Raw genomic sequence first — 126533 nt, 5'->3', positions numbered from 1 at the left:
CAGAGCCTAACTGTTTAAGCGCTCGCAACCGCCTGTGACCAGAGGCCGCAGCATACTGAAGAAACACATGATTCCAATAGCCGAGAGTGCGCGGCTTCGCTGCAAGTGGGCAGCACACGCGGCTCCCGCTCTCAACTTACTTGTCCCGCCACTTTCTAGACGCCCGACGCCCGACGCCCGACGCGGCGACGCACACTTGACGACGCGTCGCGTCGCGACGATACGGTGGCTGCTTGCTGCCTGCCGCATGTATTTTCTTTCGCGTACTTGGCTCAGCTACGAACTACGAGCTACGAGCTACGTACCTACCTACCTACCTACCACGCACAAACACACGCAGAACGCATCTTACTGCTGTGTAAATATTTACACAAACATCTGCACGCAAGCCGAGGCACGCGGGGAGCGTTTTTCCTACGAGCTGCCACTATCCCGCACCCTGAAGTGTCGACGAAACTTTTCAAGAAGTTAAACGCGTCGTAACGGTCACCCGCGGTTACTCGGTATTCTATCCCCGTATCACCCTTGGCGCCGGGGAAAACACTCCTCCTATCATGCGTCACCCGCTGACGCTATATGTGTAGGTATTCTTTTCCTTTTCAACACACCCCGGGCGTATCTTCTATCGAAAATGATTTCACCCGGGGATGATGGGCCGAAGTAAAGTCCCTAGAACACAGAGTCCAGTCGATCGCCTCCGGCTTAGTCGCCATGTAAGTAGGTAGAAACGTTGACGTTATATGATAAACATATTACAATATTAACTGGAGATGTGTTTGGTTATCAACATTGACGTTTCTAACTACTTATATGTCTTTAAAACTACGGAAAACTTCGGTTTCTCAAAATATGGTCGCCAAGATGGAGGCGGTTGACCGGACTCTGTTTTATAGTGACTCTAGGCCGACATGATCAGCCCCACCATCTGCCGGTAGAAAATACGCCATGCTTAATTCGCCGTATTTAAGTTTAAACCTCAGGTTTTTTCACATTTTTTAACCGAAATCAATTCAATGTATCAAACTATCGGTGTACTGACTTGCACCGATTTTTCGAACCCTTATTTTCGCACGATTTACCCGTTTTTAATCACTAAAAACTAGGTTAGGTTACAGCTGGTCACAGTTTTATCTCCCAACCTGTTCGATTGTGTACTTTGCGCCGATCGGAACCACCAGCGATTTCACTTTAACATACACGGTCGGGTAAAAATTTCATACAACAGACTCCGCGAAACGGATATCCGGCCGCGTCATCCGTACGACGTTGCTTCATTCCGCGGTTGTAATACCTGCGAACGCTGCACGTACTCGCAAGAACCTTTGACTAGTCCTACGATTCCTTATTGTCAAGACCGTCATCCCATTGAACAATGATGCACGGTTGTACGAGAATAATAATTCGCGATCATCGACCGAGCTTTGTCATCGGAATCAGCTGGAATCGCCTCGTTGTATTTCCTTATTTGAACTCGTAACCGGTGGCAAAGATCCCCGGAAACTTTTACAGGGGCGCCTGAATTCCGCAAAGTCTTACAATTCGTGGTCTATGAAGAATGCATAATGAAATATAATTGTACTCTTGCCTTACTGATTGAGCTTCGGATCGATGAATTTTTAACCGCGTCAAATCCGGAAACAAATATTCTGGAACCAATTTCCTCGATTAAGACCAGTTTTTGTTCAATCACAAGTGGCGCCGTCTTTCGATCGTTTTCTACCGATTTTTTTAACCAGACTGGCTCACTGTATTGAGCATAGTTTTAGGAAGTATAATCAAGCTTTTGTAGCGTGGCTGCGCCAGGCATTGAGGAATTTTAAACGACGCTAGTAGTGGAAGAAAAGCAGGCGAGCATATGTTTGTTCGTAAATTAACCATTCTTTGCTGTGTTTGCAGGGCATGTTCAAGATCCCGTATGATTTACAACCGTACTCAGCTACCTCGTTTACACAGGTAGATGCGGAGAGACATTTTCCCACTTGTGAAAAGATGTAACGAACTCGATATTACAAATCATAACTGAATGACTTATGCAATAACCAATTCTGCATAAACCAATTTTAACTAAGAGTTTTTTTTTCTTCCCTAGCGTCTGCAATGTTGAATAAAGTTGTGTCAGCTTTTGTGCATCTGATGTTTCTTTCAATTGCATTATGACTCGAAACTCAAGAAAAAAATTCGTACGCAGGCTTCTCGAGTTGTATTCCGCAAATACTAACCGCAAATAATATCCTCATTCAGGTCACAACTGTGTCACCGGTTTGATCTATCCAAGATCCTTGTCGTGTACCAAAATCTCTCGTATTTTCGCCATCGGTTTACATGTTTCAGGCACTTCCAGTACCCACATCGGTGAATCATACATACGAGTGGCTCGTCGATACGGAACTGTTCAAACATTTTGTTCCTTCTAGCTGTCGCTTGTACGAAATATAGTACAATAAGTGGATACACAAAGGTGTGGAAACCATGACACGTGCCAATAAGGGGGGAGATGACGACGTTGTATCGATTTAAAATAATTCATGTAAAAGCATTAAAAGCGAAGCAAATTAACGAGGATGACGGCTGGACTATGTCCTAGTTTTTTCTCTTTATTTTCGGTATCCTCAAGGAGACACTACGTTGGCTATATATTGTAACAGCGACAAAACCTCTCTACCATAAATCAGAGAGATGATGGACGCTTTATGTGCGCAGACAAGGAAGTGCATTTGCAGATGAATAGTACCTACATGTAGATATGTATAGCCGATAATCACCGCTGCAGTCGTTTAAATAACTTCTTGACGATCATCTGTACGTTTCCACCAGGATTAGCAGCACTGGGCTGCACCTTCTTACAACCTAACGATAATCAAACACCAAAGAACCCACCACACCTGGTCATTACCACCCATCATCCAGCTAAACAAATTTATCCGTATGCAGAAAATAAAGAAAAAGGAAAAAAACTGACTGGATTGAGAAAAATTTTGCATAAATCTTAAGTGTGGTATCAAGTGACTATCAAATGTTGGTTTACTTCGAACGGAGAAATAAATCCTCTGTGCCGATTAAAAATAAAGTCTTATCCTGTTGAAATGTCTTGAATCATTGATATTATTTTCCAAAATCTGGTCCGTAGTTTAAAATAAACGAAAGATATCTGCAACTGATTGATCAATTTGCCGAGAAGCCTACGTAAAACCGTTCACAGACATAACAGGTTATATGGATTTCGGACCTAGTCTCGTAGGCCCAAAAATACACATGGCTTCGTATAGGAGACAAAAAAGCAATTAACAGAATGAAAAAGTTTTTATCCGCAGCTAATATAAGCGAGCCTTGAAGAGTCAACTTTTTAACTACCGTATAACACGTGCGACGACGTGTGGCAACATTGGAATGACCGTTTTACCACTTTCAGAATATTAATTGAAATAAAAAGTAGATAAATTTTTTGAATCGTCCTCAAGTGAGAATAATAATCATAAAAAAACCAAAATGTCGACATATGGCGCCGAGATGAATGGTCCAGTTTTTGTGCAACGATAAATGTTTCACTATTCAAGACTGGAATTATCACACATGTCTATTTGGATGAATTAATGAGAAAAAAAGTGCAAAAACTGCCAAAAATCGTTTGCAAAATTGCTTTGTCCTTTTTGTATTCAGTGACAAGTCTGCCCTTTATTGCTGGATTAATTTACTGTCCGCGGATTTAATTATCACCGTCCATTTATTGGCCATGATATTAATGACGCTACGTACACTCGTCATTTCACGATCAATAAATAACAATTATTGATCGCACTTCAGAAATGCTGCAAAGTCGAGGCTCGTCGCCGTAGCAGCGCAGATTCAAAGATATAATTGTTATTAACATTAATTCGACGCTGTTTATTCAGATTTTGATTATTCTCCTCCCTCTCTCTCTCTCTCCCTCTCTAAAGATCATGTTTTCACTCAACACTTCTAAGACGAAAGCACTCGTAATTATCAGTGCTCGTTATCGTGGATTAATCGAGTCATCGATGGGTCCAGATTTTGACTCATTAATGAGTCATCATTCGGTAAGTCACCCAGGTCAAGAACTTTGGGTCGTAATTAACAGCACGTTCATTTGGTCTGAACAGGTGGTGGCTATCTCGTGAAAAGTGCATGCAGGTAGGTACTCTCTGGCAAGTGAGATCTAACGATAAGAAAGAACTTCGAGCTCTTGGTTGGTAAATTCAATTATTCTACATCACGTTGACTGCTGTTCATTAATTTACTGCGATTTGACAGCGTGCTCTTGATTCTTGTTTCACGTTCATATTTGACGTCCATATATACTCGTAAAAATCGGAACATATTAGTCCGTAGGTACTATCGTACGTTTGAATGGCTCCCTTTAACGGATAGGCGCAAATACCTGTTGGAGACATTTCTTTGTAATATTCTATTTGTTCAATGTCCTAGTTATATTTCTGACGAGTTGGTATTTTTGTCAGAGTTACGTCAGCGAGCTACCAGAGGTTACGTGAAAGATTTGCTCATTCCCTTGCATCTCACATCAGCTGTATTCCAGAAATCGTTTCTGGTGTCTACATGTACTCTGTGGAACTCGTTGCCTACCTCTCTTCGGGAGTCATCTACTATAATAGATACTTTCAAATCAAAACTCCAAATTTATTTAGACAGCCTTATTATTCTATATTGTTTTTTTTTTTTTTTTAGATCCACTATTTTCTATTTTGGTAGAGTAGTATGAATTTGAAAGCGTAAAGTTCATGGATGTTAAGCATATATTTGGTTCAAATTTACTATATATTTTATTCTAGATGTTCATATCTGTTATGTATTTTTTTTCATATATGTCGTCGAGAGTACCATTTATTGTACACCTAAATTGTCCTTAGGGGGCTCATGGTTCTAGGAAATTCTTAAATAAGCGCATTTCTCTCTCTCTCTCTCTCTCTTTCTTTCTCTCTCTCTTGCTGGTAAATCCCGCAACACCGACGCAGATAAAGCCGCGATAAAAAATTCCGATAATGATAAGGGCGATAATTACTTTCGCTTTACGTTATTTCATTCTATATATATTGTTCTCGGTTCTCGTTTCGCTTTTATTAACGCTGTTGACCTTTCAGCTTTCATCCCTCCAGGCTTTCGCCAAATTTCAAATCATTTATATATATTGATTGTACCGAGAGGATGAATGAAAGAGGGGAATGCATCGATCCCTGCCTCTTTTCTTCGAGGTCAACTGGAAAAATCCTCTTTCAAATACTGTTCAGGAATTTTATGATCAGAATACTTTGGAATGAAATTTTTTATTTTTAAATAGATAATAAAGTGGAAATTTCATAGCACAAATCGAGTCGTTTGATTTCTACAATACACTTAGTACTTCTTCGTGATACCGCGTCGAGAATAAATGTAAGTGATTTTATATCCGGTATTCAGGAATTCACTCATATTACATGCACATAAATCTTGACATTTGCAAAAAGGTCAGGGTCAGCTGTTGAAATCTTACGCTTCCCTTGTCTTCTAGTCTATAGAAGCACAACTTTTGTAATACACTGGGAAATGTAGGTACAATAGCTAGGCTAGGCTAATACTTACCCACGATTCTGCAATACCGATTCACGATCCTCGCCGATGCTGCGTTTTCTGGCTTCTTTTTCTCCTTATTCCTTATTCCGCTTCCTCTTCCTCTTCCTCTTTCTCTTCGCCGTCTCGCTGTCGCGTTAATTTCGTGTAGATCGCCCATGTTACGAGCGAGGCTATTGTATGAACATTCAATCCTTTTTTGTACTGTGTAAACAAGGACAGTTAGCAACAGTGACGTACACGCGAGGACCGGCGACGCAGTGATTGGTCGGCAATAACTGCTATCTTATCTGCAATGTCAACAACACGCTTGTCGCAAGGCTGCTTAAGCTCTCCTCTCGGGCTGCCAATTCATGCCTCGAATGCTCTTCGTTCCCGTTAGCCATGGCTTTTCCATGCAAATATTATCCGCAATGGTTTCTTCGATTTTACACCGATAACCACGACTGCGGATATTGATTCTGTTTTTATGCGTCCATCCGTTTCCGGTGAAAATCTACAACCGAGTTTGCGAAACGCGGTTGAGTCCAACACACCAATTTACCGCACGTCGCAATCCGTGTTCGCAATTTTCTGCACGTCCTTATACTTCGTGCAATTTTAATTATGTTTTCCGTTCCACTCGGGACGACGACGGTCAGCCTCACGCTGGATGCCATTATGCGGAATTATTGACGCGTGCGAAGTATGCAAATTTTCAGTTTAAATTAACAGTAAACAACGTCGAGCGTCTAACTAGCTGGCTAAAAAATCTCCACGTTCTAGCAACGAGCGTTAAACACGACGGCGATATAGCTACGCGGATATTAGCGCTTCTTGAGAAAATTCGCATCTTCGGTTCAGCCGTTTAACGATTTTTCTTCCTCGACATCGTCGTCGTCGTCGTTTTCGATTAATTGTAAATCAATCAGCGATCACCGCAGGCTGCAAGTCGACTTGGGTATTGGTTACAACAAGTCAGGAATCGCCGGGACACACGGCTCTGTCTAATTTCCCGTGCAGGGCTGAGGCTCCCGCAGCTGCGACTGGATGTTGTGAAATTGAAAAACCGTTAGTTCGAAGTTAGCCTTTACCAGAGAACGGTTACGAGGCACCAGAAGCTTATGCTCGTTATAACCGCAAACTATTGCAACCACGAACTCTGCGCTGATCATGTGCGAAACTGGTTATAACTCACAACTCGAATTGCGTATAATTTTTATGCGCCGCTCGACAAGAAAATCTAGCTTCTTTCGTCGTACTTTGATCCTGCTTGTTATTACAGAATTAAAATAAAATTTTCAACTTTCAAAGTCAAAGCAATGCGACTAGGACTGGAAAAATTCATCCGGCAGGCAGTAACAGAGCTTAATTTAATTTTAATTTAAACTTTGGAATACTTGTATTCTCGAAAAGAGTATAAAAATTTTCATACTCATTTTCCCAAAATTTTCTTCACGGCCTTTAAGTTCAGCATCATGAAGCGTAGGCGGAATAAACATTTGTATCTTAAGATAATGCGATTAGCTGAGAAGTCTGTACACATCCTGCAACGTGACTGGTCCTGAGTAAACAATAACAATTAAAGATCGTTGTCGAAAAATATTTGTCTTCTCATTACAAACAAATTCGACGTTGGGTATAATGGATATTGTGTGTCACTCGTATACGCGAGAATATCGGAGTCTTGAAAATTTCTGAGTTCTCCACTATCTCCAGGTATTCAAAAATACATCACATACCTAATAAGCACACAAAATTATCTCTTGGTCGAAATTGAAATATATATATGTTACAAGCAAATGGCGTACCTACGTGTAACAATTCGTGCATTGTCGTTCGGCTTTTTCTTAAAATTTATATATATTTGCCAGTGATAGAGCTAATTTCATTATCTCTCGGAATGACGGTTGGTGGTCGTAAACGTCGTTTATTATACATGCGTGTTGCGGTTTCTGCGGGTCTGAAATCGTACAGCGTAGCCTATCCGAGCACTAATTGCGCGATTAATTACCTGTGGAGAAAGATTGGGGAAATTTCTTCGTCACGACGCGAATCGCGTCGTTTTAACATCGAACTCTGAGCGCTGCTTATCGACGAAGTGGGAGGAAATCTCTGATGGAAAATCCGGGCATTACCGTCGGCCGGATGCCGGAAAATGTGCCGGGCAAGTGGCGCTGCTCGAGTTATTGTTATTGATTGTTGTTGTCAGTCGATGTATTCGGCGCCGTTTTTGCCCCGCGTTTCAAGTATAAACAACGGACCATTAGACACTCATGAATTGGATGCTGCATCGTGTTGGACGATGGTAGGTAGGTACAAATGATGGTTGTTGCGTGACGTCAAATACTAAGCGGCATTCGCTGCGTGAATCAGGCTGCTCAAATTGTCCCGCTAGATTGAATGATAGCAGCATGGCTAAGTTGGCCGACAACCACTTCAACGTAAATAAGATGGTACCCATTCAAAGAGACTCTGGCCGCCTCGCTGGCTCCGATGGATTACACAAGGCTTTGACTTGGTGTGCGTTGTGTACGTGCCAACTACTCCGCTCTCTTTCTCTCTCTCTCTCTCTCTCTCTCTCTTTCTCTCGGGTGGGGGTAAATAAATAAAAAGATCAAAAAATTGAAGGGTCGCAATATCGAGTTTTTGAAAAAGCGAAATCTTCTTTTAACTCAGAGGTATGGAGAAGTAAAAGAATGCCGAATTGTGGAATCTTGTGAAGAATTCTGTAGAATTCCTCTGGATAATATAGAATTGTATAGAGATTCTCGATTTTGCCGTTCTATGTTTTGACCTTTCTATACTTTGGCATTCCGTATTTCCACTTTCTATATTTACAATTTTCTAAACCTGGACTTTCCACATTTTGCAATTTTATGAATAAGATTTTTGCATCTATGAAAATTCTATATTCTGACCGTTCTATCTCTTTCTCTCTTTTTTGAAACACTCGCAACATGTTTCAACAGCCATGGCCCTTATCCGATACTAATATTATTAATATTAATAACAATAACGATAACGATTACGATGATGATGACGGGACGAAGACGATGATAATGATATTAATAATAATGATAATCTAATCGTTTATTTATAGTTTGCTCAAATTATTGTAAGTCACACACGTACTAATCTGGCAAATCAAATTAACCTGCGATATTCTCACTCGCCGCATGAACCTTCTCCTTATTTTTATCTGCAAGGTGATCTTTCTTTGAACGACACTACAGACACATATGATAATTTGCATAATAATTCTTGGCTAGACAGAATTCACGATTTCAAGTCATTACCTAATAGTGATGTATATTCATTTATACCTTGTCACGTTATCTTCATCGATTTCTAATACCTGTTACTCCTGATTTCCAATAAATCATCAGCGCTTTAAGTGAATTCAGGGTGCTTCAGATTAGAGAGAAGATGAGAGAAAAAAAATCATTGCAAATCAATTCGTAAACTGAAAATTGAAAAAATCACAGAACGAGATAAGAATCGATAGAGAAGACTCGACATCAATGTATTCGTGTATTAAAACCGTTTGGCGATTACCGTACAAGATTTTTAATGGTTACCAGTGATTATCATCAGCACGCTGGATTTCAAATAACATTTAGGTTATTTGAGATCCTTGTAACTTAAAACTGATTTCCAACTGTTAAATTTATGATTTCTTCGAGTGTTTGGACGGGCCCCTCAATCAAGGGTTGCTCAATCCTTGACTAAATCAACAGCGCTCTCGAAATATGAAGTGCAATGAATCAAGAACCCCAAAGCATAGATTTCTGACTAACTACAATTACCAACTGTATAATCCAAACCCACTTCCAAGAGTGATCGAAAAAAAACCGCGTCAATAAATTGTTAACGAAATTTCAAAGCGTTAAATTTTCATTGAGACCTCGTCTTTCCCCTTTAAATCTGCGGTGACGCTTCTGATCAAAATCCTTGAGCGATTCCTGTCCCAGAATAATTCTATCGTCTCGTTTCGGGTATACCATCAAAGTATATATACATTATATATACAGTATAAACTGTGATTGGTTCGCATAAAGGGAATTAATTATCCACCCTGACCCGTGTAATATTAATTGTCAGCAAACGTTTCTCGGGATCGCGAGCCGTTCGGATCGTCCTAAATTAATATTCGGGAATGATTGAACAAAGGCGAGTAGGCAGTGCCTAAGGATCTGAGGTTATCCTTTGAAGTCGGTAATCGTCAGGCGATTCCAGGAGCCGCGTAGCTGAGCGGAAAGGAAATCGTCCGCAGTCTCTTCGCCAACGACGCGGCGACGATGCGGTTTCCACCCTCGTTCCCGAGGTGTCGTGTAATCGCCCTGAGACCGACGCTCCTCTTCCTCAGCGCCACGGGTTTCTTCGCCCTCCCGCCGTCCCGCCGCCCCTGGTTCTACAGGGTGCTCTACACTGGTTACTTCGCCTTCGCCCTGCCCTCGACCTTCGTCGTCACCTTCCTGACGATCATCGAGCTCATCGAGCGCCGGAGGGAGGTGGACGCCCTCGCCGACCGCGGCGTCATCCTTGCGGCCCTCATCGTCATCCTCGTCAAGCAGAACACCCTTGTGCTCAACGGATCTCGCGTCGAGGGTTGGATCGCTGAAGTACAGCGGCGCCGTGCTGCGGCCATAAGTGCGGCCGAGCGGACGCGGTTCGTCCGCAATGACGCGGAGGCTGCGCTACTCATCAAGCTCTTCTCCGTCGTCTGGATTCTCATCGTCGTCGCCTTCCTCTCTCCTCTTTACTTCCAAGCCCCCGACGCCGACGGTCATCGGCTTCCGAGTGTCGGGACGTCGCTACTCGGCGTCGAAACTGACCTCGACTTCGCCCTCGCCTACGCCTGGAACACCCTTGCTCTTTCGATCGCTATCCTCGGCGTATTTGGTGCCGATTTTTTCATGGTCGGTATGTACGCCGAGGCTGCGCGCAGACTCGAAGCTCTTGGCGAACGACTTCGGAACGTTGGGTGTGACGCCAAAGCACAGGATTACCCTCCGCGTAAGTACCTGCCGCTTAACTTCCCCCCGTGGATTTATCGGTTATGGTATAACGTAGTAGATGCCGATTTTTCAGGGGGGCTTACCGACTTCGCATCTCATCGTCGGTTCCTCGAGCAATCCGTCGACGAGCATTGCGACGTTGTCAGGTTAGACGATTGACAAACTCTCTTTCTATCTTCGATCCTTTTTCTGGCCTGTATATAATACTTATTGTGCTCTTCTCTATCGATTTTCAGCTTCGTTGCCGAACTTAATCGCGTATACTACTGCACTCTGCTCTTTCAATCGGTTCTTGTTGCGGCTCTCATCGGTGGCTGTGGATTCTACGCGTTCGTCGTAAGTATCTACGACTCTGATGCAGGTCAGTTTCAAAATTAAGCACATTTCACCGTGATAAAGATTTTTCGGAATCGAATTGCGGACACACGACAATCACTATCGTGTTCAGACAGTCTGGGAACTCGGTCTTAATTATTGGTGTTACTAGGTACGGCTGATGGATTCTTGAAAGTAATGCGATGTTCATTTTCAGAGTTTCTTAAAAGGGGATAAGTCGAGCTTTTTCAAATCGGTCATGTACATAGCGGGCGTTATCGGACAGAACTGGCTGATTAGTAAATTTGGAGATCGTCTTAAGCGCGCGGTGTGCATTTTTCTTTAAATACTTTGTATTGTCGTTTATGGCTGTAGGGTGATAAGAAACTTAGATAGGAACTAATTTCAGAGCGTCAATGTTGCCGAGGATTTATGGAACTCGTCTTGGTACGAGTTGCCCGCTAAAGACCGATCGATGGTTTTGCTAATCATGCGAGCATCTCAAAAACCTCTTCACATGTCTGCCGGAAGGATTTTTCAAATGGACCTAGAGAGTCTCGGCTTCGTAAGTATAATGCACTTTCTTAAACCGTAATATCAGTCAATCGTTAATCGAGTGAGAAAGAAGACAGATTCAGACTCGGTGTTCAAATTGTTTGATTTGATTTTCATCGACTAAACTTTCTCGACTCGAGTTTAATTTACTTATTCTCAATCAGAAATCAGTAACAATTTTGCCGAAACTTCCAGCTTGTAATAAAAAAAACTTTGTAAAATTTTAAGCAAACTGTAATAGTAATTTGTGTTCAAAATGATAATCACACTGTTAAACAGAATCTGTGTTTTTCCTCAGTGAATTTGCGACAAACAATTTATACTCATAATCTAAAGAAAATGTAAAATTTTCCAGATTCTATCGTCGTCTTACTCGTACTTCACAGTCCTTCGGAACATGTACAAATGATGTATCGATGAGAATGAGGCTCGTGTCTTTGGCAAGCGGTGTTTACTCACCAGGGACGGCAACCCATCGCCTGCGTGTTACTCCGGTTGCATAATTGCGGGGGAATCGAGCAGGCCGATTCAAATTTGAACTGGCGCTCCTTGCCAGGGAAACAAATACCCTGAGTTGACATTGCTAATACGGCTCGCGCCTCTCTTCGACGTGCAAACTTCCAAAGGAAAGATAAACTTCCGTGGTAAGCGAGTTTGCAGTCACGCGGTACCTCGGAGGTCGTGTTCCAATTTCCTCCGATGGAATTGTTACAGTAACCGGGAAGCTTAATTCTGCTAATACCGCGCTGTTTGAAAGTTGGAAAAAAGTTGTCGTATTTTATACCACATGACGCGCAGATTAGTTTGCCGATATCCTCACGGCCAATTGCCGTTCACATGCAATATGTTCTCGATCCTAATATTGGCGAGTAGCGTTTACATTAACCCGCCTCGTTTTAATACGTATAACCGACAATTTTCCTGTCTTTTGATCAGATCTATTGAGAACTTCGGTTTGAATTATTAACGTGCATCGGGGTCGAGACTGAAACGTCGAATAAAAAAAGTTGTTGCATAAGTTTTCACATTCTGAAGCAAATTTGATACTATCGATGTTTCGTATTCCATCATGGTATGAATAAAAATTTTTATGTACGTGATGTGCGTTATGTGATATAATTCACGTGGAGCAGGAATTTTTTTCTTTCTCGTTTTTTATGTCTTCTTAGAGCCGGGATAAAAAATCAGTGTTATCCGATCGAAACTCACATTTGACAGTTCAAGTTTTCATTATATATTTAACAATTTATTTATATATTAGATATATTTCATCACGTTGCTCGCGAGCATCGGGATAAGCTCGTGTCCTTTTGATTATTTATTTATTTGTCTTTTCAATTCCTAGTTCATCGATACGTATCTCATCGATGAATCACATATCAAGTACATAGACAATATCGACGAATGTAATATCATAAAAAATTATCAAGCGATTGTGACAATCAACTTTTACGCATATGTATATATATATAAATTCATTTGGAATAAAACAATTGCAGATTCGAAATTGACTAGATATATATATATATATTATATATATTTGTATATTATATAAATAACTATGTGCTTGATAAAATACGGTATTATTAGCTGGGTAAAATGTATACATATATATACACATACCTGTGCGTTACATATGCATTGACTTATACTTAAATTGTGTATCAATAAAAGCACGAGCCTTTTTGATTGTCTAAGCTAATAATAAAATTTACGCCTAAATCTTTATATATTATATAACCTTATTCAATTTTTAATGCAGTACTAATCGATACTATAGATATTAGAATATATAATCCCCTTTTGTCTAATATTCCTTGCATATATCTCGCTTCAAACAATCCAAGGGTGAAAAATATAAGAAATCTAAACAATTTTATTAAATATTGCAAGAAGTTACTCGCCTGCCTCAATTAAGTCCCAGCCACTCGCGCTTCAATATTCCTTATTTTCTCCTTAGATAAAAAAAATCCTGTGCGTATCTCAAACGAAAAAAATTATTGAATGCCCGATGAGCCCTCGGAGAATTCTCTTACTCGATTATCTCCTGAAGTTGTATAACAAAGTAAAAGTCAGTTCCTCAGACGTCGTCGTGTTTCACTGCTACGGGGTATTCAAAGTAGAACTGGTTAATCCAAGGCGCATCCTTTGTCAAAGACTTTTGAAATTTGACAGGAAATATAATTTTGAAGATATCCCACAATCATGAAATTTTTACCAACATTCTTTTTTCTACAGTCTGCCGTTAGTGTGAACAACAGAATTGATCCAAAAAAAAATTGCCAGTACGGGGATTAGATATCCTTCGGCAGTAGATTAGATATGACATCAAATTGAACATCATACGTGAAGACATAAGACACAAGACACGTGAAAACTGATCAAGAAAGACACGACACTTTCTCGTTAAATTCAGTAGGTACTTCAAAGATGCTCAACCGGAATGAGAGGACCATTAATTTCGGCCTAAAATTAGTCGAAATCGGAATGAATTAAGGGCGACAGGAGTAAGAATGTAGAAAATCGTAACGACGCGAAACTAAAACGAGCGCGGTGAAATTTTGTCGAGTTGAGCGAAGTTAAGTATTAGAGAGAGAAAGAGGGATAGAGAGAGAAGGAGAAGGAGAGAAAGCGTTTCGACTCGACTAATTAGCGAAGTGGGGGGGACAGGAGAAGAATGAAGAGGGTGAAGGATTAATATAAACGGACTAATCAGTGTGATCCGCGTTATTTAGCGAGCCGGGTACGAGGATGGGTGGATATTTTTAACGCGTCGGTCGTAGGTATAATGGAGGAGCAGACTTTGGTACAGGACACTTTATTATGTCATTTAAATTTACCGGCTTATTTATGACGGGAATAAAAACGGCGCATAACGAGCCATTACGTCACCTACCCTCATTCGGTGAGATTAAGATGAAGTAAAGATTTACTGTGACTGGCTAGAATAGCAATACCGCCGACTTGCTCGGCCCCCGCAGCTTTCACCGGCATTATACCGAGCTGCGGAAAAGCGGGAGGTTAGGACGATATTTTCCAGGCGAAGCAATATCGCGAGCTGCCCCCGCGATAAAGCAAACAAACCCGCGCCTTTATTAAAGCTCAAAAAACACAAAGCGGCCGAAAATGCGGTGACACTCAGCCACTCAGTCAGTCGGGACACTGGCTGGACGAGTATATGAGCGGGGTGGAATCCCACCCGTCGATTTCCTCCGTCGACTGGGTGTCGCGACGCAGAGCGTCGACGACCAGAGAACTGTGTCTGGGGCTGCTGGGCGCGGACCTGCAGACCATCTGGAGGCCCAGATTCGGCTTGAGCCGGAAATTCCGGGGCCCGATACGGCCGCAGTCGGTCCGCAGTACCGGAACGCTTCCGGCCATCGGAAACCCGCCGTTCATTTCAGCGCGTAAGACTTCCGGTTCCGCGTTGAGGATCGACGGGGAGGGATCCGATTCGCAGAGCTTTTCGACGCATGGACACGACGAGCTTGCGGAGCGCATCGTCTCCATGCATCCGGAGCCTCCGAGGCCGCAGGACGGACGTTTTTTGCAGGGACTGTTGTCGGCTATGGATTCGAGCCGATTTCCGCTTCGCTGAGTCTGCTGGTCGAGCTGATCCGAGCTGGCGAATCTCAGTCGCTTCGGGGACTCGCTCGAACACCTTAGGAAGGTCTTTCTTACAAGGGATTTGTTCTTCAAGGAGCTCCGGGGCGCCAAGGACTCTCCGGTGGCTGAGACTCCTCCGCAGGACGACGGCTGCTGCGTGCGACGGGCTAACCGTTCCTTCGACCTCTGCTGTTGGAGGAACGGGTCCTCCCCGATGAGCCAGTAGGTCAGACGGTCCCCTTTTCCCTTCATCGAAACAACGCCCCGTTCCACCAGGTAAAAGCCGCCAAGCTCGTCCAGAAGACGTTTCGTCTCCCAGCTGCAGTGGATCTTCAACGCTGTTAGAAAATTCAGAAACGATTTTTATTAACAATTTTTAGAACTCGAGGTTCTGGTTTACCGCAGGTTCTTACGTTGGCCCGTTGATTCCATCCGACTCGCTGTGTTTACTGTGTCACCGAAGAGGCAGTATCGCGGCATCTTTAGACCAACGACACCTGCGCAGACTGGTCCTGTTTTTTAGAAAAAAAAAAAATGAAAAAGAAAAAACGATTGGTTCAGAGGAGTGTCGGGTTTTTAATTATGGAGAACATACGACAATCGCAATGGTACAATTGGACAACGTGACTTCGGAAATTCGTTCAGGAGTTCTCTCTGAACACTGACATTCTGGAATCTTTATTGCGAAAACTCTTTCCTTAGACATCGGAAGAAACGGTGAGTTTTGTTTCTCGCCGGAAATGTCTTGAATTGTAAGAGGATAGGCGGTAACCGGATTCCTAGAAAGATTGCGATGTTCCTCTTATACTCTTTGGTTCCTCCTATACCCGCTCTAGTGAAAAGTGGTGCTTTTTATTCGTCTCAATAGAATAGATGTCTTTCAAGGGCGATTAACGGGCACATTGTTGTCTAACTGATGTTCCGGATATTATCTTTCGAGGGATTTACGACGTCGATTCACAGTCTTCGATGGCAAATTGGACCTTTAACTGTGCTGTTGGGTTGAAACAAAACTTGGTCATTCCACTCAAAGATTCTTCAACCATCGAAACGTCTCGATTCGTACGAAATGCACCCAAAATACAAGAAGGTGTTTTAAACTCGCGAAAAGTACTCTTCAAGGAAAAATAATCAACGCGAATGAAATATTGCCGAAAGATTAAGCCGAAGAAAGGATGAAAGTTTCGGTAGCACTATCGGTATTTGTCTCAGTAGCAAGAGACCAGAATAGCATTGCACTGAGCCAACACCTCGCATGGCAGCGCAATGAAAACTGGAGTCGTGATCTGGTTCCAGAGAACAGGGATTTGGACATCTACGTGTTGTTTCCGATGCCTCGACTTGGTCGTGAATCACTTCAAAGACGAAAGGATATAGCACCTCGCTTCGACCAGGGATATGGAGAACGAGAATAACCCCAGCAGACTGTAAGACCGAGGCGTTAACCTGTAGCGTAATGCTTTTTCCACATGTATTCTGTTAGGTACTAAACTACAGAGATGTAGACAGCTCCGAATCTTTGCCATTACTCCGTATCGGTTGAAATCATCATCATTTTCCAGCCGAAGAAATGGGCCATAACCCAAAGGCGATGGGCGCTCCCGAGCAGTCCAAAACGACTGACGTGAACGTTCCGGCTATTCTTGTGAAAAATGGTTTAACTGCGAATGCGGAGAATGTGTTTCATGCTTCGGGCACGATTTATTGACCAGCCCGACACGGTAATGGTAACAGATTATCATGCAATAACTATTCTTGTTTCCTTGACCACTCTGGAAACTCGAATAATAGGACTATCACGTTCTCTTTTCGAGGCAGTCCATTCGCCGCAGAGTTTCGTGCCTGTTGTTTCTCAGCTTAAGTAGTGTGCACGTGAAGAAAAACAGGCTCAAAAAATCTAAACATTACCCCGTGAGCAACGGTGAGTTATGGTAAAAGCGGTCGACATATTTGTGCGAATGAAATTCCGAAGTTGATACAAGTACACAGCCTACGTTGCCAAAGGATTGAAGGAAGGTTGCGAAACGAATTTGCATCTAGACGATATACATATTGCCCGAGTGATATACGGTATCAAGACTCACCCGAATGAATACCGATGCGAAGTTGTAGCTTGTCGAGAGGTCTGTGACGTATGCTGAACTGTTTGACAGCGTTGAGAAGGCACAAAGACATCGTGGCAACTTCGCCCGCGTGCTGATTGCCATTTCTGATGGGAAGTCCACTGACCTGTAAAAAAGAGAATAAGAATAAAGACGGACAGGAGAAAAACGCGACGTGGAATCCAACCGTCGACACGGTGACACGAATCCACTGTTGCAGGTCTGGGAGGGAGGGAGGGACTCACCACCATGTAAGCATCTCCGATCGTCTCCACCTTGTACACGTCGTAGTTTTCTATCGTCGAGTCGAAGCACGTGTACAGGTCGTTCAGGAAGTCGACCACCTAGACGCCAACACGTATGTATATCAAACGGTCATTCCATCAGAGTTGAGCTGCCGTTAGAACCGCCTACCGCTATCGCAACCGCGCCCTGCACCGCGACAATACTCTCATGTACGCACATTCCACGAACCTGCAACGGTGTGCTTTCCGCTGACATCGACGTGAACCCGACTATGTCGCTGAAGTATATTGTCACGCAGTCGAATCCCTCCGCCTCGACTTTGTGCCCCCGTTTCAACTGCTCGGCGACGTATCGTGGAAGCATCTCGTACAGGAGCGCGTCTGAGGATCAAGCAATGGAAATGGAAAGCCGCCTGGTAATGGAAGGATCTCTGGTTTGGGGGGAGGCTGACATCGACATGGTGAACAGTGACAACTTGATGCTCACTCACCATCAGCACTACATGGTTCACCGTGTCAATGCCAGTCATTGAGCAGAACTTCACGGTATTGATAAGTTATATAGTCTCGTGCAGAGGTTGGGATACATTACTTCTAAAAAGTGCACCCTAAAAACATCTCGTCGATGAAAAAATCTTAACATTTTCTCCAGTTATTCGTTGTTAAAAATAAGGGTAACCTGTTTTTTTCTTTTCCTCGATCAGCTGATCGGTCCTCTCATCGACGAGTACTTCTAAATTCGTAGCGTATTTCTCCATCATCGCCATCATGTTGTCGAATATATTTGGTTTCCTGAAAAACGAAGGCGAATAAAGTTCCTGAATGAATGGCTGACAAGTTCAACTTCGTACTTACATGCCTTTTTTCAGGGGACGTAGTCTGTTTCTGACTACTTTAAAGTCTGGTCGATCGTCCGGGTTCTCTGCCCAACATTCGACCAAGCAATCTCGAACGAAGTCGAAACTGTTTTCCAGCTTATCGAACGGCGGTCTGTGAAGAAGAAGAAAGTCGTATAATATATAAAGGGAAAAGAAGCGAGCGATAAGAATGAATGAAAAGACCTGAAAAGGCGTTTCTCGAAATCACAGCAGGACCCCTGGCAGTATCGAAGGCTGATTTGCATAACCATGGATACACGATGGATTCGAGATTTACATACATACCTACAGGAAGACCATGTGTTACATGGGCATAAAGTTACCTGTACGGTGGCTTCCCCGGTTCGCGTGTGATAACTCTCTTCAGAATCTCTGGAGCAGACAAGTCGGTGACACCAAAAGGCCCGTGGCGTCCCTGTATCTCGTAGAGAACAATCCCGAAGGAATACACGTCACCCTTCTGGTAGTCCCGAATCGATGGTTGTCTTATTTGGGGTGAACGGAGAAGTTCTGGAGCCCGATACAGCAGCCCTGCAACCGACGTAACGAGAACATGACGTTGTAGGGTGGGATGAAACGTTTCGTAAGTCGAACGAACTTTTACCTTCGTATTTCTTAATTATATCAGTCGGTTCGCACTCGGCGTTTCTCTTGAATTCGCGGAGACCAAAGTCCGCAAGCTTTACCACCCAACGGGAGTCGACAAGACAGTTCGACGTGCTCAGTGCTCCGTGAAATCGGACCGGCGACTCGTGAAGGTATATCATCCCCTGGAAAAACGAAAGAGAAGAATAACATCATCGAGAAAGAAGTGAGAGAGAGAATGGGAAAGAAGCGAAGGAAAAAGCCGGTTTCGACGCAATGTTCTCTGAATTCGCTTGCGCAAGCAGTTTGAGTTGAGTCGTTATCTTTCGAGTCGTCCGATCGACAGCGATTTCCTCTTGAGAAAAGGGGGCATCCCCCTGACACTGAGGTTTTCGGCACGGAAGCTCGGCACCCGATTGAGACGTTACTGCTGACGATTCGTATTAACGACGGGATATAGAGTTATATTGTTACTCGAGAGGTAATTGGTTCGCCGATTTTCGTGGAGCTTGACAGAGTCCCGAGTTCACGGTCGTCCGGATCCCGGAATGTGCGCGAGTGGATTAAACGCGATTCTGGTAAAGGTAATTAAAATCACGAATGGCATCTTAATTCGTTTTTACGTCAGACTCGTTATGGCCCCGAGCAGGAAGCTGGCCTGGAGAACCGCTTTGCGCCAGAGTTTTCGAAACTTCTGGCTTACGCCCCGCTTCCTCGCATTAAGAAGGAATCCCCGTGATAAAATGGAATGTCCTTGGCTCAACTAGATCGTTATTCATTCCGTGAATAATTACAGGTAGACTAGTAGTCCTCCATTTTTCTATTTCCTTTATCCGCGTGAATTTCAGTGGCAAAAGCTTCCCCCAGAATATCCGGTAGGTATAAGTAACTTGTATGTACGAGAAATCGTGAAAGCGCTTCGCCCCGGATTACGTCAGCGGGTAAAACACAAGTGACAAACGACTTGGCGAGGTCGATCAATCATCGCGAGTCAGCGCAAACCTGAGTAAGTACCAGCCTACATTATCCGTACGAGTATATATGATTCAAACTTGCGGATACGCGGGCATTAAGACGACGAACTTACTTACCCTGATAATGTCACCGACTAACGAAGCTATGAACATGTTATCCAATTTGACGTCCTCGTTGTCTAGGATGTCCTGCAACCGAGATGATTTATCATCAGCCGCTGCAGCCGTAATTTTCTTGGCTCGCCGTCTTACAGTCGGTGTCCGACTGTTGCAAGGCAAACATAATTAAACAGGTAGAAATAAGACTGAGAGGGTAGTCACCTTCAGGCTTCCTCTCGTGCAATATTCCACCACTATGCAAATGTTGGGGGGATCAGTGCAGGCTCCGATGAAAGCGTTTAAATTGTCGTGCCGCAAATCCCGCATCTGAAAGTCATGAGTTTCTTTTGCTCCTCTTCGTTTCCCTAACTTGGTTTGAAGTAACCGAGCAACTTTGTATTTACTACAGCAACAGGTATCCATCAAACAGAGATCAACAATGCGGCACTAGTACGAACTCCTCCCGCCCTCGGCTTATAAAAATTCAACTGCTCACCATTTTCAGCTCCTTCTTCATCTCCCTGGTGATTTCGATAGATTTTTTTCGCACCTTTTTCACCGCATAAATTCGCCCCTTGTAGACTCCAATTTGAGTGAAGATAGTTGAGTAGCGAAAATCCGCGTCTGGGTTCGAGCTTAAAGACACTTGACTCGTTCTCATGACTGGCTGAACCGCCTAAAATACATTCGCTTTGATTAGCCTCGACTCCGCGGACTACCGCCAGCCACCACATCGTTAGTCCGCTCTCAGAAAGATCCGGAATCAATTGCAGAGTGATCTCGAGATTCGAGTGCCAGAGCTTTGAGAATCAGGACGGCGTACAACCGTAACAAATTCTGTTAAACGACTTGACTCAAGACTGCTTCGTCTCAATCGACTAACTAAGTCATTTACCGATGAGAATTGAAACTACCTATTCATAATCCGGAGTTTTTTTTTTGTATGATTTTCTTTTTGCAATATCAACAAACAACAAAAGAAAATCATAGAAATAGCATCATATTTAAAAAATGAAATCTGCAGAGTTTTCTGGCACATCTCGATGCTTCCTCGGCTGATATATTCGAGTTTCGCGTTTAAAATCGTCACGTGATCGTATAAGTCTTGAATGATTTTTAAGACCTTGACATTTTTTGGGTTGACGTCTGTCTCGCTCTTAGCGGAGGTTGCTTCGTCCTCTTGTTCCTTGACCTGAATTTCCTTGTAGTTGACTTTCCACAGAAGCGAGTCAAGTTCCTGCTCGTACCGCCAGTTCCTGTAGAGCACCAGGGCCATCCCAGTTAGTATCAAGAGCATTCCCCCCACGACGCCGCCTACTATTTCACCAGTGTGCGCTATACCGAATCACACAATGGAAAACCTTAATCGGGTCGATGTCGAACCTCTGACTTCGATTCTTACATACAACCATCGTCGAACTATACGTTGTTGAGGGTGTTTACCAGTGAAAAATGGGTCTATCCCCCGTCTTTCCGTCTTACCGACTTTCAGTCCTTCCAGCGAGACTAGATCATACATCGCGCCCTGTTTTGCCGACAGTAGGTAAAACAGGTAGACAGGAAGACCTTGACTTCGATATTCGCACAAAAAAATCCTTCATACATACTTTTGGATTTCTTGCATTATACACTTCTACGTAATGATTGTATTGTTATACGTACACTTGCACTTTTCACCGTGGTAGCCGCAGTAGGGTTCCGCAATTGGTGGCTTTCCTCCGATCCAAGGTATCTTCTTGGTTAAACGTAGTCTCTGTTATTCCCAGCAAGGATCAGCGGAAATTTCAAAAGTTTAAAGGATTAGTAATCGCGAGAATGCGGAGAGCGCAACTGTTTGTGGCTTCGATGTAAAAGGCGTGACTTACTGGCAAACCGGACTTTTCCTCCTTCCCAACGAAGTAGCCGATTGGATAAAGGCCGAATCTGTCCTCCCCGTCGTCCTTTGGCTGATTACCAACGGCAATTATGGAGTAATTGCCCTCAGCGTCGCCGTTCTCGTCCATGTAAACCATGTACCTGAAACAAGGAGAGTGTAGCGAGTTGAGCGACGTCATTTGCCGTTCAGGTATGATCAATCGATCATTATTCCTCGTCGGCTGGCACCTATGAGGCACAAATTAATGCAATTAATCCTTGAGCGTAGGCATCGATCGGTTTGACCCTCACGCGGGATTGAGTTACTACACCGAATCCGAGACGCTCCTTGAGTCTCGAGGCAGCTTCCGGAGGTGATCCGGTTTAAGCGATAAGATCGCGAGGCCTCCGCAGTCCGGAGGCTCATTAATTAGCTGAATATTAGACATCCCGACGTCTCGTCGACGACGTTATACCTACTACGGTTGGCTCGATCATCCCGCCCGCACGTGTCCAAAGTTTTTTTTTTATACGCGCCCTGATGTTTTGCGGGTTTGGAGAACATCGTTCGCGTGCTTAATTCCCGGATGTAGCGATAAGGGCGAAAAGTTTTCGCGATTCCACAAAAAAAAAAAGAAGGGGGGGGAACAAATCGGCAACTTGACGCGAAATTTCTCGAATGAACCGCTAATCTCGATTCACGGTGATTGCTGGCTCGATTCCGACAACGAGATTACCCAAATTGAGAATGCCTGCTACCAAAGAGTTCAAGGATCTCGTTCCCGACTATCAGGTTATCGCGGGTTTAGGCGAGTTCGCGATCAGCGCCATTCCTTATCTTTACAAAAGTCGAATCCTCATCGCCGCGCGTGTATCGCTTGAGTAGGCACGCGAGGCTGATTTCGGAGCTTTCGAGTGTCGACGAAATCGCTTTGATAGTGGACTGGAGAGTGATGTAAGCTTGGCACTGCCGTAATACCGGCGTGTTTTATTATTAGAACGAACGGCGTAATTTTTTTTCCTCTTCCTCTTTTTCCGAGTTTTCCGTGTATGAGTGGGGCTAGGCATAGACTATACCGGATACCCGTGTTATAAGTATACCTGTATAAGCGAGACGCGCTAATGGCGATATCGGTTATTCACCGTGAGCTAAAATAAAGTTGGCTGAAATAAAATATTCTGTAAAAATGACGAAGATCGGTGGACGCGAAACGAGACTCTAATTCGTCAAATATCGGGATTCTGATGACCGGAAACTCCCGGCCATTTTCCTCTTCCGCCACACGCACCCCCGGATCCGGACGCAATAACGGCGGCTCTGATTTTCACCCCGAGATCACCCGGCCGTGTTCGATTTGAACGACCCTTAATCGATTATCGTCTACTAGACACGTGCTCGCTAGCAACGAGAGCGTGGTGGACCTCCACCGGTGATGCCGTCTTCTATCATCGATTCAGAGAACGGATGAATGAACGTACTACGACCGAGCTATAAATAAAAACCGCGGCCATACGTACCGGCGGAATATGTGAGGGTATGAGAGAAAAAAATTGGCCAGTTTTTGTATCAGGTGCAGAACTTTTCCGCCACATGCGTCGATGTTTCAATTTTGCCACTTATTTATTTTCTCAGACTCGTCATTCGTGTCTCCTGATTATATTTTATTCAACGGATAATACGTCAAGCTTCTCACAGATGTTCGAGAATCCATTTAAAAACGATTCATACGTATATAATGCATGAAGGTAGGTGTAATATATCGATACTATGAGTAATAAGTAAACGCTGTGATTCATTTCGTTCTCTCCGTTAATAACAGATCTCGTTCAAGTACGAACTAGCATTACGCCGCTGTGGTTGGATCAAAACTTTTTATCAGCTATTCACGGTGCTTGAATATTTAACTCTTGATTTTATGAAGTTTATACGCAGGATTAAAGCAGATCGGACGGTATGTATCGTTATTACACACGCGAGAAAAGTATACTTTGAGCGTGTACAGCCGTCAATACAGCTTTTATTAGCTTCAACCATCCGGTTGGACTGTTTGAAATAACATAAAAATTTCCGAGTCATTAGCTGCCAGAGCGAGAAAATTGCGGAAACGCTAACGTAATTTTGGGGTAAAGAAAAAGGAAGATCACATTCCATCTCGTTTCAACATCCGTTAAACTATCCGAAAAATTATGTTAGTTTAAAAGTTAGTTTAATTTTTACAATGATCCAGAAGGTTCGCGGAAAAATTTATAATGCAAGTCTATAAATTCAGCAACGCATTTCGAAACGTGTTGCCGTGTCGGTTCTCAACCCGAATTTAAACACGGGGCAAAAGCCGTGTTCAGAAAATTTTAGTAGATTCTACTGTATCAACTAAAATTTTAAATCTATAACCAAATATAACCTCAGGTTTCCTGTCATTACTGTTCTGCCGTATTTCAGGATCAAAAATCAATTTTCTGTTCCATTTTCAAAAAGTCCTTAAATAAGATGAGTGTCCCACTTATTGACTTTGTCCCAATCATTGACCTTCTTTCGTTGTATCTATTGAAACCTCAGTTCTAGAATTACCAAAAAATAAATTTCCAGTGTCTCACCCTCTAGCAATCGGTTTTAATTATCACGATTCGTGGCGTAAATTTATAATTCTGAAAAATAAAAGGTTCAATAATTGGGTCTAAGCGTGCCAATAACTGATACACTTACCTCACCGTATCCACGAAAAGAAAGGTCGAAAAATTCCCAAGAACGTTGCATTAATTCTCGCAGAGAACCTAAACGCTTCCAACGTCCATTCCCAACAGTATACATACCCCATGGCACTGCGATAGTGGACCCCCCGAAGGGCTGCCACCATCCCTCTGCCGTCCCTTGGGTCCCTGCCCTCGTCGAGGGCCTGCAGCAGGGTGCGCTCGTAGAGGTGAACCGCGTCGTAGAGGTAAGACGTCTCGGGTCGGATCTACCTTAGAACAGCAGAGCGAAGGTATGAGATTGCGGGACGTAGTTATTACGTCGAGGATCAAGAGCAGCCGTTAACAGGGTCTCGAGTCGCCTCTCTTCGGCAACGAATGGATTCTGAGCGGTGAAAAGACGCGACCAAGAAGAAGACTGGCGGGTTTTTTATATCCCAGCCTCGAATCTCGCGCCAGGAATGCCCCGCGAGCATGGAGGTGGACTGACTGACTAAATTTTTCAAGAAAGTCGGTTTCACAGAGAAGTTTTGATATTTAACACTGAATGTAAGAGTGCCGAGGAGTAATGCCGGCAAGGAGAATTTCTTTGAGTGATCAGTTATTGAGATATCGAGTGGAAGTGTGGAGATATTCTCAATTATGTCGAGGTATTTTTAATATCAGCTTTGAAACTCTATAGAATTTGGAAAATTTGATTCGGCTAGCCTATCTGTGCCAGGTTATAACATCATCCAAGGCATGCCGATCGCTTGAATCTCAGTTTTTTTCCTTTCTTTTTTTGGTCACCTAGCTATTTGCTTTTCGACCTTTGATAGTAAAGCTTGAAGGATCCTCTTGGAAGGTATTCTGCGATCGATCATCCCGGAATTTATTTGACACGATCATGAGCACTGAGCCTGCTGGATAATGTGAGGGATTTACGTAAGAAATGAGGGTAAAAAATGACGTCAGCGCGGCGGGATATCCGGATGAAAGATTGTTTCAAACAAATCAGGCGCGATAAAATTTTAAAGAGTCGTTTCCGGCGTTCGAAAATTATTGGAATAGTGTTAAATCGATAACTCTAAGAAAATAAGAATGGAAACTAGCAAAAAAAGGAAAAAAATTGTAACATTCATGTTTCCAGTCACCGGAAAAAATCCGTTGACCACATCCAAGGGATTGGTGAAGTTGAACGGCGGCTTTCGCCTGTACTCGTCGATCTTTCGCGTCAAGTTTTTAAAGTTGACCGCAGGAGGTGACGCGACGATGCTGAAGTAGCTCTGGAAGGCTCGTATTATCCCAAAATTTGTCTCGTTCTCCAGCAATCCTCTGAGATATTTCTCCGGGGATTGTTCATCGTAAGCTTCAAGGTCGACACCGACCACCCAATAATCCCCTGAAACAAGACACAGGAGAACCGTTTGATCCCAGAATTAAATCCGCCATCCATTTCGGAGACGTGCAGACGCAAATAAACTGCGTCGCCTCTTGGTACGAGGAAAATCACCGCAAAGCTCGAGCGTGAGAAGCGAATTTTGACGGGGTGGTGGAGGCCCTACTGGCGTAACTCGCGCATTTGATATTCCGCCGGCACGTCGCGTCCGATGCTTGTAATTTCTGGCATTCCACACGTTTCGCCAAGTAAAACAGGCCGACGGATTCTCAGCGAGCATTATACCTTGATACACGCGTTGGTTACACACGAATTCCCGTATTATACCTGCATAACAACAGGCGAATATGAATCCTCGCGCGTTATCCGGGACAAAAAAAGCATACTTTTAAGCTGCTTTCTCAACTTGGCTGCTCAGCGAGTGCCCACGTGTTCTTTGGCTAAAATTATCACCATCATCACTAGTTAGTTCCGGCTTGGGTCGCCCGGCAATTTGTATAACGACGACTAAAACAATAATAATAATCAGGAAAACACGAAAGCATGCGTTTGGAAAAGCTAGAAAAAAAATAAGAGCGATAAAACCGGTCTATGGTGGTCAGATTTCGCTCTCGACTTACTCGTGTAAAAATAAATTTCACGCCGACTGACTAACCGACGGAATAATATATAACAACTTTTGAGCTAGACGATGCGGGAGATAGAAGAAAAAAATAAGAAAACATGTATATATATGTATGTTACGTGCATAATCGTATTACATTGTGGACGAGGTTCGAGTATCGATAGATTGTCGTACAAAAAATTTCGGGACAAAAAAATTGAAAGACATAGATAGAAAGGGAATTGGATTCAAGCTGATTGCATCTGGTATAGACAATGTGGTAAGGCTTCCGGTTATTAGCTCCCCCTTTATATCTCGACTTGGGATTTTTCTTCCATCTTTTTTTTATCCACCCGGTCCACGATAAATTGCACTTCAAGTAAGAGAGCAGTCCGCCGCAGACGAAAAACATTCATATTCCAACGACCGGGAAATAAGGTTCCACCCCGATTTTCCCCCTCTGTTATTCTATCGCGCAGGTGGTTTACGTATTTGTCTCTGCGGCAGAAAAGAACCGCTTCAGCAAACCCGCGATATACATATGCATTACGCAAGATGATATATATAATACAGATAATATATGTATCGCGTACCTGTAACGCGTGATAGTTAAGTAACGCGAATAATACATTGCGTACCATTTTCCAGCAATTTTCTCTCGTCCAAAGCCATCAGTAATCCAATATGGTCGTAATAATTGCCGAGTATCACGTATACTGTAACAGAGTAAAGAGATAGGGAATTACTTACGAGTTGATTGATTCGTGACTGGACGATATAGTACGTGGGAAAACAGATATAAACGTGAAATGAAAAATGACGCGCGTTAGCCAGTGATTATTGAAAAATATTTTTGCAGACGTTCACGTCCCGCCATCTCGTCACGATTCACGCGGGTGAATTTCACGTAGACGCGAGGACCACGAGGCTAGTTTTGATTTATTTTCATCGAGAATAGAAGAGAGTATAGTGCCTTTACACAATAACTCTTAAAAACATCCCGAGAATAGATATTTAACGAGCAATGAAAACCGGCTGACCATAACGCGACCGCAAAGAGACCATCAGACGCCCGATTTGCCTACACAATTCTTCTTTCTTTTGTTACTTTTATTCTCTCTTTTCTCTCTGAACATCTGTCTCATATTCGGTATATATATATATATAATTATAATAAATTGCGGAAATTTTTAAATATCATCAAATGTTCCTGCAATTTATATGCATGTACTCTATGGTGTTAGACGGCTTACGCACGTATATTCTCGCTCAGGTACGTGCGGCACGATTTGACGTGATATTAAGCCACCACGTGGCGTTGCTTCATGCATTGGATTAGGAGAAATGCCATGCGGGTTATCAGCTGCTATGCAAAGCAGCTAAACGACGTGCGGAACGCGTCGCGACGCCGAGTGTGGGTCCTCCTCCTCCTCTTCCTCTTCCAGCATATTGGTATAATCGTGCAGTCCTCAGTCCTCCCTCCTTCGCCCCAATTGCGAATCGACCTAATCGCAATACCTGCGAGCGATTCGATTCAGCGGGAATAACTTGGCCAATTTCCATCAAATGAAGCCAAATTTTAAAATTCGGTCAATTTAAAGTGCAGGTTATTGATAATTATTTTCCTAGCTTTTCTCTCCCATTTGTGTAAACTGTAAAGTTGAGCATTTGACAGATTTTTGAGGGCTCCCATTCGTTGAATCGTTACCCGCAAGTAGGGCTCACTCACGAATCAACTCCTTATTTTTATACCCTGTTGTCCGTTTCAATAATTTTTCAAATAAAATCCGAAAGTTTATTTGTTTCGGAATGTCGACGAAATTTTATATTAAATTTTATATATCGCGTGTCTCGTTCGAGCCGGTACAAGTAAAGTTTCAAATTTTGATCTCGTAGTATATCTGGAAGGTCGGACAATAATAAAATGTTCCCAGTCTGGTTGTAAGAACAGTTATTTTTTACATATTATTATACATGTATGATATTCTAGGAGGTAATTGAATGGAAAGGCAATAATGACGAATCAAAATTGAATTGAAAAAAAGAAAACTTTGACCTCCTTCAGTAACCTTTAACCACATTTCCCGAAACATCATATTTCGCGTGTATAAGCCTGTATTATACGTCGAGTTATTTACAGCCACGATAGAAATGGACCACAATTAGGTGCGTGGGCAGTAAAAACGAGTTTCCAGTAAAACAGATAGGTTTTAAAATAGACGTGGGGGATAGCAGTTGGCGGGGGGAATACGTCGTAGTGAGTGGAGCTCATCAATCTGCAAGTTGGTTCGATTGAATCGTTATTTTCCCATCAGGGTTGTTCGTTGGCGAGATCATGAAAGAGATAAGACGATAAACGTAAAATGAGAACCGAGCAAAAACGTCCTCGCCTCGGGGCCTCGTTATCCCTCGTCGAAAACTAGCGGCCATAACCAACTTGTCGAACGTAAGCGTACGGGTACCTAAGTAAGTAGGTATAGCTGCTTGCATGTATTACCTACACGTATGCATACATGTAACATATATAATGTATATATAAATATATATATATAGATATACATGCAGAGAGAGAGAGAGATTCAACCGTGAACTCGTCAAAGCATTTCACATCGACCGAACCGCAACTTTCCAACTGACTCTCCGACTTTTTTTTTCAACTTTTTCTCTCTTTTTTCTTCCGTCTCCATCTCCTTCTGCTCCGTGGTTTTTCCCGTGACATATACGACAGACTGATTGATGCTCCTTTCCAAAGAGCGTCGCAGGTTGTCAAATTACGGGCAACGGTAGAAGGATGGAGGGTTATTTTTTTAGTTGTAAAATACGGAGAGTGAAAAAAAAGAAAAGAAAAGAGAAATTTTCAACCTCTCCCCCCCTCCATCACCCTCTATAACCGAATAATTATTTTTGCCACCTACAACTAAGAACTAGGAAGAACCTCGTGGGCACGTTGAGGTTAAAAGCAAAGTAGTTTACTCACTCCGTGTCTCGTGGTAGGTGTCCTTAACGTGCTGATGAAAAGGGTTGTCCACGTAGGTGTGGAGGTACGGCTCGCCCCAGCATTTCAACGAGTTCAGGGTTATGCCAGCCGTGTCAAAGGACGACAGGATCGTCTCGGCTACAGTAGACATCTTGTTGAATTCGAAGAGGGTGGAGTTCATGTACATGAAAGTCACCTGTTGCACGCGAAAGCGGTAAGCGTGTAATAGAAATCAGTCGTATTATAACCGAGATTTCCCCCGCAATACAGACCGACCCTCCTATTTTCATCCCTAAACACCACTTCACCCACGCACTCTGGCGTACATTCGCGTTATATCGGGAAATTGGAGACGGGCACCAGGTTCTCGAGGTGAATTTCGAGAGGTCCAAACAAGGATTTGGGATCCCATTCAACCGGGGATGTTTGCACGATTAGTACCCACCGTGCTTTCACCCTGCATGCATTGTATATGGATGAAGGAAAGGAAGAGGCGAGAATGAGGATGGCGAGGAGGAGGGGGAGGATTTGGTATACATTCACCCTCGCGTTCCGAGGAGCAAACACGGCGTCGTCGTCACCCTCCCTTCGGGGGACGCAACACGCGGCGTCGGTTTCCCTCGAGTTTTGCACACTTTTTTACCCGCGACGCGTCACGGCCTTGAGTGACGCGCAACGCACCCCGTGAGCTTAAATCACCGTCATTCAATACCTCGCGGCCCTGCTTGAGCGGCCTAATCGTTACGGGGGTGTCGAATTCCACCTGCTCGATTATTCTCCCATGGGAATAAAGTGTTTTCGCGAGAGATTCTGCCGGGGATTAGGGATTTATTAGGTGCCGAGATCGTATCGTCTTGTAAAGGTGAACCTGACAGGTGCAAAGAATGTTTATTTATTTTTTCGAGGGGGAAAATATCGTGCAAAAAGAAATTGGCCCTACAGAGACGATGCGTTATTTCTCATCCGCCTATTTTGAGAGGCGATGGACCCTTCGTCTATTGTTGGTGGAAGGGAATCTTGGAACGAAGGGATGCGGATGCAGGAGTGCCCGTATATTTGAAATGAAATCGAGAGTAGAAACTTCAGTTGAATTGGGAGGAAATCGTTTCCTTACAAAAACCAAAACTCACTTTGGTCCAGTTGAAGGCGAGCAGGACCGAGACGACCGATTTGGATATCTGGGTGTCCGGTGGTCGGGTTCTTGCGAAAGTTGGAAACTCTGCTTTGTCCGAAGTTTCCCGATGCGTGCAAAACTGCGTAAAAAGAAGGAAAAAAGTGTAATATTATGTGGAATACAGAGTTCAGAACTTGTTTATCGACTATCCATGCAGCCGTTTGGCACACCGAGGCGTCAACAGCTCGTCGTTAGTTCGATACTGCAATAAAAACTTTCTGACGGACTGGTTCATATACTTATACTCTTCACTCCTCGTCCCCTCAGTCGTCCGGCTGTGTAAATACTTGAAAAATCTACGAGGAATCCATTTTACGGAAAATCGAAACCCGTGCAACGAGAGTTTCCATTTCCTACCCTTCGCGTTTCTCCATTATATGTAGAGTATAAAAAAGGAAAGAAACGAGAATGAATAAATGAGGCGAAAAACAGCAAGAGATAACGACGGTGAGAGTAAACTAGTTCTGCATTTGCATTTTCCTTGCGGTTTAGGCAGCCGGCTCTGTGAACGCCGCGGAAAAACAGCCGTAAGTGAGGTGAGAAACTCGGTTAAAACGTTTCTGTGAAATGGCCTTCATGCACGCGGAAACGAGAGCTCGAGACAGGCATGCTTTCGCTGAAAAATATATCGCCACGGTACGAAGAGAATGAAAATTAAGTCACGCGTCCCGCTGTTGTTGAACTGCAAAGCTCGCTGAAATTCAGGAAATACATGCGGCAATATATCCAACTGCCGTACTTGGTAGCAACGTCAACCTACAGCGTAAGCAACGTCGCGGCAGAGCTGCGGAATACAGATAGAAGTAAAGCTGGCAAAGTGCATGCAGCAATCTCTCGGAGCGGGAATTTAATTAAAGGAGTTTCTCCGCTGGTTCTTTTAAATCTGTAAAAACTCCGGTTTAAGCTACGTAGGTAGGTACCGCAGTATTTACGGGGGCAGTTTAATCGGCACCAAAGCTCGTCGATCCTTCGCCCCCTGCAAGCTGACCCAAAAATCCGTCGTCAGATAAGCTCGCGGTTCGTTCGTGCGCGGTTTCCGCGATTTTATCGGCCCGGCCGACCGGAAGTCGGGAATAATCAGAGCCAAGAGAAGCACGGACCTCCCACTGGCTTCTCTGATGTGAAAGACGCCTGCAACTCGAGGCACGAAGCACTTTCTGAATTACTGCCAGGTTTAGAACCCCGGCGACGTCTACTATCTCGAGTATAATTGCGACCTGACGAAGTCGTAACTCCGACCCTCGACTCAACTTTGGTAATTCGTTATCAAAGTGTCGCGTGATGACGCTCAACGTATACACGCAGACCTATATTCCTTGTGTATTATGTGCCGTAATTGCACGCGAATTCAGGAGACCGAACGGTAACCAACAACTTTGACAAATTACGATAGCACTCGCTTTGTCTTGTAAATTCTAATCGTAACTCGGAATGCGAATACAAATCTGTACGACTTGTTATCCTCGATTCAGCTTATCGACGATCTCAAATTTATCTGCATTTGTTTTTTTATCAGAATCCATCGGTATTGTCTAATCATATCTTAGTAGTGAAATTACTAAAAATATCCAAGCCCTTCGCAATTCGTTCAGGAAACTGTTCCTTACGTTACCCCGATTTTCATCTCAATTCAGTACAAATCATACACAAACATAACAGGCCTAATTTGCACGGTATCGAAATTCTTCAAATTCTTCAAGTGTTCTAGGACCCTAAGTAAACTACATAGTAAAATCCAATCAAGTGTATAAAATCGTTTGTCCCAATTAATTAGCTTAATTAGATTAATTAGATACCAAAATCTGATCTTGGATGTGAATAAGAGAGGATGAAAAAAAACTTACATAGGAGATCATGGGCAGGTTGAAAGCAGCGGCCATCCGTCCCTCGTGAATGCAAGTTTCCTGGGGTCCGATGTAGGCGCTGATATTTTTGGTCCATAGATCGGCGGTCATGAGAATGCTGGTCTCCTCTTCGCCGTAGGTCTCGGCGACAATGAAATCGAGTTTGTGTCCTCGTTTCGCCAATTCGCCCGAGTTAACCTTTCGAGTAAAAAGCCCGACGGGATCCGTGATAAGACAGGTAACGAAAGCTTTATGGAATTTATTAGATTTCCCCGAGTTTGGCAGACACTCTCCCCGCCATTTCAACCACTGATTTCTGTCGATTGTGCGGGGCAGAAAAGCCTTTAGTCGACTTTTTCATCCGGCACGTAGCCAATCACGGCTCCCTTCGGAAATCGGGCTTTCGGGTTATGCGGGCCCCCCGCATACGTACAAAAGTTGCAAAATTAGCAAACTAACTCACACCCGATTCGTTCCTAACTCGAGTAATTACGCTGCGGGCTTGTCGGCCGGTCTGCATTAGCTGCGTAGGTACATGCGAACGTTTCAATCCACTTCAAATAGATACCGCACGAGATTTAGGCAATTGATTAGTCACGGTGACTAAGCCATGCACGACGTCTACTGGTTATTTCGAACCGTCGAATCGTTTTTAAACGCGATATTCTATTTCAAATGTACTTAGCTGGAGGGCCTGGTTCGAAAAATTGAGCAAATTTTACATCCCATTTTTCTTTAACGTATTTTTAAAATATTGGCAAACTAACGGAGGAACATTTCTCTTTCACGCGTATACACAGCGTAAAGTTCAATTTTTCAAACTGACTAATCGAATCGTTACGTGGAGTAAGAAACTTTATTTTACCCAACACGCAAAGGCGAACTTTTATTCCGACTAGAAAATATGCCCGTCTTTTATCAAGTGAAATTTGACAAAGTATCGAAGCTTGAATTATGATGTACACAGTTTTGCTGTTCATCTAAATACTAAGATGATGCGAATAAGGCCCCACTTAACGTTTTGTCCACGTAAATTCTGAACAATAAAAAAAAATTGAAGGTAGGCATACCTAGTTATCGAAATATTTCTTTTCATCGCAGAGGGTTGCGTCTCTGGACGACGCGACAGAAGAAGTCGAGATATCGAGGGTGAAAGGGTGGCCCACAATCAGCAGGGAGAGTTTGTTGAGTTTCAGGTTTCAGGCTTGTTTAAAAATCTGTTAATTAGAGAACCGACAGTCCCGCGAAGACGAACTTGATTAGCGACTTCGCGAATTATCTCGACGAGTAATTATGAAGTTTAAATGCCTCCCTACTTTCCGTTTCCTTTTCAATCTTCTGTTTATCACGGGATTCTATCGTGAGTATTTTTCCCGGAGAAACCGGCGCGTTTAAAGCTCCCTCGAATCACCAGACGTATATACATACATAACGTGTAATTAAACTCGCATCAAATTGCAAACTCGATTTACGCCTCGGATCGAGGGCTGAAAAAGAATAAAAAATCTTCCTCACCTCATCCACCGCGAGGCTTATCGCCCCGGAAATTAGGAGGCCGGGTCTCTGGTACTCCATGTCTTCGGGTCTCCGTTTCGAGCCGGTGATGTAGCCCAAAGTGAACGTCCTGGCGTCAACACCCCCGAAAAACGAGGCGAGCAGAGCCGTCAGAAGGACACATGTCCGCCTAGCCTCGATTTGTCGCATGCCAAACGGTGGAATCTTGAATTTGAAAATAGAAAATAGAAACAAAAACAAGAAGTCCCGCAAAAGCTCTCCCGATTGTCAGCCAGAGTCAAAACGTCCGGGGGAAATGAAGGAAATTTTCAATTTTCGCCTGTTTTCTCGAGGATCAACTAAGACTGGAAGTTCAGCTCCTTGTTTCACCTCGTCGGTCGCCGATCGCAAACTGGGAAATATCGGGCCGTCTAGGCAGGACACTTTCGGTTACTCAGGGACTAGAAGTGCGCCGCTATGCGTTCGTAATGGATAAAACCGGTAAGCCACGTGGGGTCGCAATAAAGACAATCAGGCACCCAGAGCGACTTGTGCGCGTCGCTTTTTCACCCCCGGGAGTCTCGCGCTTTCACCCAATCCCGAGGGAATTAATGGATCTTCTTTTTAAACGTCGATGAATTTAGCCGCAAGCTATGCCCTGCAGCTGTTGGGCCAATTAAACTAATCACGACGATCGCGAAGGTCGCTTAAATTTTTCTTCCATCTCGACTTGCGTAATTTACTTTCTACTGTAAATCTCTCGGTAATCGGAAGAGCGGCTTTTGATCGAGGCACGTGGCGGAAGCGGATATAAACTTGCGTGGAAGTTTAACATATTACGGCGTATCAATCTCTGGCGCGAATAATAAAACAGCCAAGTTTCATCGTTGGATTTAATTTTACGATGTAGCGTACGAGTCGTGGCACGTGTGTATCGTCTGCAACCAGATGGCTGACCGATCTATCGATTCGGGGATCATTTCGTCGTGCGAGATGCCGATTATTAGATGCCTATAATCCGAATACATTTTTATCCGCGCTATTACACTCATACACGCAAACGCCCAACGTGCGTTTAACAGGCTAACTTACGACGTTCAAGTTGCACATATTCCTCACGGATAAGTTTTGCAATTATCTCAAGTGAGAGAAAAGAGTGAAAATGAAAGGAGAGAGTAAGAAAAAGAGAATAAAACCTGCCAATTAAAACGGCGCGTCTGCACTCACCGGAATACGGAATTACTCTCGTTTTGTCCGCAAGTTTTGCTGCAGGCGCGCGACAAACCGAAGCGAACGTATTACGGATAATTATGCTAATTAAAAGATAATCGGATGAATCTAATTAGCTCAAGAGATTTCAGACTCGATATTCTCGGGTATAATATTAATAAAGTCGTACAGACGTCGCGCGGATTTTACTCAAAACTGGTTTCATAAATCGGAAACAGTCCGCGCCGATTTCAGTAAATCACTTCAAGCTTTGGGTGTAATTTGTTCGAGGCTGAATTAATTCCCGTGAAATTAAAAAGCGGACAAAGTTAAACGAAAAATTATATTGCGCGAGATTTTCTCTCTGGCTTTAGCGATCGGTTAAAAAATTGACAGCAATCGCGTAGTTGGTCCACTTTATCTCAAAAGCTGCCGCTGCATGGTCTCCGATATTCCTCGGGCTAATAATTCTACTTCGCGAACGAGAACGCGACGAAATTCGAGTTGCTGGTTGGAGCAGGTAATTAAAAAATGCTCTGAGGTGAGGTGAGGCAAGTCGGGACCGTTAAGCTAAGCTAAGCTGCCGATTTAGTTGCTGGTAGAACAGAACATAGAGAGAGAGAGAGAGAGAGAAAGAGAGACTTGCGTAACCTGTAGACGCGTCTGTCAATGCCCTCTAAATTGTCGTTGCGCAATCGCGTTACATACGCGAAACGCGTATTCACCACATTCGTGTGTTCATATTATACCTACTAATATCATACGTGAGAGCGTGAACTTTCCGGAGGTCTTTACGGTTAATTTATCCGTTCACCATAAGTGTATACAGGCGATTCCGATCCCCGGTTGTTGCCAATGTTCAATATTTCGACCGTTTGTTTTTCTTCGCTCTTGCAAATGCTCGAATCTTCGAACAAGTGTGTCTTCTTCCCTGCTCTCTCGGTATTAATAACACTCTTGGTGACTATTTTAATAACACATCAAACCCGACCGCGAACCGCTTGCCCGATAGCTTTGGACGTATGTATGTGTTTTAAATACATGGACTCGGACTCAGTTGCGCAATTTGAACAGACCTACAAGCTTAACGCACCTGCGACAAGGTTACGCGCTTCTCAAATCATCTTTTGGCACCTTTCTGCCTACTGGACGTCCAGCGATTCCTCTCGCACACGTGTCTCAACGCCCAGCTTACAAGACTTTTTATTATACTTGTCAACCGATCACCCGCAGGCTGATCATATTATGGGGGAACGCTTTCAACGCTTCCATTTCATGTGTCTTTTTTACCATTCAACACCGTTCAAACTGCTGGATAAATTTGTCTGTGAACGACTTTCCTGTGATGTAGGAGAATGATTCGTTTAGGATTTAGCACGATTTCATTTCCACGATTTAATCTAGGAGGATTGATTGCAGTGGGATTATGATTATTGGCGAATTACGATATTATTGATGTATGAGCTACTATATTCTCTCTCTCTCTATCTATCTTTTTCTCTCTGTGGTTTCGCCGAATTTATTACACTCCTAGTTTAAAATTACGACGTATCAGGTTCCGTGAATGTGGGATTGAACTAATTTCAATGAAATTTCCGCGATTCCTTCGCGACAGGATTGATCGTTATTAAGCTCTAGACGATCGGGTGCTTGGCAGTGATTCAAATATCTATATATTCGGAGATATTAAAGTTTGACAAATGTGAATTTTTCTAGTTTTTAACAACCCGAATCGATTCACGGTATCGAAATCATTGGGAAATTAGGAGCTAGACAAAAAGTCTGTATGCTTGTGTTATCCAGCGATGAGCGTCAATTCTGTTTTAGATACTGATTGAAACTGACGCCTGTCAAATATGCCGAGTGCAAACAAGCGGCGGGTTTATATTCGTTTCTCCCGCTGATACATTAACGCTTTTGCTCTCTTGGGATGACGCAAGACATTTTCTGCCTTAGACAATTTTCGGAATTTCTTCACGAAGCGCTGAAATGAAATTCTTGTTGTTATAATTTTCCTTCTTTTTCCCGGTTCGTCAACCGAAAGATCCGGCTGGAATTTTAACTAGGTTTACATAATTACTTTGATAAAATCCATCTTATGCCAAGGATATATTATATTTAATATTAAACCGTAGTAACGTCCTACAGGATGAGAAAATGTACACACCTATGAAGAAAATATTAAGCTCTCAATCCCTCTAAGCATGGCTTGAGTCTAAACCGGAAGGGAAAGCGATGCGGTAATAAATATCCTCAAGCTACACGAGGAAGAGCCTAGACCTTAAAGATTTTATATCTTTTTTTGGAGTCACCAATATTGGCGGTATATTATTTTCCCGCCTTTGAACCGATAAAACTAAACACCGAGCGGCATGCCGGGAGTTTTTGAACGGTCAATTTTATCTTACGCTGTATCTTTTTGTCGCGTATAATGATAACGACACAGGCCTTCATGAGTTTTATGAGCGTGTGTGATTTGCGAATTATCGTTTTACGAGTCAATCCGTTATACCGTGATCTCAGCACCTCATTATCTCCTTTTTCCGTCCAGTTACAGTATATATGAGACTATGAAACGCCGCTGGCTATTCTATTTCGCACGTCGGATTTCGCACGAGCGCATAAATCGAACCACTTGAAACCTCGCGAAGTAGACTCGAGCTGCACGGAGAAACCTGCGACTTTTCCCTCGAGTGGTGAAATTCTATTCCCAATTCTTCCGCGAATCCACCCCAATGACGTCACCGCCTTGTCGATGTTACTACGCGGATTTTGCAGGGTCAAAGCTCTCGGTTATTGGGCGAGGGTCGGAATTCCGACAGTGACGAAACCTCTTCTTTATCATTACGTCGAATTTCATTGGTTAGCCGAGTCGACATTTTTTGAAACTCACATGAGGAATTGGAACGATTTATTTCAAAGATTATCGATACTTATAGAATCATCGGAGGTTTGTACTGCTTAGATTTCTTAGCATTCTGCAGATCTGATATTAGAATTATTCAGAATATTACAAAATATGAAATCTCAGAGTTTCTTCGTCACTTGAATTCGCTGAGGTGATCATCCGCAGATCCACATTCTTGGAACGATATAAAATATATACAGATTGACCAAGGTTTCGTAATTCTTCGCCTAGTTTATCGTGATAATTATTTCTCAGGTTTTATTCCAGGCAGTTTTGCTTCTTCCGGGACGCAATCTTCGGCTGAAAATCTGCGGTAGAAGAAAATTTGCATATTTTTCGATGCACGAGAGCGATAGGAGAACCCAGCAATGAGGCACTGTTTGTTATCGCGCGAAATATGCGTTGCGTGGGGAGAGATCGAAGATAATGGGAACTCGGGAGCTCGGCTGAATTTTCGCTTAACGTTTAACGCCGTCGTCTCGGAACTCGATCGTGCATCAGTCAACGAGCAAGTCTAGTGAAAAATTAAACCTTGGATTTTCCAGGCGATTCTCGCCTATCCGCGTCGGCCACCCGCTCCGGTATTTTCCTGTGAATCCTGCCGAACTGGGGCCAAATCGGCTGCAGGAAATTCGCGAGCACATTTGACACACGTGCAAAACCCATTTTGGATAACGTTACAGCGCTCTCGCCAACTCATCTCAGATATTCTCACCCGTTCTCGTATGATATGCGGAAAATTTGTAAACGCGTATGGAAATATAAGGCGCGGATGCAGGTTCCAGGGGGAATCCAGATTTCCTTTGATTTATCAAGCGATCGGGGTAAGAAAACTTCGAGAAGGTGGAAAAATGGGCAATTCACTTGAAATGATACATATTTGTCTTTGAAAAAATTACTTCTCTTATGATCGGAAGAAACATGCAAGGAATCATCAAAATTGGTCAATTATGTTGGTTGACTGGAAATTGATCATTATCGTCAACTTCATTACGAAATACGATCTTGTAAAAAATACAAAACTGAGGTACTGGAATCAGAGGCAAAGGCTGAAAAAGCTTTGAAATGGTTAAAAATCAAGTAGATTCGTTCGATTTCAGTCCATGATGCACATTTTGTTCAGAAGAACTCATTGATTCTGTACAATTACTGGAACATGTTTTTTTTCGATAGACAATTTACTAACTAATCCATTCGGTGATCGTAATTAATATCGGTAAAATGTTGTAAAATTAAATATTTTACAATTCCAAAATGATATAAACAAAAAAAAAAAATTGCTTCAGTGAGTCTGGAGAAAATAGTTTTCTCAATAAAATTAGACGTAGTAGAATGAAATTAAACGAATCTACCAGATCTTTAATCATTTTTATAAGTCATTTCAAACGAAGTATCAATTTCTAAACTTTCGTTCACTAATTCCAGTATTTTGCATATTTTTATATTCAACATATCTTTGTAACTTATATGGGAACATAATAATTTAATGAATGTATATCAGTGTATGATTTTCTCATGATAAAATCACTAATAAGCATCGATATTTTACCTACCAATTTACTTAATTAATAACACGATCTAGCAACGGGATTTCAATTATCCCGTAGGAATCTAAATCTAAGATATAAATAAAGATGCCGATATTCAGAATCCTCGATTCATTCGAAAAAGAACATTTTTTAACGATAAGATCGAGTTGTTGAAAGTTTCATGCAACGGATACGCTATATCAGAAATATGACCAATTTTCCGAAATCAATTACTTTTCTAAAGACTTAAAAGAACCGCAACAACTAAAAGTAGATCAAACTTAGTTCCTCATATCTGCACGATAATCGATAACAACTGAAGTAGATTTCACAATCCCTGATATTTCAGATACCCACTGATTTCTCATACAAGCGACTGATTTCTTTGACAAATAATTACCGCCTCACCGAATTCGTATTTTCGGGATTAATCAAGACAAGCCCGAACCAAAAAGTCTAGTTCTTCAATCTAGTTCGATACCAGGAACGCGGAATTCCGGGATTTCACGTTCTGAAATTGGATTGGATTGGATTCCTCGATTCCAGATGCACGTCAGCCATCGTGAAGTGATTCGCTGCCGGTATCTTCACACTCATCCGAATCCACAGACGCGATTCGCATACCTCGTTTCAATCGCCCCGGGCTGTCATCGCGAACCCGGAGTGAAAGAAGGAGCTACTCGCTTATAACGACGCTCTAAGTCTACTAACTTACAAGCTATTACTACACCCGCTCACCTCTAATAGCGTTTCAACTATGTCACATGTGAATCTCGGTAGCGGAGCAAGCATCAAAGAGCGTCAAATGCATACGTATATGTATACACATGCCGGTTAAACTCATCATCACTGTGCAGCTTCAGCTGTCACCACGCTAAAAACGAAGGCGTTAATAGTTTGCAAACTTGGCCGATTTTTATGTGACATCGCGGCTCATTCAGCGCGAAATTTGAAAGCGTGAAACACTCAGGTACGCACATATTTGCATTGAACTAATAAAATCGTGCTCCTCGTTTTATTTTCCATCCTTTTGCACTATAGTAGTTGTGTAAAAATCGCGTGAAGCTAAAGAAAAAATGGATTCCTCTGCGAGAGATGAGAGGAATATTCTCGGCCGATTACGTCAGGATTGCAGGACGATTCGAAATTGGCGAATTTCTGTACATTCAAGTATAATTAAATAGCTGCAGCTATGACTATACCGTTCAAGATCCAGACAACGAGGCTATTTACGGACTTTCATTTTCACACCATAAACGTAATCGGTTCCGTGTAGACCTTCTGCAAGCTTACCGCACTCGTGCATGCAATCGCCTTTCCGTCTGCATAGACAACGCGCATTGACGGAATTTATGCAATCACTAGTCAGCCTTGTTCTTATTCGCGCTTCTTCACCCCTTCGTGATTTGAATTAGGGTACACCGTTTGCGATAACTCTTCATCGTGTATCAGGTACCTTGTTTACTGCTTTCTAATGTTTACCTATAGAAGCTCGAGTTGGTTTCATCGAGGATAAAAATTAGGAAAATTATGCAGTTGATCGAAGGAACTAATTCTAATCTACATCTTTTTTTTTAGCCGTGTAATCTTACCTTGATAACGTGACAGTTTCCTGATGCGTAATATCGACGATGAATCTTCTGCTTTCCGCTTCGATCGTATGACTGAAGAACTTTTTGGAAGAAATTGAAGCACAACTTTGTTGAATTCACTCCGACAGAAAGTCTCTCCTGCATTACCGATGCAGATTTAAAATCATACTTTATACATATTTGAGGTAATACAGATTCAAAGCGCAATATTGACCGTGAATAAAAACGCACTCCTTACGCATTTCTCACCTGTAGATCATTGAGATAGAACAACGAATAAAATCACTGCCTATATAGAGTGGCTGAAAATTCAGCCCAAAACGCTTGTATAATTGCTAGGCAACTGTCGGTCGAAACGACGGTAAACACGGAAAAGATAACCGCTGCTCAAGGCTGACAACACGGAACCGCACACAAAACTAGCGCATGTATACAATTATAGATAAGTAGAAAACCGAAACAAAAAAACGAGGAAAAATCTACCCTCCGTAAAAAAAATTTGAGAGGTGTGAGAAAGTGAGAAAGAAAGTCAAATTCCCATCCAACTTACGTTAGGCAACAAATGTCTTGCTAGTAAATTGCGAATAATTTCAACCGGCCCGATTCGCGCTTGCGGAGCTTCCGCGAGTCTCTGGCGCGTCCGCGCGCGAAAAGCTCGCAAAGACGGAGGCGTCGCGACGCGTGTCCCGGGCCGCGGGTGTCGGAGCGGCACGAATTTCGCGACAGTAGTAGACGGCGTGCACTGCCAGACTGCCGTGGTGTGTTGACACGAGGAACGTGGGGCGGCTTCTGGCGCATGCCGTCCGAGTCAGCGTCCCGCACGGTTTCTGACTGACTGGTTAACTTTTGCGGTGAATATCCGCGCCCGCACGAACACACGGCGAATCTGGGATGTGAACAGAGTCCGGACTCGTGCCTCGCGTCTCTCGATCGCACGATCAGCACACATCTCTGATATCATACGCAGGTAGAGACCGCGATCTAGATCGTAGATACGAGGAACGAACGAACGAACGAACGAACGAACGAATGAACGACTGCCGATCGCTTGTTCGATATTCCCACTTTTCACCGCAATCGTCATACGTATACAGCTTGATCTGTGTTGCATTACGTGGCTGTATCACAGTTCAGTTAGCTGGTACCCTTGACTTTTAATCCCATGCAGGAGTTGGCGGCAGCTGATTTGCAGTCGACGTCTGAGCGAATGCGCGAATTTTTACGTAGCTGATATTTATGCGGACGATGATCGTGGCGATCGTTCATTCATCTCTGATGTAATACCGACATTTTTTTTTTTTTTTTTTTTTTTTTTTGATACTCTTTTTAGCCGTGGCTGACTAATCGCGAGTAACACGTATGTATATATCTTTATCGATGTTTGATTCAGAGTTTACGAAATTTCTTTTTTTTCACTGATCTTGTCTTACGGAAAATCTAAACTTCGTTTGGTCTCTCTGCTTCAGAAAAACTCGGGTATTTTTGTGACCGCAAGTTTGTTTAATTTTGAAATTTTATTAGGGATGTTGAAAGCTCGTTTTAAAGAAAAGAAAAGTGAATTATCGTTGTAATTGTACTTTCGAATTGTTATTTTCAGCCGAGGAAAAAGAAACCACGATCTTCTTGTTAATTACTAGATTGCTAATATTTTTGTGAATATCCTCGAGGTTTAGATGTCGATCGACCCGAATAATAATCCGCGAATCACGTTCCAATGCAATCACTTCAGGCGACAGCGACAACTTCGGTAATCAATATTCAAGAATATGCTTCGATCATTCTGTTTTTATGTACAGTACAAACAAAACAAACTTCACAAATTCGCAGAACCAAAATCGATTTCCCCGTGAAATTTGATCGTGGAATAATGACTGGCCGATCGAATAACAAAAGCGCTACAGCCTCCCGGTAATATCTTCTCTTCGAAAATCGGCGTCCCAAATACGCGAATGGCAAAGAGTTAGAATCAGGTTCATTGATGGAATAAACTATACCAAAATCGAAAGTCTTTGTATATATGTATACATAATTACGGGAGATTCGAGCAGGCAGAATTATAATACGGTTCCAAATTCAGGTTCGCATCGTAAATCCTTTAACGACCGAAAGTAGCCGACCTGCAGTTTGATGGGGCTCGAAACGAGTCGCTCTGCTCGGACTCTGACGTTTCACGAGACGAGATCTCTCGATCAGTTTCGATGAATACACCAACGACGAGTGATTCCGGCGAAGCGTTGCCACGATAAAGACGTGGGTGTTCGGGGAGATAATCTCATCGCGAATGAAAACGATACAGGTACATATATAATCTCGGCTTGATCTCGTAGCTCACCCACGTCGCGAAGCCCTTTGAGATTAATTTATGACGCTGATCGCGGCTGGGCGTCGATCGATACGAGCGAATGGCCCCTCCCTCTGTACAACGGAACGATTAAATCCATACCTGGATTTCGCACCTCGCCCCCCGAACTCTCCGAGAATCTCGATCCCACCCTTCTTTTTCGCCACCTTTCGCGGAATCTGATTTCACCCCTGCAACAACGATTCTCTGGATCTTCGATTTTATAGATCGGGAAAACCCTCGTCGAAGTTTATATTCACAGGGGTGAAGGAAATAAGCCGGGGTTGTATTATGCAAATACAGAGAATCGAGGGGACAAAAATTCAAAGAATAAAGAAGATAAAATCTCTCGAGAAATTGGAAGAACTGAACTGAACTCTCCAAGTGAATGTACCTGTATCGAAGTCAACCAGTCCTCACATTTTTCTCCTGGGAAATTAAATCGCAGGAAAGTATCACCTAGACTTAGATATCATATATACATAGGTATATACCTAATATCTACACCGACTGCTGTACAATCGTGTATCCTCCTCTCGCATTGTCCCCAAACTGCAATTGCCTCGGTAGCCACTACAGTACGAGCTGGTTTATCGCGCGATGCACTCATCCTCGGAGAGACGAGGAAGCGGAGAAGGAGGGGGAACTTTTCACCTTAAAAAGTTTGCGGGAAGAGATCCGAGCTGCGTTGGTAATCGCAGCTCACATCGACTCGGCAGCTCCTGCTAGCCACCGTTCTCGAACGAACTATGAATTATAATCGGTCTTACGGTTGTCCGGACACGCGCTCTGCTACGATTCGACCATATTTCACGTTTCTCACGTACCCAGAGAAGGCAGCAACCGCGTTGCCCAGGCGCCGATATTCACTTCCGAGGCTTAACCTATTTCCTACTCAATTTGCCACGTTAAATACCGTCCATACAGATCACTGGTTCACCTTTATCGGTAAATCGAGGACGAGAAAGACTTTCCCTTTGTTGTAATTAACGATTTTTTCATTCTCCAGATTTTTCGTGATTTAGTTTTATTTTTCTCTACCGTAAAGAGTTAGCAAAATTCTATAAAATTCATCTTCACGCGAGGATTTTCCAGAGAAATATGAGCTTGGTTACAATGAAACCGTGTCGACACGAAACTCGTAGGATTTCAACAATCGCGCGACTTATTAGCTATAATTCAAACTCGTGGTAAATTTTCTTTCCCGGAGATATATTTTCTCGGCGGATATGCAGGATCCGCGCCGTTTCCTTCCTTTGTATGTTTTTTTTCTTTTTTCTTTTTTTTTCTCACTTTCCTCCAAGGAGAGAGATCCTGCACGCAGGAGAACGTGCGAATGATGAATACCTACGTGATCGGAATTCATTTATTCACACTTATTGGACGTATCCGAATATTCGTTTGTGGAACGAGAGACCCTTGGGACGTGTGAAGTGTCAACCATCATGGAAATCACGGTGTACAGGCATAATGCGATTTGCGGAAAAGTCCATCGCGCGTACCTCGGAATTGCCAAATTATTTCATCCGCGGGCCCGAAACCAGCTGCAAAACCGATATGCGGTGCGGAGAGAATAATTTTTCAACCAAATAACGGCGAAGGGTTGTCTCCAGCCGGGTAATTACCGCCTTGCAATTATCCTGATTACAGGTTCAGCTGACACAAAAACAGGTTGTAGTATACATGTAGGCATCACCGTCGTAATATTGAATATACGCGACGATTTTGCGCACCGGGATGTGCGGAAATTTGCAAACTGCCCTGACCGTATAACCACTGCAGCACGACTAAAAAAAGAGAGATCCTTGAATTTTCAGAGAAAAATGATCGCTTAGTCCTTGTATTTCTGTCTCAATTTCTTTTTTCTTTAAACTACTAAACTTCTAACGGGTCCAACTTTTCTATTCACCACTTGTACAAGCAAGGCCCGATATTTGGCCACGTATGAATGCACGTGATGCATCGCTCTCTCTCTCTCTCTCACTCTCTCTGGAATTCCTGCAGACCACCCTGTATACAATTATCTTTACTTTATGGTCATTCCAATTCTAGAAACGTTTGTCGCATGATTTCTGTCGTTATAATTCACGGATGCGAAACTACCGAACTAGAATAGCACTACGACTAATAGCTGTATGACAGATATGCTCGCCGCACTACCGCCGTTTATACTTACTTTGAGTAGCTTACAGAACGCGTTGAGGCCCGTTTCATCTTGGTAAAATCTTCTCGGCTTTATGACGCACGATTTACTCTCTCCTAGATGCAGGATATTTTTATTCTTGTCATTCAAAAAAGTTACGGTTTTTTCTGGACCTACTCATATTATACATTTCAGCTTTTCGCTTTCGTTTTACTTAGCTTTGTTTTTATAGTTTTTTTTTTTTTTTTTTTTTTTTTTACGACGATTTTGGTACGATTGATACTATAATTTCATATAATTGCGAAAGCAAAGTTTAACCCTTCAAGAAAATCGTGATTTTCACAAGTTTTTACAATAATTTTATTTTTTATCAACGTTTCTAATAATCAATTACAAGTTTTTTGACGCTTTGAAGCTCAAGTCTTTACTGACGCGTTCTATATTAGCTTGATTTTTATTGTTTTCGACAGAGCTTTTATTCTTTCGAAATAATTCGGAGCGAAAAAATGACGAAATGAAGTATAAAAGAAAAAAGTCCTCAAAACACTTTTGTCTGCGGTTGTTTTAAAACAGGTTATCGAACTTCTACTTTTACACATAGGTATATATATATATATACGAACAGGTATGTACGGTACATATTTCTCCTTCCGCTGTACCGAATTCGTCGTAGAAGATTATATCACTCCTCACCTGCGTGTATAACCCATTGTTGAATATGTCGCGATAATTTTGACACATGTACATATAAGCTATTTTACTGGCAGTGTCGTTAGACGAGTATGTGTCGGACCCCTGTTATTATCGAATAATTAAAACGACACTGTGGCGTCGCGTTGCTTATTCAAATACTAATTTGCGCCGATATGTAAGACGAGGTGAAGTCGAACGTATAGCTAATAGACGCATAACTCGAGTCGTCGAAAGCCTGCTTTCAGAACGCTTCTATATATTCCTCCGGAGAGGATCAACGCTTGGTTTCGTCGCTGCTCGAAGCCTCGGAAATTTCGCCTTTCCTATGCCCCTCAGGCAATCATGCAAACCGGACTTCGATAGTCTTTCATTCATGAGAATACGCTTCTCATATATTCCTACACACGTTAACGTACACCAGTTTTGACTGGCTTGCGAAATATATCGTAGATGCGATTCCGAGGTAAATCGGATGCCTCCATCGCTTCTCTTCGCGAACGATTTCATCCCCCTAATACTCTCATAATAAGCTTATATTTCCAGATCCAAATATCCGATTATTCCTACATGAAAGCGATACGGGAATCAGTCTCCAGGGTTTTATACTAATGATAAGACGACTCGGTTCGTCGAATTGAGCCAATTTTCTGTCCCTTATGTATCTGAAATATTATAGCTGTTACCGCGTCCCATATTATCAGTGGAATGCAGCTTTATCCTTTTTTTCTTCGCATCGAATGAACCAATTTTATTCTCTCTTTCACGACGATGACGGTTCGATCGAATATACGAATATTCACAAACTGATACAGTTACGGGTACTTGTAACGAATATTTTTCGTCTTCGTAAGCCAATCGACGAAAACATCTTGCGGTTTCTAAGCCAAAGGCCTGAAGCGCGTTTTACCTTCAGTTGATAACAGTTATGCCACAGTATATAGCGTCGCCTCTGCAATTGCGCAATTTTGATGACTTTCACTTTTACACGAATGTAGTTGATTATAGGCATATATAGAGGAAAGACGAGGTGAGAAGATGGAAGGGCAATCGCGAGACTTGCGGCTGGTATAAGGCATTCTTGTACGATTTGAGTGTGTGTTACTGTGGTTACTTGCCATTCAAAGCCTCGCTGGCGGATTCGCCATCGTTCCTAACCGCCTCGTGATTGCTGCATAAATGGGACCACACCACACGCCGATTATGTACCTTCGGGGAGTAATAAAAAAATCCTGTTAGTCTACATGCGCGAGTTTTTGCGTGTTACATTAACAGCTCGAGCCGCTCGTGCAAGGAAATGACGAATAATTATTACACGTATCGGATGTTACTCATGCTTTAACTGCTCGTCAATTACCTACCTGTGGCCCAAATAACTCGTTCATCTCTTTTGTGCGTACCTCGGTGGAGGATGACGAAAGGACGTATTATTCTGGAGAGTTGCAGCTGTGATAAGGAGAGGAACAAAGATCTGGCAACGAGAGAATCTGCGATCGAATCAACGTGTGCTATTCTAAAATGCAATAATGAATCTATTTTAAAAGTTTACTTGATATGAGTAGTTCAGACTTTTCTTGTTAAACAAAAGATTCGATATGCGTCCGACACGCAAAACACAAGGTTCGCGAGTGATGATTAGCCATTCTCTGACATATACGTATATGTAAAAATATTTTATATTTTTTCCCTCGTTGCGAGATTATGTTTATACCCACATAAAAATAGACCACGTTGCGGCTACATTCTGGAAATATATAACCTCATACACATTTATAATAAATCCAGTTTGTTGTTAAAACTGAAATTTAGGTAAAAATACGTCATTATCTTGATACATCGATCGATCCACTCACCATGAAAATATACAATTAACCGTTCGCTTGTAAAATACATTACGTAATTAAGAGTTTTATGAATCGAGGCAAAAAATTCACGGCGATTCTAATTCGCTGCACGAATCTAAGCCTCAATTTTTCCGCCCATCAAATTTCGCACGTACTTTTTGGTTCGCTGATTTAACCGGGAATCTTCTAAAATTAAGATAACAAAGCTACTCGTAAAATACGGAATGAATATCGAGTATTCTATCGATTCGAATAATGCAAATCACTTCAAGCTGTACAAACGCTGCACCCATAGAAATATGAGGTAATCCAAAAGGTGGCAATCATGTAAATCTTAATACGATCCGCAATCGTGCGGTTTAGTTTATAATTATCGGATCTACAAGGTGCGTGCGCGATTCTACTCAGCTTTACGTATCATACAAATAATTATTTATTAAATTTCACATGGAAAAGGTCAAGAAGGCGTGACGTTTCGCCGGTCCGTAACACCTATTTTCAAATCGCAGATTCCACCGGGCTAAAAAAACGAGTTCCGTAATCATTTCGTGCGAGTTAATAACCGCATTGCGAGGCTTTTCGCCAGGCATATACATACCTGCTTAAACCCAAATGGGGGTCTTGGAATCCACGGTTGTCACCGCTCGTTATCTCGATCACTCTCGGCAGTTTCGCTCGAGCAGATTGATAGGGGCATGCCTGTCCAAAACTCGGGCAAATTCGCGGTGTGCAGAAGCCCAGAGTTATATCTACACCTGCTAATTAAGAAGTCGCTTTAACTTGAACGTATAATTTATGGGGAGAATGACTCACCGCGTTTAAACCTCGCGCATAACGAGTCGAAATCCCCGCTTCAACCCCCCCCCCCCCCCCCCCCCATGTGATTAAATGGGTACACGCGTGTGTGTGTGTGTGTGTGTGTACATGTATTATATATATATATATGTATATATATACGTATATAGCCATCCGGACGAATATTACTACATACGTGACTCCTCGGAGTGTGTGTCATACATATTTCGCGAACTTTCCGGAGGAGAAAGGTTGCGGGTGACCCGCCTGATTCTGAGCTTGCAATTTCGGCCTGTGTAGTACACGGTGTAACGTACGTGTCTAGAAAACTCCTGGCAGTCTAACTTACGTAATTAGCACGTGTTTCCCTGACCTCGTGACAATATTAACAACATCGACGCACATATATGTAGGTATATCTGACATTTATACACGAATCACGACTATAAATCCAAGGATTGCAATTTGTAGGAAAAAGTGCGCGCGAGGATGAAAAGAGAGTTGTTTCGATCGTTGTCCACTTTTTGCCTAAGTGAAAACTAAACTTCTTTTTTTCGTTCAATTACTCGTACAATATCGTAAGCTTCTTGAAAAATGCCAACTTTATATAAAACGTTTTTTAAAACGGAGAAATTTTTCAAATATGGTTACCTTCTCGTCGCTGATATCAAACGATATACACATACATAGTATACATACATACATACATATATGCGTAATACATATCGTACACACCTGCTTTGAAATTCTTCAATATATATATATATTTATTCATTGTACACATAGAAAATATTACGCACGTATATGATACATTATTATACTATTAAAAACGTATTCATAATGATATAATATGTCGATAGGCATGTAATTGTTCTGAATTTCACCAACTATTTTGTGTCGCATGTATTATTTATAACATTATGTTATCCATACGTAATGCGTAAACATAATATTATTTATGATTATACAATGAGCAGAGGTGAAATCCATCTACGCCATATTAAATATCAATTTATTTACCACATCTCCTAATAATAAATACTTGTTACGCAGATTTGGTGTGACATTTAAATATACATAGAAAATTATAACTTTACAAATATATATATATATATATATATATATATATATATATATATGTACGAATCATTATCATATATAGGTATGTATATCTAATATGTATTTGCTGGTTTTGTTGACTAGTTTTTGTTTTTCCTAGTCTAATTTCGTTTTTTTTTTACGTTTCTATAAAAATCTTCCGCAGCATAGTAATTTCGTGTAATCATTGAAACCAAAGTGAAATTAATAGAATAAGAAAAAGAAAATGTAACAAGAAAAGTAAGAAAGTTGGAAAATGGTCGGGAGAGGAAAATAGAGAGGGCAGAGATGTACATACATATCGCGTTTAAGCGCGCCAGTTTTTTCCTACCTTACCAACGTAAGGTGATACACGTAGTTCGTTCATACGGCCGAGAGTCACAATCCTATCGAATATCCAACGTGTTTTCCCCCGCGAGTTTACTTCGTCGGAATTTCGTTCCCGTCGGTAATACCGCGTCTACAATTAAACAAATTTTGGGCATAAAATTGGTCAACTAAAGCATAATGCGAAACGGCTCACGAAACTTGAGTCGAATACGCGAATTAAGGGTATCGAATAACACGATAAGGGGGAATAAGCGGCTTTCATGGGATGGAGAGTATTAAAAGTATATCGGGTATACGTTTTATTTCAAATATATTAACGTCTCCCCGCATTTTGTAGATTTATATGTATGTATATATATTATAAGAATCAATGATAAATATACCTATTTATTAAATTCCAGAATTGCAGTCCTCGCTTTCACTTTTCCCGGTGAATTTCTTATTCTTCTCTTTCGTCTTTATTTCTTATTATATGTATTTCAATTTAAAAAATGAGAAATTCGTTCTTCGTGAGGTTACTATTTTAATTTTTTTTTTTTTTTTTTTCTTCCTTTTTTTATTCGCCGACCTAGTTCGAGGCACGCTGGAAATTGCATTGCAGGGAAACACTGAGGACGGCGTCGAAATGCAACTCTGTGTATAAAATTATATTACATTGACAAAATTATGAAAAGGTCTTATATGTAAATAATATAATGTGCGATTCATCGTCGGCGCATTTTACCGCATCGTGTTTCTTTTTTTTTTTCTTCTTCTTTCGATTCTAATTTTTTTTTTTGTTTTTTTGTTTCCCTACGATACGTGTAACATTATACAGAATATATATATATGTCAGATATAGATTTCGTAATAGATACTGTGTTTACATAATGTATATCTATAATATTACAATCGACATCCTTAAGTCAATTATTATCGATCTATATTATATAATAGGTATACATTACAATTTTCTAACGAGTTTTTCATAATATATTTAAATCACATCTATATAACTTACACCTCTGCTATATAGTCACAGCATTTTAATTAACATTTTTCTTCACCATAGCAATATATATATATATATATATATATATATATTGATGTATATACATATATATTGATGTATATGATCTATTATTTAATTCCACGTTTGTATGTATGTATGTATGTATTTATGTATGTTTATGAATAAACACGATACGCAGCGACGTCGTTTTGGATTTTTTGTAACAATCTGTCCAAACACCTTATGTATATATGTATACGTGTAGAATAATAATATTGTAGTATGTAATAATGGTCTATTTATTATACGTAATACCTAGCCTAAAGTCATTCTAACATTTACAAGGTGAGTCTGATTTCCGCGAGATTTCCTCAACTCTCTCCTTCACCTCGCCAGCATGCATATGCAGCGTATCCTTGCACCTGCGTAGATTTGTCCCCTTGTGACGTAGCCAGACACGGTATTCAAACTTCTAAACATTTCCGGGCAGTCGTACTTTCTTAATAATTGCTTCGCGAATTGCGCAAGTTGCGCAAAACACGAATTCAACATCGTTATCTAACACTCGGTGCAACGGCAGTCTTGATGACGTCATATATGTTGTTGTTCAGACATTAACACACGTACACACTCACACACGAACGAGGACTCGCCTATCAAGATTATATATGTATATACATTTAGTTATACATAACTGTAGTTCATTGAATAGTTTGCGCTTCGAACGTTCTTAAAAATATCAGCATTTTCAAGTCAATGCAAGTTCTTACGCTATTTAATACCTGCTGTTATTTATCTACCACCGTGTTGTTTGTTAAATTTGTTTATTTCAATTTTTTGTTTTTTCAGTTTTCTGTGCAGGGATTTGAACATTGAGTCCCGTCTTCTCAGATCTGCACGGTGTGTATTTTGTCTTTTGCACATCCGCAGGTTCAATATGCAGGGCGAATAAAACTACGTTTATTAATTATCGAAAAAATTTGTTCATCTTAAATTCACTTCTTGGTCACGTTATACATTGTACAGCTGTCAACTGCAGCTACGGCTGCGCATTGTTAAAAACTTTTTTCATGTAGAAAAATACGGAGGCAGAACGTGTGTAAAATTGAAGTTGAAAAACGATTTTTGATTTCAGTTCTCATTCTCGTTTGCGGGGAAATTTTCATCTGACAATGATATACTTGTATAATATAAAAGGGTTAACGAAGAATCTGATGGGGAATTCAGAGCGTTTGGACAGAGGCAAGACACAACGGTACGATTTTATTCCCTGCATTTATACATATATAGTACGTGCATAGATATATAATGCGGTGAGAGGTGGGGATGAAAATTTGAAAAATTAGCAAATTAAAATTACTTCAAATTGGCAACAGCTCCAAACTGCGACAGGCATCCGTATCAATTATTAATGAATTATTTTTCATCCCTTTTTTCGCGTTCTTTTTGTTGTTCCACGGTTATTGTTGCTATACATGGTTTTATCTCCGAGGTAACCTTTATGGGTTTCATTGCAAATTGATATTAATTTCTAACCTCCCCCTCCCGACGCGACGCCACAATGTCAAGGGAAGCCTGCCGTGTTTTTATTTCGTTTCATTAACGACGGACGTCAAGCTTCGCCTGAAACCTGTCCGTTCCACTAATTACTCTCAATTACAACCAATCATCCGGCGCCTAAACCCGATGTAGAATATAACCAGATACACGTCTACACGACGTCACGAAACACGAATGTATTATACAACGGTCAGAATGGATCGTCATGTAACGGCGACCCCCGGAAGGGGTGGAGGTCGAACATCGGAATTGGCCCGGCGATTCTCAGAGACACGAGAATCCGTTTCGTTGAATTCATAATTTACAAAAAATGTATGAACAGAGAACTCTGAACATACGACGGTGAAAATATAGAGAAAAAAATGCGCAACCCTCACATTTTTCATATTTTTCATAATTTTGGACATTTATTCTGATTCTTCTGTATTTTGACTTGTTGCGTATTTAATTTAAGTAAAAATCTTACAGAATCATTAGAATTTCTGTATTCTTCAATTTTCCCCTCTGGATATCGATTCCATGTATTTGCAATTAAATAAATTCTTCCTAAGTTTGAAAATATAACGAATTTGGAAAATGGTCCTTCTATACTTTTTCTACTACTATCAACCCTCCAAAAATCGGGAAGGGCCACGAAGTTTATTTCGGTTCAGTACAGTTTTTTTCTCGACCATGAAGTCCAAGATGCTGGAAGGGATCTGGTTTGAAGATCACGCGTCGCGAAAATCGAGTGGAAGGGAGAATAATAGTTTGGCGAAAACAATGGGTCTCTCATGTCGGAGACACTCCACGCACCGTGTGCCCGGGGTTAACAAAGCGGAGCAAAAGACCCACGTGCTCGAAATTTTTTCCCCTCCTCTTTCTTCTTTTCTCTTCTTCTTTTTGCGCCGAAATTCTATGCAAGTAGGAGGGGGGAAGAGAGCGCGCGCGGAAGAGAGAGAGAGGGGGTGTGGGGTTAGAAAAAGGACGTCGAAAAATGAAAAGGAGGAGAATAAAAGGGACGGAGTCCCGGGCTAATATCGATTTACACGTCGACAGAGAAAACGCGAGATAAACCACGATCTTCTAATAACGACTAGCGCAGGGGCACCGGGACACGATAAAGGATACGCGGTTCCTTTATCACAAAATTCTAGGGCACCGCCGCCTCGTCAGAGATAATCCGACTTTGTTGCAGGACGTCGGGAATGAAAAGATATTCGCGATAAATAAACACCTGCAAGTGACGCCGAATTACCTTGTATATACTGCAGGCAACGAAATTGACATCGTTGAATATCGAATAAATAAATAAATATCTATACATATATAATAACGTATATAATTTATTTATACGCGAGGGTTTTCGGCGGTTTACGAATTTCGCCGAAGAAACACTTTTACGTAATTTATAACATATTATGCGTTATGTATATAGCGACCCTCGCGCACCAAGGAACCTTTAAATAACTAACCTCGGTATTACAGGGAGAAAAATTGCTTGGGAAAATCGCGTAAAGTTGTCTGTATGGAATGGACTTGTCTTCAATCATTACATATTTCCTCTTCGCAGACGATTTAAGGTTTCTTCCAAAGCAGGTTTATAGACTCGGAATATATTGCGGTGAGTCATTTCTCTTTATTGGAAAAATTATAATCTCATAGCGATTCCCGCGTAATTCGAAATAACTTGAAACGGGTTTCGATAGAACCCAAAAACCGAGTTTTCTGAAATAATAATTATACCCTGATCTTAGTTAATTGCGATGTGAGATCGCGTTGTCTGTATATTTTATCTCTTGATATCGCTAAGAGGGATGAAGTTAAAACTGAATCATTAACAGTTCCTTGGCGATTAGTATACCTAACTATACCGATATGATTTCTTTTACATCCCATTTTGCAACATCTTCGAAATTCATTTAACATTAATTTTACTCACTTATCTTCTTTCATCTTACAGTGGAAAATATATTGTAATATAACGAGGTCCGGCAACATCCGCTACCTATTTTATATAATGTTATCAAGTGTACATGTATACAAATACTGACATCACATCTAATTGTAAACATTATTACAACAACAATCATAATAATAATAATAATGATAATTGTATATTATATTACATGCATATTTATATCGTATGTATAATTTCATTACCGTAATATACATAAAAGTATTTATACATATAACACATGTAGGTATATGTATACATTTACTATGTCAACGAGAAAAATAATAATAATAATATTATTATAAATCTTATATTGGTATGCAGGCATCGAATAAAACTGATGCTGGTCTCGAATCGAATCTTATATAGCAAATAGTCAAATCGCCGGCTCACTTTGAAAATCTCATGGTCAAGATATCTAAACTCTCTCTTGGGATCCCAATGGTTCTTGGTGTGTGAAAATATGATAAAAAAAATAACAATAAACATCTCACCAATGACAAACGAAGAATAAAAAAAAAAAATACTCGCGTCATATCGTCGTAAATTTTACGAAATTTTCATCATCATCAGAAATTGTGTGCGTATAACGTGTATCGCGAGTAAATATTAAAATTTCAAACGCGTTAAATAATAGCGACTGATCACTAATGACGTTTGGCGTCGAGACTGTCAGCGGCTGATATCCGGGACTCTGTATACACTGACATAACGATTCGATAACGTATGCAAAATGTCCATACGCATCGGGCAGTCTGCATGACCAAACGTTGGACGCCTGCAGGAGCGGTTTGATTTCGTTTGGTTTGTTAGCCGATTGTATTTTCCCTGGATTGGCTCATATGTAGGTATGTACGCAGATATCTACAGAGTACATACGTACATACGTACATACGTACATACGTGTATGTATAATCGTAGGATCGATATTGTGTACCGGATGAAACGATGCAGGTCGTTTTCCCATCGACGGGGGCTTTTTATCCCCTCGCTAACGGATCTAAAACCCGGCATTTATTTCGTCTTCTAGTCTTCCTTCGAAATTTAAAACACTCACAGACACGGACAAACAAGTGTTTGAAATATTTCATTTCGATATCTATATTACACGATAATTGAATTGAACGTATCATACAAAAGGAGAAGTGAAAGAAAGCAGATAAGGAAAAAGAAAAATGAAAAAAAAAAAAAAATAAGTGTAAAAAATTTACAAACATTCATTATATGTATTTACACACAACGTCGTTTGATATTTTCACTCACATCAATTACATGATTAAATAATTAGATATAGAACGTCATCATTCATATTCCGCTCGACAATAACACACCGCACTGTTTTTTCTCTGGCATATGTATAAAGTATTACACATATACACACGTGTACAGAAGGTAGGTAGACCTCAAAACTTGCAGATTGCATACGTAATTGGCAAGACGTCAATAATTCGGCGTCAATACGTCTTGTACAGAGGTCTTTGGGCTGAGGTGAACATCGACAACGGGAATAAAACATCGATGAACAAGTGTAGATATTAAATTTTGCATATACTCTTACGTGTATGCATAATTGCATACGCATGTAAGACTTGTAAGTGGTAACTTATGTAATGCATATATATATTATATTTGGTTCGGAATAATTATTTGGCGACTAGAGGAAAAAAAAAAAGAAAAGTATTAAAAAAAAAAAAGAAAAAAAAATCGTCAAGTGAGGAAGAAAGTAAAAATATAAAACAGAAACACACGAAACATACGTAGGAGGTACATCGCACATCACGCAGATACTCCGCAGCATGCATGATTTAAAATCGTCCGGCGCACACACGTATTGCTTGTCCTTCGCGGCACAAATTTTTTGAATACGTGGATTGTCACCCTTACGAGGACAATTGCTTAATCAGGAAGGGGGGGGGGGGGGGGGATAAGAAAAACGATGATATGAGACACGGTGTAGTAAAAACTCAACTCGAAGATCCGGGTATTTCAGACTTGAGTGAGGAGGGTGAGCTGGGCTCCGTTCTTAACGGCTTCTCTGGCCGAGTCCTTCGAGGAATCCTTGTTCTGTGCCTGGTCCCTCGACTCACTGGTGACAGTTATGTTGGACCGAGAAGTCATGGTGACGGCGGTGGTCGAGTGCTCGGCCTTGCTGATGAGCAGCCCTCGTTCGCCCTCCTCGTCCTCGAGGTCGCCACGCGAGTGACCCGAAGTGGCTTTGTTGGGCTGAAGCCTGTCGGCGTTGGCCTTGTTCTTCCTTGGGAAGACGCTGTTCTCGATGTGGAGGGTGGCGTTTACGTCCTTGCCGGCGGCGCAGGTGCAGGCCTTGAGGAAACTCTTCTTGAAGTTGTCGCTCAGGAAGGCGTAGAGGATCGGATTCATCGCGCTGTTCGAATAGCTGAGGAACCCGGCGAGGAGGAAGGTCGTGATTATGACACGTGACTGGCACTGCTTCGGAGGAGTGTAGATCAGGGCGACCTGCGTCAGCCAGTAGGGCAGCCAGCATAACACGTAGACGGTGATGACGGTCAGGACGAGTTTCGTCACTTTTCTGTGGGAGCGCTTCTTCTCCTTGGACTTGTTCTTCGGTCCTACCGTCCGCAGCTTCCGTATAACGAGGAAGTAGAAAATTAGAATTAGAATCAGAGGGATGGCGAAGCCGAGGATAAACGTGTACAGGGTGAACGTCGTCTGTCCACCCTGGTTGTCGTTGTCCGGCCAGAGGATGTTGCAGCTTATCACACCCTCCGCTGACTCCATCGTGTTCGCGTAGAGGAACACGGGGATCATGAAGAGGGCGCTGGTCCCCCAGGCGGTGAGCGATACCACCCTCGATATGAAGGGCGTGCGGACCTTGGGGGATGAGATCGGGTGGCAGACGGCGATGTATCTGTCGGCGCTCATTATGAAGAGGAATATACTGCTGGTGAACTGGTTTATACTTGTCGTTATCATGTAGGCCTTGCACATGATCTTGCCAAAGGTCCACGACTGGAGGCTCATCGTCGTGACCAGGAACGGTATGCCGATGAGGAAGCACTCGTCGGCTATTGCGAGGTTCACTATGTACATGTTCGTGACCGTTTGCATCTTAGAAAATCTGAGCACCACGTATATGACGAGGGTGTTGCCGAGGAGGCCGACTATGCAGACGGTCGCGTAGAGGATCTGCGTGACGAGCGACACTATCGGCAAATCGGCGTCGCAGTTCGGCTCCATGGTGTCGTTCCGGCTGGCGTTGAACGCGCTTAGATTATCGAACAACGACTCGGTGTAGTTGAGGATTATATCCGAGCTGAGAGCCTCGCTGCTGGCCATCATGACGCGACCGCTAATCACTGCGGATCCACTGACTGACTGACTATCGGCAACGTCACGTCCACGGTACCATGTCAATGGAGCGAATCTCCGTTGCAGAAGTCCGAGAGGTTGGAGGACCGGCCGCCTCCCATCCAGCAGGCGTACTGGATGCTCATCGAACCCCGGTATCGGGAAAAAGTTTTCACCCCCGTCGGTCAACGTTTCTAGTCAGAATGTTTCCGCAGCCTCGGAGCAGTCATCGGGTACCTGGAATCAGAGGATCGCTTTTCGTTACATATATCGAAGAAATTTCTCTATTTTTGTCTAATTCGTTGTACAGTTCGTTCATGGAATTCTCACCCATCACTCGAGAACCATCGCACTGCGTCTCTTCGAGCGTGTAACCATTGCCGGATGGGCTTACCGGGATCATGATCAGTCCAGGCGTATAATTGGGAAATTACTGTACGACAGGACCGAGTAACGATTGGAAGCTTAGACTCGAATGCATTTCACACCTCGACGATAAATCGGATTACTTAAAAGTAGGATCCCGCAACCGGGTGCCTCGAGTATCACTTTACTGATCACCTTTTATCTCGAAAAGATTACTGTATGTACCTACACCGGATTGAAATCGTTGCCTGGGATGAAAAATGTTGTTCACCATTCGATTTGAGCTCGGTAATTGCAATAAACGCGGGCTGATTAAAAGTATAAATTAATTTTATTCGACGGTTCTCCGTTGCGAAGTCAGTACGAAGCCGGACATATGAACTCGAGTATCACAATGGTTGAAAGGACTGAAGATAAATAGTGTTTTATCACTGTATATAACCTGACTATATTATACTTTTAAAGTGCCGAGAATAACTGTTTGTAGCTCATCGAGTTGGAATGGTTCTATTTGCAAAACTGGGTATCATAACATCAGTTTTGATTACAGTTCTCAGTTGAAATACAGACAGATTGGCTAAATATTTAGGCGAATACGTGATCGCGATTCCTCGTTATGTTCTCTGCTCTGCCGGATTATCATCATCATCAGCGGTGATCAGAGTCGAGATGAGCTTACAGTTCGAATGGTGGGAATGCGGCGTCGGAACGCGGCGTCTGTAATATGCCGGATGACAAAGCCTTGCCGAAGGGTGCAAAGTGGATATTGGGATTAGGCGTTTGATTATGGGATTCGATGGCGATGGCGGTACCACCGACTTAGATATTACAGGGGGAATGTGGACGAGGGGCTATAAATACATGTTTCGCACCGTCAGATGATAAATCAGGCCGAGCTATTTCGCGCGAATAACCAAACACGCCTCAGTCGATGATGAAGTGCGTGTAATAAATTATTCCCCGTAAACATCGGTGATTGTTTAAATCGTTCGAACCTAACATTCAGCGTTAAAGAATGCCTGGATAAGAGGGGCCGCAGAAGGCGCTTGCTTTATCCGTATGTTCGAAACGACTTTTATCCGTGGTCCAATACATACTATATAATGTCACGATATAGCTGCAACGCGAGATTTAAAACCCACGACTATTCCATAACTCTCGCAAAGCGATTATCCCTCGCCTTTTTATTCGCGTCTCGAACTGCGGCCCAGCTGTCCCTAATCCGGTTTTCCTAATCCCGCAAGATCTCATTTGTCGCTAACCGCGTCCGGATTGTTTCAAACGGACGTAAATCACCGATAGATCGTATTGATGGGTTTATAGGCATACGTATATATATATATATATATATATATATATATATAGGTATATACGCGATTTGATTTATAAATTGCGTTACAGAATCGTCCGTATCACTATTATTACTATTATTATTGTTATCGTTGTTATTATTATTATACCTACCCGGAGTGATTTGCCATTCTCTTCGTACGTTCGTTCGAGTGTTACAGACGAAATATCTCACGCTCATTGAATTTTGTGCAAAACAACAACTGTTGCCGCTCGGACGATCAATTTTCCGTTTCCCCAACTGCGTCGTCCACGAAATTTAATTGCCAAGTAGGTAGGATGTAAAATTTAATTTCCCTCACCGGAGTCGGGTTTGAATTTTGTTTTCGCATCTTTAAATGCGAACGCAATGGAAGGAGCGTTGGGGTTCCGCCTCCCCATTATAGGTATGTATTATTCCTGCGACTCGGGAGGCAATAAAGATCTTTGGTTTATCCACGTCAACGTGAATCTTCGTAAAAATTACGCTCAGAGCTCGTAAAATCTCAGAGAGACAGAGCAATTTGTTTTTTTCACCGTTACTTTTCGTCCCCTTCTGTCCTCCTCGTTTTACCACCCCTATTCGTCTTTAAAATTTCATTGTTCTCTCTTTCGCTTTTGTCGAAACTGGCCGAGATTATTAATACGCGCTTGGAATTGTTTACAAGCAGAAACAATTAGTCATAATCCCATTTAGGTATGTTCCGTAACTTTTCATCGATCATTTTCATCCGGCACGTTTTCACCGCGCGTGTAAGATCCCTTCCCTCAGAATTCCCCCTTTCTTTCGAAGCGATATTTCTGGTCGATCAGAAATTATGGCGATTCTGAAAGCTCGGGATGCACGAGGACAGAAATAGATTCACGGACCCGAGGCTACGCGGGTTATGGTTAACGATGGTAAACAAAGTAATCAAATCTCGCGATAATGAAGCAAAAACACAACCGTGGCTTGGGATGTGCAGGAATCGGTTATTCCTGGGGCATAATTTTCGTAACGTTCATCAAAAAACCATCCGAAGGTGATCGATCCGTCTGAAATTGAACGAATTTTTTTTAGAAGACTATCCAATAATTACCGTAAAAGAAAATTATCGTACATCTTCGACAAGCGATTATAGGATAAAATTTGCAAGGAGTTGAAAAAGTATTTTTACTCTCTGGCGTAATTTATCTGCAGAAACATCGTAGTCTGATTACTGAAAAATTCTTTGAAACATGCTGCACCTGTGTAGCCCACCAACCGAGTATAAGTAAACGAAAATAGCTATCGTTACCAGGACAGTATTTCGTCATCCCTTAAACGTATTCACGTACATCCACCCATCTTGTGTCTTTTGAATTTCACGATTTATACGGAATTCCGTTCGAGTAGATATATACGTGTGTATATATATATATACACGCTATAAGAAGCCGACGTAGTGATTAATGGACGTGTGTTTCTGCCAGCGCTAACTAGCTGCCATAGCTACTAGATTTGCAAGTCGAAGGACGAAGAACAGGAGTTGCGGTGCGGTTTGTCGGGTGCGATTTTCAGTCACTCGATTAATTTTCCTGCCATACGAAAGGACAATCGTTACTCATAGATTTATACACCTAAGATTGTACTTTATTATCTACTCGGTGCAGATTCGAGTAGCGTTGAAATAAGGAAACATCGCGAAATTCGTAGGTAATTCGAGCGCTCGTTCAGAGTTGAGCAGCAACAGAGTTGATGCCCCCCCCTAGTCGGTTCAAAAATCTGCGAAAGGGGTAAGTAAGTAAGTAAGTTAAGTAAGTAAGTAAGTAAGTAAGTAAGTAAGTATGTAAGGCTCGCAGGGGATCGGAGTGCAGTTTGGTTTACGGCGAGGACCGAGCAGAGTTCCGCCTTGAGCGGTACAAAGCTGATCCCCAGAGGAAGGTAGGGATCCGCTTTATGGGCCAGGGTCGTAAATTTCTGTCTGACAACTACGTGCGTGTACTACTAGACGCCCTAGATCACGTCGGGTTTATGAATAGCTTAAATACGAATTAGCAGGGGCTCGGCTCGAGTTACGGCCGAGCTTCGTCCGCGGCGTATTTTTCATAATTAACAATTCAAACCAGCTCGATTCGCCGTATGATAAACGACTTTACATCGGCGTCGGCGTATCTCGGATCGAAAACGACGACGCTGCCTCGTATTCATCAGGCTCTCGCGTCTCGACGCGTGACGCCCAGCCGATGACGCCGATCCTCACCTTCGCTTTTGATTTTTCAACTCGAAAGCGCGCGTCGCCCGCAGCATCGCTCGACTTTGACACGGACTTCGTGATGATGGGAGGATCTCCTGCCACACGTCAAATTGTTTCTCTTCGTAGAACACACGTATCGCCCCCCAGGGCTTGATCGATATTCATAGCTCGACGAGCCTCTGCAGTATTCAGATGTCCGGGTTTAAACCGCCGAACCGAACCCTCTATATTGCCTACGTTATAACCACACCCGGACTACCGGAGGGGTAATTCTGCCCCGAAACTTCGAGGATCGCGATACCTACGTGTGTTCGCGAATCTTTTTATTTTTTTTATTTTTTATTTCGTTACCACCGCGAAACACTTTTTCCCAGCCACCCCTTGCCGAGCTGAGACGAGCTGGCGAGACAAGGCACGAAAAAAATTATTTATCTTATCTTTTAAAGTTTATACGCGACCCAGTTCATTTTTATTTTTATACACATTGCATTCTCTGAAATCTTGATCTTACTCAATACAGTATCGTCAAATTATTCGTCTATTTGATTGATGATTATTTATAGATTTAGAGAAAATAATAAAATTTATTATGAAAAGCAAGAAATTGAAGGAGCGAAATGTAGGTGAAAAAAAAAAATAATAAATTTGTTTAGACGCACGTGATATAAATTTCGCGAATAACATGTGTCAAATTAAACTCACAATTTGTTTATGTTTATACTTGGATTTCATTCGTACGGTGCTACAGGGTGCGCTGCTATTACCAAGAATTAATATCATCCCGGGTATTTGACTGTATTTCCTACGTTTCTGTTGTAGGTGTATGTGAATTTCCACAATTTATTACAACTCTGGGTTACACCCATACCTACCCACCTACCTTTATTGCCCCTAATTTATCGTGCAATTTTCCATGCAAAAGAAAATTATTATTCTTTCACCGTTCTGTAGGTCTGATAAAATTGGCCAAAAAGTAAAGCAAGAATATAAACCCGTCCTATTACCCTTCACCTCGATTGAAAAGCTCGGCAGATGGAGCCCGATTAATTCGCTGCAAGATTATCGACGGCGGGTGATTATTTAAGGAATTCGGAAAAGCGTGGATTTAATTAGTGAAAGTAGCCGCCTTTGCGATCCCTCTGCCTGGAACTCAATTCATTCGAGGTAAGTCCCGACGTTCTGCCAACGTTATATCCGTATAGATATATAGATATACTCGCAGCGTGCGTTACGAGGCTTCGTCGATTCATCACGTATATGTATATTCATAATAAACGAGAATCATATTTTCGTCTCTTTGCACCGGCACTGCTAGCCTGTGTAAACGAAAGATGACTGCCGATGAAATGGAAAAAAATAAACATTTCGAAACGACGTTCGGCCAGGATTAGCAGGGTTAAGTATCACGCAGCGGCTGATCGCACTCGGAGAGTGAAAAAAGTGTTTTAATATATCGGGTAATCCATGTGCAGCCAACTCGATTAAAGCCTGACCCTGACCACCTCGGAACTGTTTCCAATTTTTCAGCATCATCATTCTCCCGCTTCTTGCATGTAATTCTCAAATTTTTCTCTGCAGATATCGCTGAAAATCTGTGGCAATGAGCAAGAAAAATTTGCGATCTGCGGATTAGTTGAGTTTGTGCGTTGATTATAATAATCGCGGCGACGTTTCACCCTTCGAAAAATACGTTTCTCGTTAATCCTCTTCAGCGATTCCCCCGATTCCTGGCTGATTGTTTGTTTGTTTCGAGTGCTTTTGGCAGAAAAGCCATGCGCACCTGGTGGTTATTATCAAGCTCGTAACTCTCCCAGGATGAGCGAACGAGAGTCGAGTTGACTCGAGTGCTCTTGAGTTGTCCGGACAAATGGGCCAACACAGAGCCTTATCTAAATCAATTAAAACATGTTTATCACATCGCCCGTTAAATATTGATGGAACGCAGTCACAAGCGCTGTGACCATACGTCGCTTGGCGATAACGCGACTTTTCAAATAAAAATCAACAACGAAGTTTCGAGAGAGTATGGTTGCGGAAAGTGGAGCAACAGAGGGGGGAAAAATGGCAGAAAATAAGCGAACAAAGAAAATGACAGAGTAATCGATTTCACAGGTGGGAAAGAAGAACGTCGGAAAAAATTGGTGACAGGGAAAAATGTCACCCTCTTCGTCCTCCATTCGCGAAAAGTAATGTCCTTTTTATGGCTGAAACGTTTCCGCTGTCATTTTCCGCACGCGCACATACATCCAGATTTTGCTTACAATAGGGATCGATTTTCCTGCGTATCGACGATCGTCTCGCGCAGAATATAAATACGTAAGTCTAATTTAATTTATGGTGGTCATAAAAAAAGCATATATGCGCCCGTGCAATATACACCTGAGCTTTAGGACTTTTCTTTTACGTAAAATATCGTAGAAAAAAAGAAAAAAAAAAAAAAAAAACATCGGAAAAAATAAAAGATTTTGCATCTTTTCCCTCTAACTTTTCTTTACATTTTTTTTTTCCCTCTTATTCACTCACCCGCATCTACACTGAGTACTCTCTTATCTTCTTCTATGTCATTACGCTTCCTTGACTTTCTTTTCACCACCATGAACCGCTTCGGTTTTTCGCGCTCGCATTTAAACCGTTATTAAAAAGAGAGTAGAAATGTGTATAAAAAGAAAGAAAGAAAGAAAAAAAAAAAAAAATGTTTCGCCGTGTTGCGATTCTTTTTTCTCGGTTCTGTAATTTTGTTGCGCACGTAACAACTATACGTGTACAAAAGCTGCTCTGATACTTTATTGGATTTTACGTGGAGTGACTTTTTTTTTCTCTTCCTTTCGTTTGATTTTCTAGATGTTTTTTTTTTTTTTTTTATTATTTTTTTCTTCTTCTTTCTTCTCTCTCTTTTTCAAATACGTCGAAATTTCCCTCGTGCACTTTTCACGGGACGTCCGCGTCAACGGTTTTAATTAATTGACGATACTGCCGCCGCCGGAGCGTCTGTCGTTTACCGATTTATGTAGGTAATTAAAACGAAGCGTTCCTTTGTGTTAAAACGGAGTCACGAGAGGTGCAGGGCATTCCTGAAAGTGACGGAATGATCGATTCTTTGCCAATGTCAGCAAATTGTTTCACCATTCGGCGTGTGTGCGTACGTGTGACGGTCGATGCGTATAACGGATGGAACGTGTGTGCGCCCAGTTTATACGCGTGGGACATATGGCGTATTCTTACGTGCGCCGATGATATATACAATGTCGGCGGGAGAGAGAAAGAGAGAGGGGGAGAGGGAGAGCGGCGAGTGTCTGGATGTGAGACACGCGGGCATTCGAAATTAATTATTATATTGTTGTGTACCTACCCAGGCTCAGCCCGGAGCCCCCGGGGTTTCTAACGAGAATTCGGGGCTTGGCTCGTCCGAATCTGCCAGCGTGCAGGTTACACGCTTCGTTTGCCTGCACGATCTAGGTATAACGTATAACCCACAAGAGGAACAAAGCTTTTGACACGCAGCCACAACCGCGCCGTTTTCAAAGGAGAAAAATAAATTCACTCGCGCGATGGTAGAAGAAAGAGAAAAAAAAAAAAGAAAAAAAAAACCCGAGGAATATGACGAAGAGGCGGAAAATCGGATCAATGGGGTGCGAATGACGCGCGGCGATGGAAGAGGAGGAGGATCGAGGCGATGTGTAAGGTGTAACGAGGAGAGCACTTGACCTAAAACTATCGGAAATCAGTTTTCGCCCATCGCTTAGTAAAGTGAAATCAATTGTAAAACTCAAGGCAATTGGCTGAGCTGCGATACTAAACTGAAACGAGCGTATATAAGACCGTTCGAGCTTGCAGACACGCGTTACGACTTTCTCGACGAAAGAGAGAGAAAAAGAGAGAGAGAGAGAGAGAGAGAGAGAGAGAGAGAGAACTCTCCCTTTAACCATTCACATTCTGACATATAAATGTAATGAAAATTTTCACCGACCACCTATAGATAAACACGAGCTATGCATTATCTAATTACTACACACACGCGCATGACAGACAGTCGGCGAAAATTCAAAAGCTTTACGCGAAATTTCGCAGAATCCGATGGAAAATTTTTTTCCACGTGTATACAATTTAATGTTTCAAAGGCAATTATCAAATTCAATTAAATAATTGCTCTGGAATCGTAAAAGAATTTAATTAAATTACACGTACACGCTTGTACGTATACGATAGTTGAAAAAAACATTCAAGCTATTTTCAATCTTTATGAAATAATCTCACTGCATTAATCAGATCCCGTAATCCGAAACAGAATCATTCAGATTGTTGCAACAATATATATCGTAAAACGTCATTTCATGTGAAAAATGACTCCAATAATCGCGAGTGAATTAAGTAACCGGTACATTAACAATAAAATGTAATCATATGAGTCAAATTTCATTCTCAAAAATTCAAGCCTTATCCCGAACATGAAAAAAGTTATTTGCAACGTTTGAATTGGTTTTCGTAATTAGAACCGTTGCGTAGGTATGTATGCGTATAAAAAGAACCAAAAATAATAATAAAAAAAACAAACAAGAAAAAACAAAAAAAAAAAAAAATCATCAAGGAAAAGCAACAAATTTTTAAAAAATCGACAAATTGTGCGAGCCCCGGGGTTTATCTGAAAACGCGACGCGTCGCGTGTTGGTGAGAATTTCGCGGACAGGCGAGCTATCTGCGAAGCCCAGAAATGTCGGGACGAGTGCTTCGCTCGATTGACGCGAACACCCTCTTCACCGCCCAGCGAAATTCGGTGCACCAATAATATCAAATGCATTGAATTGAACCCGACGACCCCGGCGAGTCTCTGGCATGTGACGATCGTCAGCACGTGGCAACGTGTGCGGATTATATTCGGGGCTCGCAGTAGTAGCGCCGAGTTTTCGTCAGACACGCTGCCCATCCGCCAGACAGAAACCCCGGATCAAATTCTTCCCTGAATTCCGGAGTGATGTGATATATATATATACTCGCGTTTCATGAATTTATCAAAACCGATTTCCGACCCCAAGTCGCGACAACTGTCCGATCCGATTGGATCACGCTGATTCTGACGCTCGGTAGGTATTCGAATTTGGAAATAAATATTCTGCCCGTAGGTATAGGTTATTCGCGTGGTTTTTACAATTTATTCCCATCACTCATGAATTTTTTGCACCGTAAAACTGGAACAGATTATTCTTGATTTTTATAAATCCTAATAAATAAATTATCTGTACCAAGTATTTCGTCGAAGCTATTTCTTATACGTTATGGATCAATTAATATCAGCGAATGAAAGTTCGTTGAATGATTAAATCCCTTTATTGAACTGCGCGGATTGTTTTTCCTGCAGAGATCTCGTCTGAAAAAGTAAAACTACGGGGGTAATAAAATTCTCAGCCATACGCGTGCATCAGCAAATGAATTTCATTTGACTCGAATCTATTTTTCGTTTCAACGAAATACTCGCATCGAAGTTACAGTTTTTTCGACGTTTTACGCAAGTAATCCTCCGAATTGTTTGCAGATTCATCTTATTGGGCACGCGGATAAAGTTCGTCGAATTTCTCGGAGACTCTCAGGTTATTATTATACAACCGCCTACCTCGTATAAATTCTATCGTCACGTTATTGGGTTATCTGGAGAATCAATATACAGCTCTCGCGGTTCTTCGGTAAATGGGAAAGCACTTCGTTGACATCTTGACCTAACTTTCTCAGGCTCCGAGATTTTCCTTAGCACTTGAAGCAAATTTCATCTCAAATCAGCTACTACACAGTGACAAATGTGATCCTGACGACGAAGATCCTCTTTATTTGCCGAATATTATCCGAGTCACCCACGCATCCCGACAGGATTTCTGCCTACCTGCGATTGGCAAGTTCAATTATACACATAATCGTGTTGAAAATGAGCTGAACTTGATAAATTCGGCCTAGAATAACACAAGTTTGTGAATTGATCGTCGAGTGGGAGGCGCTTGGCATTCCATTAATTCTCCTCAATTTTTACAGCTCTTATCGCAACGTGTTTCAGAGGCTCGCTAATTGCCAGCGGCGCGAAACACTTGACGTTATTTTTTGCGAGTAAGCTGAGGAAAAAACGTAAATGAAAGTAAATCGAACGGCGTTGAACATCGGCGACGTATGACGACGTGAACAGTCAAGTTTATTCTATTTTTAAGCCCACTTGGCCACAGGAAAAGAAAACGTCAAAGCATAGCTTTAACTGTTTTCCCCATTCTCTCTGAAACTCCTTCCTGCTTTTCTTGCTTTTTACTCAACGTTTCTTCGCGCTTCTTCACCGCCTTTTCCTCCCCTACAGTCGATATTTATGTGTCATGCCCACCGTTTTTCTACGGGGTTAATATATTTCACCGGGCGGACAAGGCCTACAACAAAGAGGGAAGTTCGCGAAAACGATCGGGCCACAAAACAACTCGGATTCACGGAGGCAGAAAATGATTAAATGGATCGCTCGTTGTGTGTGCGATTTTTTCATCGTGTACGTAAAACGCATCGTTGGTATACGTATGGAATTTATAGACACTCACCACATTTTCGAAGATGTATTATTTCATGCCAAGAAGACAAATATTATAACGCTTCGCATTAAATTTCTACGTAAATTAGAAAAGAATTTCTTTCACGGTGAAAAGAATCGCCCGACTTCCGTCCGCTTCCTAAAAATATCCATCACAGTTTCAATTTTCAAGCATAACCTAGAAAAAAAAAAAAAAAATCACCCTCTTAGTTTAGAAGCAGCATATTTTTCAGAAGTAAGTGAATAATTTTTCATCCTCACAAAATAAACGATCTGGATAAGATTTTGGGAAAGTATTGTGTGCCGGTAACTTTTCAAATTATCGTCAATTGGCTCACTTTCTTGAAATTGCCACCTGATATAATAATTTTCATACCAGTTAATTTTATTAATCAATTCAAATTTTCATGTATCAAATTTTCTCGGACCGTTTTCTGGACGGGATTTTAAGCGAATTTGAAATCGGTTTTAAATATTGAGGATCCCGTGAAAATCTTTCAAAAATGTCTGCACCTTCAGCATCTTTTGAGAAGCTTTTGCCAATAGGGAGTAAAATTTAATTTCCTACCTTCAACCCCTAAAAAAGCGATAAATATTTTGTTTCATCTATCCGCTGTCAGTTGTTGGTTTAGAACAAAAGTTTGAAATGATATAGATAAATCAGGAACGATGGCGATGGTTCGAGTGCAGGGTTGGGTAACCTACGATTTGCCGGGTATGCTAGGAAAAGTTATCCACTTTGGTCGGCCACTAAATCCCTGAAATTGAGCCATTAGAATGACGTACTTCTGTTAATTCGCAATTACCGACCGAGTGGTCCAGCCACCCGTCGAGCTGAGGGTTTTTTTTTTCGAAAGATGTGCACACGGCGTTTGACAATCGTCATTAGACATCGTCTAATCGCTCCAGAGCCACTAGAGGCTCGTGCAATTGCGAGCTGAGGACGAACGGGTGAATGTTTACGCGTTTACTCAACAACTTGACGACGACGACGACGACGCGCTTTAGGCTTTTTCAACGATCCACTTTCCCTCCCTTCGCTCCCTTCCATCCTCTTCCGGCACTCAACAGGAAGACATTAAACTCACGACTGTACGAAATAACTCTCGAAAGTTTTTTACTCCATACTCGAAGCATGTGTGTTTCTGTGTCTAAGTAAGTGAGTGTTTGCCATTTCACGTCAATTCGGTGAAATATTTGCACCCAGCGTTTTATCCTTCGCAAATACTGAAACGGTGGCTTTGTCTTGGGATCTTCATTCTCGATCCACCAAATACGAACGTCGTGAGTCACGTCAGTCACGTTATGTAATTATTTTCGGCGGAAGCTCGACTTCTTCGACCGAAGGGGAACGGTAGTAATTCTGTGAAGGTTCAGGCTTCGGGGATCCTATTTTTAGTTTCTTAAAATCAACGAATTGTAGTTTCTCAGCTGCAGAGTACGTACCTAACTGTTTGCTTGAATTACCGAGTCGATTCTCGACAGCATCAATTCGAGTATCAGAATCTCAGACTCTCGGAAAAAGAATTCTCAGGCATTTAAATTTCAGTCTGATTTGTTAGGAAAAGTATATGCGAATCGAGGGTGAAATTTCAACAGGTTGAAGTGTCAAATCATCAGAGCACTTGGCAAATATTTACTGACTTCTGTAACAGGTGCTTACGCCTTGCGTCTATACTTTGGCCGTAAGACGTGAGGGGGAAAGACTCGACATCACCGGGTTTATAACCGCAGTTCGCGAACTTGTGCAGCTGCATCCGGCTCAAGATATCCGCAGAACGTGATCAGAAACAGATGAAAGACGTAGAGCCAGTGTGACCACGGCTCCTGAGTACAATAGTTATTGCAGGAGGTGAAAAATCACGTAGAGACCGAGAGTGCAGTGGATTCGTATGAGATATCCGTACGAGTTCGAGTAACTTCGCAATAACCGGGGAATCGTAATATTTTCGCAATTCTGCTTCATGGAGAAAATCTGTTTTGCGAAACTTGTCTCTAACCGAAGCAAAGCTGAACTTTTGGCGAATTCGAGATTTTTTGAATTTGAAAAATACTTTGCGTTCTGTACAAGGCGTAATTGTGTAGAATTGCTTTAACGAAATCTACGTAAGCGCGTAACTTGTGATGCTTTGATAAGGTTCCATCTTTTTGTCTCATCGAGAATAGAGACATCGAGTTAATTTTCCCCCCGTGAAAAAAGGGGGTCGAAATTTTTTCCGTCAAAGTAAAACATCCCCGAGAGAAGGCTTGCACTCGAATGACTTTTTCCCAAGGCTGTATAAAACACCCAATTAAAATTTCAATTATCTTTTGTAAGGCTGAAAGTTGGTGGATTGAAAAAAGCGAGGGTTTTCCGGATCGGGCTCGACGTGAGTGACTTTTGGGGAGGCGTCTGGTTCTGAAGAGTTTTCAAAACGAATTCTCGGGTGAAGGTACAGACCAAGTCTCAAATATATTCACTTACGGAAACGTGTGGCGACCGAGCGACTTCCGGCGAAGGATAAATACCCCGACATTATAAATCCTGGCTCGAGGCGTCGCTTCCGACCAGTCAAAGGGCCTAGAATTTGATTAAAAAATACCTGCAACTCTACGGCCCCACGGCCCCGAACGGACTTCCGGTTCCCAGTCAGCCAGGTACGTAGACATAATCCGGCGAAGAAACTCGCCCGCGGCGCGGTAATGAAACTTTGTCAAGAGCCTTTGTCAATAATACTTCAAAGTCCGGAAGCACGCCCGTCGGACACACGGATGGAACTGCTGCTGTTGGACGACTTGTCGTCAGACACCGAGCCGCGATTATCTGAATTCTTATTGACAAGGGTGAGTCGCCCTTCGAGTTTAGTAGACTAGACTAGACCAGACTGAAACATGTATCGGACGAGTAGCACGGTTCATACATTCACAAAACAAATACGATTTAGGTATATAAAATCTGCAGGGGTTGAAAAGTTAGCCCGAAATTTATATTTTATGACGAATACTTTTCTTCGTCGATTATAGTATTGAAGAACGAAGAAGAAGAAGAAGAATTGTAATAGAGAAAGTTCAGTTGCTGGTAACTTGCAAAATTGAAAAAAAACACAAAAAAAAAAAAAAAAACACTCACGTCATTACTATCCACTACAATTTTTCGTTTATCCCAAAACCAGTCTTATGAAAAAATTTAATGCGGATTTATCGTCTCTTGACTGTATAAATTCATCATATATAAGATACGCATTGTCGTCGAACAATTATCGTTATACTATTTAACGAAAAAAAAGAAGAAAAAATTACACAGCATAACGCGATGATTTGAAAAATATTTTAATATTGAAATAAATAAACAACCGATATTATTCATGAGAAATTTATGTATTCAAATAACGTTAAGGTGATGTTCACAAATTAGATATTATTCCGAATAAAATTCGCTTCGAAAAACGTCACAGTCCATAGCTTTCGAAGCTCTTTTCACCCCGAATTTTCCTCTCTCTCCGGTTTTTGCGTGCTTCATGTTTCTCCGGTTTCTCATTCGTACGAATCAACAGCCACGTCGATTCCGCACGTAATGTACGTCAGTCACGGAGCTTGACGGAGGCGTCCAGGCGTCCGGACGGCAATCGGTAATCACCGCGCCAGAGGGGATGACGGGGATGAAAGGGGTTGGGTACTACCCGTGTAGTTATACCGATATTACTCGGAGCTGTGTACTCACGGTGCTGCTACGCGATGATGCTCGGCCTGTGGCTGGGCGAAACACCCCAGAGCACACCTCGGTTTAGGGTTGATACTGCCGCCATGCCGCACCGGGCAGGCACTAACCCACGCAATATCAGCCAAGACGATACAGGTTACACGTATAAACTATTATATTGCCCCACTATCACCCCATTTTCTCTCTTTTCCCGCCCTTGTGTAGCTGCAATATCAGGTAAGTCCTTTTTTTGCTATTTTGTTAATTTTATTTGGCTTATTGTTCATCTTGTGCGTCTCAGTCTTCGTTCTTTTTCCTTCATGCTTTGGTGCAAAATTATGTCAATTAAAAAAGGGACAAGTTTTGGACTTCCCGAAAAAAGAGTTTCGTTTTTGGGAAATTTTATAACGAGGATAGGTACAGATGTTGCTGAGAGGAGCATGAAATTGATAAAAAAAAAAAAAAAAAAAAAAAACAGTGCGGAGAGGACGTTTTTTTTTATAAAAATAGTTTTGAACCGATTATTCGTATCGAATTTAATGTGAAATTATTCTCCCAGGTTCAACTGCGATGATCAGGGATGCACGAAGCTCGACTCGTTGTTCCGATCCTTAGTCTTGGAGAAGGACGCAATAAGAGGAATCCGTTTGTCACGTAGATAATATTATAACCCGAGTGTTGAGAAAAATGAAATACGGGAATGAAGCAGTTTAATTTCTACCAGATTTACGAGCTGTTTTTTGCCTCCGGTGGTAATGCCGTTGGGATTTCTTGTGCGTTGTATAATTATGCATGCATAAAATACGAGGGTTCGTGATCATTGCTGTCGTTGAGACGACGGGTTTAATTCCTCCGCGGCATAATCGATCCGAGAACAAAACTCGTGATTATACATTCTCCAATTACACGGTAAAAATTAGTAAAGATAAACGGTAATTTGTTTTCAGGTGTTGATGCTGTGTTTTTTAACACAATATGAAAAAGAGCGGGAGAGAAAAACAAAAGGAAAATTTCTCCTTATGGAATATGTAACTCATTTCTTCTTTGCAAAATATTTCAAGGACCGCAATATACCGGCGGGATTCCGAATTAAGCAGAAAAAACCGAAATAAAATTTCTACGTGCCGAATGCGGCCGTGGAGTAATAAAGAGACTTGCTGGCTCGAGTATGACACAAGTTTGTATTAAATTAGAGTGAGATCAAAAGATCTCGACTGAAATGTTCTATTTCAAGATTCACAGTCGCGTTTTCACTCCCCGGCTTAAATCACTCTCTTTCATGTGTTAAGAGTGTATTACGTATGTACGTACACAATATGAATCGCGTCTTCAAACCGCTAAGAAATAGCCGAGGCTTGACTGTAAGCCTTAATTTCACTTTTCGTACTGTGCAAATCTCGCTAATCAAAAATTACGACACAAATTAGGAAAGAGAAATTGCAAATGGAGGTTATACATTAGCATACATTGCACGAGTCGCTCTAATTATTCCAAAGAAAATCGCGACAACTTTTCCAACTTTAACAACAAGATCCCGTTTTTCGTTTCCACGTGAATGATGACGAAATAAAGCAACAATGATTATATTCTTCTAACGCAAGATGGCGGCTGCAGAGTGAAGATAACGCGCACATCAATGTCATCAATCCTCCGAGATTTTATAATACTCCTCACTGCGGAAGTTGCGCGATTACCTGCAGGCTAATCGATTATTAATACTGTTAGTATAAAAGTTTAGGAAGCTGCGATGGCTCGCGCTGAAACAGCGATACGCGATGTTTAGAAGAATTCTCATCGCGGCGTCCGAGTTTTAACGATACCGATGAGACGATGGGAAATTGCGGTGCAAAGTGGAGTTTCATAATTCGATCTTAGTTCCTAATTTTATTATCGCCACCGACTTTCAGCGACTCGACGTTTTTCCTCGGCCCCCCCGCTTTTCCTGCCCCCCCCCCCCCCCCCCGCCCTCGGCTGCAGCCTCTTAGTTTTTACGCCAAGCCTTGCGGCCGATTAACCGAGATGTCTGAGCGAGAATTTCTTCAATTCCGTTTAACGATACACGCCCACGATCGTCGTTATGGTTTTTACTCATTTTTATAAATATTTTTATTTCTTCTTTAACGAACATTCTTTCCGGCCTCATGATATATGAGTCTGAAAAGTCATTACGTGGAATGTTAACGATCAGCCACGTAAAATTCGTCAGGAATTATGTTACCCATGCATTCGTGTGAAGCATGTATAAAAGTACCTAAAATTATATTCGTTTTGGATTTGAACGAAGCGACGACTTCTTTTTGAATCGAGAGAAAGTTTATGATAATCAGGCGATACCGATGAAATACTCCACGATGGTATATTTATTCGGGAATGATTCCAAAAGCCTCTCTCAAGAGAGAGCTGAGAAAAAGTCTCGCCGTGAGATCAGCGGCCGCGGAGCTGCGGCTGGACGGGAAAACGGGAAAACGGAAGTCGGTGGAAAACTAGCTGGGTAAACGAAGAAGCCTATCTAAGGAGGCGTATTATGTGCAGTATATGGTACACATAATACGTAGGTATATACTTGGAGGAGAATCGAAGCGTCTCGAAGAGTCAAATATCCGTAGAAACGCGTAAATCTTTATCGAGTCGAGGGAAATCCGTGAGAGCGAATGCCACATGGGTTTATATATAAAGTACCCATCCGCTATGTTCATAGTAAAGTCATTCCGCAATGTCGTTTCTTTCGCATCGAGACGCAGCTTTTTTGCTCCTCCCAAGCTCCTCCTTCATTCTTTGCCGTTTTTCCTCCGCTTTCTTTTTTCCATGCCCGTTTTGCTGTGTATTATACGACGTAACGATTGAAATCAAGTGGGTGCAGAGGAATGACGTAGTTTATGGAAAAAAAAAGAAAAGGGAAAACGATGGTAATCGGAATATCGGGAATTCCGCACCCCGACATCCTGAATCCGAGAAATTTCACCTGAGGGCTCGATTCCTTCGACAGGGAGGAACATTTTTCACCTCGATTTTATCGTCACGATTTTTTCCCGGAGAGAGAACTCGAAATTTTTTTCATTTTTTATCTATTTTTTTTAGTAATCAACGATCGAATATCAATCCTGTATGAATAAAATAATTGTTTACTTGTTTGCCGAAAGAATTTTAACACTGGGTGATGAAAACTTGATGTTTCTTTCGATCCGACTGAATTAGGTATACAGGACAAAAACGCCTTTCGCCTTTCGTATTTTCAAGCTTTCGTCAACATATTTTTTTCATCAGCTTTTTCTTTCATTCAAAAAATACGAATAAGAACGTGCACTTGTGCATATTTTCGTTTAGATAAATGTACGAATGGCTTTTCACGTACGACGCAGTCAATTTCAAATTCCCTCTGAAGCGAGAAATATCTATGAAAAATACATGCGCGTCTTTCCGTCGACCTCCTCTCGATCCTTCAACGTTTTTTTCCAGCCGGGCGTCAACCTTTGAGAATTTTAAACGCGAGCTTCGTGCGGCGAGAAGCATTTCTAGACTCGAGGCGGCAACCAGCGGCAGATCGAAGATGGATGCTAATATATTATTATTGGGATTGAGAAAAGTGTTCGGAAATGTATTACGTTCGAATACATGCAAGCCAGGAAAGTGATAAATAACGTAAAACTGTGACAGGGAAAAAAAGCGTGGGCGTAAAAAAGTTGGAAGAAATAAAGAAAAGAATGAAATTTCAAAACCGTTTGTTACACATAAATGCGTGAAGGAATCTTCTCCTCCTCATCCTTATCAGAAACTAAGAAAAAAAAAAAAAAAAAAAAAAAGAATCGTTAACCTTTGGGGTCGTGCGAATGTTATCAGCGTATGACGTCGACAATATAACAATGATATCTGCCATGCATGCATCCCGTGGATCAACATGGTTGCCAATAAATATGATCAGACATCGCATTGTAAACAATTATACATTATACGTACGGTGTATCGATAGGGCGATCAATTTAGCAGGTTTCACTGATCGTGAGTTATTATCCCGGCGCGATAAATTCAGATCCCTCGACTCCAGAGGTTTCAAATAATTCGCTGATTAATAGGTATAAGAAAAATCGAGCGCTATGTAGAAAAATGAGATTTACGATTTTTACCGCAGAACTCGAGCTGCTTTACACAATTTATATAGCAATAATTATATCCGTTCACTGTGGGTAGAAAGGCACGATATTGATTCGGACCAAAGGAAGATAGGGAAGAAAAACTAGGATGAATCCGAATCGTCTATTCAAGTATCAAGTATTATGTTCTCGTAAAAAATGGCAAATTGGAACTAACACGAAACGACTTACGATGAGTATCTCAATTTTTCGATGTATGTATTTCCGTTGACGCAATTGCATGATGTATGTATAAACATTTATACGTAAATGTATATATGTTTTTATTAACTATTCATACCCCCTGTTTTTTATAATCCATTTCTTGTATATTTAGACAATTTTTCAATATGATTGTGTGCGGTTTTTTTGCTCTTTCTGATAGTATACTGATGAGCTTCCTAATACTACAGAGTAATAACAATTGTGATATTATGTGAATTATTATTGTTAAAAACAAATTGATCAGGAAAAATCGTGAAAATTTACGAGTAAGTTAACGCTTACACATGTTTTACATAAATTATGAGTTTTTGGGGTTATTGTTTACGAGTTTCAAATCGGGTTTTAAAAATTCAAAACGACGTATCCAATATCGGGGATAGAAATTTCAAATTTGATCAAACCTGGAGGAAAAACTCTGCCCAAGGGATTTTTGGGGTCGCTGATTACGAATCTGAAATCAGATTTCGAGAATTCAGTCCAGCGAATTCAATCAGCGACCCTGAAACCCACTGCAAAGAGTTTTTTGACTTTTTTCGATAAAATTTCAAATTTTCGTCCACCGTATTGGATCCGACATCTTAAATTTTTGAGATCTGATTTCAGATTTCTAATCAGGGGTCATAAAAACAACAGAATACTATTTTTTCATAAAAGATGAGTCAGCACACTAATTTGTGACTGAAAGGGTTGTAAACAGGTAAAATCTTATACCGCAGCAGCTATTATTGTAGTAATTTGCAAAGTTTAGGTTACATATATATACCCAACTTGTTCCATGATTTCTGGGCAAGTAATTTCTGGCCATGCGATGTAGGTATGGGCATATATACAGACATTCCACGAATTCTGGTCACAGTATACCGCAATCTTGAACGTGGTTGATCCGGTTCCCGTACAGCGCGTCTAAATTAACCCTGAACAGCATCTAAGCATTGCGGTTTCGTAATACGTACAAGATTAACCGCAATCACGCGAAGCGGGTGTGCTCGAATAATCTGAAGGGTGAATATCGTGGATCTGAAAGTGGCATGTTGAGGCGGGGCGAACTTATACCCGGAAGAAGACAGATTTCGCCGATGAAAAAGAGCCCGAATTAGCCACAAGAGAGCGAATCTGCGATGAAAACTCCTCCGAATATCGGCGCGAAGCTTGCGCTGACTTTCCGAATAATGCAATAAATCGAAGGAAGTAATCCGAGCCGCTCCTGACGGCGGGGCAAAAATCGCCAAGTCATGAAATCACAGCAGGTGTCTACACGCGGTGTAACAGCCCCGCTTCGGATTGAATATCCCGCTCGCCTTACCCCAATTTATTAAAGCTCGTTTTCGGGCTGCGACCCCGTCGCTCGTCGACGCGACGTAAGTAAAACCGGAAGTTTCGCTCACGTACGGGGCGCTTCGAAACCGCGAAACGGTTACGATCACCGATATAGTTATACGCGAGTTGGGCCGACGGCTCGATCCGGACTATTATAACCCATAAGGTTATATCCCAGGACGATGTACACGAGGCATGGGGATGCATGCCAAAACTAGGGGTGACGCCGTCGTCCCGACGTCGACGAATCCGACGAAGCCTCACGTAATACCCGCGTCACTCTCCCGCTGCAGATACCTACGGGTCAAAATCACCTCCCGCGAATGCGCCGATTATCATTTAGGGGATGAAACATGTCCGGAAATGATCCCCAGCGGTCAATATTTCTGTCTCAACAAATCCTCGATTTCAAATTCATCACATTTTTCACCGATATTTTTTCCAGGGCTTAAGCCCAAATTTAAAAAAAAACGTAAACTTTGTTTTCTCTTCAAGGGGACTTCCGTTATAATTACGTGAGGGGCTTTTTTTTAATTCGAATCACCATCACCCTCCCTCCACCTCACGTGAGATTTATTCTACAATTTTTAAATAATTAAATTTACTTGATATGGTCATGTAATTTGCTTCATATCACTAAATACCTATTAATAATAAATATTCTCTGAATTGAAAAGTTGACGTGAGATTTTCATTTGCCCCCCCCCCCCCCCCCCCTCATTTTGAGCTAACGTAATCAATGGACATTTCCAAACTCCTAGTCTGTTCATTTTACGATTTTTACAATAAATTAGTCTCAAACAAATCCATTCAATTATCATAAGAGATCTTAATTCCCACCAAGAGTTACTTTTCAGCATTATTATCAGCTTTTGATTGGTAAAAAGATTTTTCAAAATTTTCCTATGAAATTTCAGGGTCTTTTCAAAAAACTAGAGATTCTGTAATTGCCGTATAGATATAGACCATTGTTGAGATAAATGGAGTCAGAGAATCCAGCGAACAGATATCGCCTAAAACAAAGAAAGAAATCCCGATAACATGAATGGTTGATTGCACACGGATCTATTCTTAACATCAAAGCTGACTGCCGTTTTAACGGTTCGTTAAATATTTGACCGGTAGCTGTGGTGGATGGGCATTATGTGCCGCATAATAACGTACGTCAATCGCCTATCGTTTGTGTGTACAAAAGATGTAACGGTTGAGTGCAGCTGGTCAATGCGCGAGCTCGTCGTGACTGGAAAAAAGGAAACGTGCAGTTGAAAAGCAGGTTCAAAAAACGGTGAAAAAAAAAAAGAAAATTGGATAAATAGTGATCGTCGATGGAATGAAATTAGCAAACTTGGTCGCGAATAGGACACGGTTAGTGAAATTCACTTCTGCACTATAAGCCGCAAACGATTTTCTGAACCCCTTTGGGAATTAATCGCCGAAGTGTTTTTTTTTTTTTGTTATTACACGTTTTGAACGTGTTAACTCCAAAACATATTTTCAAATCGTTTATTGTTGAATTGCGATATTGGAATTTATTTCTATCACACGGTGAGAATGTTTTTGCATTTACGTTTACTGTCATTTTCGCAAATAACATTCCTGGAGATTTATCAACTGATTTCTTATGTTTTTCTAAATTTTTATTCTGATCTTGAAAATTTAAACGCACGGCGAATGCAGATAATTCTGGATCAGAGTAGAGGGCAGAAGGTATCGATCGTGAAGATGAACTAATACCGAAGTGGTACGAAGAGCTGGATTATTTTTCTCTCAGCATCGCGGCTCTAGAGGCGAAGTGCCATAGCCGACGTTAGCCGTTTGTTTTCGCATGATGCTTGCCTATTAGCTATTCATTTCGCTCTCCGCCCACGTAGGACTCTATTCTAGTTCCATAAGCCGTCTCCTTTATTACGTGGTATATCGATTTGATCAGCTCCCAGTCCGGCTGACACGTACGACGTCCTTCAGCTCCTCCTTGACGGGTCCTGCAGGCTACGCGAAACGTCGTCGGATACTTTGATGGGAGGAAAAAAAAGGGAGAAACAAATTGCGAAAGATGCTCGTTTTCCCAAATTTTTGCAAACGATCTTGGCCAGAACGGATTGCAGATTGCTAGACCGACGAAGACTTGAAAAGTTTGCGTTCCATGGAGATGAACGTTCTTGTAAACGGCACAGCTTGAATGGACGCGAAAATTTCGCATGAATCGAAAGTGACGAAGTTGAAAAATCTCTGTGGAAACTAGGCTGGCAATTCGGTCTAACAAATTTGTGACGAAGAAAGGAATGAAAAAACGATTAAGGGTGCTTTCGAGCCGAAGAAGAAGTTGGAAATTTTTATCAAAGCGCCGTTCTTCCAAGATGAAAAATATATGAGGCGTTCGTTGAAGATCCCGGGCGAGATCAATGGCTCCTTTATGAGCCAGGAGCAGCAGTTGGCAAAGAAATTGAGAGAGTTAAACGAAACGTGATTATTAGACGCATCGTAAAGAACAGATCTGCAGCCGAAGCTCAGACGTCGCTAATTGTCTTGTTAGCAAAGGCGGAGTCCAAGCGGCGTGGAAACGAATTCGGGTTTACACAGGGGCGGAAAGTGCGGGCTAAACGCGGGGTGAAATTGGCCAAGTCAAACTAGTTGCCGCGAGGAAAATGAGGAACGTCGCGGTTTGGCAAACCCGTAAAATGGAGGGAAATTAGTCGCAGGACGAAGACGTGACTACGTGACGTAAGGGTGAAAAATGAATAATAAAATCTTTCAAGCCCTAAAAACGCGATACGTAAAAACGATAGCCATACCTGTATCGTTATTATTGCGTAACGTAGGTACGACGTATTAAATTGGATAACCTTTACCTGTTATATGCTTGTATTCGTATTCTTACGTTCGTTCGTCCACGTGTCCGTGACTTTTTTTTCCTTTTTTTATTCCTTATTCCTTTTTTATTTTTTACGAAAACGTCGGTACGTCGAGCCCAGAACGATATCCACTATCGAAGAGGAGAAAACCTCTTTTTCCTAAAACGAAAATCGCGTGGGTTAGAGCCCTCGTTAAGAATAAAATCCCGTGCGTCGTTGCGACTTGTCTCTCCGTTTGTATCCCTTTGCTCTTTGCACGTGCGTCATGCGAATGGCGTCCCCCACGGGTGGAGTGAAATTTTTGAATATTTCGTTACCGCGATACCAACGCGAGTGTAAAGTGAAGGATCCATTTTGTATGGGAGAGCTGGGCGAGGAAGGGGGAGGAATTTTATAGGGTCTATCGAGCATTCGCAAGAAGCTACGAGGCGTATTATTTTCGGTATCTTCTTCACGACTGCTTCCGTGAGTTCTCAAAATGTAATAAAGATTTTCGAATTTTCACATCGACGATGGTCGTCTATTTACATACATACATACCTATACGAGTTCGCGTAGATTTTCGGAGGAGAAAATTATGATCAAAATTTAAGGTCATTCCGAAAAGTAGCTACTCGAGCGTTGAATTTAATTACACGGGATTCAAAGAATCGTTAATTGGATACCTGCAGGGCGTAAGGTGGATGAGAGTTAAAGCGAAGATCAACACTCTGAATCCGATAGAAAGGGAGAGGAGATAAAAGAAACGAAGGAATCTTGAGGCACGAGAAGTTACTCCATTTTAGTACGAATACTCGACTCGAATACCCGCCCGCCAATCAAGTCTGATACAAATTTATTTCCACCAATCAATCCCAAATCGATTTCATTTAATCCCCTGATCGAAGGGACGAATTCGATAAATATTCCATTCATCCGCAGATGCCTATTCACCGATTTCTATATAATATAATTTCACATGCGTGCGAAATTTCTTCCTCTTATTATTCCTCGTTTAATCCGTTAAATTAATACCAATTGAATCGTGCGATTGGAATGTAATTTCACGGAATAAAACATATTTACTCGCGTTGCTGCACGATGCGACGACTGTACTGCACGGTCCAGAAATAAGTCAATTTCTACCCAAATCTGTCCAAAATACGCTGCACACCAAATTGGATCAATCGCAAATTGGAAACGACGAAATGAATTGAACAGGTTAACTAATACGCAGGTGGGTGAAAATTTGAATACGTAACAATATGAATCACCGCTTGTTTCCGTGCGGCGTAATTTCGTTATTCAACAAGATTAATTAATCACCAGTCGCAGCGGGAATTGCAAAAAAAAGGAGGAAAAAAAAAAAAAAAAAAAAATCGAAAGCCATCGGCAATATTTCTCTGGAGTATTCAACAATCATCGGGAAGCCGAATGAGTGAAAGAAATGTGTACAAATCATTATCTCCAAGGGTGGCTGTGTTTATTCTCGCCTATCGAGTTCATCGTCAGTCTGGCGACATATCGACGCCCTCTGCTGGCGGGAACAAAAAGAAAAGTTGCACTTGCAGCTCGCGTATCGTTAAGGTGATCGTTGCATTTCATAACGCATAACGATGTGGCGGTGTGCAAGAGGGCAATTGGTCATATTTGTTCCTTGTGAAAAACACAGATAGGGAACTTGTCGCGGTATTGAAAGGCGTTAATGTTATAGGTGTGAGGCAATTTGCACCCCTAGAATATAAGGGAGAATCGCGGCGGCGGCGGCGGCCGGCCGGCCGTAAGGGTGTAATCAGACGTCTGTGGCTCGCACGGGGCGGCGTGGCCAGCGTCGCATGGCACACAGCGTACCTGTTCGAGACGGAGGGGATGACGAGACGACGGGGGCGAAGTGTAACCATGGGTATGCAGGTCATGGCGCATGTCAAAGCGGCGAGGGTGCGGCAGCTGCCGTGGCCGTGGCCGGCGAACAGGGCGGGGATCCGGCTCGAAGCTCGCGAGGTTCGTTCCTTCGTTCTTTCGTTCGCCGACATTCAATCAAACAGAATCGCATCAATAAAATCTCGCCGGGCGTTGCGAGAGAGCAACGACATAGAGGAGGAAGAAGAGCCAGCCGCGACGGGGAAAAATAAACCCCAAAGGAAAAGCGAAGGGGGATCATTCGCCGTTGTGGTGAGACCGGTGACACTAAGGGGCGGGAGGGATGGAGGAGGAGGGGGGGGGGGGGGGGAATCGGCGTCGACGTCTTAAAGTTTATCTCATTTGCAAAGTACCGGGAGTCGCTTGGCCTGACCCCAAAGCCAAAACGTGCTCTGAATCATATTAGCGGGGCAAACAGCTGTTTCCGAGCCGGCACACCAGCCCCTTCGCCACCCCCGGCTCGTCCTTTCCCTTTCATCCCCGAAAGCCGCGACACACCGCTCCAGGTGGCAACCGATTCGCCCTGGAATCCCGTGATTCCTCGTCCAGGGTTGATCAGCCCTCGGCCTCATTCGCACCCCCTGAATTCTCTTGGACTAGGAGAATCGGAAAGGATCGTCGCCGGTCGTTTATGCACTGTGAATAATTAGCGAGATCGTCAAGACGTCGCACGTGCAAGTTTTCTCTCGGACAAAATCGCAACGTTGACGTCGTCGCGACGACGGTCCCTGTTTCTGCACGACGGGAGACCGCGAGCCAACGGCTATCAATCACGCTGCCATTTGACAGCCAAAAAGCAACCAACCCCCCCTTTATATTATAAGATCATGCAAATTTATTCTTGCTATGAAACATGTTTGAATGCATATATAGTAGTAATATATATATATATATATATATGTTTATTGGGAGATAGAGAGAGAGAGTCATGGTCCCCTATTATGAAGAGAGATTATATACACTGCACGGTTTATACGATGTAGCGTACACACACGATTCTATGACAACGTACCTTGTACTGAGGAAATACGGAAATGAAAGCAAACTGTATATTTCCGGTCGAATTCTCTTTCTACCAACTCACGTAATCCGGCCAGATCACGTTACGGGTTATGTCGTCAAAAAGGGATAATGAAACTCGGTCGACCCTCGCGCACTGAATACACGACGATACACGCACACGCATGTGCACATATTCATATATATATATAAACATTTATTACAAACAGATATATACAACGTACGTAACGTTTTGTTTTTTTTCTCAACGCAACCAGCGAGGGTAGCGTGTAACAGGATTCGAGGAAACGCGGCTGATTATGCCGAAGATAGAGTTACAGTGCCGTCGGTAAACGCGGGTACGAGGGGTTGTATTTCACGTGACACATCGAAGGATTCGAAGAAATTGAGATGACGCTGAGAGAAATGAAGAAAATTGAGGGTTTGTCGAAGGTGTGAAATACGATAATGTGGATACGTGTTGCGACATGTAGTAATACCTTGTAGTAAACGATGACAGACGATATCCCGGTAAGATACGAAAGCGTGTTGTTTGAATGAATAAATTATTGTTACCTGTTAACAATCACATCCAGTGGATCCTCCGTCGGCGGTAAAAACATAACAAACGTCGAACGTCGCTCGTTGCATCGTAGGACAATTTAACATGACTCGAAAGGGATGAATGCGGTAACGGAGACGACGTTAAGGGCGCCGTCGACGCGACGGACGTTACGGTAACCGGAGGCCTCCAAGGCCTGACAACGCAACGAGGCAAGGCAAGTCAAGGCAAGGCAAGGCAAGGCAAGGCGAGAGAGGAGAGATTATACGTGCGGCGGCACCGTACACTGTTCTGGGATGCGGGAGTTACTGGGCGTCTGTGAGCGTCACGACGCCACATATTTGCAACGGGGCGTCGCGACGCATGCGCAGATTGAAAACTGAGCAGTAGAGACGGCCTGCCAGCATCTGCATTGAATAATCCGAATCTCTCTATGACAATTATGCCCGGCGTAAAGGCGGGAGGGGAGGAGGTCACATTTCGTATTTCTATACGGTCCCGTGCCCAGCCTCGAGGACTCCCTCCCCCCCCCCCCCCCCCCACCCTCGCCCCTCGTAATTATTTAACATAGCAGACCCCTAGCTTTGGTATTCGAGTTCAAAAACCCGGTGTTCAACCCCCGTTTACACCTAATTTTAGTCCAAATCAATATATTCACCTCTTGACTTTCGCAGGTTCTACCCCCCCTCTCCTGCAAACTTGGCCTCCTCCTCCAAGTTACGCAAATTTACTGTATATACGTGTATAAACTATACGGTGCAAAAAAGTTACTTTGGTGTTTGCGGCTTCTACTCGGTTTTCCACCTCGTGGCTAGTAACGCTCTGCTCTGTGGATACTGTAGTACTCCTACTATGACTACTACTGCTACCCCTACTAACACTATTTTCGACGCTACTACTGCTATGTATCTACTATCGCATATACATGAATGAGTGCAAGTATCCAATCTCGAGTGAAAGCTGGAAATAAAAAACGTAGTATTGATGATTGAAAACGCAGAAGCAAATGCAATTCGCACACCGTTCTTTGAGACTGAGCGGAGGGGGATGATAGAATTGAACGAATCGGTTTGGAGTCAAAAAGTAGAGGATTTACACGATAGAGGAAAGAACTGAGAATCTAATTCGTAGAATTTCAAAGTGTAGAAGAGCTCGAAGTTATATTACAGAAAAGGGTAAAAATTTAAAGGAAGCCGAAGTATATAGAATCACCAGAATTTTTCCTACGTTCCACGTCTCTACGTTTCGCCCTTGAACGTTTTTTATATTCTATGATGAAATATATTCCCGCGTTTTTGAATTCGATATTGCGATCCTTCTGTACTCTATACAGTGTGGCCATTCTACTTATTCGCCCGAAGTAGACAGCGGAGGAATGAATCGATAAAAAGTAGAATCCGCAATACGTGATTTTTGAAACCAGACGAAACGGAATCGCGATTATCGTCAAGTTTTCCAATTCGATTGAGCTCGTTCTTTCTCAATCCGAAGGATCAGTTTCCTCCCCACGCAACGCATGCGAGGAGCAAGTCTTGCGTCGGTGGATCCTTGGGACGACGTTCGCATATTTTCTTTCCTGCGATATTACAATACAACGGATATGTACTTGCAGTTTTTTGCTTGCCCAAGTGCCTCCTTAATCACGACGATACAAAAAAAAACGGGAAAAAAAAGTGCGTGATTTATTTATTTATTTTTTTTATTTTTCTTTAACTTCTAACATTTTTTTTGATTCTCTGCTGCACAGCGTTTGAAAGTTTGTGGTTTTGAATGGCTTTAACGAGTTTCACGTACCTTAAGGGTCCTTAATTTTGGTGGGTTGAAGTACATGTATAGGTATTCTGCCTGCATGTTAATGTATAAGTAACGACTCACCGAATTATATTTTCAAATTTCCTCGTTGGTATGAGTCCCTTTTGGCTGCGTCTCTTCAACCCTAATTCGACAGGGAAAAGAAATTTTGGTAGGTAAATATTGTTACGCTATAATGATGAGAGTGGAAAAGCATGCCTCACAGTTTTTCAACGCTTTCATAAAGTATGATTTATGTATATCGGAATCTCCGCGAGGATTCTGGATTCCGCGGCCAAAACTCGCGCGTTTCTATTACTTACGTATAGAAACGGAGGTGAAAACAAGGCTAAATCGATTTACACCCTTGTTTTTTGAAAATTGGCTGAAAAAATTCTCTTTACACCGTCGGCCTCGTATACGTGCGGCATAAATATGGAAAATTTTACCGTGCAAAATGTTAGGGGTTAAACACGCCCGGAGATATATTACAAAAAGGGGGAGAGAACTTCCAACTCTTTCCTTAATCAAAGTTCGGAACGCCTTAGACGCCAAGACGCCAACTTTGGCGCGTTGCACTGATGCAAATTACATATAAATGAAAATTCATCCTTTTTTTTTTCATATTCTTCGTAGAAAATTGAATTATTCAAAGACCAACATTTATATCGTTAAGCTCGAATTTCGCTTCGTCGCTTTTAATAATTCAATAAGCACTTGCTCACCTCCGACGTTTCTCAACTGTTTATAAAATTTCGGTCAAATTCCTGACTTTCTTCTTCTCTTGAGAGAGAGAGAGAGACAGAAAGAAAGCTTGCGTGCGACGACCCTGAACTTGGGGCGCGTGAATAGTTGAATTGTTCGGGGTGCAGATGACGATGGCAGCTAAAACCACGTGGTGGGCACCCCGCCGGTTCGAATTTCGATCGGGCAGGTCGTCGCCGAGGAGGCCCGACCCAGCTTCGGATCTTCCCGGCACGTGCGGCGTGCCGAGTCGCGGCGCGGCTTAAGGGATGCTGGAAGCTCGCCCGCCCTTTTCCACCCCGCTGTGATCGAGGGGTCCTCGAACCGTCGATAGTTGGACGGGAAATATACCGTTTCGACTTCAGCAGAATACCTTTTCCGACGTTCTTGAATAACTGTGTCTATTTACCGTGGAGAGGGGGGAGGGGGAGAAAATTTCATCGATTCATGTCACTGAAGATGCCTCTTCAAGTGAAATCCCGTAACTTTATTTTTAACACTTTAAAGATAACTGAAAAATGGATGCTGGTTGACGTTTTTAGAATGATGTTTTTTTCGTTTCTTATTCAATTCTGGTGTTTAGGAAGGTTTTTGCACCCAGAATGTAGAGAAGAAAGAAGTCATCGTGGATGCTTTTGAAAATATTTCGCAGTACCGGAAACCAAGAATAATTCGAGATTTGGAAAATTTTGAGTACAGGATACTGTGGTGAATTCTAAATTTATAAATTTGCAAATAGCTAATAATCCACTGTGTAAAATTTATAAGACTCTTGTCTTGAAAACCTGAAAAAGTCAGAGTATTTCGCGACGACGATTCAGTGGCCACCCTGAGAGCCAATTTCCATTTGGTTCTTGGAACTACCATCGTCTATTTTTTAAACCACAGTAAAAAGTGATAATATTCAAAGACCTTGCAGTAACCTGTACGACTATAAATTTCTCTTGCAATTGTTATCAAAAACCCTTCCAGAAATCCAAGATGATCTTCTCAATCCCCTGTGGATCGAAAAGTATGAAACTAATTGTGATTGCGATAGGTGACATTACGAGCCTGGAGGGCCGAGATCCGCTGGAGTGCGAGCCAACCGAGTGTGACCGCTCGATAGTAGGTAACACACAGGCACAGGCAACACACCCCTTATATTAACCCCGTAAGAGTGGTGTATTTCCTGGGTGCCCTTAAATTGCCCTGAGGTTCGTTCCCTCTTTCAGCCTGCTGTAAGGCACGCTCGCCGAGGTTAAACACGTGTGAATGTGCACCCACACCCTTGGAACAAAAGCCCGCACCCCCTTCAACCCTTCATACGCAAGGTGCGCTACCTACTTTCGAGGTGCGAAGGAGACCTCGTCCTTCTTGCGGCGTGGCGCGAAACAAGGATGTTGAAACTTTTCCTGCGGAGCGGAAGGAAGGAAGGAGGTCAAGGAGTCGAAATTTTATTCACATTATACGAATATTTGCATTTCCCCCTTTTGCTTCGATGCTTCTGTTCTATTCTTTCGTAGTATTAAGTACAACGATACAAATTTCTCGTATATTGTGATGCATTTATTTTTCTCCGTATCTCGTCTCTGATCCGCGTATTCTCCGACCCATTTTCGCAGCAGTTTCTCTTATCCTTTCCCTCCTCCCCATGGAATCCCGTCGCTTATCCACCCGCGTGCAATCCACACGAGCTAGAGCTGTCCGGTGTGGAATTTATATTGCATGTTTTATATTCGTTCGGGGGTTAAGAAGCTGCACGGAGCTGTATTCGGGTGTAAGAGTATTCACCGGTTCATTAACGGAACGAGTTTCCGCAGTTTACCAAGCTTTTTATACGAGGCAGTTTTCCCTTACCTATACACGTACATACTTGATGTCTGTTATAAATAAAACGTATCGCGCGGTAAGAAGACTGTATCGCCTCACTTCACTTCATACCGCCGTATAAGTCGGGCTGCTTTTCTATGTAGGTATACATACATTACACCCTGCAGCACTCCTGCAACTTCTTATACTTTATTCATCACTTATTCACTGTTATAAATCGTCTCGCTTCGTTCACCTTTTCTCTTTCTTTCTTTCTTTCTTTCTTTCTTTCTTTGCTCCGCAAAAGTTGTGTGAATTTTGCATTATGCCTTCTAACTCTCTCTCTCTCTCTCTATTTTTTTGACCGCCTCCGTAGATCTCTGCATCTACCTGTGTGTACGTACCTTGGAATAAGTAGCCGATGTCGGTAATCGTCCCCCTCCTCTCCCCCGCCTCGAGAACATCTTTGAGAAAAATGAAAATACGAACGAAAAAATTATCCCCGGGGTACAAAGCTTATTCGAGTTTGCAACTGCCCTGATTATTATACAAGTTATATTTCGAGAAGTTTCTATAATACGAGTTAATTATCCCCCTAGGATTACGCATATTTTATTCGACTTTTTGAGTAATAAATTAATTCAGAGTGTATTTAAATGTGTGTGTCCAGAAACGCTCGGGAATAAGAAACAGCAGTTTATCACGATACGTATTACAGATAAAAAAATATTGTTTTCCCTGAAAAATTTTATTCGTAAACAATATTGTCCAGATCGCTAATGAAAGCCTTTCGAATCTTTTTGCTTACACGCGAGTACGTATCTTCTTGCCAATAGAATAATCGTTATACATTGAACACCGCGCGCATTACTAGAGAAAAATTGGCGACTCTCCAAAATTCTGTACATCATTCTCATCGCGGCAGTAAAAGAGAAGCGGATTTTCCAAGCGGCTATCTCGGCTCGGACTCAATCCATAGCTAGCCATTCCGGCATGTTTTTCCCGCGACAAAGGAAAATTAGTCTTTAATTTGCGGTAAACCTTGCGCGGAAACATATCGGAGTAAGTATAAACTGAGGCGGAATTAGTGAGCGTTAAATCAGAGAGACAGTGAGATTAGTTTTTGTCCGTTTGATGTCGCGGGGTAGAATGGAGGTGCTAATTAAAAATAGCGCGACTGAATTTACCCGGCGAAGCGGACGATCAGTCAGCCTTGACATTAAGGCAGAGGGACATTAATTTATCGTTAAGAGAGTCCCTCGGAGTGGGATGTACAGCCCCGCGTATATTTCTGCGCCCCCTTTTCTCCCTTCCTGCAGACTCTCTCTCTCTCTCTCTCTCTCTCTCTCTCTCTCTCTCTAAGGCTGACCCCGAGCGTTTTTACCCCCTTGCGTTTCACCCTCGACACAAACGCACGCGATCCTGCACTGCAGGCCCCGAGCCATTTCTCAACACTTCCAAAACGAGACGACATCGAAGGTATATCACTATCGCCCCTCGCCCGTTGTCTGTTGGCTAGTTTCCCGGCTCGGCTGCTGCAGGCGTGACGTCTCTACGTTATCTACTCATCTGTGTATGCATATACGTTGCTACGTGTACATATATTATACTTTATACCCAACGGACAGAGCTTTTTCTCCTCTTTTTCTCCGCAGCAGCGCAGCGTCGCGGATGCTTGTGCACCGAGCTACACGCCTCGCAGGATGAAAAGCTTTCTGCTCTTTCTTCCGGGAACGAGAAAGAACTAATTATTTTATTAAACCTGTAGCCAGTTCAAGGCACCGCCCCTTTTATTCACGATTTTAACACCTTTCGTTATTAGGAGCTGCTGCAGATGTCTGATAAAAGTCTGCGTTCTAGATCTCGAGACTAAAGGTTCTTACAATTTAACCCATGGTCCATGCTTTGTTTTCATTTGCTCTGAAACAAACCGTATCGAATCATTCACGAGCTATAATTTTTGAAAATGGTCAAAAATAGTTACCTAAAAATATCAATTTTCTATTTTTTTTTTCTTTTCAACCAAACGTTGTTTTTTTATGCATACCAAAAAAAAACAAAAAACTTTTCGAACAATCTGATCTGGTTTGGGACTTTATACAAAAAATCATTTTTAAAAATTCGTTACCGTCTTCCCAGACGTAAGGTAAAATCAGACCAAATATGATGTAAGCGTTTGCTTTTAGAGTTTCCTCAACACCTGTTTCGGAGGCTTCTGTCTCTCGCGATCGTAAACAGGACTCACAAAGGCAGGCACGCACCATGTGCAGATCACTTGACCTTTGGACAAGACAGGACGAGGGAGGATTCCCTTTGTTACCCGAAGCTGGATGACTGGAGGAAGCTTTATACGTCGAGTTTGCAGCAAGAAATTCGAGGCTGGAAAACGATTTTCTGGTAGAAACAACGACGAAGATTTCGCTTCTCATCGAAGGGATGACTCGACTCGCCTACGCAGCTGCTCGATATACTTTGACTCCGATTAATTTATCCCTGGATTTCAAACGTGCCGAGGAGGATGGCTCGAGTTTTTTGCTCAGCTTGCGAGGGGCAAAAACCGTCTGCACGAGCTAGACTAGCGGTTAGAAAATTATTAACGGATCTATGCTGATCGATGGAGATCAAAACCACCCCGAGGATCAGCAATGTAATTGCATAACCAAGCTGCAAGCTTCGAAAGCTCGGTTAACATACCCGCACCCTGATACACGTACCTACATAACTTTTTCTTGGATGTGAAAGAGACGCGAAAACTACCTCGAGATTGCTGTCCGGTTCAAGATTTACTGCATCCGTCTCTACCATCGCCGACAAATTGATTAAAGGACAAGATCAAAAGTCTTTCCTGATTAAATTCACTTTCCCGTTGTACCTGACTACGAACGAAAGCGCTGGATATGTTCAGGGTGCGGGGTGCAAAGGCGAGTTGATGCGCATCTTATATCTGTTCCAGCCTTTATCAGAAACGATTGAGCAATCACCGAGCGACCTCGCACTTTTTTCTTTTTTCCTTTTTTCTCTTGGTGCGCTGCACTGGCAGACTGATATAAAATATCGGTTGTACAGTGTCTGGGTTTAATCGAATTTGTCCTACTTTAACCCACGAGGCTGGTACTTAATTGGCGAATTATTTTCTCGTTTCTCTGTTTTTACCAGAGAGAAATGGAACGACGAAAGAATGTTTTGGATTGTATATTATCATCCCCTAACGATTCGAAGTTAATCGCGATTCGAACTTCGCAAGTCAAAATCCTTGAGAAATTCTTTTCCGGGTTCAAAGGTTTTTGCGGCATGTATGTATGTGTGTCGTAGTTTTCTTGTACGGTTTCCTAGTGTAATATGGAGGAAAAATGTTGGGAGAAGAAAGAAGAGCGAAAAAGGTGAAAAGAACGAACGAACCCCGAACGATTCCGGGAGGCGAAGCAATATGCGAATTCAAATACCACTGCGGAAGCAGTATTTCTTTCCGTTTATTTATAACTTCCATAGTGATACACGTTATACATTCGATATTGGCGGTGCAGACTGTGTCGATGGCTTTCGCTTCCTATAAGGTATGGGAAAACTTTCAACCGTGTTTCGAATCAATTACGAACGGCTTGACTGCGGCCACGCAGTGCTTCCATGGTTCTGAACATGTGTGGGTACAACAACGTCATAAGTTCACTTACGTCGTATACCTGCACCCTCTACAAGCAAATGCCTTCCCCACAGCCTCCAGCCTCTGGAGGAGAATTGCGCCACGAATGTTTCGAATTTATCCAGATATTACGGATACACGATCCGCAAATGCATGTACGCGGAAATCCACGAGGAATTCGATGCCTCCGCGACGGATATCAACGGATCCCTGACGTGTCCTGGGTGCCTAATGGATCCCTAACGTTCTCCGAATATCTTCGGCCTCGCATATTCTATGGGTGAAAAAAATATCTAATGGATGTCAGTCTGCCAGTTCCAAATATTTACAAATCATTATTAGATACGCCTTTTTAAACTCTTGATGTATAATGCATGATACCGGTTTACACTGTCGACTTTGATTACTATTTTCGAAATGAATTGCTTCGTGGAAATGATTCGTAGTCGAAATGATAAGAAAAAAATGCTTAGGTGAAGCGTCCCAAAAATATCGACACAAATCTTTTCACATTTCAAAATTACAATTTGCAAAATGAATGCTTCAATACTGTAGATATGTTCGATTATACATATAGTTAAAACGCGCCGAGATTGGCAATTTTTTCGACCAATGTCTGGAAAATATCGCTCAAATTTAACGAGCTACATAAAATTATAAATATACCTACATTCGAAATGAGGTTTTGCCAATATCGCCTGGGTGCTGTTTTTTTTTTTTTTCTTTCTTGCAATAACAAGTTCATGAGGGATGTATAATCTGCACTGCTACACAGCCAAGGCTGGTGAATGCTTTACCTGAGCAATAGAAAAACAAATTTTCCCCCAAATCAATTTTACCTGCTCTTTGACCAATTTCGTTCTGTTTCGAACGGGAGAATTTGTATCCACGTTTCAAGCAGCGAGCAAAATTTGGAATATCGATTCACGGCGCAACCAGAGAATGTGAAATTGCCGCTGGGATCAGGAACGGGAACATTGGTCGAAAGGGAACCTTGCGAAATAGAGTATGCGGTGTATTTTAGCGAGCCGTTTCCTGGGACGTAATCACATGACTTAAGACACCTTCGCCGGAACCGAGAGAGGGTGAAACGGAGTTCGAGACAGGCGAACGGTGAAAGATATCGTCGGGAATCCGGGGAAGATAAGGTTTCGGTAAACCGCAAATTAATCGATACGTAGGCGCCGACTTAATTAACGTACTTTGCGGACTCACTCGCCGCTTTGTCCTCCACGTGTAGGTATTCTAACATTTGCAGGGGGGGGGGGGGGGGGGATGGGGGTGGGGGTGGTTAAGGCCGGTATATTAACAGCTTAGCTAGGCAATCATGCCAAGGAGATTTCCGCTCCACTTCTCTTACAAAACACGCAAAGTTCAAAGAGTAACACGGCCAGCGATGCTGCGAGACGTCTGGATATTATCATAGCGAAGAATACCTTATATAATACATTATTATGTTTTATTTTACATGAAAGTATTTTGCGAGTGCGGTTTCTGAGCTTCTTTATTTTTATTACGTGGTAAACTGCATTGAAGGCAACTTTTAACTTCTGTTTCATTGTCTGCAGTATTATTCATTGACAAGATTTTTCTTTACTTGCGCAATCGCGTTACTTTTTCCTTTTTCAACACTACTTATTCTGCTTCTGGCTTTCTGTTATATATTCTCTATTTCTTATGCATGTACAAAGCGGAGCTTGCGGCAAGGCAAGGTTTCCTACTTTACGGACAGAAGCAGCTTATTTGAGAGAGGATCGTCGAGTCTATTGCCAGCATTCAAGATCCTACTTCACAATCGTAGCTTGTTCACGTCTCTACGGATATACAGATTCCGATAAAGAGTCTGCGGCCGCTTCCAAGTTTCGTAAATATATCTACATATCTACGAGTACTTCGTATCTATGTATAGTAGAAGGCGGAGATCTAGCTTTTAACTTTCCACTGATTCATACAGTCTCGAGAGTGCGAATTAAGTGCCCCTGATTTTATTTCCCAGAAATACTAGCCTATCTGTGTGTATACATATATGTATATATACACGGTATATAAATTTATAAATACATTTTTTTGCATTTATTTTTTCACTTACGATGCGTTTATTCTACTTTGAAAATATCATATTATGTATGAATAAATTCCTCGTTGAGCTTTAAACATTTCTCCAGATGGCCAAGGTATTTTTATTCATAATAATAAAAAGTGAAAATACCGTGATCACTGCATGCAGGATATTTTGACGTTTCAGGTTCAAATTTGAATGTTGGATCTTGATGACGCTTCGTTATAGTGGTTTCTCTAATTGTCTATTCTCGCATTCTTTGCCCAGTGTTTTCTACCTTCGGCTTCTTAAAATAAGTTCCCGTATGTCTTGAATAAATTTCCAAACCTCTTATACCTGGTCTGCACTCAATGGGTTATATTTATCCCATTTTATTTCAAAATAGACGAGTCGGTTCTTCGGAACTTCTGTAACGTTGCCACAAAATCTTTTTGACCAGGATCCAAAAAAACGTCGAGTGCAAAACAGGTCAGTGATCCGCAGGTGTAGAATCAAACTTCGGAACGATTAACGGTTCTTGTGACAAGTCATATAATACCTAACTTACAATTATCGAGTGAAAGTATATTTCGTTAGAAAATTCAAAGAGAAAGTCGAAAATCTAGTACCTAAACTTATCCGAATTCATTCTATGATGGTTATTCTTATTCAGAAAATTATTTTGTACAACGTCACTGAGATAGATTTCATTTTATTTTTGTACAGTATAAATTAAATACTAGAATTAATTAATCATAATTAACATCGGGGCAATGTTGTAAATTTTAATATTTGACGATGGTAAGAAGATAAAAAGAAAAAAACCTGTCCTAGTCAATTTTGCAGAAAATAGTTTTCTAAATAAAATGAATCATCGTTGAGTGAATTCGATGGAATATATCAGGTACGTACTAGATTTTTAACATTTTACGAGCGATTTTTTTCGAAGTGGTTTATAATTCGGGTATTTTTTATTTTCGTGTAAAGAAATCCTTGCAGCTTAGGAATATAATAATATGAAAAATACTCAATGTATAAACGAGTATATCGTATAATCTAACGAATACCCAAAACTATACGATTTTTCTTAAAGTTTCTAAACGTCGATCAGCACCTGGTACAGCAAATGGTACCTGTTAATGGTGTGTTTACAGTATATAGACGGCAAACAACTTCGTGCAGAGAATTGATGTCAAAAAGGTGTAAAACAATTTGCCACCGACCATAGCTCTGATTATTTTCCATATAAGTTTCAGCTTGGTAAATAAAAAGCTGAAGAAACGATAAGAAAACGTATCTGGTTCACGCGACGCCTAATCTTTTATCGAGCACGCGTTACAAGCTAGCAATGAACGTGGTGATTTGCGCCCGAACAGACGTCATGCCAGAGTGCGGGACACGCGAGGCTGAATTGAAAAAAAGGTTACTTTTTACCCTCCTTCCAGTCGTATCGTAGGACGAAGTACATTCGAAGTGGACGATAATGGCAGGTGATCGTTGACGCGAGCCGAGCAGGGACGCTGATTTCTATAAAAATATCCGTTTTGGTAAGCGACTTAGATTAGACTCACGATCAGGAGCAACTTCCGCCGATATGCCTTTACGATTACACGCTTTCCGTACATTACACAGCTCTACAAAATAGAAACTTTTTTTTCGTCGCCCTGATTTTTTCTATGAATTCTGGTGTTTGAGATCGTAAAATTCACGAATATAATTATTATTGTAATAAATTGGCTCTAGTTTTTTGTATTATTGTAGTATTGTATTCCAGATGACTCGGTTAGAGTTAGAAAAATTCTGTCTCAGTACTTTTTTATAGAGCGTAGGTAGAAAGAAAATTCATAAATTTTCCGATATTTCTTACGTGTTATTTGAATGGAAAGTGGAAAAAATCAATATTAAGAACTCATATTTGGCTGAGACATTCTATTTGAGATCCTGTACCGAAATTTTGATGCATGTTTGAATAAAAAAACTTCAACAGTCCCCCTTTTTACTAAATCCGTGACGCCCTCTTTTTTATTGCGAGAACAACAAGGTATTATATTTTATATATTTCTTACTTTTATCTGAATAAAGTTAGTATAACCAAAGCTATTAAAAATAAAAAATTTTTGATAAAGTTTAGGCGATAAAATAAATAACTAGAGCGAATTTCGAAAAACTACGCTAACTCCTAGGGTCCTTGAAATCAAATATTTTTGAGAACACTCAAATATCAAGAGCACCGTAACCACTGTTGACCAGTGTTATCTGCGTTGAAAGGAAAGATTGGTTCGTGCCTGTACAAAAGCCCGTGTCGAATATCCGGCTGTTCATTTGTGATACATACATATACACACAAAACTTTTCCACTTTCTGTAATTAGAACGACGAAAAGTCGAACGTCTGGACCGAGTCGTATGAGTTACATGCCGATGTATGAAGTGCGTGTATCGCGAGTTCGTAGACTCACGATCAGCGGCAACTTCCGCCGTTATGCCTTTACGATTATACGTTTTCCGTAGATTATCTGCGTTGCAGGGAAAGATCAGGACGCGCCTGTATAAAAGCCGGTTCATTTATATTACGTACCTATACACAGAACTTTCCCACTTCCTGTCATCAGGGCGAGGAAAAAGTCGTTTCCTAAACTTTGAACGGACTCCGAGCAGCGTCAGGAACACTCCGCCGAAACAATGATAAAGCAAAGTTCTATGAACTTTAGGCGCGAGAAGAATGAGGGGTGAGAAATAAGCGCGGAGAGGGTGAGTAATTTTCTTTTAAAAAAATTCGCCGCTTGCTCTTATACATTTCGCGACGTCCTTTACGCTGCTCTCTGTTCCATAACTCGCAATTCAATGCGCACGTACGTTAGGTATCCCCGTACATCATATCACTGACCGAGTTTCCTCCCTGGAAAATGACGTCTGGAATGGATCGTGTGAGTCACATGCCGATGTACGAAGTAGGCGTATCGCGCGTTTCGCATTACCTCGCGAATGTGTATTGCAGCGTTCGTGTGGATTGATGGGTTCAAGGGTTGGACACTGACGGCATACCCTGAATCCATGGATACTTCTGCCATATGACGCGGTACGCTATGCTCTTTACGTTTTGGATACCTGCCAGGCTTTCGTCGAACGAACGCAATTTCCCGGACGAGAATCTGCAGTTTGTTACGCTTTGGCTCTGCGCGTCTTGTTCAATAACCCAAGAGACAAGCAATATTACCAGCCGTGTCGTTTACGTTATATTATACCTGATCTATGTGTGTATGTATGTGTGTGTGTGTACTTTGGAAGAATAGACATTTTCACGAAGGAACCCTACTCGGATTTTATATTCGACTTCTTTCTAAACTCGAATTGTTTTAAGCCTGACGTTGAGTCTCGAGCCTCGTGTTGGTATTCCATTCAGCTCGTTCTCTATTCAGTGCCTATGCTATCGGAGCTTTCTATTCTTAAAAGTGACGTGATTTTTCAGAAAAATTAAAGAATATCACGGTCGACCTGGTGTACTTGATGCTCGGTATTCACTTACAAAAACTTGCGAAATGTAACACGGTGCGAAATGAGAGCCTCTTGAATTTTTTATTTCAAGAGACGGGCTTCGCCCCTCATGCTGCAAGCTTATACGTTTCACCCATCACGTGCAATGTGTCGGTCCCACTTTGGTATTACGAGCCTAAAAGAGTGCACATCAAACAACCCAAAAGAGTAGGACTCGAGTAGCGAGCTGTCATTTCCCGCCACCGACTCTTGTAACACTTTTGTTCCAAAAAATATACTTGTCACACATCATACACATTATATATATATCATATACATACATGTAAAATAGGGTGGTCGTTAAGTGGTTTTTTTTTGGAAATTTCAATGTTGGATGGTCGAAGATCGGTTTTAAGAATTGAAAAAAATCAAATTTCTAATGTTTTCAGATTTTTGTTTCGAACCCAGAGTCTCTCTGCTGGCTGTTTTTCTGTAGTTAATTCTTGAGCACTAGAATGGAATTCCCCACACCCTATACAATCGAAAATAACAACGATTCGAAATAGTATGAAATATGTTATATAGCTTGAAAAATGATTGAAAAGTAAAACTCGTGTGCATAGAATATACGATCTACAGGGAGAGTAAGGGCTGAGAATAAAAATCTAATAAAATTAGACAGCAATATTTTCTACATTTGGAACAGATTTATGACCAGCCAGCATGATCTTCTATTTAACGACCACCCTAATGTACACGACTGAATTAGCTGTTTAGGTAATACCTATCGCTATGTAGAGTCCCTCACGCACTGTCGCCATGAGAATTTGGTGAAAATAATTAAAACTAATTTGAGAACAACTAAGTACCATTAGTGTACCAAACTTTGAAGACCAAGTGAATTTCGAGAATTGCGCAGTTGAAACGGTGTTTCGAAAGACGCAAAAAGATTGTCTGAGGGACCTAATTACACCCGGTTTCCATGTTCTACCGAGAAAGCAGAGCTGTTCTGTTTCTTTACCTTTTCGTCGAAGGTTCCCTTTTTGCCCTCGTGACACACCAAAAAAAGTGCTGAGTCGTTGGAATTTAATAATGCCCATGTGTCAGTGGTATCGATCATACCCAATATCGTTTGCACACAGCGGTGTTCGCGTTAGGTGTGTGTTGAATAAAATTCTGTTGATGTAAGGTACACATGTGCTTCGATTTCCACATCTTCTTTCGTACATTCCAACAGAACCCGAACATTACACGCTTCGTCTCATGAACAATGAAACTCACCGGGCGATGAATAAATAACAGGACAGGTATCCGGTGTGTGAGAGACGGGTAATAAGAAACGAGACTGACAAGACCACGTTTGCTTGGTGGTAGTATAACACAGAAATTGCCTCCAGTTGTAGAGCACAAATAACGATTTTTATAATACCATTCATGTGATATCATCGATTTCTACAGAGATTTCAAAGAATTGAGATAGAAAATTGTTTGAAAATATTTCATGACCATAATTTGTTCTACTTTGAATGTAATTCCAATCCTCTTGATTTGAAAATCCGCAGAAGTTTGCAATGGTAATACGCAAAAATCTATATACTGTACAAGAGTGAAAAAATACTCACGTTCACGGTTATTATGTGACGTAATCTTCTTTGAATCTGGAATATTTGATTGGCTGAAACACTCGCGAAGCACTTCACATCATTCCATTATGACGTCGCGTTTAAAATGACCGAATGTTTGTACGATGTAACTGAACTTAACATGCGTGATTAACCTATCTAAGCACTGAGATCATTCAGCAAAAAAATCAGACAAAAACGATCCAACTCCACAGAGATTCTTCCTCTCCTAACGTGCTTTTCAAGCGATCCCGATATCCGGCGTTCAAATTTTCCCGCCATTCGGTCTACGGAGATTCAACGCAGCTTCAACGACAACCGCGCCATCAGCTCTACGACTGCCGACTGTCGTTTGTTTCCACCGCGCTGCAGGCATTCTGCTTTGCTTTCAGCGGCCAGCTGCCGCTTGCTGTCATAAAAACAAACCATGTGCCGTTGGTTTGAAGTAAAACCAGGCAATAAAATGGTTTCTTGCGGTGTATAAGCGCGGCTAGGCGATGCCCACGATGAACACAGACACCGCCGACCCCTTAGTGGTGCGTAAATGTTTTTATCATCGATAACAGAATCGGCCTGAATTTCTCTAACCTATTTTATCTCGCGTAATGCTTAGTTTTCATTCAAACTAGGAAGATGTTACGTTACTAATTTGCATGCTTTCCGGCTGCTCGCCCTGGCAATTAGCACTCTGATATTTCTCGTTCTTTTGTCTATTCTCTTCAATGATTTTCTGACATTGTATTCATATTTTCAGTCCATAATCATCCCCATTCGCAATGGAGAAAACTGGATCGACACTTGTCTTCAATCTGTTTTAAACCAGGCAGCGTTGAGCTTCATGAAAATTGAGGTTTCCGTTTGTGACGATTCCAGCACCGACCAGACTCCGGAATTACTTTATGCGTGGAAGTCTAGACTGGAAGCGCGGTCCATTCCTGTCAAGATTTTTAGGAATCAAAAGCAAGAGTCGGGAGGGGGTGAGAATTTTTATCTCTCAAGGCATTGGCCGTATTCTTTTTTTCGCTGGTAACGAGAGTGGAATTTAGAAACGTCAAAATATTTATCAAATTTGAGAAAACAATCACTTTCTCACTCTGTGTACGTTTCGTAAATGAGAACCCGAGTTTGCCGCAATTCTCTTCGTAGCTCAGAAAATATAAACGTTTGTATTGTTTTGATTTATGACAAAATAGCAATAGAGTTAAACAAACTATTCGACTAGTATCAATAATTAGATCCATATTTTTAAAGGATATCTTCATGAAAAATCATACGTGTTATGCCTAATGAATCATGCGATGTTATGAAGTGAACTTTTTGGTAGTTGCAATAAAAATTTATTGCAAGAGTTATCGTTTTACATACATACCGAAGATTTGAAATTTCTCAATCAGTTTGTAATTCCAAAAATATTGCTGCAGCATTTTTTGATGGGAATTCGAAGGGAAATTTGCGCCACTGTTTTGGTCTTGGAACACTTAACAAGCTATTTTTGAATTACATATGATAAACACACATCTTTTGTCTTTATTCTGAACCATTAACAAGTTGTAAAAGTGAAAAGATTGACGGCGTTGAAGCAATCTCACGAAACTGCTGCAGCTGCTGACAGATTATCCTGTGTGCGAGCCTTTGGCAGAGCCTGTGATCTGGAACAGTGCAAACATATGTCTGACTGTATACAATGCTTGCAGTTACTGTCTAAGGCAGAGAAAATTGCAGTTAGTTTAACAGGGATTATTCGAATTTTGCACTGTTAAATATCACTCAAACTAAACAAGTTTTTCAGCTGTTCAATGTTGAAATTGCAAAAGTTTGGAACAATAGTTATTTTCGCTGGTGCTAAAAGTTGAAACTTTTATCTTTAATTTCAGATTAAGGGGAACTGAATTTGTTTCCACTTTCAGCTAATATTAGCACTTGCAATTTCCATTGAAATTCAAGTTGGCGAATAGGTAGAATTGTCACTTGATCATAGTATTCTGGTTCCTAGAATAATCAGTATTGCAGGCCTTGAGACCCGGAGGCATGTTTTGACCGAGAAAGAAATAAGTGCAATTACCCCAGTATGCAAATGAATTGGTATTGTGAAATATAATGCATGCAGTTTCATAAACTCTATGATTATTTGACCCAGTAAAGTATCTGCAGTAGGATGCTGCAACCGAAAATGTTCAGTGAGATATTTATTTCAGTAATAGTATCAAAAACTTCAAAACATAACGTTTCATGCGCGTTTTTATCAAACTTATTCAAAAAATTTTAAAACAAAATCAGATCAATTTGTTTATATCAGAATCTAATTGATCTTTTATATTATACGTATAACTTCTTGCAGTCGGTTACGCTAAAAACAGAGCAGTTGAAAATTCTTCCGGGGAATATCTGTGCTTCCAAGATGTGGTAAGTATGCATTAATTGTTGGCTTGTATAGAACCAGGATTAAAATTCAGAACAAAATTACCTCTTTGAAATAACATTGTCTGAATTTCTCACAATCCTAATCACATTTTTTTTCCCGCTACTACGAACTGATGGAAAATCTGCAGGATGATATCATGCTGCCGTGTAGGATTCAGGCCCAGTATGCTGTTGCGAAAGAGAACGAAAATGCAGTAGGTAAAATTTGACATATTATTTTTTCACTGCCATACGTACCGATGAACATTCCAAGTAAACACTTATTTTACAAATGTTACACAGATTGTTGGAGGGCGATTTAGAAGAAAGCCGGAAAATTCAACCGCCAGATTTACGCGATGGGCAAATACAACCGCTAGTGATAAACTTGAGGAACAAATCTACACTTCACACGGACCCACGATTATTATGCCAACGTGGTTTTGCCACAGATCCGTGTTTCAAAGGTCGAGATTTCTGTCCGTTTCACGCTTATTCACTATTGTTGAATACAGCTGTTTGAATCTTCTTTCCTTACTGAAAATTGCATGTTTTTTTCCTTATTCCAGAGTCGGTGGTTTCTGCGAGGCTGGTGGCGGTTGTCCAGAGGATTTGATATTCTTTTACTCGCACCTTGACCTCGGTGGCCGGATCCTGAGGGTTGATGATACGGTTTTAATATACGTGTATCATCCTCAAGCAGAGACTTTCTCGATTTGCGAGTAAGCGAGTTTACTGCGCGTACAGTTTATATATCTCGAATCCGATAATACACCAAAATCGATGATCTCCGTCGTCATAGAATAATTCAGAATTTTTATCAACAGGCAAACGATATGGGATCTAAGAGTTGCGCGTCTGGAAAGACTCGTTCTTCCTTTGTGGGATAAATTGACGATATGGAACGGCGGGAAACAAGGCAGACGATTATTACGCAGCCTGCGTCCTCAGTTTCGGGTAAGTCTGTAGTTATTACGATATTTGATAGTCAAAGTAGTGAAGAGTAATTAAAGAAATTCTTTCACTGATTTGGTCAAATCTCCTTTTCTTTTCAATCCGATATTTGATCCACTTACTGAATAATTTTTAATTATCCCATTTTCAAAACTCTGTCATTCTTATTTCTGAATTTTTATTCCTTAGGACAAAGTTGTGGCCTTTTGCGACGTAGACAAGCATAAAGTCGGACAGAATTACGTATCGTATGAACCAGTTCGAAAGAAAATTGGACGACCGATTCCGATAATTCATTACACCAAAGCTAAGCCTCCGTTTATAATTTGCGTGAAAATGGTAAGTAACTACTGACGCAAGGAATCTATTATTCATTGCAAACAAAAATTTGTATTCATCGGAATCTCGCGATACATTGGCACGTCTTTCAGGACATGACGAACGGCGAGTTTGAAAAAAATTTGGAGTCCTTGAATTTGAAAGAAGGAAAAGATTACGTCCTGTTCAGCTGACCCGTCTACATTGAGCCCGATAGTTTTAGAAACGAAAACGAAGACGAATCATGAGTCAGAACCTGCCGAACCTCGTAACCGCAAGAATTGGGTAAGTTGAAAATACGGTTGCTTATCATACTTGTAGACCCTATATTGAAACAAAGTTTCGTCAAAGTTACCAAGGGATTCTGGGGAAAAAAGGGCGCTGCAGACACCAGCAGTCGACAATCTCCTTATCCTCAACCGGTTTGCTTCCTTCACTGTGGTAAAAAGTTTGACTGCGATGGTTTTTCTGGTCGGTAAGCTACGCCGAGGGTGTTGACTTTCAACCAGTTTGGTCTATTTTATCCGGATTTAATAACCCGGGTCTGAATAATTCTAGCAATTTCCAATGGTTGGTATCTTGACTTTTTTTTTTTTTACCAATTTTAACACTGAAAGAAACATTAATGTGAAGTACAGGTTTTACTGTCGTATTGGAAATTGAGTTTAAAGATGTATAATTCAATTTTTATATGCGCGTTTATTCATCCGCCGCTGTCGTGTTACGAAAACAGTAAAAAACATAATGTATATATCAAGGTACATAAAAAATAATAACGAATTATCTAACGTATATTACAGCATTTTTCTCTCCGTCTTTTTCACTCTTATATCCTTGTTCCACCTCTTCAATTCTTATTCCTTCTTCTATAAATTATTTGGCCAAATGTTCGCACAGCAAAAATTTTCACCTCTATTTACAATATGTCTATTATATAAAAATATAATACTCAGGCCCCGCCTAAATTAAATGTATTTTCACGTGAACGCGTTACACATTGACCAAAGGGGTAGTCGCCGAGTTTATTTTTGGCTGTTTCTTCCTCGTAACCCAGAGAACATTTCCTTCCTGAAAAAGGACAAACCAACCACACGATGTAGTTAAATACAGGGGCGGTAATAGGAAGTGAAAAAAAAAAAAAAAAAAAAAAAAAATCAAGAACTAGGCAACAGCGGAGAGACTCACCTGGAAATAGTCTTCTATCTCTTGAAGCGTCCTCCCCTTCGCTTCCGGCAACGCTACGTAGACAAATACAGCTTCCAAAAGTGCCGAGGCGCCAAATACCGTGAAAATTCCAGTCATGCCGATTGCGCCTTTGACCTAAAAAATCGAATTCGATGAGACGACGAAGAGGGGGAACTTTTGAAAACGGATAAATTTAAAGATCGAGATTCATCGCGTAACGTATACAGGCACATTGTTTCACCGCGGTTCAGAGCCGAGAATTCCCTCGGGGTTGGAAACAAAGCTTCTGTTCAAACCTACCCAGCTCTGCACCGGTAGTAACACGTTGGATCGTGACTTTCGCTGTTTCTCTAGACTAATTAGGAAATTTCCACTCACCCCTGGGAAGACCTTTGTCACTCCGAAGAGAGTCAAGTTGAACAGGAAGAACGTGCAACCGCCGCCTATTCCCCGGGCGTGTTGGGGCAAAAGCTCACCCACCATCAGGCCCGGCAATGTTAGAAGGCCCACCGTGTTCGCGCTGACATAAACGATTATGCAGGTGCCGACTACGTACATCTGCGAATTCGAAAAATGCTTTTTATTACGCCGAGAAAAACTTTATTCGATAACATCGATTTATTTTTGCACTGAAAGTTGAGATACAAAGCTAAAAATAAGGTCAAATGGCTACAATCAGGGTGGTCACACACTTGGAAAACCTGGAAAACATGGAAATGTCGGGGGATTTTTAATTTGGTCGTGGAAAAAAAATGAAAATATCAGTTTTCTATCATGGGAATTAGAAATCATTTTTTTTCAGGAAACAAGTTTACTTCTTTCCGACGAGGAAAGAAATTGGCTCAAACTAACTTTTTTCTACATTATGATTATCTTCAATTTGAATTGAATTTGAATCGATTATAAAGTTAATAAGGTGGACGACTTAGGTTTTAGTAACTGACTAGAATCGAGAAAATTTTAGGGAAAACTAGGTTTTAGGTCCTGGAAAACCTGGAAATACCATGAAAATTTATTTCCAAAAATTTGTGGCCACCCTGATAATTGAAAGAATAGCGATACATTATATGCTAGATTTTTTTGTCGCACCTCCGAAACCTACAATTAGTTATAGTAAAAAATGAAAATAGTCCCAGACTACGTATGTGTAGCTGCTACAAATAAAACTTTTTCTCACAATCCGTGGTTCCGCCGAAGTTATTCGCGTTTTGAAAAAATAAAGAGGATCACGAGGGTCAAGAGCCAAGCGTGAATTACTCACATCTGCGTCGGTCGTCGGCTGCCCTTTCCTGGCAAGCAGGTATCCCGCCAGGACCAATGATGTGACGGCTGTTCCGAGTGCAGAAACGATTCCCAAAACTCTTCGGCCCGTGGTGAGCAGCAGGACGCAGGAGACGAGGCAAAAAACGAACCTCACAACGGCCGTGATTACTGCCACAAGATAGTGATCCACACCGTCACCCTCTGCGGAATTATTGGGACAAAGTTTGTCCGTTAATAAGGAAACCGTGGAAATTCATCGTCTGCTGTCATGCGGGAAGTAGTTATTGAGTAGAGAGGAGAATTTGTTGAAAAGAGGTGAAGATGTTTTCGATGTGAAGATTGATTCGTTACCCATTTCCCTGATGAATTCAACGGCGTAAAAGACGAAAACGTATGTTCCGGACAACATCTGGAGGAAATTGAAGACATTTATTATCGCCAGAGGCTTGATGACTCCGGGACTCAGGATATTCGACAACGCCGATGATGCTTGCTGACGCAAAGTGGCCGTTGATGATATTCGAGCGATGTCTTCTCTGGCTCTCGACTCAAGTTGGGCCATTTCCGTTTTCACCTGAGACAGTGGAGAGCTTTTAGGGTGAGGTCAAAACTTGGAAGAGTCGATATATCGAAATAATTTCAAACAAGGGAAAATAATCTTGACTTTCGAACAATTCATATTTTGTTATTTTATTTTCGCATGATTGAAACTTCGATATATCGGTCATTCGAAATATCGACCCAACTTCTATATCTTACAGATTTATTTATCATGAATTTACTGTTTGGTATTCTTTATTGTCGAAAAAAAAAAATTGTCGAAAGCTTGCTTACAATTAGTCCGAGATAAAATTTTGGCCACGCGGTAATAGTGAGGAGATAGTGATCGCTGCTGGCTTACCTGCATCACGTCCGCACCGCGAAACCATGATAGAGCTTTTCTGGCAGCCTCGGTTTTCCGCCGCCTGACAAGCCACACGGGGCTCTCAGGACTGAGGCAAAGAGCGACGAGAGCCAGACCGGGGAGAATTATTCCGCAGAAGGCCACGGTTCTCCACGTGAAGTTTGCGCCGAGGGCGTATACCAGGAGAATTCCGAAACTATAGGTGGCGAAGGGTGCGCCGACCAGGATGCCCCGTAGGCCAGGATCCGCTATTTCGCCGAGAAGAACCTGTCGGAATGAAGTTGTTTTTTATTCTTTCTTCACCTTTGAGTCAAGCATTCCTCCTGCAGCCGCTGTGCTTTAGCAAAAGCGGCAAAGCTTACGCCGGAAGGGCTTTCGGCCTTTGCGGGAGAAGAAGCTTTTGTGGGTGGAAAATGGTAATGTCAACTCCGTAAGGACGCGAGCTGTGATTATGCTCAACTCACCTGACCGGGCACAACGACGAGGCCAACCGCGAATCCTGACATTATTCTCCCGGCTATAATGCACGTTATGTTCTGCGCCAACCCCATAACGATCCAACCCACGGCCAGCGGAATTGCAGATATTTGCAACGCTCCTCGTCTGCCAATCGCGTCCATCAAGGGACCCGAGAGCAGCGAGCCAAACGGCGCAGCCAGACTGTGTACCGAGGCTGAAAAAATAAACAAACATGATGGAAACCCAAAACAACTGCGGTGGGAAACGTAAAAGGATTTCATAAAGGGGTCTGATGTCATTGATCTGTCGTCTGGGCAAGAAAAATGAATTTGGTTGAAATTTAAACGAAAAATGTTTTCACCGATGTTCAATGTTCCAATTCAGAGAAAATGCAATAAAAATTCACGTTTTACTGAGCACATATTTATTTTTGATTTTCATCTTTACGATCTTATCTTTTTCACTGTGATAAAATTATAATGAAGTTTCACTTCGTATTATTTTCTTGACAGAAGCAACGTGGCGTTGTTTCTTTTTGTGTTACTACACGTTGACCGTATATTCTAGAGAAATTCTGGACAGAAATATATGATTTAAACTCAGGAAGAAAAACGTGAGGATATCGTGGAACTGGAAACACTCGATCTGTCCGAAATTCAATATGTATCGAAGAACCGTCTTTAGAAGTTATTATGACGCTCCGAGTGTTGAAGGGTTTTTTGTCCTCGATTAAGAATCCAAGTAGGACACCCTGCGGTGTAAACGCGTAATAGCGCGGAAAAGGATTGAATGGTTCTGATGGCGACCTGGATAGAATCAAGTTTGGTCCAGAGTCTGATACTCCCTGAGAGATAGTGACGAAGAAGTGAGGAAATAAGAGTAGAAAAGGGGAAATAAAAGCAGGGAGGTAGCCTGTTCGGCGCCAAGTATATAAGCGAGGTGGCATAGAGTGAACGACGTGACGGAGGAGCGTAACTCGATTACTCAAGAATTCATCGAATGAAACTCAAAAGCTTTTAATAACTTTTTCAATTACCCACTGCTTGATAAAAATTTCAAACGACTGTAATGAACTTTCGTGTTAGTACCCATTACACGCCTTCGACTCGGTTTGTCGCTGCAACGACAGGAAGGGAGGCGTCTCATTGTCAAATGACGAGCGATTATCGCATTGGAGGTAAAAGTATTTTTATATACACATTACATCGGAGTTTGAGTCCCATGAGAATGCAGAGTGATCTATAGATGGATAATTATGATATACAGCCGAACAAGTTCAGTGAAATGACTGTAGTTGCATTCGAGGTGTGGAAAGTAAGAATCGTTAAAGCGTCTGCCTCACTGATGAAGTTCCTGTTTATCCAATCATCAAGTATAAAAGGCACAACTGTCCATTATCTGCAGTTGCCTTTGCAACAGTGTAATCAATCTATTGCACACACTTGCAGTAGCAATAAATGCAGTCCAATGCAATAAGTTGCGCAAGTGTTGACCTAGAGCGTGGTTCGCGGCTTAGGGACAAGGTAAAAACGATCACGATCAAAGATCAAGTGCAACGGGTATTATAGGGCTCCATAGCTGGTGACTGCATTCAGCCGGACGATCATCAACTGCGCTCGGTATTACGTTAATAATAAAAGGTACGTCGTACTGGGAATTGGGATTAATCTATTATTGCATACCGGGCAAAAGCAGAAGTGGTTACAGTGTTTTGAAGGTCAAGCATTATGCGTTGACCTTGACACACATTTCACTTCCTTCCTACGCGTTGTACGCTTCTCGTATGGGTGGTGCGGGCTGGTTAATACATCCGTTTAAGTAAATCAATTCTAACGGCACGACAAATTGTCACTGCCATATAGAAAGAACGAAATAAAACGCCCTTAACACTAATAGCTAAATTGTCTTTGCAAAAATCAGGCTTGATCAGTAGGTCAGGGTATCCGGTTTTGGCAACGTCTCTACACGCACACACAACGCAATTCACACCGATCCTTGGTTCCAGATCCTTCCACAATACACGACACTTGCCTTATTCTTTTAAACCTCGAAAATTCTCTGACCGTCAATTTTCCGTCAATAATTCTGGAACCTTAATGACCATTGCTGGGCCGATTCCACGACGAAAACTGGAAATTACATATCCTGTCGTACTTTCGTTTGATAAACGTGACATAAGACACTCTCGCAGAAATCCATAAATTGTTCCAGTCTCGGGGATAATAATGACTGACTGAAAGACGTAAAAATTTGAAAAACAACCCCATTCCATAAACGAAGGGGAGACGTGGTGTAGCCAGAATTACCCGATGACATGAGTGCAAATCAACCACTCGATCGGTTCGTTCGCACGCTTCTCGTTCATCGTTTTTAGCGCGGGGCTTCAGGCTCCATTCAATGTTTCACCCCCTGATCGGGAATTTAGCGAACCCTCGGTACACCAAGTGAGACGTGCCGTGCCGCTCGTTGGCGGGTGACCCGAGCTTGCATCAATTCGGTAGGAAAATAACGAAACGTTAACCCCTTGGAAGCAGTGACACCGAGTTGACAACGTGGTGGTGAAAATAAATGCATTTTAAACCTGTACCGACGGTTGTACCGACGTTTCACGTGCCCCAAGAGGACCGCACGAAATTATTCAATGAATTCATGTATCTGTGTCAATGACTCGGTCCGACGTCAATTGCCCGTCGCACGTTGTCCTGGGATCATAATCTCGATGATTTCCAGTTTTTTCGTCCCTCCGTTATTCACGTCGCCGTCGGAAGTCCCACCGCCGGGACTCCGGAAGCTGCTGATGCGGTGATCCTGGGGAAAAGTCTGGGAAATGGGGCGTTTCGCGAAACTCCTTTGTCGGCGTGGATGGTATGGAGATATCTAATTTCGCGCGGCTGTCAAATGGGTTGTATAGTGCCGTTCGCGAATCGTCAACCTCTTAGTCAGTACCTACCGACAGGCGGTACAGCCGGGCGGCAGGGGAAGATGAATTACTATAATATCGTCGCTGGAGACAATATTATCCAATGAAAAAAATATATCTGGGTCAGTAAGTTCGCTGTCCGCACACAACGCGTGGGTCAATCGCGAATTTCTTTGCCACTTTAAACGGTCATTTTACCATCCAGTAGAGGGTTCCGGCGATCTAATAAATAACATCGTTACTCACTAATCTCCGAGTATACAGTGCAACCATTTGTACCACGGCGAAAGTCCTCGCCTTCCTGTGCTTTCCGTGCATCGGCTAATTACCAACCGTTTGTCAACCCCAAACGCGATCAAAAACCAACCGATCCTTTCCTCAGCCGCCCTTATAAATTTTAATCATGTTCGAGAGGAACAAATCGAGCAACATTCATCACTTACCAATCCACGAGCCCAGGTCTTCGTCCACTTGCAACGATCCGTTCGTTTTAGCAAGTTTTGGAAGAAGTATGGCGCTGTATCCTATCGGCATACCACATCCGGCCGTGAGTAATAGCACGGCTCCGGTAACGAGGCACTGAAAAAACATGCAAACATTTGCATTTCAAAGGAGGTAAGATCGGACGACGAAGATGATGGTGATGATAATTTGAGGGAGTGTCGTCGTGTGCTCGTCTATGTAGGTAACATGTGCGTCATGGATGTGCGGGAAAAGCTCTCGTCGAGTGACGCTTCCGGAAATTGAGGCTTACGGACAGCTGGGGAAAATTGGTAAACATGGTAACGAGATTCAAGATATAGTGAGAGCATATTCTAAGCACCCCCGTATAACCTATAATTATCATCCACCGCGCTTTATGCAAGAGTTGCTGATTATATTTCCTGGCGAAGGGTTGGAACGCGTTTGATGCCTCGTTTTGGGGCACGTTGAGTGACTCGGTAAACCTTGAGTGTGGCGGATCAAGTTTTTGAAGAAAATATCTCACGCAATTCGTGGTTGGGATAAGATGAAATGAATCCCGGGGGCTAGATGAAATGACACAATAAACTCTAACGACCTTAAGGATACACTTTACTCCAACCGGATTGAACCGCGTCCCTTGTCTTCACAAACCTCCTTTGACGCCTCAGTGTCGAAGGGCGCGAAAACGCTTCGGCCCAAGCAATAAAGTTGAAACGTGTTCCAGTTTTGAAGAATTCAATCAACATATGAGAGTTGATTTATCTTTGTTGTTAAAGTCGTAGCCGAAGTCATGAAAAGTTGTCTAAAGGAACACGAATTAGCTAAGTGAATTCATCATTTATGGAATTTTGTCATAACTTGGATAGACGTCAAGTAGTAAAACTTACATTCCATCATGCTGATGATATTTTTTCAGTCTTGAAATTAGATCTGTGCTTCATTAGTCAAGCACTTAACTATTCGACTGTGAGAGGGTATGAATAAGTTGGGTTAACTAAATCGAGTAATATCTCTGGATGAAGTTTGTTCGCGTTGGCTGCCTGCTCAATTCAATCAACAGTTGTATTATACGCATTGCGGGGGTTTCTGATTAATGTGGGAAAGATTCGTCGCCGCTATGGCGGGTAAAGCTCTAATTGAAACTGTACTTTAAGATGAATCTTGTATATCTCGGATTTACAAGCTCTTTGGAAAGCTTCATCTTGGACTTTAGGTGGAATCGTGATGGTGAATTTTTTAAAAGCAGCTTAACGTCCTTCACGTTTAAGCGCCCGAAGTAGAAGCACTTATTGAATACCATTGCTCTTGCCCAGAGTGCTGGGATTTCAGAGATCTCAAATGTATTCTCCAGGATTTTCTTAAATAGCTTCAAGCGGTCCTAACGCCGAAGAACTTTCACTGAGAAATTGCGATTTCGTCTAGAAATGTAGCACAACGCGAAGTTCTTATAACTACTGCTTTTCTACTTGGTTAGAAATCGTATTTAGATTTCTTCATTTCAGATTTTCTCGTTCCAAGGAAAATATACACATTTTACCAGCAAACTACATAAACGTGTTTGCATTAATTATAATCAATTACTATATATATTTTCAATTTGTAATTTGCTTTCCTATAGAATATAGATATTGATGAATGAAAACGAAATTAAACTGCTTGAACGCCGCAATTAATATTCAAGTTCGATTGTACCAACGACTTTTCAAATTCTTTTCTTCACTGGTACCAAAAAAAGAAAAACAAAAAACGAGCTTTCGAGAACCGTAAACTACAATATTATCGCGACAATTACAATGAAAATAATTAATTAATTTTTATTGCGATATCAATGATATTTTCTCCAGCGCGAAACTAGTTTCAGTCAATTCTTTATACCCACCTGTCGTTTAGCTCGTAGAATATATGCAGCAATAATATCATAGCTATTTTCCACCGGCAATATAACCGTCCTGAGGCGAAAAGTCTCGTAAAAAGAGTAACGCTTTTAGTGGACCATTTGCCTCACTTTTTCGTGCGAAAAATTGCAAGCAGCGTGAAAACGCGAATAGCCTGAACAACAGTCGAGTGAGAAAAGGCCGTGAAAAAAATCGTAAAGGTACCTGAGCGAATACCCCTCTGGGATTTGAGGAATACTGATGTTTCGTTGCGACGACGCTGATGTGTGCTCCGTGTTTCCTTCCTGGAAACACTTTCTCTCCACCTTTCTTCGTGATTGGTCCGAGAACTCTCGGGAAGCCGGAATTCAGGAGCATTTGTGCGTGGTGTCTATATAGAATGGAAAAATCAGGATGAAAAATTTCAAATCACTTCTCGATACTTTGTCACGGAAATTCTTTTCCGCACGTGCGATTCTGACGCTGTTTGTAATTATATTATTGAAAATGCAATCAATATACAATTTGACTTAATCGTCATGCATTTGGAACAGTTTCTGCCATCTCATATTTTTTATTTATATACCTACGATCAAAAGCAGTTGATTGATTAGTTTGTACATTGAATTAGAACAAAGTGTCTTTTAGATTTTAGTTTTATTTCCTAATACCTGCGTTCCACTATTCTTTGCAAATTCCAATCAGCAACTGATTAAACACAATTTTCGAAATTATGCAAATGATTTATAAATTCTTCCTTTGTAAACTACTCAATCGCAAATGAACGAATGAAATTACATGCGAATAAATTTTGCTGCAAGCACACTGATTGCACAAATTACGTTTGAAAGAACTTTATCAACTCACCCCAGTCCTTTCTCCATCCTGTCTGCCAAAATCGGTTTAACCAATGCCATTTATACCGCAAACACACCGTGGCAGCACTATGATTTGCACTATTGTTCGAGTGTTTATTATTCTTCCTTTTTATCTCTGCTCCAATCGTACAAATAGTTTGATTTTATCACTATACGGTAAATAATTTTTTTTATTTCAATCACTGTCCCTACACATGCCTCTGCTAATTCCCACTAGATTTTCCATTTCATCAGAAATATCCATACGTATAATGCTTAATTTATGCGGAGCAAAGTTTTCGCGGGGGCTTAGAATCAACAGGTTAGAAAAAAAATTCCCCTAAAATACGTTCGTCGATAACACACGTTCGGAAGATTAGTTTTTTGCGTTTGAAATTACGCAGTAATTTTCGTTGAAAATTTACGAGCTTCTTGAATCATGATTTTTTTTATTCTTATTTTTTCATTTCGTTTTACATCGCATTCAAATTTCAATGCATTTCAATCGCAACGACCTCGATGTAAGAGCTGATCAGTGATCAGTGATCGTTCGCTGATCTGTCGAGAAATTGAAAACCGAGTGAAAGAACGCAACAACGAAATGAAACAAACAAACTGTAAACAGTGCGGTTTGTTGTTCCTTTTCTTGTTACTTGCAATTCTATATAGAAAGACTCGACGTTTCGCAACGTGGGCTTATCCGCCGTCTGGCGATGAGTAAGAGATTTGCCGGGTCCGCACTCATATAAATAGTGACTTAGTTAAGCTTAATATAGTCTCCCACAATCATACAATTATTGTAGACCAGTTAGCCCCACACATGCCGAATAAACACGCGCGCGCGCCTCACTCGGCCCAACGCAACGTGCGATCTACGTCACAAGTGTTTCGTGATTTCGAACTCTTACCTTCTCAGCCAATCGGGATTGGGAGTAGCTCATTACTGCGACAAACTTGAATAAACCAAATTTGGTGTGAAATTTGAGCTTGCGAATGAAAAACTGGTGATGACTTTGGAATGTCGAAAAACTTGGAGAGTAAATTCTTCTTCCAGTTTGTAAGTAGGTTAAGTTTAGAACACCTATTTCGTTTCGCAATAGCGTGTTGATTTAACTTCTCTTTTTCTATGTCAGAACGTGATCTGATTTGCAAATTAGCATTAGCCAGGCGAAAGGTAATGATTTGGACAATTGGTGTAATGTAGCGAATTGAATCGGACAAGTGATTATGGTCTTTACAGTGACCAGGTTACCGCGTGATCTTATAATTTTTTCAGCCGAATGGAGAACGAGGTGAAGAGCAAACGTGGTATTATCCACCGCGAAAGAACGAGACACAGATTAAAAGTTCAACTTTGTTAACGAGCTTGAAGTTCTCATCGTTTATCGATACCTGACTACCATATCGAGCCCAGAGTCCATTAAATTCTTGAAATAAATCTTCGTTCAGTGAAACCTTGTGGCCTTTGGCACTTGGATTTCTCAAGGTCTCGAGGATAGAACCGAGGCTTAACATCGCCGAGTTTTCCTCGTTTCCTTTTTTCACATCCCTTTTGGGACAACCATTTCGAATCAGCAGGATCCATCGGGCTTCGATCGGTCCCAAAGTACAAATATACACGCGCCGTCGCGGCGGGAATTGAAACAAGTTAATCTCCGATTACAGGGGCGCGGAATAGACATGCAGGCAAGCGAGGCTCGCAACCTTGATCTATTATCTTGATAACCGCAACTGACAAGGCTGGTGGTGTCAACTTGACGGACCCTCAGATCGATCTCTTCCTACATTTCTCATGGACGAACCGCGTATCGAAACGACAAAAGCTATGTCCCTAACAATCGGACTGAAGTGGAAATTCCGCGTTGCATAATCGCTGGAACTCAGTCAGGGGACGTCTGCTTTTACTCATTCCTGATTCCGCAAGTTAAATTACGCTGTCTGGATCAGCAAGTGATGATGCACTCTCTGGGTCGGTGAGTAACGATATATGCTCATTGTTTAAGTCCGCAGGCGAATGGGTGACAGGTGCGTGTCACCGACCCATATCAATCCTTATAATCCATCGACTTTTCAAGAGCATACTTGGTCCTTTGTTCGTTGGAACACGTTTGCCAGGACAGACTGCGCTGGAACCTGAGCTTTCGTCGATATACCGCATGGGAATAACAACCGCGGCAACTTCGAGCTGAATAAACACGCAATCTCCATACTCTCGTATGCCTCTTACGTTACGTAACAAGAAAAACCGGAGAACCTTCGAGGACATTGTCAGTTCCAATTTCCCGGTTTGGTTCGAATCTGCGTCGGATGGAGAACGATGGAATTCACTGTGCGAACCACGTGTATCTCCCTTTTCCTGATGGGACGAGTCCATTTCCCAGTGAATAATGGCAACACGATGAAGCCTGCCATGGGGGATAAAGGCCTGAATAGAGTCGGTCTTAACTGGAAACCGATCACTTCACGTTTGTTTCTGATCCAGACGCGGGGAGAATGCATTGTCTTGGTACATCTGAGATTAGCACGAGTCACGGGAGAATTTAATTGGCGTCGTTATGGCCTGTTGTGACTAAATTATACCAGCATAAGGGCTTTGGGTATGGCGTGGAAGAGATTGTACCTGTTCCCGTATCTCTGGTGAGATTCTCATTGTCTTGGACGATGTAGTAGGTACTTGTAAGCATTGCTTATCGAATTTCCGCTTCAGCTTTGGTAATTACATTGATGTTTTGTTGAGTGGTTGATGGTTGAAATTTCACGATTTCAAGAAAAGTTGACCAGCTGTTAAGAGTGTAGCACCTGCACGTGATTTCATTTGCAATACATAAAGAACACGTTTGATTTGAATCTGACAAGGAAGTTTTCCCAGGTTGATCGCTCCCAATTGATTTGTTTTGTAACATGTTGTAGTAGACCAATTACTAATACAAAAAATATTTCACAACCCCCAAAAGTGGAAACCCAACGATACGTATCGATTAGTTTTTAGTCTACTATAAAATGTTACAAAACTAATTAAATCAGAGAGATCGACCTGGGATACCTTCCTTGTCAGTTCTTTCCACGTTCCATTTTCACTCCGCTCATCACTGTAGCTAATGACTGACGAGAAGTGGGAACATTTGTCATGCGAAATGGTCGCGTCCCGAGAAATCAAGCCTGTAATGTATGGCCGTGCTGGGTACTTCGCCTCGTATTCAAAACATCTCCTCGTAAAAAGAGGAGACGATCAAATGATGGAATTTTACGCCGTTTCCTTCGACGTGATGCTTCAGAAAGGAGGAGGTCCTTTCATCATCCGTCTACGCTCTGCCACACTCTCATTTTTCTCCGTAATCGTAGGAGTTCAATTTTCACGATTTATAATACCGAGATTCAAATCTTCCGAACGATTAATGTTCCCAAACGTCCATTGTGCACCTCGATAATCTTCCTGCGTGCAGAAGCCGTCCAGATAAATCGTAACTCTGTTTATCTCCAATTTATACGTCGATTATACGTAGCTACGACTGATTTATCGCTCTCTCGGATTTTTTTGGACGGCGAATGAAATCTGTGAAAGTGAGAAAGGGAACCGTTTCAAATTCATTTATCCAATGTTCGTTTTATCCGTTTCATCGTTTCTTTAAATCCCAAACACATGAAAAAGCCGCAAATATCCTTACCTCATCCTCGCTTCGTCGTATTCACAGCGCTGCGAATTCATTGGGGTGAAAAAACCAACGGATTTTATAATATTACGACTCCTCGAAGCTTAATTAAAATCTCGTCAGTCTAGACGAGTTCATTACCTAGTCGTATATCGATGCAGGTTTACGACCGCCTCGTAAAGAACGACTGCTTATGAATTCTTGCTAATCACACTCGAGATACACAAGGGCATGGAAGGGTACACAAGGTATATGCTACCTATGAATTACTCGACGTAATTCGAAACAGTCTAGAGACGTACCTACAATCGGCCGTCGTCTATATACAAGAGTGTTATAACTCGTGTTTTCGATCGATATGCAACTGGCCGGCGATACATGTGCCTCGTGAAATATTGAAATCTATTTTCTGCAGAAGTAGCATGCGGCCGTGCCATCAACGGGGTGATTACAGCCCTTGTGCAAACACTTCTCCAGTCGATTCTCCGGCTCCGATTGGTTCTAGTAGAGTCGGGATACTTATACCTACTTGTTAGGTACTTTAGGTCCGGGCTTGCTGCTATGCGACAACTGAGCCAGAACAACTCCGAGGGATTTATCTTGATTGGAAACGTTAGACGAGTGACATCGGAGAAGAAGAATGCGGCTTCTACATCAAGGGGATTCCCATCCTCCTCTATCCACTTGTCAATCACTTTATATCTCCGACACCTTCCGCCTGAAATCTCGGAGACGAACAGGCATCAATCAGTCAATCTACCTCCGACGATCTCACGAACAAACTCGTTGAATCATCAATCACTGCGGGATTTCTCATTCGGTATCGCACGACACTTATCTTCAATGACACCAATTAATCCGACGAATGCCTTGATCATTGACGGCGAACTCGATTAACCACAATCCGCATATTCATGAGCGAACAAATGCGGAAATTACGCATCGAACTCTAAACCGTATCTGCGATTTGGAATGAAATGACAGTTGAGATAATCCTGATCAGGTTTCGAGCTCAATTTCGGTTATACCTGAAAACACCCAAGAGTCAGTCTGTCTGCCTGAAAACCTTGAGGAGCTTTGCGTTAGTTTCGCAAACATCGATGGCAGAAACGTGCGAAATCCGCTTCAGTTCCATCTCGTTGCAGATAGCGGATAAAATGAAATCCTTTTACACTCAAGGTCGCCGAGTGCAAATATATACGCAGAAGGCTGTTTGGATAGAGAATGGAAAAATGAGATGATTCCTATTCAGAGCTGTAAAGTCTGAATTTCTATACTCCGCACAGTGTTTCTGATTCGAAATCCGGGAATAGAGAAAATACAAGGCCAAATCAAATTCCTTCTAAAAATGAACTATCACGCCTAACTTTTCCCTTTATGAGAAAATTCGAATAAACGAGTTTTCCAAACTACTTACTGTTCGGTTCATTATTTGAAGAAGTAAAAAATCAGCTATTTGTTTATATTGTTTAATCGAGTAAAACTGCTTCGATTCTGAAATTGTGCGAAAAACTCACCCCAATTCTTATCCCACTGCGTACGTATGATATATAAAGTAAAAGAGTACGTGAAAAGAGCTTTCTTCATTCCTCAAAGTTCGTTATGCCCGGCTCATGCGGTTTTCTGTCGGTTAAATACAGTGTCTGACTGAGTTTTCTTCAAATATTTAACGTTTGAAGTACGCGTGCCTCGATGCCCCGAGGAATGGATTTAACACTCTATCTCTTTAGGTGGAGAAGCGTGTTACACAAAGTATATTCATGCCGTATTCTACGGAGATATACTTCGTGCAGGCTTAAAGGAATCCACTGTACCAGTTCCGGAGTAGACCTAGTTATTGTTTCGAGCTTGCGACAAACAGGCGTGCATCAAATTCCTCAAGAAATACCCCGATGCAACCTAATAATAACTAACCCTTTTCGCTATTGGCAGAACTGGAAAATGAAGGCATCTCGAAAATGATCTCAGACTGTTTTTTATAGCCTTAAGGTTATCTTCAGTGATTCTCCGCTGGTAGATTCCCACCGCTAACAGCTCCGTAACGATGATTGAAAGAAAGAAGGACGGAGAAAAAGAAACACAAAAAAAAACGATATAAGATAAAACTAGGAGCTCAGCAGCGAGTGGAGAAGAAACAACGTCTACCATTGTCTGGTCGTTAACCCTCCAGGTCTTTCAACGAATACCCTATATATGTATGTACGTTGTTGGGCGGACCAGGTTTACAGCCGTTGCTGCAAAGGGTGTCGTCTCAACTACCACAGCTGACAATGTACCACGGTGTATCCTAGATTACGTTTGTCCTATGTCGAGAATACGGTTTCATTTGACACAGGAAATGCGCACATCCAAGTTGATCGTGAGTGCAAAGTGCACGCGGGCAACACCAACGGCAGCTGAGTGCACCGCGCTTGATCTCCCATTTTAACTTTTCTTGTCGACCTTTCGCACGCGGAAGATACGGAGAGATGGAAACGGCTGCTATAAAGACTCCGAAGGTGAAACAGAGGAGAAAAAACATTTCCAGCTATGAAACAAAGCCGGTTCAATATCGTCGTCGTCAAATAATCGCGCGAAAAAATAACCATGCATCGTAAACTTTTACCTACCCAGAAAGCTTCTCGCCGGGGATTTCATTATCCAGGCTTTGGTGCATCGCAGCGCGAAATATGATCTGCATTTGAAATTCAAATCACACTGCTCACCGTTCTATATTGATTTATGAAGACGCTGGACGATCCCGGGTAAGACGTACCGAAGAACGTCGTCGAGCCCACTGGGGCAGAAATAATGTAGTAGTTTCGTAACCGAGCTTGCGGTAGAATGCAATTAGCACTGTAGAAACGACCTAAGCTCGTTTGAATATAACTCGATAAGTATTCAAGCTGATTACGGTCGCAGTCCAGCAGCTTTAGCTCTCTTTCATCGAAGCTTTATCGCCATGTAGTAAGAGTTAACGGTGGTCTAATATTCGCGAAATTTAATTCTATGAACTGGTCGTTTTACGCGTTAAAATTATTTATGCTTCTATGAAGACGCAGGCGTTTCACAGCTGCTGACATGATAAAGAGACTCGAGCAGTCAATTCTTTCGAATTATACTATCAGCTCGACAGGCAAAGGATTTTCTTTTTTCTTCCCTTATTTCTTTCTTTACGAAGTTTTTTTTACGTTTGGAAGTATCGATATTAGATGAATGACGGCCTCATTGGAAAAACAAATATTCATCGCGGGAGATAAATATTTTCATTCGTGAACTGAATTTCGGATGGAAAATGCCGTTTCAAAATAACATCCACATCTTCAAAGGAAACGTCTATACGTGGCGTTGCGTAAGCATCCGCTCTCCGCCCAAGTTGGTTATTCATTTGGCATCACAATGCTCTTAATTAATATCCTACCTCCTTATTTATTTCGTATCACTACCAATATTCGAATGAGAATGACGTACCAGGTATAATTAGTATGGAAGTACAGTAACTCGACGTAGTTTCACGCTATCTGCATACCTGACGTGCACAAAAGTAATATCGTGGGATTGGCCGGAATCGCGCGGTAAGCTTTGTCACAACGGAATATTGAGCCGTTGCTGACACATGCTGACATTCAGGAGAGAAAATGCAAACACATATTCAGACCTGACGTGTATTGGTCTTGCTTAAACCCTCGTAATCCGCCTGATTAAAACCACCGGCGTTCACCACATCGCTTGCCACCGATCTTGTTTGACGAGATTTCGCACAATGCAGGTGTAGCCTCGATAGGTCGGATTTCTCAACAACTAAATATTTATGAAGCCTTCACAGTTTTCGAAGAATTTTTTAACTACATGAATTTTTCCGTCTCGATAGAAACGGAAACACAAACTGCAGACTGTGCGAGAGAATCGATTTTCGCGTTCAAATATTTATTGATACAATGCTTTTTCAAAATCGATCGTAAAAAATGAGTTCAAGCTCTTTACTGGTATCGCAAAGTAGGAAATAGAGAAGGAAAAAAGAAGAAAAGAAATGGAGAGAAAAAGCCCGCTTAGTAGCAGCCAAAACGCCAGTTTCAAAGTTTAGTAAAGGTGATTTATGTAAACCTTACCCTTCTCCCATTCGAACCATTGAATTCATGACGTTTTCAACCATCCGAAGTTTTCCGGCACTAAAGTCGAAGATTCGCGGTTTCCGTTTTGTTCCTTCTTCCTCACGCACGCAACAGTTGAGAAAACTCTACTTAAATTCGCATGAGTCACGGCATTTACCAGTGAAACATGTATAAGATATTCCAGAAGGTTTTCCGAGATATCGATAAATCACCTTCGATACACGGGAGAGGTGCTTGGCTTCGGGTAACCCGATTTCAAAATTCTATTGACCGGCTGCTTGCAGCTGTGATGCAAACTGTATAATGCGCACTCGAGAGGAGTTGAGAGCTCATCGCAAGTCAATCAGCCTGTCTGGTGTTTGTGCTTTCTCGGATGTTGACGACAGTAGTTCAGGGCGGGGTTCAAGTTCCGAAAGCGCTTAATTCTGAATTATTTAGTGGCAAAACTCGAAGTGAATAAATAAAATTTATACGAAACAACAAAATTTGAAATGGTCGGAAACCCGACGGCTCAAGGTGTCGAAATGAAAGATTCATACCGAAAATTCAAGTTACGATAGAGAGAAATTCCGAAAATTGAAATATACTCACACAGCGTAGTTTACTCAACGATTGGGTGTAAAAAATTAGAAAAATCGAAAGTCAGAGTGACCGGGACTCCGAACCTAAAAATATCGAAAATCCAAAACAAATGGAGATCAAAGTGAGTAAATTTCACGAAGCCAGAAATTCACAGAACTGAAAATCTTCGGTCATTCCGAATTTCGACGTTTCACTTTTGGAATTTTGACTTGTCGGAGTTACGCCCTTTCTGGATTTTCTTCTTTCGGAATGTTGCATTTTCGAAACTTTGAGCATCGGGTTTCGGACCATTCAAAACTCTGATGCTTCGGCAAAGTTTGATTTCTTTACTTTAACATTCGCGAGTAAAAAAATCGGAATTCAGTGCTTTCGAATCTTTTCAACTTTGAAATTTCAACCTCATCCTAGTGGTTGGACACTGGTCCGATTCCGGGTGTTTCAACGCCTGCAGGTGTGCCGGCAATTACCGAGACGTGGAACCAACTCCCGTTGTCCCCATTTGCCGCGGTAGCGACCTTCGCGTTTTTACTAAAAAGCAATCTTTGCCGGACGTGTTTTTACCCCAACTCGGTTCATCCATTTCCCGCGGCGCATCTCAGCAGCCGCAGCATCGTCAATCCGTTCGTCCTAGAAACAAGATATCGAATTGCCGTGCACCTTCCGAGATAAAACTACGTCGCAGCTTTTTTCGAACGATCGATTAGCGGAAGCGCTGCGAAATGCGATTCCTAGTACCTCGATTCGCAATTGTGTACGCTAATCGCTAATCGAGCAAACGTTTTGTTTTTTCGCCTTTGTATCTGGCCGAGTAATAACGTAACGACTGTTTCATAATTTTCCTCCATTTTACCTACAGGTTTGAAAATCGTTCCAACACTCGTTACGCGTGCAAAGCCTTGCGGGGAAATATTGCGTGAGCCAATTTATTTTTCAACTCGGATATTATCTGGCCTACTCACCGTGGTTTGAATATTTAAAAAGTTCGGCTGGATTCCACTCTCGATAATGCCCCGTGTCGTTATCACGAAGGCATGAACGTGACGTGCACGCAAAGTCTTCCGGTCCTTTCCCGCCTTTTCCACAATCTACCCTTATTTTTCATACCAATTTCGTAAAGCACCGAAGGACGAGCTCCTGCGATCAGTCACCGAGGACAGAGAAGGACTCAACTTTAAATCGCTGTCATGGTTTGGTCAAGTTCCAACGATACTCAGGTGAAATGCATTCACATTCCCACCTCATTCACCGCATATCAGGACTCATCCATCACTCCATCCGCATTCTCGGCATACACACTCGAACTCCACTGACCATCAATAATAATCATTTCTGTTATAGCTACACGTGCCAGACCAGAATCGCGCTCATTGCACAGGGAATGGAATGCCAAATGCACGTTATTTGTAGGTGAACAAAGGTGTACCTGGTCTGTACCTGCCTACGCTCCGGGGCTTTATGCTATGCAAACGCACCAACGGCAACGTACGTTATCGTGCATCGATGCATATTGTTATTTGTCGAACGAGATTTCCTCGGTTCTTTGATTTCTACAACAACGATGTTGGCTGCATAGTTGCAACCAGTTACAGTAATACACTGGCATATGTCGCTTGTCTAATTTCACAATGCAGATGTTAGCGTCAAGTTTGAATGGCTATACAGAATAAAGAAACGGATATTGAATTTCACCGCAGAGATATCGCTGTGTAAATTGAAAACACCAACTTTTTCCGATCTACTCCACTTCTCCTAGCCTAAAAAAAAAAAAAAACTAGCAGTAAACGAAGATTTGAGAAGACGTTTAAGTTCGCACAGAAACAGTTTTCCTACCTTTGAAGTCCCAAATTCTTGCACCTTCAGCCGCGATTCCGCGAAAGTCTCGATTCAAGGATTATATCGAAATATTTGAAGATGTGGGCGGCATTACGGCGAGAAAAGAAAAAGGCAATCACACTAGCGGAGTCACGTGAGCTACGGACGACCTTTGTCGTTGTGGTCCAGATTTATGGGAGACCCTAGCGGTGTCCCGATGATCTCCGTGTCCGGGATTGGAAACCAGTCCCAGCATCGATCCCTCGGCGCAATATGTACGTTGTACGTTATACGTTATACGTTGTACGTAGGAGATGCGCGTTACGCTTGGCTTTGGATTCGCACCGCAATCCTTGATCCAGTCGTCAATTGCTCAGGAGGCAGCGGCTGTTGGTTTTCCCTTTCGATTTTATCTGCGGTTCGGAATACCGATCAGCATCGCAATTGCCTCACGTCTGATCAATCACGCAATACAAACACTTGATTTCGGCGTTGAGTTACACTCTCGAGATGCCTTCAACGACTCCCGACGATCGGCAAACGAATCGAAGTCAACAGTTGAAGAAAGGACGAGGCAGAAGGCTGCAGACGAGCGTCGCAGTGCATGGAGATGAAGAATTGCGAGGTATAAAGGTAATTCGATACAAAGAAAATCGACGACCAACGTCGCCGGAATGGTTTCTCTATTTTTCCGACGCTTATCCGTCGTCGTATTCCTCAGGACTGCCTGCTTTAAGGTCAGCCCATTCGCCTGTTATCACTTTCCTCTTTTCCCTCGTCTATCGAACTACATTCTCCATGGCTCTCATTCTTCGATCTTTGTTACATTTTCTTTCCTTTCTTATTTCTTTTTTCGGACTCTGTTCTTTGTCCGAACCAATCAAGAAAACCGATTCGGTCTTCGATCACCCCGTTACGGTTTCCCGAGGCGAAACGTGTCCATAATTTACTCAACGCATACTCACCACCATATTGTGTCCTCCTTATAAACAGGTGAGAAAACTACACCATTCATCCCGTCGAATGGAAGCTACTCTCCAATAATTCACTTCTTTCTAGACCCGGAAGGAAAACGTCATTCTTGATAAATACCACCATACCGAAGGAAATCCGCAGCTTGGTGTCCTTCCGGAGACATGATTTGTGACTTTGTAAGGCGTTCGATAGCCCGTGCAGTCTTGGCTATTCGGGATTTTTACATTTGGAAAGTTCAAGACGTGCAGAATTTCGACTCTGACAAAAGTGAACCGTTTGGAAATTTATAGACTCCTCGTAATTTCGATCATTTCTAGTCACGTCATTCGAGGATTGCATCCTTTGGCAATTTGTGCCGTTCAAAAATTTCATCGTTGGAGTTAATTTTCCAATCGATAATGGCGGATGGACTTCCACTGTAAAAACGATCGTGACGTTCGACCTAGACTCGCACTCGAGACTTCGTCGAGGATAATTATCCTGGTAATGTAACCGGGGTTGAGCTTCATTTAAGTATTATTAACCACTGAAGTGCTGAGTATCACGGCTGTGCACGGTTTACGACGACGCGGTTCCAGTTCCTAAACCTGAATGGGCCGTTAATTCCTCACGGCAGTAACGACCTCGCCAGGGGCCAATTTGTTATTACCCTTGCTTTCCTACGTGAGCTTTTACTCATTTGCTCCTTCAGTTTTCTTGCCGCCTTTTTCGAACCCTCGTAGAAACGGATAATTCTGGCTCTGCACCCTGCTCAACTACGGCAAAGACGTGCGACGCACACGTCAGGCGAGAGAAGATAGAGGACAAGAGGGGTGGATAACTTGTTTCATTCCGTAGAAAAAATTGGCACGAAATAATCCTGAGTGGAACGAGTTACTAGCTTTTTTGGTGGAGTGACGATTTTTTTTCTTTTCATTCTTGCTTCTCGTTCCTTCATTCGTTGGTTCCTTTTCTCTTCTTCTCTTTTTTGTTTTTTTCACCCTTTGAAACTCTTTTCTCTTTTCATCCCCACGGAGCCGCCTGAAGGGGTGACGAGTTTTATATCCAGAAAAAGAAACCGGGTAAGGATAATCAAATCGGAGGGGAGATAGCCTATTTCTCGCTACTTCAGCCTCCATCCCTCGACCCCAGCACGTAACACCGTCTCTCGGCATTTGTCTCCTGGGGAGGAAAGCAGTTATTTCACTTCGCTTTGCGACGTCTTCGTTCTGCAACCTGAGAAGACAAACGGCGATGATCAGCAGTTGGGAAAACATATTCGCAAGTGTAAGGATTGACTTGTGACTGACGCTTGTCTCTCGAGTAAATATTGCAAATACTTGGCAAGTCAGAGCGAAATACCGAGGAACCCGATCCTTCAAACGCATTTTGTATTTTCTATGAAACCAGAACTTTTCAGCTGCGGATGCATTCTTTGAATACTTTGCTGATCCTTATCTTCCTGTCACCGCGCTTCATCGAAACCGCGTCGCTCCTGTGACGTCAATTTTATCAACCGCGTGCAAAAACTGTGTACGCGTCAATCGCCAAATTCTAATCGAGATCGTGGTATCAGCATAAATTTATTAGGATCACTCGTCGAAAGAAATGGAATAAAAATGAAACTGTTTAAACGATTGATTGAATATTGTGATTATTATACATGCACAACCGATTTCCAGAATATTTTACCAAATTTTTATATTATATTATAACCGCAGTAACAAAATAAGGCTGTTAACGAAATGCATAAAAAATTTATCCCAGACTTGATCGACGTCTGAGTTTGCTCTCTTCGCGTTCCAGCAAGTGTGTATAAATAATTTTAATAAAGCAATCTTTCCGTTCAGTGAAAACTGGGTTTTACCTATTGTAGTTCAGGCCTTGACTTGGTTATATATGGTACTCAAAAAATACGAGCCGCTCCCAACCTCGCACAGGGCGCGGCTTCTCCTCTTCTACTCGCGTTGAGTTTGATTGAGAGGGATTTAATTGTGCCGCGGGGTTGATCTTCAGGTCGGTATTAAATCGAAACAACCTTTCGGCCGCACGTGAAACATCCTTCGCGTGCTTTGCAGGGGGTTCGTACGTGAAGCGTAAGACCGGAATAGTTTCTCAGTCTTCCTTTTTTTTTTATCTCTTCTTCTCCCTTCTCTCCAGCGTTGTATTACAGTCTTCTGAATTTTCGCTGTTCTCGTTCGGTACGCTGGCTGCGTCTTTCCGCCCTGATAATCCGCGGGCTTTCATTAAAGTTGCACCGTCATAAGACGGGGGCATCAACTCGAAAAATTAAAATATAATACAAAATTCATAACCCGTGAAAATAATTCCCGAAACACGAGGCATTGCTGGGTAGCAAAAATTCTTTAATCCATCCAAGTCCGTC

At 42.0% G+C, this 126533-nt stretch overlaps 4 protein-coding genes across 8 annotated transcripts; 1 reads left to right on the top strand and 3 right to left on the bottom strand.

Moving 5' to 3' along the window:
• Positions 1-13871: 13871 nt before the first annotated feature.
• On the bottom strand, positions 13872-41244 carry LOC124405803 (guanylate cyclase 32E). The gene is made up of 23 exons (XM_046881018.1): positions 41191-41244; positions 33974-34177; positions 32459-32656; positions 30571-30693; positions 29441-29636; positions 27102-27179; positions 25615-25862; positions 24605-24750; positions 21805-21955; positions 21602-21692; positions 21063-21274; positions 20436-20615; positions 20162-20266; positions 19958-20029; positions 18886-19051; positions 18605-18812; positions 18259-18393; positions 18083-18195; positions 17633-17784; positions 17404-17502; positions 17141-17285; positions 15470-15568; positions 13872-15394 (listed from the first exon to the last, which is right to left on the bottom strand). The coding sequence occupies exons 2-23, from the start codon at positions 34160-34162 to the stop codon at positions 14601-14603; spliced, it is 3900 nt and encodes a 1299-aa protein (XP_046736974.1). The 5' UTR covers positions 34163-34177; positions 41191-41244; the 3' UTR covers positions 13872-14600.
• A 15620-nt stretch (positions 41245-56864) lies between these two features.
• LOC124405810 (somatostatin receptor type 2-like) lies at positions 56865-84649 on the bottom strand. Its single transcript, XM_046881029.1, has 2 exons — positions 84375-84649; positions 56865-58482 (listed from the first exon to the last, which is right to left on the bottom strand). The coding sequence occupies exon 2, from the start codon at positions 58234-58236 to the stop codon at positions 56905-56907; it is 1332 nt and encodes a 443-aa protein (XP_046736985.1). The 5' UTR covers positions 58237-58482; positions 84375-84649; the 3' UTR covers positions 56865-56904.
• Positions 84650-99789: 15140 nt separating this feature from the next.
• On the top strand, positions 99790-103991 carry LOC124405811 (UDP-GlcNAc:betaGal beta-1,3-N-acetylglucosaminyltransferase-like protein 1). 2 transcript variants are annotated; one of them, XR_006929139.1, is made up of 10 exons: positions 99790-99995; positions 100214-100436; positions 101798-101862; positions 102009-102074; positions 102163-102326; positions 102429-102581; positions 102687-102816; positions 103003-103152; positions 103245-103416; positions 103481-103990. XR_006929139.1 is itself a non-coding variant. In XM_046881030.1 (9 exons), the coding sequence occupies exons 1-9, from the start codon at positions 99957-99959 to the stop codon at positions 103323-103325; spliced, it is 1071 nt and encodes a 356-aa protein (XP_046736986.1). In that variant the 5' UTR covers positions 99790-99956; the 3' UTR covers positions 103326-103991. The 2 variants fall into 2 exon arrangements, 1 of the variants encoding a protein (XP_046736986.1); XM_046881030.1 differs by having other exon boundaries at positions 103245-103991.
• A 4-nt stretch (positions 103992-103995) lies between these two features.
• On the bottom strand, positions 103996-121176 carry LOC124405805 (facilitated trehalose transporter Tret1-2 homolog). Of its 4 annotated transcripts, XM_046881021.1 has the most exons (11): positions 120797-121175; positions 113069-113228; positions 112427-112592; positions 110306-110441; positions 106948-107156; positions 106481-106750; positions 105931-106153; positions 105578-105780; positions 104695-104874; positions 104317-104451; positions 103996-104199 (listed from the first exon to the last, which is right to left on the bottom strand). In XM_046881021.1, the coding sequence occupies exons 2-11, from the start codon at positions 113116-113118 to the stop codon at positions 104122-104124; spliced, it is 1650 nt and encodes a 549-aa protein (XP_046736977.1). In that variant the 5' UTR covers positions 113119-113228; positions 120797-121175; the 3' UTR covers positions 103996-104121. The 4 variants fall into 4 exon arrangements, with proteins under 4 accessions (XP_046736977.1, XP_046736978.1, XP_046736976.1 ...); XM_046881022.1 differs by lacking the exon at positions 113069-113228 and having other exon boundaries at positions 120797-121176; XM_046881020.1 differs by lacking the exon at positions 120797-121175 and having other exon boundaries at positions 113069-113339.
• Positions 121177-126533: the final 5357 nt, after the last annotated feature.

The sequence above is a fragment of the Diprion similis genome, chromosome 4 (assembly GCF_021155765.1).
Source record: "Diprion similis isolate iyDipSimi1 chromosome 4, iyDipSimi1.1, whole genome shotgun sequence".
Taxonomy (NCBI): Eukaryota; Metazoa; Arthropoda; class Insecta; order Hymenoptera; family Diprionidae; genus Diprion; species Diprion similis.
This window is presented reverse-complemented; position numbering and strand designations above follow the sequence as displayed.

Bases quoted from the DNA above. Each gene is read 5' to 3' on its own strand.
- LOC124405805 (XM_046881021.1), bottom strand. From the start codon at position 113,118: ATGGCATTGGTTAAACCGATTTTGGCAGACAGGATGGAGAAAGGACTG. The intron at 112,593-113,068 runs GTGAGTTGATAA...CATTCTATATAG, and splicing joins AGGATGGAGAAAGGACTGGG to ACACCACGCACAAATGCTCC. The intron at 107,157-110,305 runs GTAAGTGATGAA...TTATTTTTTCAG, and splicing joins AGACCTGGGCTCGTGGATTG to CCTCGGTACACAGTCTGGCT.
- LOC124405803 (XM_046881018.1), bottom strand. From the start codon at position 34,162: ATGCGACAAATCGAGGCTAGGCGGACATGTGTCCTTCTGACGGCTCTG. The intron at 24,751-25,614 runs GTGACTGGAAAC...GTTCTAAGGTAG, and splicing joins TGGTCAACGGATTTTTTCCG to ATCCGACCCGAGACGTCTTA. The intron at 17,286-17,403 runs GTGAGTCCCTCC...TCTTTTTTACAG, and splicing joins TCGGAGATGCTTACATGGTG to GTCAGTGGACTTCCCATCAG.
- LOC124405810 (XM_046881029.1), bottom strand. From the start codon at position 58,236: ATGATGGCCAGCAGCGAGGCTCTCAGCTCGGATATAATCCTCAACTAC.
- LOC124405811 (XM_046881030.1), top strand. From the start codon at position 99,957: ATGCCCACGATGAACACAGACACCGCCGACCCCTTAGTG. The intron at 100,437-101,797 runs GTGAGAATTTTT...AACTTCTTGCAG, and splicing joins AAAGCAAGAGTCGGGAGGGG to TCGGTTACGCTAAAAACAGA. The intron at 102,075-102,162 runs GTAGGTAAAATT...AATGTTACACAG, and splicing joins CGAAAGAGAACGAAAATGCA to ATTGTTGGAGGGCGATTTAG.